Source organism: Phyllobates terribilis, unplaced genomic scaffold (assembly GCF_046119375.1).
Source record: "Phyllobates terribilis strain yellow unplaced genomic scaffold, ASM4611937v1 Scaffold_28__1_contigs__length_16237799, whole genome shotgun sequence".
Classification (NCBI taxonomy): Eukaryota; Metazoa; Chordata; class Amphibia; order Anura; family Dendrobatidae; genus Phyllobates; species Phyllobates terribilis.
In genome coordinates this window covers 317,679-461,857 of record NW_027362788.1, presented here as the reverse complement: position 1 = coordinate 461,857, position 144,179 = coordinate 317,679, and positions in this window count along the sequence as shown.

The following is a 144,179-nucleotide window of genomic DNA, read 5'->3' as shown; positions in this document are numbered from 1 at the left end:
ATATCCACTAAATGAGGGAATAATATGTGGGAGGGTACATCAGGAGATTACCAAATGTGTGTGGGTAGAATAAATATTCCACTGGGGTAAAATTGAAAAAAGTTGAAAAAAATTTTTTTTTTGGACTTAGTCATTTTTCGGGCATTTATCAGACTTTCAGATAGGGGAAATGTCAGTGAGCGTTCCGATTTCAGTTCCAGAGCGATTCGCCCAATGAGTCTTTGATATTTAGTCGTTTTAAGCCAATTTTCTGGATTTTTGAAAATTTCACTTTTTTGTGAAAATATGCACTAAATGAGGGAATAATATGTGTGAGGGTAGCCCAGGAGAGTTCCAGATGTGTGTGGGTAGAATATATATCCCACGTGGGTAAAATTGAAAAAAGTTGAAAAAATTTTTTTTCTTGGACTGTCATTTTTCCGGCGTTTATCAGTCTTTCAGATAGGGGAAATGTCAGTGAGCGTTCCGATTTCAGTTCCAGAGCGATTCGCCCAATGAGTCCTTAATATTTAGTCGTTTTCAGCAAATTTTCTGGATTTTTGAAAATTTCACTTTTTTGTGAAAATATTCACTAAATGAGGGAATAATATGTGTGAGGGTACCCCAGGAGAGTTCCAAATGTGTGTGGGTAGAATATATATCCCACTGGGGTAAAATTGAAAAAGTTGAAAATAATTTTTTTTTGGACTTAGTCATTTTTCCGGCGTTTATCACACTTTCAGATAGGGGAAATGTCAGTGAGCGTTCGGATATCAGTTCCAGAGCGATTCGCCCAATGAGTCCTTGATATTTAGTCGTTTTCAGCCAATATTTTGGATTTTTGAAAATTTCACTTTTTTGTGAAAATATCCACTAAATGAGGGAATAATATGTGTGAGGGTACCCCAGGAGAGTTCCAGATGTGTGTGGGTAGAATATATATCCCACGTGGGTAAATTTGAAAAAAGATGCAAAAATTTTTTTCTTGGACTGTCATTTTTCCGGCATTTATCAGTCTTTCAGATAGGGGAAATGTCAGTGAGCGTTCCGATTTCAGTTACAGAGCGATTCGCCCAATGAGTCCTTGATATTTAGTCGTTTTCAGCCAATTTTCTGGATTTTTGAAAATTTCACTTTTTTGTGAAAATATCCACTAAATGAGGGAAAAATATGTGTGAGGGTACCCCAGGAGAGTTCCAAATGTGTGTGGGTAGAATATATATCCCACGGGGGTAAAATTGAAAAAGTTGAAAAAATTTTTATTTTGGACTTAGTCATTTTTCCGGTGTTTATCACACTTTCAGATAGGGGAAATGTCAGTGAGCGTTCCGATTTCAGTTCCAGAGTGATTCGCCCAATGAGTCCTTGATATTTAGTCTCTTTCAGCCAATTTTCTGGATTTTTGAAAATTTCATTTTTTTTGTGAAAATATCCACTAAATGAGGGAATAATATGTGTGAGGGTACCCCAGGAGAGTTCCAAATGTGTGTGGGTAGAATATATATCCCACTGGGGTTAAATTGAAAAAAGTTGAAAATAATTTTTTTTTGGACTGTCATTTTTCCGGCGTTTATCAGACTTTCAGATAGGGGAAATGTCAGAGAGCGTTCCGATTTCAGTTCCAGAGCGATTCGCCCAATGAGTCCTTGATATTTAGTCGTTTTCAGCCAATTTTCTGGATTTTTGAAAATTTCACTTTTTTGTGAAAATATCCACTAAATGAGGGAATAATATGTGTGAGGGTACCCCAGGAGAGTTCCAAATGTGTGTGGGTAGAATATTTATCCCACGGGGGTAAAATTGAAAAAAGTTGAAAATTTTTTTTTCTTGAACAGTCATTTTTCCGGCGTTTATCACACTTTCAGATAGGGGAAATGTCAGTGAGCGTTCCGATATCAGTTCAAGAGCGATTCGCCCAACGAGTCCTTGATATTTAGTCGTTTTCAGCCAATATTTTGGATTTTTGAAAATTTCACTTTTTTGTGAAAATATCCACTAAATGAGGGAATAATATGTGGGAGGGTACATCGGGAGAGTTCCAAATGTGTGTGGGTAGAATAAATATTCCACTGGGGTAAAATTGAAAAAAGTTGAAAATAATTTTTTTTTCGACTTAGTCATTTTTCCGGCGTTTATCAGACTTTCAGATAGGGGAAATGTCAGTGAGCGATCCGATTTCAGTTCCAGAGCGATTTGCCAAATTAGTCCTTGATATTTAGTCGTTTTCAGCCAATTTTCTGGATTTTTGAAAATTTCACTTTTTTGTGAAAATATCCACTAAATGAGGGAATAATATGTGTGAGGGTAGCCCAGGAGAGTTCCAGATGTGTGTGGGTAGAATATATATCCCACGTGGGTAAAATTGAAAAAAGTTGAAAAAATTTTTTTTCTTGGACTGTCATTTTTCCGGCGTTTATCAGTCTTTCAGATAGGGGAAATGTCAGTGAGCGTTCCGATTTCAGTTCCAGAGCGATTCGCCCAATGAGTCCTTAATATTTAGTCGTTTTCAGCAAATTTTCTGGATTTTTGAAAATTTCACTTTTTTGTGAAAATATTCACTAAATGAGGGAATAATATGTGTGAGGGTACCCCAGGAGAGTTCCAAATGTGTGTGGGTAGAATATATATCCCACTGGGGTAAAATTGAAAAAAGTTGAAAATAATTTTTTTTTGGACTTAGTCATTTTTCCGGCGTTTATCACACTTTCAGATAGGGGAAATGTCAGTGAGCGTTCGGATATCAGTTCCAGAGCGATTCGCCCAATGAGTCCTTGATATTTAGTCGTTTTCAGCCAATATTTTGGATTTTTGAAAATTTCACTTTTTTGTGAAAATATCCACTAAATGAGGGAATAATATGTGTGAGGGTACCCCAGGAGAGTTCCAGATGTGTGTGGGTAGAATATATATCCCACGTGGGTAAAATTGAAAAAAGATGCAAAAATTTTTTTCTTGGTCTGTCATTTTTCTGGCATTTATCAGTCTTTCAGATAGGGGAAATGTCAGTGAGTGTTCCGATTTCAGTTACAGAGCGATTCGCCCAATGAGTCCTTGATATTTAGTCGTTTTCAGCCAAGATTTTGGATTTTTGAAAATTTCACTTTTTTGTGAAAATATCCACTAAATGAGGGAATAATATGTGTGAGGGTACCCCAGGAGAGTTCCAAATGTGTGTGGGTAGAATATATATCCCATGGGGGTAAAATTGAAAAAAGTTGAAACATTTTTTTTTTGGACTTAGTCATTTTTCCAGGGTTTATCAGACTTTCAGATAGGGCAAATGTCAGTGAGCGTTCCGATTTCAGTTCCAGAGTGATTCGCCCAATGAGTCCTTGATATTTAGTCTCTTTCAGCCAATTTTCTGGATTTTTGAAAATTTCATTTTTTTTGTGAAAATATCCACTAAATGAGGGAATAATATGTGTGAGGGTACCCCAGGAGAGTTCCAAATGTGTGTGGGTAGAATATATATCCCACTGGGGTTAAATTGAAAAAAGTTGAAAATAATTTTTTTTTGGACTGTCATTTTTCCGGCGTTTATCAGACTTTCAGATAGGGGAAATGTCAGAGAGCGTTCCGATTTCAGTTCCAGAGCGATTCGCCCAATGAGTCCTTGATATTTAGTCGTTTTCAGCCAAATTTCTGGATTTTTGAAAATTTCACTTTTTTGTGAAAATATCCACTAAATGAGGGAATAATATGTGTGAGGGTACCCCAGGAGAGTTCCAAATGTGTGTGGGTAGAATATATATCCCACTGGGGTTAAATTGAAAAAAGTTGAAAATAATTTTTTTTTGGACTGTCATTTTTCCGGCGTTTATCAGACTTTCAGATAGGGGAAATGTCAGAGAGCGTTCCGATTTCAGTTCCAGAGCGATTCGCCCAATGAGTCCTTGATATTTAGTCGTTTTCAGCCAAATTTCTGGATTTTTGAAAATTTCACTTTTTTGTGAAAATATCCACTAAATGAGGGAATAATATGTGTGAGGGTACCCCAGGAGAGTTCCAAATGTGTGTGGGTAGAATATTTATCCCACGGGGGTAAAATTGAAAAAAGTTGAAAATTTTTTTTTCTTGAACTGTCATTTTTCCGGCGTTTATCAGTCTTTCAGATAGGGGAAATGTCAGTGAGCGTTCCGATTTCAGTTCCAGAGCGATTTGCCCAATGAGTCCTTGATATTTAGAGGTTTTCAGCCAATATTTTGGATTTTTGAAAATTTAACATTTTTGTGAAAATATCCACTAAATGAGGGAATAATATGTGTGAGGGTACCCCAGGAGAGTTCCAAATGTGTGTGGGTAGAATATATATCCCACTGGGGTTAAATTGAAAAAAGTTGAAAATAATTTTTTTTTGGACTGTCATTTTTCCGGCGTTTATCAGACTTTCAGATAGGGGAAATGTCAGAGAGCGTTCCGATTTCAGTTCCAGAGCGATTCGCCCAATGAGTCCTTGATATTTAGTCGTTTTCAGCCAAATTTCTGGATTTTTGAAAATTTCACTTTTTTGTGAAAATATCCACTAAATGAGGGAATAATATGTGTGAGGGTACCCCAGGAGAGTTCCAAATGTGTGTGGGTAGAATATTTATCCCACGGGGGTAAAATTGAAAAAAGTTGAAAAATTTTTTTTCTTGAACTGTCATTTTTCCGGCGTTTATCAGTCTTTCAGATAGGGGAAATGTCAGTGAGCGTTCCGATTTCAGTTCCAGAGCGATTTGCCCAATGAGTCCTTGATATTTAGAGGTTTTCAGCCAATATTTTGGATTTTTGAAAATTTAACATTTTTGTGAAAATATCCACTAAATGAGGGAATAATATGTGTGAGGGTACCCCAGGAGAGTTCCAAATGTGTGTGGGTAGAATATATATCCCACTGGGGTTAAATTGAAAAAAGTTGAAAATAATTTTTTTTTGGACTGTCATTTTTCCGGCGTTTATCAGACTTTCAGATAGGGGAAATGTCAGAGAGCGTTCCGATTTCAGTTCCAGAGCGATTCGCCCAATGGGTCCTTGATATTTAGTCGTTTTCAGCCAAATTTCTGGATTTTTGAAAATTTCACTTTTTTGTGAAAATATCCACTAAATGAGGGAATAATATGTGTGAGGGTACCCCAGGAGAGTTCCAAATGTGTGTGGGTAGAATATTTATCCCACGGGGGTAAAATTGAAAAAAGTTGAAAAATTTTTTTTCTTGAACTGTCATTTTTCCGGCGTTTATCAGTCTTTCAGATAGGGGAAATGTCAGTGAGCGTTCCGATTTCAGTTCCAGAGCGATTTGCCCAATGAGTCCTTGATATTTAGAGGTTTTCAGCCAATATTTTGGATTTATGAAAATTTAACATTTTTGTGAAAATATCCACTAAATGAGGGAATAATATGTGTGAGGGTACCCCAGGAGAGTTCCAAATGTGTGTGGGTAGAATATATATCCCACTGGGGTTAAATTGAAAAAAGTTGAAAATAATTTTTTTTTGGACTGTCATTTTTCCGGCGTTTATCAGACTTTCAGATAGGGGAAATGTCAGAGAGCGTTCCGATTTCAGTTCCAGAGCGATTCGCCCAATGAGTCCTTGATATTTAGTCGTTTTCAGCCAAATTTCTGGATTTTTGAAAATTTCACTTTTTTGTGAAAATATCCACTAAATGAGGGAATAATATGTGTGAGGGTACCCCAGGAGAGTTCCAAATGTGTGTGGGTAGAATATTTATCCCACGGGGGTAAAATTGAAAAAAGTTGAAAAATTTTTTTTCTTGAACTGTCATTTTTCCGGCGTTTATCAGTCTTTCAGATAGGGGAAATGTCAGTGAGCGTTCCGATTTCAGTTCCAGAGCGATTTGCCCAATGAGTCCTTGATATTTAGAGGTTTTCAGCCAATATTTTGGATTTTTGAAAATTTAACATTTTTGTGAAAATATCCACTAAATGAGGGAATAATATGTGTGAGGGTACCCCAGGAGATTTCCAAATGTGTGTGGGTAGAATATATATCCCACTGGGGTTAAATTGAAAAAAGTTGAAAATAATTTTTTTTTGGACTGTCATTTTTCCGGCGTTTATCAGACTTTCAGATAGGGGAAATGTCAGAGAGCGTTCCGATTTCAGTTCCAGAGCGATTCGCCCAATGAGTCCTTGATATTTAGTCGTTTTCAGCCAAATTTCTGGATTTTTGAAAATTTCACTTTTTTGTGAAAATATCCACTAAATGAGGGAATAATATGTGTGAGGGTACCCCAGGAGAGTTCCAAATGTGTGTGGGTAGAATATTTATCCCACGGGGGTAAAATTGAAAAAAGTTGAAAATTTTTTTTTCTTGAACTGTCATTTTTCCGGCGTTTATCAGTCTTTCAGATAGGGGAAATGTCAGTGAGCGTTCCGATTTCAGTTCCAGAGCGATTTGCCCAATGAGTCCTTGATATTTAGAGGTTTTCAGCCAATATTTTGGATTTTTGAAAATTTAACATTTTTGTGAAAATATCCACTAAATGAGGGAATAATATGTGTGAGGGTACCCCAGGAGAGTTCCAAATGTGTGTGGGTAGAATATATATCCCACTGGGGTTAAATTGAAAAAAGTTGAAAATAATTTTTTTTTGGACTGTCATTTTTCCGGCGTTTATCAGACTTTCAGATAGGGGAAATGTCAGAGAGCGTTCCGATTTCAGTTCCAGAGCGATTCGCCCAATGAGTCCTTGATATTTAGTCGTTTTCAGCCAAATTTCTGGATTTTTGAAAATTTCACTTTTTTGTGAAAATATCCACTAAATGAGGGAATAATATGTGTGAGGGTACCCCAGGAGAGTTCCAAATGTGTGTGGGTAGAATATTTATCCCACGGGGGTAAAATTGAAAAAAGTTGAAAAATTTTTTTTCTTGAACTGTCATTTTTCCGGCGTTTATCAGTCTTTCAGATAGGGGAAATGTCAGTGAGCGTTCCGATTTCAGTTCCAGAGCGATTTGCCCAATGAGTCCTTGATATTTAGAGGTTTTCAGCCAATATTTTGGATTTTTGAAAATGTAACATTTTTGTGAAAATATCCACTAAATGAGGGAATAATATGTGTGAGGGTACCCCAGGAGAGTTCCAAATGTGTGTGGGTAGAATATATATCCCACTGGGGTTAAATTGAAAAAAGTTGAAAATAATTTTTTTTTGGACTGTCATTTTTCCGGCGTTTATCAGACTTTCAGATAGGGGAAATGTCAGAGAGCGTTTCGATTTCAGTTCCAGAGCGATTCGCCCAATGAGTCCTTGATATTTAGTCGTTTTCAGCCAAATTTCTGGATTTTTGAAAATTTCACTTTTTTGTGAAAATATCCACTAAATGAGGAAATAATATGTGTGAGGGTACCCCAGGAGAGTTCCAAATGTGTGTGGGTAGAATATTTATCCCACGGGGGTAAAATTGAAAAAAGTTGAAAAATTTTTTTTCTTGAACTGTCATTTTTCCGGCGTTTATCAGTCTTTCAGATAGGGGAAATGTCAGTGAGCGTTCCGATTTCAGTTCCAGAGCGATTTGCCCAATGAGTCCTTGATATTTAGAGGTTTTCAGCCAATATTTTGGATTTTTGAAAATTTAACATTTTTGTGAAAATATCCACTAAATGAGGGAATAATATGTGTGAGGGTACCCCAGGAGAGTTCCAAATGTGTGTGGGTAGAATATATATCCCACTGGGGTTAAATTGAAAAAAGTTGAAAATAATTTTTTTTTGGACTGTCATTTTTCCGGCGTTTATCAGACTTTCAGATAGGGGAAATGTCAGAGAGCGTTCCGATTTCAGTTCCAGAGCGATTCGCCCAATGAGTCCTTGATATTTAGTCGTTTTCAGCCAAATTTCTGGATTTTTGAAAATTTCACTTTTTTGTGAAAATATCCACTAAATGAGGGAATAATATGTGTGAGGGTACCCCAGGAGAGTTCCAAATGTGTGTGGGTAGAATATTTATCCCACGGGGGTAAAATTGAAAAAAGTTGAAAAATTTTTTTTCTTGAACTGTCATTTTTCCGGCGTTTATCAGTCTTTCAGATAGGGGAAATGTCAGTGAGCGTTCCGATTTCAGTTCCAGAGCGATTTGCCCAATGAGTCCTTGATATTTAGAGGTTTTCAGCCAATATTTTGAATTTTTGAAAATTTAACATTTTTGTGAAAATATCCACTAAATGAGGGAATAATATGTGTGAGGGTACCCCAGGAGAGTTCCAAATGTGTGTGGGTAGAATATATATCCCACTGGGGTTAAATTGAAAAAAGTTGAAAATAATTTTTTTTTGGACTGTCATTTTTCCGGCGTTTATCAGACTTTCAGATAGGGGAAATGTCAGAGAGCGTTCCGATTTCAGTTCCAGAGCGATTCGCCCAATGAGTCCTTGATATTTAGTCGTTTTCAGCCAAATTTCTGGATTTTTGAAAATTTCACTTTTTTGTGAAAATATCCACTAAATGAGGGAATAATATGTGTGAGGGTACCCCAGGAGAGTTCCAAATGTGTGTGGGTAGAATATTTATCCCACGGGGGTAAAATTGAAAAAAGTTGAAAAATTTTTTTTCTTGAACTGTCATTTTTCCGGCGTTTATCAGTCTTTCAGATAGGGGAAATGTCAGTGAGCGTTCCGATTTCAGTTCCAGAGCGATTTGCCCAATGAGTCCTTGATATTTAGAGGTTTTCAGCCAATATTTTGGATTTTTGAAAATTTAACATTTTTGTGAAAATATCCACTAAATGAGGGAATAATATGTGTGAGGGTACCCCAGGAGAGTTCCAAATGTGTGTGGGTAGAATATATATCCCACTGGGGTTAAATTGAAAAAAGTTGAAAATAATTTTTTTTTGGACTGTCATTTTTCCGGCGTTTATCAGACTTTCAGATAGGGGAAATGTCAGAGAGCGTTCCGATTTCAGTTCCAGAGCGATTCGCCCAATGAGTCCTTGATATTTAGTCGTTTTCAGCCAAATTTCTGGATTTTTGAAAATTTCACTTTTTTGTGAAAATATCCACTAAATGAGGGAATAATATGTGTGAGGGTACCCCAGGAGAGTTCCAAATGTGTGTGGGTAGAATATTTATCCCACGGGGGTAAAATTGAAAAAAGTTGAAAAATTTTTTTTCTTGAACTGTCATTTTTCCGGCGTTTATCAGTCTTTCAGATAGGGGAAATGTCAGTGAGCGTTCCGATTTCAGTTCCAGAGCGATTTGCCCAATGAGTCCTTGATATTTAGAGGTTTTCAGCCAATATTTTGGATTTTTGAAAATTTAACATTTTTGTGAAAATATCCACTAAATGAGGGAATAATATGTGTGAGGGTACCCCAGGAGAGTTCCAAATGTGTGTGGGTAGAATATATATCCCACTGGGGTTAAATTGAAAAAAGTTGAAAATAATTTTTTTTTGGACTGTCATTTTTCCGACGTTTATCAGACTTTCAGATAGGGGAAATGTCAGAGAGCGTTCCGATTTCAGTTCCAGAGCGATTCGCCCAATGAGTCCTTGATATTTAGTCGTTTTCAGCCAAATTTCTGGATTTTTGAAAATTTCACTTTTTTGTGAAAATATCCACTAAATGAGGGAATAATATGTGTGAGGGTACCCCAGGAGAGTTCCAAATGTGTGTGGGTAGAATATTTATCCCACGGGGGTAAAATTGAAAAAAGTTGAAAAATTTTTTTTCTTGAACTGTCATTTTTCCGGCGTTTATCAGTCTTTCAGATAGGGGAAATGTCAGTGAGCGTTCCGATTTCAGTTCCAGAGCGATTTGCCCAATGAGTCCTTGATATTTAGAGGTTTTCAGCCAATATTTTGGATTTTTGAAAATGTAACATTTTTGTGAAAATATCCACTAAATGAGGGAATAATATGTGTGAGGGTACCCCAGGAGAGTTCCAAATGTGTGTGGGTAGAATATATATCCCACTGGGGTTAAATTGAAAAAAGTTGAAAATAATTTTTTTTTGGACTGTCATTTTTCCGGCGTTTATCAGACTTTCAGATAGGGGAAATGTCAGAGAGCGTTTCGATTTCAGTTCCAGAGCGATTCGCCCAATGAGTCCTTGATATTTAGTCGTTTTCAGCCAAATTTCTGGATTTTTGAAAATTTCACTTTTTTGTGAAAATATCCACTAAATGAGGAAATAATATGTGTGAGGGTACCCCAGGAGAGTTCCAAATGTGTGTGGGTAGAATATTTATCCCACGGGGGTAAAATTGAAAAAAGTTGAAAAATTTTTTTTCTTGAACTGTCATTTTTCCGGCGTTTATCAGTCTTTCAGATAGGGGAAATGTCAGTGAGCGTTCCGATTTCAGTTCCAGAGCGAATTGCCCAATGAGTCCTTGATATTTAGAGGTTTTCAGCCAATATTTTGGATTTTTGAAAATTTAACATTTTTGTGAAAATATCCACTAAATGAGGGAATAATATGTGTGAGGGTACCCCAGGAGAGTTCCAAATGTGTGTGGGTAGAATATATATCCCACTGGGGTTAAATTGAAAAAAGTTGAAAATAATTTTTTTTTGGACTGTCATTTTTCCGGCGTTTATCAGACTTTCAGATAGGGGAAATGTCAGAGAGCGTTCCGATTTCAGTTCCAGAGCGATTCGCCCAATGAGTCCTTGATATTTAGTCGTTTTCAGCCAAATTTCTGGATTTTTGAAAATTTCACTTTTTTGTGAAAATATCCACTAAATGAGGGAATAATATGTGTGAGGGTACCCCAGGAGAGTTCCAAATGTGTGTGGGTAGAATATTTATCCCACGGGGGTAAAATTGAAAAAAGTTGAAAAATTTTTTTTCTTGAACTGTCATTTTTCCGGCGTTTATCAGTCTTTCAGATAGGGGAAATGTCAGTGAGCGTTCCGATTTCAGTTCCAGAGCGATTTGCCCAATGAGTCCTTGATATTTAGAGGTTTTCAGCCAATATTTTGAATTTTTGAAAATTTAACATTTTTGTGAAAATATCCACTAAATGAGGGAATAATATGTGTGAGGGTACCCCAGGAGAGTTCCAAATGTGTGTGGGTAGAATATATATCCCACTGGGGTTAAATTGAAAAAAGTTGAAAATAATTTTTTTTTGGACTGTCATTTTTCCGGCGTTTATCAGACTTTCAGATAGGGGAAATGTCAGAGAGCGTTCCGATTTCAGTTCCAGAGCGATTCGCCCAATGAGTCCTTGATATTTAGTCGTTTTCAGCCAAATTTCTGGATTTTTGAAAATTTCACTTTTTTGTGAAAATATCCACTAAATGAGGGAATAATATGTGTGAGGGTACCCCAGGAGAGTTCCAAATGTGTGTGGGTATAATATTTATCCCACGGGGGTAAAATTGAAAAAAGTTGAAAATTTTTTTTTCTTGAACTGTCATTTTTCCGGCGTTTATCAGTCTTTCAGATAGGGGAAATGTCAGTGAGCGTTCCGATTTCAGTTCCAGAGCGATTTGCCCAATGAGTCCTTGATATTTAGAGGTTTTCAGCCAATATTTTGGATTTTTGAAAATTTAACATTTTTGTGAAAATATCCACTAAATGAGGGAATAATATGTGTGAGGGTACCCCAGGAGAGTTCCAAATGTGTGTGGGTAGAATATATATCCCACTGGGGTTAAATTGAAAAAAGTTGAAAATAATTTTTTTTTGGACTGTCATTTTTCCGGCGTTTATCAGACTTTCAGATAGGGGAAATGTCAGAGAGCGTTCCGATTTCAGTTCCAGAGCGATTCGCCCAATGAGTCCTTGATATTTAGTCGTTTTCAGCCAAATTTCTGGATTTTTGAAAATTTCACTTTTTTGTGAAAATATCCACTAAATGAGGGAATAATATGTGTGAGGGTACCCCAGGAGAGTTCCAAATGTGTGTGGGTAGAATATTTATCCCACGGGGGTAAAATTGAAAAAAGTTGAAAATTTTTTTTTCTTGAACTGTCATTTTTCCGGCGTTTATCAGTCTTTCAGATAGGGGAAATGTCAGTGAGCGTTCCGATTTCAGTTCCAGAGCGATTTGCCCAATGAGTCCTTGATATTTAGAGGTTTTCAGCCAATATTTTGGATTTTTGAAAATTTAACATTTTTGTGAAAATATCCACTAAATGAGGGAATAATATGTGTGAGGGTACCCCAGGAGAGTTCCAAATGTGTGTGGGTAGAATATATATCCCACTGGGGTTAAATTGAAAAAAGTTGAAAATAATTTTTTTTTGGAATGTCATTTTTCCGGCGTTTATCAGACTTTCAGATAGGGGAAATGTCAGAGAGCGTTCCGATTTCAGTTCCAGAGCGATTCGCCCAATGAGTCCTTGATATTTAGTCGTTTTCAGCCAAATTTCTGGATTTTTGAAAATTTCACTTTTTTGTGAAAATATCCACTAAATGAGGGAATAATATGTGTGAGGGTACCCTAGGAGAGTTCCAAATGTGTGTGGGTAGAATATTTATCCCACGGGGGTAAAATTGAAAAAAGTTGAAATTTTTTTTTTCTTGAACTGTCATTTTTCCGGCGATTATCAGTCTTTCAGATAGGGGAAATGTCAGTGAGCGTTCCGATTTCAGTTCCAGAGCGATTTGCCCAATGAGTCCTTGATATTTAGAGGTTTTCAGCCAATATTTTGGATTTTTGAAAATTTAACATTTTTGTGAAAATATCCACTAAATGAGGGAATAATATGTGTGAGGGTACCCCAGGAGAGTTCCAAATGTGTGTGGGTAGAATATATATCCCACTGGGGTTAAATTGAAAAAAGTTGAAAATAATTTTTTTTTGGACTGTCATTTTTCCGGCGTTTATCAGACTTTCAGATAGGGGAAATGTCAGAGAGCGTTCCGATTTCAGTTCCAGAGCGATTCACCCAATGAGTCCTTGATATTTAGTCGTTTTCAGCCAAATTTCTGGATTTTTGAAAATTTCACTTTTTTGTGAAAATATCCACTAAATGAGGGAATAATATGTGTGAGGGTACCCCAGGAGAGTTCCAAATGTGTGTGGGTAGAATATTTATCCCACGGGGGTAAAATTGAAAAAAGTTGAAAAATTTTTTTTCTTGAACTGTCATTTTTCCGGCGTTTATCAGTCTTTCAGATAGGGGAAATGTCAGTGAGCGTTCCGATTTCAGTTCCAGAGCGATTTGCCCAATGAGTCCTTGATATTTAGAGGTTTTCAGCCAATATTTTGGATTTTTGAAAATGTAACATTTTTGTGAAAATATCCACTAAATGAGGGAATAATATGTGTGAGGGTACCCCAGGAGAGTTCCAAATGTGTGTGAGTAGAATATATATCCCACGGGGGTAAAATTGAAAAAATTTGAAACATTTTTTTTTGGACTTAGTCATTTTTCCAGGGTTTATCAGACTTTCAGATAGGGCAAATGTCAGTGAGCGTTCCGATTTCAGTTCCAGAGTGATTCGCCCAATGAGTCCTTGATATTTAGTCGCTTTCAGCCAATTTTCTGGATTTTTGAAAATTTAATTTTTTTTGTGAAAATATCCACTAAATGAGGGAATATTATGTGTGAGGGTACCCCAGGAGAGTTCCAAATGTGTGTGGGTAGAATATATATCCCACTGGGGTTAAATTGAAAAAAGTTGAAAATAATTTTTTTTTGGACTGTCATTTTTCCGGCGTTTATCAGACTTTCAGATAGGGGAAATGTCAGAGAGCGTTCCGATTTCAGTTCCAGAGCGATTCGCCCAATGAGTCCTTGATATTTAGTCGTTTTCAGCCAAATTTCTGGATTTTTGAAAATTTCACTTTTTTGTGAAAATATCCACTAAATGAGGGAATAATATGTGTGAGGGTACCCCAGGAGAGTTCCAAATGTGTGTGGGTAGAATATTTATCCCACGGGGGTAAAATTGAAAAAAGTTGAAAAAATTTTTTTCTTGAACTGTCATTTTTCCGGCGTTTATCAGTCTTTCAGATAGGGGAAATGTCAGTGAGCGTTCCGATTTCAGTTCCAGAGCGATTTGCCCAATGAGTCCTTGATATTTAGAGGTTTTCAGCCAATATTTTGGATTTTTGAAAATTTAACATTTTTGTGAAAATATCCACTAAATGAGGGAATAATATGTGTGAGGGTACCCCAGGAGAGTTCCAAATGTGTGTGGGTAGAATATATATCCCACTGGGGTTAAATGGAAAAAAGTTGAAAATAATTTTTTTTTGGACTGTCATTTTTCCGGCGTTTATCAGACTTTCAGATAGGGGAAATGTCAGAGAGCGTTCCGATTTCAGTTCCAGAGCGATTCGCCCAATGAGTCCTTGATATTTAGTCGTTTTCAGCCAAATTTCTGGATTTTTGAAAATTTCACTTTTTTGTGAAAATATCCACTAAATGAGGGAATAATATGTGTGAGGGTACCCCAGGAGAGTTCCAAATGTGTGTGGGTAGAATATTTATCCCACGGGGGTAAAATTGAAAAAAGTTGAAAATTTTTTTTTCTTGAACTGTCATTTTTCCGGCGTTTATCAGTCTTTCAGATAGGGGAAATGTCAGTGAGCGTTCCGATTTCAGTTCCAGAGCGATTTGCCCAATGAGTCCTTGATATTTAGAGGTTTTCAGCCAATATTTTGGATTTTTGAAAATTTAACATTTTTGTGAAAATATCCACTAAATGAGGGAATAATATGTGTGAGGGTACCCCAGGAGAGTTCCAAATGTGTGTGAGTAGAATATATATCCCACGGGGGTAATATTGAAAAAATTTGAAACATTTTTTTTTGGACTTAGTCATTTTTCCAGGGTTTATCAGACTTTCAGATAGGGCAAATGTCAGTGAGCGTTCCGATTTCAGTTCCAGAGTGATTCGCCCAATGAGTCCTTGATATTTAGTCGCTTTCAGCCAATTTTCTGGATTTTTGAAAATTTCATTTTTTTTGCGAAAATATCCACTAAATGAGGGAATAATATGTGTGAGGGTACCCCAGGAGAGTTCCAAATGTGTGTGGGTAGAATATATATCCCACTGGGGTAAAATTGAAAAAAGTTGAAAATAATTTTTTTTTGGACTTAGTCATTTTTCCGGTGTTTATCAGAATTTCAGATAGGGGAAATACCAGAGAGCGTTCCGATTTCAGTTCCAGAGCGATTCGCCCAATGAGTCCTTGATATTTAGTCGTTTTCAGCCAAGATTTTGGATTTTTGAAAATTTCACTTTTTTGTGAAAATATCCACTAAATGAGGGAATAATATGTGTGAGGGTACCCCAGGAGAGTTCCAAATGTGTGTGGGTAGAATATATATCCCATGGGGGTAAAATTGAAAAAAGTTAAAACATTTTTTTTTTGGACTTAGTCATTTTTCCAGGGTTTATCAGACTTTCAGATAGGGCAAATGTCAGTGAGCGTTCCGATTTCAGTTCCAGAGTGATTCGCCCAATGAGTCCTTGATATTTAGTCTCTTTCAACCAATTTTCTGGATTTTTGAAAATTTCATTTTTTTTGTGAAAATATCCACTAAATGAGGGAATAATATGTGTGAGGGTACCCCAGGAGAGTTCCAAATGTGTGTGGGTAGAATATATATCCCACTGGGGTTAAATTGAAAAAAGTTGAAAATAATTTTTTTTTGGACTGTCATTTTTCCGGCGTTTATCAGACTTTCAGATAGGGGAAATGTCAGAGAGCGTTCCGATTTCAGTTCCAGAGCGATTCGCCCAATGAGTCCTTGATATTTAGTCGTTTTCAGCCAATTTTCTGGATTTTTGAAAATTTCACTTTTTTGTGAAAATATCCACTAAATGAGGGAATAATATGTGTGAGGGTACCCCAGGAGAGTTCCAAATGTGTGTGGGTAGAATATTTATCCCACGGGGGTAAAATTGAAAAAAGTTGAAAAATTTTTTTTCTTGAACTGTCATTTTTCCGGCGTTTATCAGTATTTCAGATAGGGGAAATGTCAGTGAGCGTTCCGATTTCAGTTCCAGAGCAATTTGCCCAATGAGTCCTTGATATTTAGAGGTTTTCAGCCAATATTTTGGATTTTTGAAAATTTAACATTTTTGTGAAAATATCCACTAAATGAGGGAATAATATGTGTGAGGGTACCCCAGGAGAGTTCCAAATGTGTGTGGGTAGAATATATATCCCACGGGGGTAAAATTGAAAAAAGTTGAAACATTTTTTTTTGGACTTAGTCATTTTTCCAGGGTTTATCAGACTTTCAGATAGGGCAAATGTCAGTGAGCGTTTCGATTTCAGTTCCAGAGTGATTCGCCCAATGAGTCCTTGATATTTAGTCGCTTTCAGCCAATTTTCTGGATTTTTGAAAATTTAATTTTTTTTGTGAAAATATCCACTAAATGAGGGAATAATATGTGTGAGGGTACCCCAGGAGAGTTCCAAATGTGTGTGGGTAGAATATATATCCCACGGGGGTAAAATTGAAAAAAGTTGAAAACATTTTTTTCTTGGACTTAGTCATTTTTCCAGTGTTTATCAGACTTTCGGATTGGGGAATGTTTGTGAGCGTTCTGATTTCAGTTCCAGAGCGCTTCGCACAATGAGTCCTTGATATTTAGTCGGTTTTAGCCAATTTTCTGGATTTTTGAAAATGTCACTTTTTTGTGAAAATATCCACTAAATGAGGGAATAATATGTGTGAGGGTACCCCAGGAGAGATCCAAATGTGTGTGGGTAGAATATATATCCCACGGGGGTAAAAATGAAAAAAGTTGAAAATTTTTTTTTTTTCGACTTAGTTATTTTTCCGGCGTTTATCAGACTTTCAGATATGGCAAATGTCAGTGAGCATTCCGAATTCAGTTCCACAGCGATTTGCCCAATGAGTCCTTGATGTTTAGTCATTTTCAGAAAATTTTCTGGATTTTTGAAAATTTCACATTTTTGTGAAAATATCCACTAAATGAGGGAATAATATGTGTGAGGGTACCCCAGGAGAGATCCAAATGTGTGTGGGTAGAATATATATCCCACGGGGGTAAAATTGAAAAACGTTGAAAAAATTTTTTTTTTCGACTTAGTTATTTTTCCGGCGTTTATCAGACTTTCAGATATGGCAAATGTCAGTGAGCGTTCCGAATTCAGTTCCACAGCGATTTGCCCAATGAGTCCTTGATATTAAGTCGTTTTCAGCCAATTTTCTGGATTTTTGAAAATTTCATTTTTTTTGTGAAAATATCCACTAAATGAGGGAATAATATGTGTGAGGGTACCCCAGGAGAGTTCCAAATGTGTGTGGGTAGAATATATATCCCACAAGGTAAAATTGCAAAAAGTTGAAAAAATTTTTTTTTTCGACTTAGTCATTTTTCCAGCGTTTATCAGACTTTCAGATAGGGGAAATGTCAGTGAGCATTCCGATTTCAATTCCAGAGCGATTCGCCCAATGAGTCCTTAATATTTAGTCGTTTTCAGCCAATTTTCTGTATTTTTGAAAATTTCACATTTTTGTGAATATATCCACTAAATGAGGGAATAATATGTGAGAGGGTACCCCAGGAGAGTTCCAAATGTGTGTGGGTAGAATATATATCCCACGGGGGTAAAATTGAAAAAAGTTTGAAAATTTTTTTTTTTTGGACTGTCATTTTTCCGGCGTTTAGCAGATTTTCAGATAGGGGAAATGTCAGTGAGCGTTCCGATATCAGTTCCAGAGCGATTCGCCCAATGAGTCCTTGATATTTAGTCGTTTTCAGCCAATATTTTGGATTTTTGAAAATTTCCCTTTTTTGTGAAAAAATCCACTAAATGAGGGAATAATATGTGTGAGGGTACCCCAGGAGAGTTCCAAATGTGTGTGGGTAGAATATATATCCCACGGGGGTAAAATTGAAAAAAGTTGAAAAAATTTTTTTTTTGGACTTAGTCATTTTTCCAGCGTTTATCAAACTTTCAGATAGGGGAAATGGCAGTGAGCATTCCGATTTCAATTCCAGAGCGATTCGCCCAATGAGTCCGTAATATTTACTCGTTTTCAGCCAATTTTCTGGATTTTTGAAAATTTCACATTTTTGTGACAATATCCACTAAATGAGGGAATAATATGTGTGAGGGTACCCCAGGAGAGTTCCAAATGTGTCTCGGTAGAATATATATCCCACGGGGTAAAAGTGCAAAAAGTTGAAAAAAATTTTTTTTGGGACTTAGTCATTTTTCCAGTGTTTATCAGACTTTCAGATAGGGGAAATGGCAGTGAGCGTTCCGATTTCAATTCCAGAGCGATTCGCCCAATGAGTCCTTGATATTTAGTCGTTTTCAGCCAATTTTCTGGATTTTTGAAAATTTCACATTTTTGTGAAAATATCCACTAAATGAGGGAATAATATGTGTGAGGGTACCCCAGGAGATTTCCAAATGTGTGTGGGTAGAATATATATCCCACGGGGGTAAAATTGAAAAAAGTTGAAAAATTTTTTTTTTTTGGACTGTCATTTTTCCGGCGTTTAGCAGACTTTCACATAGGGGAAATGTCAGAGAGCGTTACGATATCAGTTCCAGAGCGATTCGCCTAATGAGTCCTTGATATTTAGTTGTTTTCAGCCAACATTTAGGATTTTTGAAAATTTCACTTTTTTGTGAAAATATCCACTAAATGAGGGAATAATATGTGTGAGGGTACCCCAAGAGAGTTCCAAATGTGTGTGGGTAGAATATATATCCCACGGGGGTAAAATTGAAAAAAGTTGAAAACATTTTTTCTTGGACTTAGTCATTTTTCCGGCGTTTATCAGACTTTCAGATATGGCAAATGTCAGTGAGCGTTCCGAATTCAGTTCCACAGCGATTTGCCCAATGAGTCCTTGATATTAAGTCGTTTTCAGCCAATTTTCTGGATTTTTGAAAATTTCACTTTTTTGTGAAAATATCCACTAAATGAGGGAATAATATGTGTGAGGGTACCCCAGGACAGTTCCAAATGTGTGTGGGTAGAATATATATCCCACAAGGTAAAATTGCAAAAAGTTGAAAAAATTTTTTTTTTGGACTTAGTCATTTTTCCAGCGTTTATCAGACTTTCAGATAGGGGAAATGTCAGTGAGCATTCCAATTTCAATTCCAGAGCGATTCGCCCAATGAGTCCTTAATATTTAGTCGTTTTCAGCCAATTTTCTGTATTTTTGAAAATTTCAAATTTTTGTGAAAATATCCACTAAATGAGGGAATAATATGTGTGAGGGTACCCCAGGAGAGTTCCAAATGTGTGTGGGTAGAATATATATCCCACGGGGGTAAAATTGAAAAGAGTTGAAAAAAATTTTTTTTTGGACTTAGTCATTTTTCCAGCGTTTATCAGACTTTCAGATAGGGGAAATGGCAGTGAGCATTCCGATTTCAATTCCAGAGCGATTCGCCCAATGAGTCCGTAATATTTACTCGTTTTCAGCCAATTTTCTGGATTTTTGAAAATTTCACATTTTTGTGACAATATCCACTAAATGAGGGAATAATATGTGTGAGGGTACCCCAGGAGAGTTCCAAATGTGTGTGGGTAGAATATATATCCCACGGGGTAAAAGTGCAAAAAGTTGAAAAAATTTTTTTTTGGAACTTAGTCATTTTTTCAGCGTTTATCAGACTTTCAGATAGGGAAAATGGCAGTGAGCGTTCCGATTTCAATTCCAGAGCGATTCGCCCAATGAGTCCTTGATATTTAGTCGTTTTCAGCCAATTTTCTGGATTTTTGAAAATTTCATTTTTTTGTGAAAATATCCACTAAATGAGGGAATAATATGTGTGAGGGTACCCCAGGAGAGATCCAAATGTGTGTGGGTAGAATATATATCCCACGGGGGTAAAATTGAAAAAAGTTGAAAAATTTTTTTTTTTCGACTTAGTTATTTTTCCGGCGTTTATCAGACTTTCAGATATTGCAAATGTCAGTGAGCGTTCTGAATTCAGTTCCACAGCGATTTGCCCAATGAGTCCTTGATATTAAGTCGTTTTCAGCCAATTTTCTGGATTTTTGAAAATTTCATTTTTTTTGTGAAAATATCCACTAAATGAGGGAATAATATGTGTGAGGGTACCCCAGGAGAGTTCCAAATGTGTGTGGGTAGAATATATATCCCACGGGGGTAAAATTGAAAAAAGTTGAAAAATTTTTTTTTTTTGGACTGTCATTTTTCCGGCGTTTAGCAGACTTTCACATAGGGGAAATGTCAGAGAGCGTTACCATATCAGAGCGATTCGCCTAATGAGTCCTTGATATTAAGTCGTTTTCAGCCAATTTTCTGGATTTTTGAAAATTTCATTTTTTTTGTGAAAATATCCACTAAATACCCCAGGAGAGATCCAAATGTGTGTGGGTAGAATATATATCCCACGGGGGTAAAATTTAAAAAAGTTGAAATTTTTTTTTTTTTCGACTTAGTTATTTTTCCAGCGTTTATCAGACTTTCAGATAGGGGAAATGTCAGTGAGCTTTCTGATTTCAGTTCCAGATCGATTCGCCCAATGAGTCTTTGATATTTAGTCATTTTCAGCCAATTTTCTGGATTTTTTAAAATTTCACTGTTTTGTGAAAATATCCACTAAATGAGGGAATAATATGTGTGAGGGTACCCCAGGAGAGTTCCAAATGTTTGTGGGTAGAATATATATCCCACGGGGGAAAAATTGCAAAAAGTTGAAAAAATTTTTTTTGGGACTCAGTCATTTTTCCAGCGTTTATCAGACTTTCAGATAGGGGAAATGTCAGTGAGCATTCCGATTTCAATTCCAGAGCGATTCGCCCAATGAGTCCTTAATATTTAGACGTTTTCAGCCAATTTTCTGGATTTTTGAAAATTTCACATTTTTGTGAAAATATCCACTAAATGAGGGAATAATATGTATGAGGGTACCCCAGGAGAGTTCCAAATGTGTGTGGGTAGAATATATATCCCACGGGGGTAAAATTGAAAAATGTTGAAAACATTTTTTCTTGGACTTAGTCATTTTTCCGGCGTTTATCAGACTTTCAGATAGGGGAAATGTTAGTGAGCTTTCTGATTTCAGTTCCAGATCGATTCGCCCAATGAGTCTTTGATATTTAGTCGTTTTCAGCCAATTTTCTGGATTTTTGAAAATTTCACTGTTTTGTGAAAATATCCACTAAATGAGGGAATAATATGTGTTAGGGTACCCCAGGAGAGTTCCAAATGTGTGTGCGTAGAATATATATCCCACGGGGGTAAAATTGAAAAAAGTTGAAAAAATTTTTTTTTTGGACTTAGTCATTTTTCCGGCGTTTATCAGACTTTCAGATAGGGAAAATGTCAGTGAGCGTTCCGATATCAGTTCCAGAGTGATTCGCCCAATGATTCCTTGATAATTAGTCGTTTTCAGCCAATATTTTGGATTTTTGAAAATTTCACTTTTTTGTGAAAATATCCACTAAATGAGGGAATAATATGTGTGAGGGTACCCCAGGAGAGTTCCAAATGTGTGTGGGTAGAATATATATCCCACGGAGTAAAATTGCAAAAAGTTGAAAAAATTTTTTTTTTGGACTTAGTCATTTTTCTGGCGTGTATCAGACTTTCAGATAGGGGAAATGTCAGTGAGCGTTCCGATTTCAGTTCCAGAGCTATTTGCCCAATGAGTCCTTGATGTTTAGTCATTTTCAGCCAATTTTCGTGATTTTTGAAAATTTCACTTTTTTGTGAAAATATCCACTAAATGAGGGAATAATATGTGTGAGGGTACCCCAGGAGAGATCCAAATGTGTGTGGGTAGAATATATATCCCACAGGGGTAAAATTGAAAAAAGTTGAAAAATTTTTTTTTTTTGGACTGTCATTTTTCCGTCGTTTAGCAGACTTTCAGATAGGGGAAATGTCAGTGAGCGTTCCGATTTCAATTCCAGAGCGATTCGCCCAATGAGTCCTTAATATTTAGTCGTTTTCAGCCAAATTTCTGGATTTTTGAAAATTTCACATTTTTGTGAAAATATCCACTAAATGAGGGAATAATATGTGTGATGGTACCCCAGGAGAGTTCCAAATGTGTGTGGGTAGAATATACATCCCACGTGGTAAAATTGCAAAAAGTTGAAAAAAATTTTTTTTTGGACTTAGTCATTTTTCTGGCGTTTATCAGACTTTCAGATAGGGGAAATGTCAGTGAGCTTTCTGATTTCAGTACCAGAGCGATTCACACAATGAGTCCTTGATATTTAGTCGTTTTCAGCCAATTTTCTGGATTTTTGAAAATTTCATTTTTTTGTGAAAATATCCACTAAATGAGGGAATAATATGTGTGAGGTTACCCCAGGAGAGTTCCAAATGTGTGTGCAAAGAATATATATCCCACGGGGGTAAAATTGAAAAAAGTTGAAAAATTTTTTTTTTGGACTTAGTTATTTTTCTGGCGTTTATCAGACTTTCAGATAGGGGAAATGTCAGTGAGCGTTCCGATTTCAGTTTCAGAGTGATTTGCCCAATGAGTCCTTGATGTTTAGTCATTTTCAGCCAATTTTCGGGATTTTTGAAAATTTCACTTTTTTGTGAAAATATCCACTAAATGAGGGAATAATATGTGTGAGGGTACCCCAGGAGAGTTCCAAATGTGTTTGGGTAGAATATATTTCCCACGGGGTTAAAATTGAAAAAAGTTGAAAACATTTTTTTCTTGGACTTAGTCATTTTTCCGGCGTTTATCAGACTTTCAGATAGGGGAAATTTTAGTGAGCTTTCTGATTTCAGTTCCAGATCGATTCGCCCAATGAGTCTTTGATATTTAGTCGTTTTCAGCCAATTTTCTAGATTTTTGAAAATTTCACTTTTTTGTGAAAATATCCACTAAATGAGGGAATAATATTTGTGAGGGTATCCCAGGAGAGTTCCAAATGTTTCTGGGTAGAATATATATCCCACGGGGGTAAAATTGAAAAAAGTTGAAAAATTTTTTTTTTTGGACTTAGTAATTTTTCCGGCATTTATCAGACTTTCAGATAGGGGAAATGTCAGTGAGCATTCTGATTTCAGATCCAGAGCGATTCGCCCAATGAGTCCTTGATATTAAGTCGTTTTCAGCCAATTTTCTGGATTTTTGAAAATTTCACTTTTTTTTTAAAATATCCACTAAATGAGGGAATAATATGTGTGAGGGTACCCCAGGAGAGTTCCAAATGTGTGTGGGTAGAATATATATCCCACGGGGGTAAAATTGAAAAAAGTTGAAAACATTTTTTCTTGGACTTAGTCATTTTTCCGGCGTTTATCAGACTTTCAGATAGGGGAAATGTCAGTGAGCGTTCCGATATCAGTTCCAGAGCGATTCGCCCAATGAGTCCTTGATATTAAGTCGTTTTCAGCCAATTTTCTGGATTTTTGAAAATTTCATTTTTTTGGTGAAAATATCCACTAAATGAGGGAATAATATGTGTGAGGGTACCCCAGGACAGTTCCAAATGTGTGTGGGTACAATATATATCCCACAAGGTAAAATTGCAAAAAGTTGAAAAAATTTTTTTTTTGGACTTAGTCATTTTTCCAGCGTTTATCAGACTTTCAGATAGGGGAAATGTCAGTGAGCATTCCAATTTCAATTCCAGAGCGATTCGCCCAATGAGTCCTTAATATTTAGTCGTTTTCAGCCAATTTTCTGTATTTTTGAAAATTTCACATTTTTGTGAAAATATCCACTAAATGAGGGAATAATATGTGAGAGGGTACCCCAGGAGAGTTCCAAATGTGTGTGGGTAGAATATATATCCCACGGGGGTAAAATTGAAAAAAGTTGAAAAATTTTTTTTTTTTGGACTGTCATTTTTCCGGCGTTTAGCAGATTTTCAGATAGGGGAAATGTCAGTGAGCGTTCCGATATCAGTTCCAGAGCGATTCGCCCAATGAGTCCTTGATATTTAGTCGTTTTCAGCCAATATTTTGGATTTTTGAAAATTTCCCTTTTTTGTGAAAAAATCCACTAAATGAGGGAATAATATGTGTGAGGGTACCCCAGGAGAGTTCCAAATGTGTGTGGGTAGAATATATATCCCACGGGGGTAAAATTGAAAAAAGTTGAAAAAATTTTTTTTTTGGACTTAGTCATTTTTCCAGCGTTTATCAGACTTTCAGATAGGGGAAATGGCAGTGAGCATTCCGATTTCAATTCCAGAGCGATTCGCCCAATGAGTCCGTAATATTTACTCGTTTTCAGCCAATTTTCTGGATTTTTGAAAATTTCACATTTTTGTGACAATATCCACTAAATGAGGGAATAATATGTGTGAGGGTACCCCAGGAGAGTTCCAAATGTGTGTGGGTAGAATATATATCCCACGGGGGTAAAATTGAAAAAAGTTGAAAAATTTTTTTTTTTTGGACTGTCATTTTTCCGGCGTTTAGCAGACTTTCACATAGGGGAAATGTCAGAGAGCGTTACGATATCAGTTCCAGAGCGATTCGCCTAATGAGTCCTTGATATTTAGTTGTTTTCAGCCAACATTTAGGATTTTTGAAAATTTCACTTTTTTGTGAAAATATCCACTAAATGAGGGAATAATATGTGTGAGGGTACCCCAAGAGAGTTCCAAATGTGTGTGGGTAGAATATATATCCCACGGGGGTAAAATTGAAAAAAGTTGAAAACATTTTTTCTTGGACTTAGTCATTTTTCCGGCGTTTATAAGACTTTCAGATAGGGGAAATGTTAGTGAGCTTTCTGATTTCAGTTCCAGATCGATTCGCCCAATGAGTCTTTGATATTTAGTCTTTTTCAGCCAATTGTCTGGATTTTTGAAAATTTCATTTTTTTGTGAAAATATCCACTAAATGAGGGAATAATATGTGTGAGGGTACCCCAGGAGAGTTCCAAATGTGTGTGGGTAGAATATATATCCCACGGGGTAAAATTGCAAAAAGTAAAAAAATTTTTTTTTTGGACTTCATCATTTTTCTGGGGTTTATCAGACTTTCAGATAGAGGAAATGTCAGTGAGCTTTCTGATTTCAGTTCCAGAACGATTCGCACAATGAGTCCTTGATATTTAGTCGTTTTCAGCCAATTTTCTGGATTTTTGAAAATTTCATTTTTTTGTGAAAATATCCACTAAATGAGGGAATAATATGTGTGAGGGTACCCCAGGAGAGATCCAAATGTGTGTGGGTAGAATATATTTCCCACGGGGGTAAAATTGAAAAAAGTTGAAAAATTTTTTTTTTTCGACTTAGTTATTTTTCCGGCGTTTATCAGACTTTCAGATATGGCAAATGTCAGTGAGCGTTCCGAATTCAGTTCCACAGCGATTTGCCCAATGAGTCCTTGATATTAAGTCGTTTTCAGCCAATTTTCTGGATTTTTGAAAGTTTCACTTTTTTGTGAAAATATCCACTAAATGAGGGAATAATATGTGTGAGGGTACCCCAGGACAGTTCCAAATGTGTGTGGGTAGAATATATATCCCACAAGGTAAAATTGCAAAAAGTTGAAAAAATTTTTTTTTTGGACTTAGTCATTTTTCCAGCGTTTATCAGACTTTCAGATAGGGGAAATGTCAGTGAGCATTCCAATTTCAATTCCAGAGCGATTCGCCCAATGAGTCCTTAATATTTAGTCGTTTTCAGCCAATTTTCTGTATTTTTGAAAATTTCACATTTTTGTGAAAATATCCACTAAATGAGGGAATAATATGTGAGAGGGTACCCCAGGAGAGTTCCAAATGTGTGTGGGTAGAATATATATCCCACGGGGGTAAAATTGAAAAAAGTTGAAAAATTATTTTTTTTTAGACTGTCATTTTTCCGGCGTTTAGCAGATTTTCAGATAGGGGAAATGTCAGTGAGCGTTCCGATATCAGTTCCAGAGCGATTCGCCCAATGAGTCCTTGATATTTAGTCGTTTTCAGCCAATATTTTGGATTTTTGAAAATTTCCCTTTTTTGTGAAAAAATCCACTAAATGAGGGAATAATATGTGTGAGGGTACCCCAGGAGAGTTCCAAATGTGTGTGGGTAGAATATATATCCCACGGGGGTAAAATTGAAAAGAGTTGAAAAAATTTTTTTTTTGGACTTAGTCATTTTTCCAGCGTTTATCAGACTTTCAGATAGGGGAAATGGCAGTGAGCATTCCGATTTCAATTCCAGAGCGATTCGCCCAATGAGTCCGAAATATTTACTCGTTTTCAGCCAATTTTCTGGATTTTTGAAAATTTCACATTTTTGTGACAATATCCACTAAATGAGGGAATAATATGTGTGAGGGTACCCCAGGAGAGTTCCAAATGTGTGTGGGTAGAATATATATCCCACGGGGTAAAAGTGCAAAAAGTTGAAAAAATTTTTTTTTGGGACTTAGTCATTTTTCCAGCGTTTATCAGACTTTCAGATAGAGGAAATGTCAGTGAGCTTTCTGATTTCAGTTCCAGAGCGATTCGCCCAATGAGTCCTTGATATTTAGTCGTTTTCAGCCAATTTTCTGGATTTTTGAAAATTTCATTTTTTTGTGAAAATATCCACTAAATGAGGGAATAATATGTGTGAGGGTACCCCAGGAGAGATCCAAATGTGTGTGGGTAGAATATATATCCCACGGGGGTAAAATTGAAAAAAGTTGAAAAATTTTTTTTTTTCGACTTAGTTATTTTTCCGGCGTTTATCAGACTTTCAGATATGGCAAATGTCAGTGAGCGTTCCGAATTCAGTTCCACAGCGATTTGCCCAATGAGTCCTTGATATTAAGTCGTTTTCAGCCAATTTTCTGGATTTTTGAAAATTTCACTTTTTTGTGAAAATATCCACTAAATGAGGGAATAATATGTGTGAGGGTACCCCAGGACAGTTCCAAATGTGTGTGGGTAGAATATATATCCCACAAGGTAAAATTGCAAAAAGTTGAAAAAATTTTTTTTTTGGACTTAGTCATTTTTCCAGCGTTTATCAGACTTTCAGATATGGGAAATGTCAGTGAGCATTCCAATTTCAATTCCAGAGCGATTCGCCCAATGAGTCCTTAATATTTAGTCGTTTTCAGCCAATTTTCTGTATTTTTGAAAATTTCACATTTTTGTGAAAATATCCACTAAATGAGGGAATAATATGTGTGAGGGTACCCCAGGAGATTTCCAAATGTGTGTGAGTAGAATGTATATCCCACGGGGGTAAAATTGAAAAAAGTTGAAAAATTTTTTTTTTTTGGACTGTCATTTTTCCGGCGTTTAGCAGACTTTCAGATAGGGGAAATGTCAGAGAGCGTTCCGATATCAGTTCCAGAGCGATTCGCCTAATGACTCCTTGATATTTAGTCGTTTTCAGCCAACATTTAGGATTTTTGAAAATTTCACTTTTTTGTGAAAATATCCACTAAATGAGGGAATAATATGTGTGAGGGTACCCCAAGAGAGTTCCAAATGTGTGTGGGTAGAATATATATCCCACGGGGGTAAAATTGAAAAAATTTGAAAACATTTTTTCTTGGACTTAGTCATTTTTCCGACGTTTATAAGACTTTCAGATAGGGGAAATGTTAGTGAGCTTTCTGATTTCAGTTCCAGATCGATTCGCCCAATGAGTCTTTGATATTTAGTCTTTTTCAGCCAATTTTCTGGATTTTTGAAAATTTCACATTTTTGTGAAAATATCCACTAAATGAGGGAATAATATGTGAGAGGGTACCCCAGGAGAGTTCCAAATGTGTGTGGGTAGAATATATATCCCACGGGGGTAAAATTGAAAAAAGTTGAAAAATTTTTTTTTTTTGGACTGTCATTTTTCCGGCGTTTATCAGACTTTCAGATATGGCAAATATCAGTGAGCGTTCCGAATTCAGTTCCACAGCGATTTGCCCAATGAGTCCTTGATATTAAGTCGTTTTCAGCCAATTTTCTGGATTTTTGAAAATTTCATTTTTTTTGTGAAAATATCCACTAAATGAGGGAATAATATGTGTGAGGGTACCTCAGGAGAGTTCCAAATGTGTGTGGGTAGAGTATATATCCCACGGGGGTAAAATTGAAAAAAGTTGAAAAATTTTTTTTTTTTGGACTGTCATTTTTCCGGCGTTTAGCAGACTTTCACATAGGGGAAATGTCAGAGAGCGTTACCATATCAGAGCGATTCGCCTAATGAGTCCTTGATATTAAGTCGTTTTCAGCCAATTTTCTGGATTTTTGAAAATTTCATTTTTTTTGTGAAAATATCCACTAAATACCCCAGGAGAGATCCAAATGTGTGTGGGTAGAATATATATCCCACGGGGGTAAAATTTAAAAAAGTTGAAATTTTTTTTTTTTTCGACTTAGTTATTTTTCCAGCGTTTATCAGACTTTCAGATAGGGGAAATGTCAGTGAGCTTTCTGATTTCAGTTCCAGATCGATTCGCCCAATGAGTCTTTGATATTTAGTCATTTTCAGCCAATTTTCTGGATTTTTTAAAATTTCACTGTTTTGTGAAAATATCCACTAAATGAGGGAATAATATGTGTGAGGGTACCCCAGGAGAGTTCCAAATGTGTGTGGGTAGAATATATATCCCACGGGGGTAAAATTGAAAAATGTTGAAAACATTTTTTCTTGGACTTAGTCATTTTTCCGGCGTTTATCAGACTTTCAGATAGGGGAAATGTTAGTGAGCTTTCTGATTTCAGTTCCAGATCGATTCGCCCAATGAGTCTTTGATATTTAGTAGTTTTCAGCCAATTTTCTGGATTTTTGAAAATTTCACTGTTTTGTGAAAATATCCACTAAATGAGGGAATAATATGTGTTAGGGTACCCCAGGAGAGTTCCAAATGTGTGTGCGTAGAATATATATCCCACGGGGGTAAAATTGAAAAAAGTTGAAAAAATTTTTTTTTTGGACTTAGTCATTTTTCTGGCGTTTATCAGACTTTCAGATAGGGGAAATGTCAGTGAGCTTTCTGATTGCAGTTCCAGAGCGATTCGCACAATGAGTCCTTGATATTTAGCCGTTTTCAGCCAATTTTCTGGATTTTTGAAAATTTCAATTTTTGGGAAAATATCCACTAGATGAGGGAATAATATGTGTGAGGGTACCACAGGAGAGATCCAAATGTGTGTGGGTAGAATATATATCCCACGGGGGTAAAATTGAAAAAAGTTGAAAAATTTTTTTTTTTTGGACTGTCATTTTTCCGGCGTTTAGCAGACTTTCACATAGGGGAAATGTCAGAGAGCGTTACCATATCAGAGCGATTCGCCTAATGAGTCCTTGATATTAAGTCGTTTTCAGCCAATTTTCTGGATTTTTGAAAATTTCATTTTTTTTGTGAAAATATCCACTAAATACCCCAGGAGAGATCCAAATGTGTGTGGGTAGAATATATATCCCACGGGGGTAAAATTTAAAAAAGTTGAAATTTTTTTTTTTTTCGACTTAGTTATTTTTCCAGCGTTTATCAGACTTTCAGATAGGGGAAATGTCAGTGAGCTTTCTGATTTCAGTTCCAGATCGATTCGCCCAATGAGTCTTTGATATTTAGTCATTTTCAGCCAATTTTCTGGATTTTTTAAAATTTCACTGTTTTGTGAAAATATCCACTAAATGAGGGAATAATATGTGTGAGGGTACCCCAGGAGAGTTCCAAATGTTTGTGGGTAGAATATATATCCCACGGGGGAAAAATTGCAAAAAGTTGAAAAAAATTTTTTTGGGACTCAGTCATTTTTCCAGCGTTTATCAGACTTTCAGATAGGGGAAATGTCAGTGAGCATTCCGATTTCAATTCCAGAGCGATTCGCCCAATGAGTCCTTAATATTTAGACGTTTTCAGCCAATTTTCTGGATTTTTGAAAATTTCACATTTTTGTGAAAATATCCACTAAATGAGGGAATAATATGTATGAGGGTACCCCAGGAGAGTTCCAAATGTGTGTGGGTAGAATATATATCCCACGGGGGTAAAATTGAAAAATGTTGAAAACATTTTTTCTTGGACTTAGTCATTTTTCCGGCGTTTATCAGACTTTCAGATAGGGGAAATGTTAGTGAGCTTTCTGATTTCAGTTCCAGATCGATTCGCCCAATGAGTCTTTGATATTTAGTCGTTTTCAGCCAATTTTCTGGATTTTTGAAAATTTCACTGTTTTGTGAAAATATCCACTAAATGAGGGAATAATATGTGTTAGGGTACCCCAGGAGAGTTCCAAATGTGTGTGCGTAGAATATATATCCCACGGGGGTAAAATTGAAAAAAGTTGAAAAAATTTTTTTTTTGGACTTAGTCATTTTTCCGGCGTTTATCAGACTTTCAGATAGGGAAAATGTCAGTGAGCGTTCCGATATCAGTTCCAGAGTGATTCGCCCAATGATTCCTTGATATTTAGTCGTTTTCAGCCAATATTTTGGATTTTCGAAAATTTCACTTTTTTGTGAAAATATCCACTAAATGAGGGAATAATATGTGTTAGGGTACCCCAGGAGAGTTCCAAATGTGTGTGGGTAGAATATATATCCCACGGAGTAAAATTGCAAAAAGTTGAAAAAATTTTTTTTTTGGACTTAGTCATTTTTCTGGCGTGTATCAGACTTTCAGATAGGGGAAATGTCAGTGAGCGTTCCGATTTCAGTTCCAGAGCGATTTGCCCAATGAGTCCTTGATGTTTAGTCATTTTCAGCCAATTTTCGGGATTTTTGAAAATTTCACTTTTTTGTGAAAATATCCACTAAATGAGGGAATAATATGTGTGATGGTACCCCAGGAGAGTACCAAATGTGTGTGGGTAGAATATACATCCCACGTGGTAAAATTGCAAAAAGTTGAAAAAAATTTTTTTTTGGACTTCGTCATTTTTCTGGCGTTTATCAGACTTTCAGATAGGGGAAATGTCAGTGAGCTTTCTGATTTCAGTACCAGAGCGATTCACACAATGAGTCCTTGATATTTAGTCGTTTTCAGCCAATTTTCTGGATTTTTGAAAATTTCATTTTTTTGTGAAAATATCCACTAAATGAGGGAATAATATGTGTGAGGGTACCCCAGGAGAGTTCCAAATGTGTGTGCATAGAATATATATCCCACGGGGGTAAAATTGAAAAAAGTTGAAAAAATTTTTTTTTGGACTTAGTTATTTTTCTGGCGTTTATCAGACTTTCAGATAGGGGAAATGTCAGTGAGCGTTCCGATTTCAGTTTCAGGGTGATTTGCCCAATGAGTCCTTGATGTTTAGTCATTTTCAGCCAATTTTCGGGATTTTTGAAAATTTCACTTTTTTGTGAAAATATCCACTAAATGAGGGAATAATATGTGTGAGGGTACCCCAGGAGAGTTCCAAATGTGTGTGGGTAGAATATATTTCCCACGGGGTTAAAATTGAAAAAAGTTGAAAACATTTTTTTCTTGGACTTAGTCATTTTTCCGGCGTTTATCAGACTTTCAGATAGGGGAAATTTTAGTGAGCTTTCTGATTTCAGTTCCAGATCGATTCGCCCAATGAGTCTTTGATATTTAGTCGTTTTCAGCCAATTTTCTAGATTTTTGAAAATTTCACTTTTTTGTGAAAATATCCACTAAATGAGGGAATAATATTTGTGAGGGTACCCCAGGAGAGTTCCAAATGTTTCTGGGTAGAATATATATCCCACGGGGGTAAAATTGAAAAAAGTTGAAAAATTTTTTTTTTTGGACTTAGTAATTTTTCCGGCATTTATCAAACTTTCAGATAGGGGAAATGTCAGTGAGCATTCTGATTTCAGATCCAGAGCGATTCGCCCAATGAGTCCTTGATATTTAGTCGTTTTCAGCCAATTTTCTGGATTTTTGAAAATTTCACTTTTTTGTGAAAATATCCACTAAATGAGGGAATAATATGTGTGAGGGTACCCCAGGAGAGTTCCAAATGTGTGTGGGTAGAATATATATCCCACGGGGGTAAAATTTAAAAAAGTTGAAAACATTTTTTCTTGGACTTAGTCATTTTTCCGGCGTTTATCAGACTTTCAGATAGGGGAAATGTCAGTGAGCGTTCCGATATCAGTTCCAGAGCGATTCGCCCAATGAGTCCTTGATATTTAGTCGTTTTCAGCCAATATTTTGGATTTTTGAAAATTTCACTTTTTTGGGAAAATATCTACTAAATGAGGGAATAATATGTGTGAGGGTACCCCAGGAGAGTTCCAAATGTGTGTGCATAGAATATATATCCCACGGGGGTAAAATTGAAAGAAGTTGAAAACATTTTTTTTTGGACTTAGTCATTTTTCTGGCGTTTATCAGACTTTCAGATAGGGGAAATGTCAGTGAGCTTTCTGATTTCAGTTCCAGAGCGATTCGCACAATGAGTCCTTGATATTTAGCCGTTTTCAGCCAATTTTCTGGATTTTTGAAAATTTCAATTTTTGGGAAAATATCCACTAGATGAGGGAATAATATGTGTGAGGGTACCACAGGAGAGATCCAAATGTGTGTGGGTAGAATATATATCCCACGGGGGTAAAATTGAAAAAAGTTGAAAAATTTTTTTTTTTAGACTTAGTTATTTTTCCGGCGTTTATCAGACTTTCAGATATGGCAAATGTCAGTGAGCGTTCCAAATTCAGTTCCACAGCGATTTGCCCAATGAGTCCTTGATATTAAGTCGTTTTCAGCCAATTTTCTAGATTTTTGAAAATTTCATTTTTTGTGTGAAAATATCCACTAAATGAGGGAATAATATGTGTGAGGGTACCCCAGGAGAGTTCCAAATGTTTGTGGGTAGAATATATATCCCAAGGGGGTAAAATTGAAAAAAGTTGAAAAATTTTTTTTTTGGACTTAGAAATTTTTCCGGCGTTTATCAGACTTTCAGAAAGAGGAAATGTCAGAGAGCATTCTGATTTCAGATCCAGAGCGATTCGCCCAATGAGTCCTTGATATTTAGTCGTTTTCAGCCAATTTTCTGGATTTTTGAAAATTTCACTGTTTTGTGAAAATATCCACTAAATGAGGGAATAATATGTGTGAGGGTACCCCAGGAGAGTTCCAAATGTGTGTGCATAGAATATATATCCCACGGGGGTAAAATTGAAAAAAGTTAAAAAAAATAATTTTTTTTGACGCAGTCATTTTTCCGGCGTTTATCAGACTTTCAGATAGGGGAAATGTTAGTGAGCTTTCTGATTTCAGTTCCAGAGCGATTCGCACAATGAGTCCTTGATATTTAGTCGTTTTCAGCCAATTTTCTGGATTTTTGAAAATTTCACTTTTTTGTGAAAATATCCACTAAATGAGGGAATAATATGTGTGAGGGTACCCTAGGAGAGTTCCAAATGTGTGTGGGTAGAATATATATCCCACGGGGGTAAAAAGTGAAAAAAGTTGAAAAAATTTTTTTTGGGACTTAGTCATTTTTCTGGTGTTTATCAGACTTTCAGATAGGGGAAATGTCAGTGAGCGTTCCGATTTCAGTGCCAGAGCGATTTGCCCAATGAGTCCTTGATATTTAGTCATTTTCAGCCAATTTTCGGGATTTTTGAAAATTTCACTTTTTTGTGAAAATATCCACTAAATGAGGGAATAATATGTGTGAGGGTACCCCAGGAGAGTTCCAAATGTGTGTGGGTAGAATATATATCCCACGGGGTAAAATTGCAAAAAGTTGAAAAATTTTTTTTTTGGGACTTAGCAATTTTTCCGGCGTTTATCAGACTTTCAGATAGGGGAAATGTCAGTGAGCGTTCCGATTTCAGTTCCAGAGCGATTCGCCCAATGAGTCCTTGATGTTTAATCGTTTTCATCCAATTTTATGGATTTTTGAAAATTTCACTTTTTTGTGAAAATATCCACTTAATGAGGGAATAATATGTGTTAGGGTACCCCAGGAGCGTTCCAAATGTGTGTGGGTAGAATATATATCCCACGGGGTAAAATTGCAAAAAGTTGAAAAATTTTTTTTTTGGACTTAGTCATTTTTCCGGCGTTTATCAGACTTTCAGATAGGGGAAATGTCAGTGAGCGTTCCGATTTCAGTTCCACAGCGATTTGCCCAATGAGTCCTTGATATTTAGTCATTTTCAGCCAATTTTCGAGATTTTTGAAAATTTCACGTTTTTGTGAAAATATCCACTAAATGAGGGAATAATATGTGTGAGGGTACCCCAGGAGCGTTCCAAATGTGTGTGGGTAGAATATATATCCCACGGGGTAAAATTGCAAAAAGTTGAAAAGTTTTTTTTTTTGGACTTAGTCATTTTTCCGGCGTTTATCAGACTTTCAGATAGGGGAAATGTCAGTGAGCGTTCCGATTTCAGTTCCAGAGCGATTCGCCCAATGAGTCCTTGATGTTTAGTCGTTTTCAGCCAATTTTCTGGATTTTTGAAAATTTCACTTTTTTATGAAAATATCCACTAAATGAGGGAATAATATGTGTGAGGGTACCCCAGGAGAGTTCCAAATGTGTGTGGGTAGAATATATATCCCACGGGGTAAAATTGCAAAAAGTTGAAAAATTTTTTTTTTTGGACTTAGCAATTTTTCCGGCGTTTATCAGACTTTCAGATAGGGGAAATGTCAGTGAGCGTTCCGATTTCAGTTCCAGAGCGATTCGCCCAATGAGTCCTTGATGTTTAATCGTTTTCATCCAATTTTATGGATTTTTGAAAATTTCACTTTTTTGTGAAAATATCCACTAAATGAGGGAATAATATGTGTGAGGGTACCCCAGGAGAGTTCCAAATGTGTGTGGGTAGAATGTATATCCCACGGGGGTAAAAATTGAAAAAAGTTGAAAAAATTTTTTTTTGGACTTAGTCATTTTTCTGGCGTTTATCAGACTTTCAGATAGGGGAAATGTCAGTGAGCGTTCCGATTTCAGTTCCAGAGCGATTCGCCCAATGAGTCCTTGATATTTAGTCGTTTTCAGCCAATTTTCTGGATTTTTGAAAATTTCACTTTTTTGTGAAAAAATCCACTAAATGAGGGAATAATATGTGTGAGGGTACCCCAGGAGAGTTCCAAATGTGTGTGGGTAGAATATATATCCCACGGGGTAAAATTGCAAAAAGTTGAAAAAATTTTTTTTTCGGCCTTAGCAATTTTTCCGGCGTTTATCAGACTTTCAGATATGGGAAATGTCAGTGAGCGTTCCGATTTCAGTTCCAGAGCGATTCGCCCAATGAGTCCTTGAAGTTTAGTCGTTTTCAGCCAATTTTATGGATTTTTGAAAATTTCACTTTTTTGTGAAAATATCCACTAAATGAGGGAATAATATGTGTGAGGGTACCCCAGGAGAGTTCCAAAAGTGTGTGGGTAGAATATATATCCAACGGGGTAAAATTGCAAAAAGTTGAAAAATTTTTTTTTTGGACTTAGTCATTTTTCCGACGTTTATCAGACTTTCAGATAGGGGAAATGTCAGTGAGCATTCCGATTTCAGTTCCAGAGCGATTCGCCCAATGAGTCCTTGATATTTAGTCGTTTTCAGCCAATTTTCTGGATTTTTGAAAATTTCACTTTTTTGTGAAAATATCCACTAAATGAGGGAATAATATGTGTGAGGGTACCCCAGGAGCGTTCCAAATGTGTGTGGGTAGAATATATATCCCACGGGGTAAAATTGCAAAAAGTTGAAAAGTTTTTTTTTTTGGACTTAGTCATTTTTCCGGCGTTTATCAGACTTTCAGATAGGGGAAATGTCAGTGAGCGTTCCGATTTCAGTTCCAGAGCGATTCGCCCAATGAGTCCTTGATGTTTAGTCGTTTTCAGCCAATTTTCTGGATTTTTGAAAATTTCACTTTTTTATGAAAATATCCACTAAATGAGGGAATAATATGTGTGAGGGTACCCCAGGAGAGTTCCAAATGTGTGTGGGTAGAATATATATCCCACGGGGGTAAAATTGCAAAAAGTTTAAAAAATTTTTTTTTTGGACTTAGTCATTTTTCTGGCGTTTATCAGACTTTCAGATAGGGGAAATGTCAGTGAGCGTTCCGATTTCAGTTCCAGAGCGATTCGCCCAATGAGTCCTTGATATTGAGTCGTTTTCAGCCAATTTTCTGGATTTTTGAAAATTTCACTTTTTTGTGAAACTATCCACTAAATGAGGGAATAATATGTGTGAGGGTACCCCAGGAGAGTTCCAAATGTGTGTGGGTAGAATGTATATCCCACGGGGGTAAAGATTGAAAAAAGTTGAAAAAATTTTTTTTTGGACTTAGTCATTTTTCTGGCGTTTATCAGACTTTCAGATAGGGAAAATGTCACTGAGCGTTCCGATTTCAGTTCCAGAGCGATTCGCCCAATGAGTTTTTGATATTTAGTCGTTTTCAGCCAATTTTCTGGATTTTTGAAAATTTCACTTTTTTGTGAAAATATCCACTAAATGAGGGAATAATATGTGTGAGGGTACCCCTGGAGAGTTCCAAATGTGTGTGGGTAGAATATATATCCCACGGGGTAAAATTGCAAAAAGTTGAAAAATTTTTTTTTTTGGACTTAGTAATTTTTCCGGCATTTATCAGACTTTCAGATAGGGGAAATGTCAGTGAGCATTCTGATTTCAGATCCAGAGCGATTCGCCCAATGAGTCCTTGATATTTAGTCGTTTTCAGCCAATTTTCTGGATTTTTGAAAATTTCACTTTTTTGTGAAAATATCCACTAAATGAGGGAATAATATGTGTGAGGGTACCCCAGGAGACTTCCAAATGTGTGTGGGTAGAATATATATCCCACGGGGGTAAAATTGAAAAAAGTTGAAAACATTTTTTCTTGGACTTAGTCATTTTTCCGGCGTTTATCAGACTTTCAGATAGGGGAAATGTCAGTGAGCGTTCCGATATCAGTTCCAGAGCGATTCGCCCAATGAGTCCTTGATATTTAGTCGTTTTCAGCCAATATTTTGGATTTTTGAAAATTTCACTTTTTTGGGAAAATATCTACTAAATGAGGGAATAATATGTGTGAGGGTACCCCAGGAGAGTTCCAAATGTGTGTGCATAGAATATATATCCCACGGGGGTAAAATTGAAAGAAGTTGAAAACATTTTTTTTTGGACTTAGTCATTTTTCTGGCGTTTATCAGACTTTCAGATAGGGGAAATGTCAGTGAGCTTTCTGATTTCAGTTCCAGAGCGATTCGCACAATGAGTCCTTGATATTTAGCCGTTTTCAGCCAATTTTCTGGATTTTTGAAAATTTCAATTTTTGGGAAAATATCCACTAGATGAGGGAATAATATGTGTGAGGGTACCACAGGAGAGATCCATATGTGTGTGGGTAGAATATATATCCCACGGGGGTAAAATTGAAAAAAGTTGAAAAATTTTTTTTTTTAGACTTAGTTATTTTTCCGGCGTTTATCAGACTTTCAGATATGGCAAATGTCAGTGAGCGTTCCAAATTCAGTTCCACGGCGATTTGCCCAATGAGTCCTTGATATTAAGTCGTTTTCAGCCAATTTTCTAGATTTTTGAAAATTTCATTTTTTGTGTGAAAATATCCACTAAATGAGGGAATAATATGTGTGAGGGTACCCCAGGAGAGTTCCAAATGTTTGTGGGTAGAATATATATCCCAAGGGGGTAAAATTGAAAAAAGTTGAAAAATTTTTTTTTTGGACTTAGAAATTTTTCCGGCGTTTATCAGACTTTCAGATAGAGGAAATGTCAGAGAGCATTCTGATTTCAGATCCAGAGCGATTCGCCCAATGAGTCCTTGATATTTAGTCGTTTTCAGCCAATTTTCTGGATTTTTGAAAATTTCACTGTTTTGTGAAAATATCCACTAAATGAGGGAATAATATGTGTGAGGGTACCCCAGGAGAGTTCCAAATGTGTGTGCATAGAATATATATCCCACGGGGGTAAAATTGAAAAAAGTTAAAAAAAATAATTTTTTTTGACGCAGTCATTTTTCCGGCGTTTATCAGACTTTCAGATAGGGGAAATGTTAGTGAGCTTTCTGATTTCAGTTCCAGAGCGATTCGCACAATGAGTCCTTGATATTTAGTCGTTTTCAGCCAATTTTCTGGATTTTTGAAAATTTCACTTTTTTGTGAAAATATCCACTAAATGAGGGAATAATATGTGTGAGGGTACCCTAGGAGAGTTCCAAATGTGTGTGGGTAGAATATATATCCCACGGGGGTAAAAAGTGAAAAAAGTTGAAAAAATTTTTTTTGGGACTTAGTCATTTTTCTGGTGTTTATCAGACTTTCAGATAGGGGAAATGTCAGTGAGCGTTCCGATTTCAGTGCCAGAGCGATTTGCCCAATGAGTCCTTGATATTTAGTCATTTTCAGCCAATTTTCGGAATTTTTGAAAATTTCACTTTTTTGTGAAAATATCCACTAAATGAGGGAATAATGTGTGTGAGGGTACCCCAGGAGAGTTCCAAATGTGTGTGGGTAGAATATATATCCCACGGGGTAAAATTGCAAAAAGTTGAAAAATTTTTTTTTTGGGACTTAGCAATTTTTCCGGCGTTTATCAGACTTTCAGATAGGGGAAATGTCAGTGAGCGTTCCGATTTCAGTTCCAGAGCGATTCGCCCAATGAGTCCTTGATGTTTAATCGTTTTCATCCAATTTTATGGATTTTTGAAAATTTCACTTTTTTGTGAAAATATCCACTTAATGAGGGAATAATATGTGTTAGGGTAGCCCAGGAGCGTTCCAAATGTGTGTGGGTAGAATATATATCCCACGGGGTAAAATTGCAAAAAGTTGAAAAATATTTTTTTTTGGACTTAGTCATTTTTCCGGCGTTTATCAGACTTTCAGATAGGGGAAATGTCAGTGAGCGTTCCGATTTCAGTTCCAGAGCGATTCGCCCAATGAGTCATTGATGTTTAGTCGTTTTCAGCCAATTTTATGGATTTTTGAAAATTTCACTTTTTTGTGAAAATATCCACTAAATGAGGGAATAATATGTGTTAGGGTACCCCAGGAGCGTTCCAAATGTGTGTGGGTAGAATATATATCCCACGGGGTAAAATTGCAAAAAGTTGAAAAATTTTTTTTTTGGACTTAGTCATTTTTCCGGCGTTTATCAGACTTTCAGATAGGGGAAATGTCAGTGAGCGTTCCGATTTCAGTTCCACAGCGATTTGCCCAATGAGTCCTTGATATTTAGTCATTTTCAGCCAATTTTCGAGATTTTTGAAAATTTCACTTTTTTGTGAAAATATCCACTAAATGAGGGAATAATATGTGTGAGGGTACCCCAGGAGAGTTCCAAATGTGTGTGGGTAGAATATATATCCAACGGGGTAAAATTGCAAAAAGTTGAAAAATTTTTTTTTTGGACTTAGTCATTTTTCCGACGTTTATCAGACTTTCAGATAGGGGAAATGTCAGTGAGCATTCCGATTTCAGTTCCAGAGCGATTCGCCCAATGAGTCCTTGATATTGAGTCGTTTTCAGCCAATTTTCTGGATTTTTGAAAATTTCACTTTTTTATGAAAATATCCACTAAATGAGGGAATAATATGTGTGAGGGTACCCCAGGAGAGTTCCAAATGTGTGTGGGTAGAATATATATCCCACGGGGGTAAAATTGCAAAAAGTTTAAAAAATTTTTTTTTTGGACTTAGTCATTTTTCCGGCGTTTATCAGACTTTCAGATAGGGGAAATGTCAGTGAGCGTTCCGATTTCAGTTCCAGAGCGATTCGCCCAATGAGTCCTTGATATTGAGTCGTTTTCAGCCAATTTTCTGGATTTTTGAAAATTTCACTTTTTTGTGAAACTATCCACTAAATGAGGGAATAATATGTGTGAGGGTACCCCAGGAGAGTTCCAAATGTGTGTGGGTAGAATGTATATCCCACGGGGGTAAAAATTGAAAAAAGTTGAAAAAATTTTTTTTTGGACTTAGTCATTTTTCTGGCGTTTATCAGACTTTCAGATAGGGAAAATGTCACTGAGCGTTCCGATTTCAGTTCCAGAGCGATTCGCCCAATGAGTTTTTGATATTTAGTCGTTTTCAGCCAATTTTCTGGATTTTTGAAAATTTCACTTTTTTGTGAAAATATCCACTAAATGAGGGAATAATATGTGTGAGGGTACCCCTGGAGAGTTCCAAATGTGTGTGGGTAGAATATATATCCCACGGGGTAAAATTGCAAAAAGTTGAAAAATTTTTTTTTTCGGCCTTAGCAATTTTTCCGGCGTTTATCAGACTTTCAGATATGGGAAATGTCAGTGAGCGTTCCGATTTCAGTTCCAGAGCGATTCGCCCAATGAGTCCTTGAAGTTTAGTCGTTTTCAGCCAATTTTATGGATTTTTGAAAATTTCACTTTTTTGTGAAAATATCCACTAAATGAGGGAATAATATGTGTGAGGGTACCCCAGGAGAGTTCCAAATGTGTGTGGGTAGAATATATATCCCACGGGGGTAAAATTGAAAAAAGTTGAAAATTTTTTTTTTTTTGGACTTAGTCATTTTTCCGGCGTTTATCAGACTTTCAGATAGGGGAAATGTCAGTGAGCATTCCGATTTCAGTTCCAGAGCGATTCGCCCAATGAGTCCTTGATATTTAGTCATTTTCAGCCAATTTTCTGGATTTTTGAAAATTTCACTTTTTTGTGAAAATATCCACTAAATGAGGGAATAATATGTGTGAGGGTACCCCAGGAGAGTTCCAAATGTGTGTGGGTAGAATATATTTCCCACGGGGTTAAAATTGAAAAAAGTTGAAAACATTTTTTTCTTGGACTTAGTCATTTTTCCGGCGTTTATCAGACTTTCAGATAGGGGAAATTTTAGTGAGCTTTCTGATTTCAGTTCCAGATCGATTCGCCCAATGAGTCTTTGATATTTAGTCGTTTTCAGCCAATTTTCTAGATTTTTGAAAATTTCACTTTTTTGTGAAAATATCCACTAAATGAGGGAATAATATTTGTGAGGGTACCCCAGGAGAGTTCCAAATGTTTCTGGGTAGAATATATATCCCACGGGGGTAAAATTGAAAAAAGTTGAAAAATTTTTTTTTTTGGACTTAGTAATTTTTCCGGCATTTATCAGACTTTCAGATAGGGGAAATGTCAGTGAGCATTCTGATTTCAGATCCAGAGCGATTCGCCCAATGAGTCCTTGATATTTAGTCGTTTTCAGCCAATTTTCTGGATTTTTGAAAATTTCACTTTTTTGTGAAAATATCCACTAAATGAGGGAATAAGATGTGTGAGGGTACCCCAGGAGACTTCCAAATGTGTGTGGGTAGAATATATATCCCACGGGGGTAAAATTGAAAAAAGTTGAAAACATTTTTTCTTGGACTTAGTCATTTTTCCGGCGTTTATCAGACTTTCAGATAGGGGAAATGTCAGTGAGCGTTCCGATATCAGTTCCAGAGCGATTCGCCCAATGAGTCCTTGATATTTAGTCGTTTTCAGCCAATATTTTGGATTTTTGAAAATTTCACTTTTTTGGGAAAATATCTACTAAATGAGGGAATAATATGTGTGAGGGTACCCCAGGAGAGTTCCAAATGTGTGTGCATAGAATATATATCCCACGGGGGTAAAATTGAAAGAAGTTGAAAACATTTTTTTTTGGACTTAGTCATTTTTCTGGCGTTTATCAGACTTTCAGATAGGGGAAATGTCAGTGAGCTTTCTGATTTCAGTTCCAGAGCGATTCGCACAATGAGTCCTTGATATTTAGCCGTTTTCAGCCAATTTTCTGGATTTTTGAAAATTTCAATTTTTGGGAAAATATCCACTAGATGAGGGAATAATATGTGTGAGGGTACCACAGGAGAGATCCAAATGTGTGTGGGTAGAATATATATCCCACGGCGGTAAAATTGAAAAAAGTTGAAACATTTTTTTTTTTAGACTTAGTTATTTTTCCGGCGTTTATCAGACTTTCAGATATGGCAAATGTCAGTGAGCGTTCCAAATTCAGTTCCACGGCGATTTGCCCAATGAGTCCTTGATATTAAGTCGTTTTCAGCCAATTTTCTAGATTTTTGAAAATTTCATTTTTTGTGTGAAAATATCCACTAAATGAGGGAATAATATGTGTGAGGGTACCCCAGGAGAGTTCCAAATGTTTGTGGGTAGAATATATATCCCAAGGGGGTAAAATTGAAAAAAGTTGAAAAATTTTTTTTTTGGACTTAGAAATTTTTCCGGCGTTTATCAGACTTTCAGATAGAGGAAATGTCAGAGAGCATTCTGATTTCAGATCCAGAGCGATTCGCCCAATGAGTCCTTGATATTTAGTCGTTTTCAGCCAATTTTCTGGATTTTTGAAAATTTCACTGTTTTGTCAAAATATCCACTAAATGAGGGAATAATATGTGTGAGGGTACCCCAGGAGAGTTCCAAATGTGTGTGCATAGAATATATATCCCACGGGGGTAAAATTGAAAAAAGTTAAAAAAAATAATTTTTTTTGACGCAGTCATTTTTCCGGCGTTTATCAGACTTTCAGATAGGGGAAATGTTAGTGAGCTTTCTGATTTCAGTTCCAGAGCGATTCGCACAATGAGTCCTTGATATTTAGTCGTTTTCAGCCAATTTTCTGGATTTTTGAAAATTTCACTTTTTTGTGAAAATATCCACTAAATGAGGGAATAATATGTGTGAGGGTACCCTAGGAGAGTTCCAAATGTGTGTGGGTAGAATATATATCCCACGGGGGTAAAAAGTGAAAAAAGTTGAAAAAATTTTTTTTGGGACTTAGTCATTTTTCTGGTGTTTATCAGACTTTCAGATAGGGGAAATGTCAGTGAGCGTTCCGATTTCAGTGCCAGAGCGATTTGCCCAATGAGTCCTTGATATTTAGTCATTTTCAGCCAATTTTCGGAATTTTTGAAAATTTCACTTTTTTGTGAAAATATCCACTAAATGAGGGAATAATGTGTGTGAGGGTACCCCAGGAGAGTTCCAAATGTGTGTGGGTAGAATATATATCCCACGGGGTAAAATTGCAAAAAGTTGAAAAATTTTTTTTTTGGGACTTAGCAATTTTTCCGGCGTTTATCAGACTTTCAGATAGGGGAAATGTCAGTGAGCGTTCCGATTTCAGTTCCAGAGCGATTCGCCCAATGAGTCCTTGATGTTTAATCGTTTTCATCCAATTTTATGGATTTTTGAAAATTTCACTTTTTTGTTAAAATATCCACTTAATGAGGGAATAATATGTGTTAGGGTAGCCCAGGAGCGTTCCAAATGTGTGTGGGTAGAATATATATCCCACGGGGTAAAATTGCAAAAAGTTGAAAAATATTTTTTTTTGGACTTAGTCATTTTTCCGGCGTTTATCAGACTTTCAGATAGGGGAAATGTCAGTGAGCGTTCCGATTTCAGTTCCAGAGCGATTCGCCCAATGAGTCATTGATGTTTAGTCGTTTTCAGCCAATTTTATGGATTTTTGAAAATTTCACTTTTTTGTGAAAATATCCACTAAATGAGGGAATAATATGTGTGAGGGTACCCCAGGAGAGTTCCAAATGTGTGTGGGTAGAATATATATCCCACGGGGGTAAAATTGCAAAAAGTTTAAAAAATTTTTTTTTTGGACTTAGTCATTTTTCCGGCGTTTATCAGACTTTCAGATAGGGGAAATGTCAGTGAGCGTTCCGATTTCAGTTCCAGAGCGATTCGCCCAATGAGTCCTTGATATTGAGTCGTTTTCAGCCAATTTTCTGGATTTTTGAAAATTTCACTTTTTTGTGAAACTATCCACTAAATGAGGGAATAATATGTGTGAGGGTACCCCAGGAGAGTTCCAAATGTGTGTGGGTAGAATGTATATCCCACGGGGGTAAAAATTGAAAAAAGTTGAAAAAATTTTTTTTTGGACTTAGTCATTTTTCTGGCGTTTATCAGACTTTCAGATAGGGAAAATGTCACTGAGCGTTCCGATTTCAGTTCCAGAGCGATTCGCCCAATGAGTTTTTGATATTTAGTCGTTTTCAGCCAATTTTCTGGATTTTTGAAAATTTCACTTTTTTGTGAAAATATCCACTAAATGAGGGAATAATATGTGTGAGGGTACCCCTGGAGAGTTCCAAATGTGTGTGGGTAGAATATATATCCCACGGGGTAAAATTGCAAAAAGTTGAAAAATTTTTTTTTTCGGCCTTAGCAATTTTTCCGGCGTTTATCAGACTTTCAGATATGGGAAATGTCAGTGAGCGTTCCGATTTCAGTTCCAGAGCGATTCGCCCAATGAGTCCTTGAAGTTTAGTCGTTTTCAGCCAATTTTATGGATTTTTGAAAATTTCACTTTTTTGTGAAAATATCCACTAAATGAGGGAATAATATGTGTGAGGGTACCCCAGGAGAGTTCCAAATGTGTGTGGGTAGAATATATATCCCACGGGGGTAAAATTGAAAAAAGTTGAAAATTTTTTTTTTTTTGGACTTAGTCATTTTTCCGGCGTTTATCAGACTTTCAGATAGGGGAAATGTCAGTGAGCATTCCGATTTCAGTTCCAGAGCGATTCGCCCAATGAGTCCTTGATATTTAGTCATTTTCAGCCAATTTTCTGGATTTTTGAAAATTTCACTTTTTTGTGAAAATATCCACTAAATGAGGGAATAATATGTGTGAGGGTACCCCAGGAGAGTTCCAAATGTGTGTGGGTAGAATATATTTCCCACGGGGTTAAAATTGAAAAAAGTTGAAAACATTTTTTTCTTGGACTTAGTCATTTTTCCGGCGTTTATCAGACTTTCAGATAGGGGAAATTTTAGTGAGCTTTCTGATTTCAGTTCCAGATCGATTCGCCCAATGAGTCTTTGATATTTAGTCGTTTTCAGCCAATTTTCTAGATTTTTGAAAATTTCACTTTTTTGTGAAAATATCCACTAAATGAGGGAATAATATTTGTGAGGGTACCCCAGGAGAGTTCCAAATGTTTCTGGGTAGAATATATATCCCACGGGGGTAAAATTGAAAAAAGTTGAAAAATTTTTTTTTTTGGACTTAGTAATTTTTCCGGCATTTATCAGACTTTCAGATAGGGGAAATGTCAGTGAGCATTCTGATTTCAGATCCAGAGCGATTCGCCCAATGAGTCCTTGATATTTAGTCGTTTTCAGCCAATTTTCTGGATTTTTGAAAATTTCACTTTTTTGTGAAAATATCCACTAAATGAGGGAATAAGATGTGTGAGGGTACCCCAGGAGACTTCCAAATGTGTGTGGGTAGAATATATATCCCACGGGGGTAAAATTGAAAAAAGTTGAAAACATTTTTTCTTGGACTTAGTCATTTTTCCGGCGTTTATCAGACTTTCAGATAGGGGAAATGTCAGTGAGCGTTCCGATATCAGTTCCAGAGCGATTCGCCCAATGAGTCCTTGATATTTAGTCGTTTTCAGCCAATATTTTGGATTTTTGAAAATTTCACTTTTTTGGGAAAATATCTACTAAATGAGGGAATAATATGTGTGAGGGTACCCCAGGAGAGTTCCAAATGTGTGTGCATAGAATATATATCCCACGGGGGTAAAATTGAAAGAAGTTGAAAACATTTTTTTTTGGACTTAGTCATTTTTCTGGCGTTTATCAGACTTTCAGATAGGGGAAATGTCAGTGAGCTTTCTGATTTCAGTTCCAGAGCGATTCGCACAATGAGTCCTTGATATTTAGCCGTTTTCAGCCAATTTTCTGGATTTTTGAAAATTTCAATTTTTGTAAAAATATCCACTAGATGAGGGAATAATATGTGTGAGGGTACCACAGGAGAGATCCAAATGTGTGTGGGTAGAATATATATCCCACGGCGGTAAAATTGAAAAAAGTTGAAAAATTTTTTTTTTTAGACTTAGTTATTTTTCCGGCGTTTATCAGACTTTCAGATATGGCAAATGTCAGTGAGCGTTCCAAATTCAGTTCCACGGCGATTTGCCCAATGAGTCCTTGATATTAAGTCGTTTTCAGCCAATTTTCTAGATTTTTGAAAATTTCATTTTTTGTGTGAAAATATCCACTAAATGAGGGAATAATATGTGTGAGGGTACCCCAGGAGAGTTCCAAATGTTTGTGGGTAGAATATATATCCCAAGGGGGTAAAATTGAAAAAAGTTGAAAAATTTTTTTTTTGGACTTAGAAATTTTTCCGGCGTTTATCAGACTTTCAGATAGAGGAAATGTCAGAGAGCATTCTGATTTCAGATCCAGAGCGATTCGCCCAATGAGTCCTTGATATTTAGTCGTTTTCAGCCAATTTTCTGGATTTTTGAAAATTTCACTGTTTTGTCAAAATATCCACTAAATGAGGGAATAATATGTGTGAGGGTACCCCAGGAGAGTTCCAAATGTGTGTGCATAGAATATATATCCCACGGGGGTAAAATTGAAAAAAGTTAAAAAAAATAATTTTTTTTGACGCAGTCATTTTTCCGGCGTTTATCAGACTTTCAGATAGGGGAAATGTTAGTGAGCTTTCTGATTTCAGTTCCAGAGCGATTCGCACAATGAGTCCTTGATATTTAGTCGTTTTCAGCCAATTTTCTGGATTTTTGAAAATTTCACTTTTTTGTGAAAATATCCACTAAATGAGGGAATAATATGTGTGAGGGTACCCTAGGAGAGTTCCAAATGTGTGTGGGTAGAATATATATCCCACGGGGGTAAAAAGTGAAAAAAGTTGAAAAAATTTTTTTTGGGACTTAGTCATTTTTCTGGTGTTTATCAGACTTTCAGATAGGGGAAATGTCAGTGAGCGTTCCGATTTCAGTGCCAGAGCGATTTGCCCAATGAGTCCTTGATATTTAGTCATTTTCAGCCAATTTTCGGGATTTTTGAAAATTTCACTTTTTTGTGAAAATATCCACTAAATGAGGGAATAATGTGTGTGAGGGTACCCCAGGAGAGTTCCAAATGTGTGTGGGTAGAATATATATCCCACGGGGTAAAATTGCAAAAAGTTGAAAAATTTTTTTTTTTGGGACTTAGCAATTTTTCCGGCGTTTATCAGACTTTCAGATAGGGGAAATGTCAGTGAGCGTTCCGATTTCAGTTCCAGAGCGATTCGCCCAATGAGTCCTTGATGTTTAATCGTTTTCATCCAATTTTATGGATTTTTGAAAATTTCACTTTTTTGTGAAAATATCCACTTAATGAGGGAATAATATGTGTTAGGGTACCCCAGGAGCGTTCCAAATGTGTGTGGGTAGAATATATACACCCACGGGGTAAAATTGCAAAAAGTTGAAAAATATTTTTTTTTGGACTTAGTCATTTTTCCGGCGTTTATCAGACTTTCAGATAGGGGAAATGTCAGTGAGCGTTCCGATTTCAGTTCCAGAGCGATTCGCCCAATGAGTCATTGATGTTTAGTCGTTTTCAGCCAATTTTATGGATTTTTGAAAATTTCACTTTTTTGTGAAAATATCCACTAAATGAGGGAATAATATGTGTGAGGGTACCCCAGGAGAGTTCCAAATGTGTGTGGGTAGAATATATATCCAACGGGGTAAAATTGCAAAAAGTTGAAAAATTTTTTTTTTGGACTTAGTCATTTTTCCGACGTTTATCAGACTTTCAGATAGGGGAAATGTCAGTGAGCATTCCGATTTCAGTTCCAGAGCGATTCGCCCAATGAGTCCTTGATATTTAGTCGTTTTCAGCCAATTTTCTGGATTTTTGAAAATTTCAGTTTTTTGTGAAAATATCCACTAAATGAGGGAATAATATGTGTGAGGGTACCCCAGGAGCGTCCAAATGTGTTTGGGTAGAATATATATCCCACGGGGTAAAATTGCAAAAAGTTGAAAAGTTTTTTTTTTTGGACTTAGTCATTTTTCCGGCGTTTATCAGACTTTCAGATAGGGGAAATGTCAGTGAGCGTTCCGATTTCAGTTCCAGAGCGATTCGCCCAATGAGTCCTTGATGTTTAGTCGTTTTCAGCCAATTTTCTGGATTTTTGAAAATTTCACTTTTTTATGAAAATATCCACTAAATGAGGGAATAATATGTGTGAGGGTACCCCAGGAGAGTTCCAAATGTGTGTGGGTAGAATATATATCCCACGGGGGTAAAATTGCAAAAAGTTTAAAAAATTTTTTTTTTGGACTTAGTCATTTTTCCGGCGTTTATCAGACTTTCAGATAGGGGAAATGTCAGTGAGCGTTCCGATTTCAGTTCCAGAGCGATTCGCCCAATGAGTCCTTGATATTGAGTCGTTTTCAGCCAATTTTCTGGATTTTTGAAAATTTCACTTTTTTGTGAAACTATCCACTAAATGAGGGAATAATATGTGTGAGGGTACCCCAGGAGAGTTCCAAATGTGTGTGGGTAGAATGTATATCCCACGGGGGTAAAAATTGAAAAAAGTTGAAAAAATTTTTTTTTGGACTTAGTCATTTTTCTGGCGTTTATCAGACTTTCAGATAGGGGAAATGTCAGTGAGCGTTCCGATTTCAGTTCCAGAGCGATTCGCCCAATGAGTCCTTGATATTTAGTCGTTTTCAGCCAATTTTCTGGATTTTTGAAAATTTCACTTTTTTGTGAAAATATCCACTAAATGAGGGAATAATATGTGTGAGGGTACCCCAGGAGAGTTCCAAATGTGTGTGGGTAGAATATATATCCAACGGGGTAAAATTGCAAAAAGTTGAAAAATTTTTTTTTTGGACTTAGTCATTTTTCCGACGTTTATCAGACTTTCAGATAGGGGAAATGTCAGTGAGCATTCCGATTTCAGTTCCAGAGCGATTCGCCCAATGAGTCCTTGATATTTAGTCGTTTTCAGCCAATTTTCTGGATTTTTGAAAATTTCACTTTTTTGTGAAAATATCCACTAAATGAGGGAATAATATGTGTGAGGGTACCCCAGGAGCGTTCCAAATGTGTGTGGGTAGAATATATATCCCACGGGGTAAAATTGCAAAAAGTTGAAAAGTTTTTTTTTTTGGACTTAGTCATTTTTCCGGCGTTTATCAGACTTTCAGATAGGGGAAATGTCAGTGAGCGTTCCGATTTCAGTTCCAGAGCGATTCGCCCAATGAGTCCTTGATGTTTAGTCGTTTTCAGCCAATTTTCTGGATTTTTGAAAATTTCACTTTTTTATGAAAATATCCACTAAATGAGGGAATAATATGTGTGAGGGTACCCCAGGAGAGTTCCAAATGTGTGTGGGTAGAATATATATCCCACGGGGGTAAAATTGCAAAAAGTTTAAAAAATTTTTTTTTTGGACTTAGTCATTTTTCCGGCGTTTATCAGACTTTCAGATAGGGGAAATGTCAGTGAGCGTTCCGATTTCAGTTCCAGAGCGATTCGCCCAATGAGTCCTTGATATTGAGTCGTTTTCAGCCAATTTTCTGGATTTTTGAAAATTTCACTTTTTTGTGAAACTATCCACTAAATGAGGGAATAATATGTGTGAGGGTACCCCAGGAGAGTTCCAAATGTGTGTGGGTAGAATGTATATCCCACGGGGGTAAAAATTGAAAAAAGTTGAAAAAATTTTTTTTTGGACTTAGTCATTTTTCTGGCGTTTATCAGACTTTCAGATAGGGAAAATGTCACTGAGCGTTCCGATTTCAGTTCCAGAGCGATTCGCCCAATGAGTTTTTGATATTTAGTCGTTTTCAGCCAATTTTCTGGATTTTTGAAAATTTCACTTTTTTGTGAAAATATCCACTAAATGAGGGAATAATATGTGTGAGGGTACCCCAGGAGAGTTCCAAATGTGTGTGGGTAGAATATATATCCCACGGGGTAAAATTGCAAAAAGTTGAAAAATTTTTTTTTTCGGCCTTAGCAATTTTTCCGGCGTTTATCAGACTTTCAGATATGGGAAATGTCAGTGAGCGTTCCGATTTCAGTTCCAGAGCGATTCGCCCAATGAGTCCTTGAAGTTTAGTCGTTTTCAGCCAATTTTATGGATTTTTGAAAATTTCACTTTTTTGTGAAAATATCCACTAAATGAGGGAATAATATGTGTGAGGGTACCCCAGGAGAGTTCCAAATGTGTGTGGGTAGAATATATATGCCACGGGGGTAAAATTGCAAAAAGTTGAAAAATTTTTTTTTTTGGACTTAGTCATTTTTCCGGCGTTTATCAGACTTTCAGATAGGGGAAATGTCAGTGAGCATTACGATTTCAGTTCTAGAGCGATTCGCCCAATGAGTCCTTGATATTTAGTCGTTTTCAGCCAATTTTCTGGATTTTTCAAAATTTCACTTTTTTGTGAAAATATCCACTAAATGAGGGAATAATATGTGTGAGGGTACCCCAGGAGAGTTCCAAATGTGTGTGGGTAGAATATATATCCCACGGGGGTAAAATTGAAAAAAGTTGAAAATTTTTTTTTTTTTGGACTTAGTCATTTTTCCGGCGTTTATCAGACTTTCAGATAGGGGAAATGTCAGTGAGCATTCCGATTTCAGTTCCAGAGCGATTCGCCCAATGAGTCCTTGATATTTAGTCATTTTCAGCCAATTTTCTGGATTTTTGAAAATTTCACTTTTTTGTGAAAATATCCACTAAATGAGGGAATAATATGTGTGAGGGTACCCCAGGAGAGTTCCAAATGTGTGTGGGTAGAATATATATCCCACGGGGTAAAATTGCAAAAAGTTGAAAAATTTTTTTTTGGACTTAGTCATTTTTCTGGCGTTTATCAGACTTTCAGATAGGGAAAATGTCAGTGAGCATTCCGATTTCAGTTCCAGAGCGATTCGCCCAATGAGTTTTTGATATTTAGTCGTTTTCAGCCAATTTTATGGATTTTTGAAAATTTCACTTTTTTGTGAAAATATCCACTAAATGAGGGAATAATATGTGTGAGGATACCCCAGGAGAGTTCCAAATGTGTGTGGGTAGAATATATATCCCACGGGGGTAAAATTGCAAAAAGTTGAAAAATTTTTTTTTTTGGACTTAGTCATTTTTCCGGCGTTTGTCAGACTTTCAGATAGGGGAAATGTCAGTGAGCGTTCCGATTTCAGTTCCAGAGTGATTCGCCCAATGAGTCCTTGATATTTAGTCATTTTCAGCCAATTTTCTGGATTTTTGAAAATTTCACTTTTTTGTGAAAATATCCACTAAATGAGGGACTAATATGTGTGAGGGAATCCCAGGAGAGTTCCAAATGTTTGTGGGTAGAATATATATCCCACGGGGGTAAAATTGAAAAAAGTTGAAAATTTTTTTTTTTTTGGAGTTAGTCATTTTTCCGGCGTTTATCAGACTTTCAGATAGGGGAAATGTCAGTGAGCGTTCCGATTTCAGTTCCAGAGCGATTCACCCAATGAGTCCTTGATGTTTAGTCGTTTTCAGCCAATTTTCTGGATTTTTGAAAATTTCACTTTTTTGTGAAAATATCCACTAAATGAGGGAATAATATGTGTTAGGGTACCCCAGGAGAGTTCCAAATGTTTGTGGGTAGAATATATATCCCACGGGGGTAAAATTGAAAAAAGTTGAAAATTTTTTTTTTTTTGGACTTAGTCATTTTTCCGGCGTTTATCAGACTTTCAGATAGGGGAAATGTCAGTGAGCATTCCGATTTCAGTTCCAGAGCGATTCGCCCAATGAGTCCTTGATATTTAGTAGTTTTCAGCCAATTTTCTGGATTTTTGAAAATTTCACTTTTTTGTGAAAATATCCACTAAATGAGGGAATAATATGTGTGAGGGTACCCCAGGAGAGTTCCAAATGTGTGTGGGTAGAATATATATCCAACGGGGTAAAATTGCAAAAAGTTGAAAAATTTTTTTTTTGGACTTAGTCATTTTTCCGACGTTTATCAGACTTTCAGATAGGGGAAATGTCAGTGAGCATTCCGATTTCAGTTCCAGAGCGATTCGCCCAATGAGTCCTTGATATTTAGTCGTTTTCAGCCAATTTTCTGGATTTTTGAAAATTTCACTTTTTTGTGAAAATATCCACTAAATGAGGGAATAATATGTGTGAGGGTACCCCAGGAGCGTTCCAAATGTGTGTGGGTAGAATATATATCCCACGGGGTAAAATTGCAAAAAGTTGAAAAGTTTTTTTTTTTGGACTTAGTCATTTTTCCGGCGTTTATCAGACTTTCAGATAGGGGAAATGTCAGTGAGCATTCCGATTTCAGTTCCAGAGCGATTCACCCAATGAGTCCTTGATGTTTTGTCGTTTTCAGCCAATTTTCTGGATTTTTGAAAATTTCACTTTTTTGTGAAAATATCCACTAAATGAGGGAATAATATGTGTGAGGGTACCCCAGGAGAGTTCCAAATGTGTGTGGGTAGAATATATATCCCACGGGGGTAAAATTGCAAAAAGTTTAAAAAATTTTTTTTTTGGACTTAGTCATTTTTCCGGCGTTTATCAGACTTTCAGATAGGGGAAATGTCAGTGAGCGTTCCGATTTCAGTTCCAGAGCGATTCGCCCAATGAGTCCTTGATGTTGAGTCGTTTTCAGCCAATTTTCTGGATTTTTGAAAATTTCACTTTTTTGTGAAACTATCCACTAAATGAGGGAATAATATGTGTGAGGGTACCCCAGGAGAGTTCCAAATGTGTGTGGGTAGAATGTATATCCCACGGGGGTAAAAATTGAAAAAAGTTGAAAAAATTTTTTTTTGGACTTAGTCATTTTTCTGGCGTTTATCAGACTTTCAGATAGGGAAAATGTCACTGAGCGTTCCGATTTCAGTTCCAGAGCGATTCGCCCAATGAGTTTTTGATATTTAGTCGTTTTCAGCCAATTTTCTGGATTTTTGAAAATTTCACTTTTTTGTGAAAATATCCACTAAATGAGGGAATAATATGTGTGAGGGTACCCCAGGAGAGTTCCAAATGTGTGTGGGTAGAATATATATCCCACGGGGGTAAAATTGAAAAAAGTTGAAAATTATTTTTTTTTTGGACTTAGTCATTTTTCCGGCGTTTATCAGACTTTCAGATAGGGGAAATGTCAGTGAGCATTCCGATTTCAGTTCCAGATCGATTCGCCCAATGAGTCCTTGATATTTAGTCATTTTCAGCCAATTTTCTGGATTTTTGAAAATTTCACTTTTTTGTGAAAATGTCCACTAAATGAGGGAATAATATGTGTGAGGATACCCCAGGAGAGTTCCAAATGTGTGTGGGTAGAATATATATCCCACGGGGGTAAAATTGCAAAAAGTTGAAAAATTTTTTTTTTTGGACTTAGTCATTTTTCCGGCGTTTGTCAGACTTTCAGATAGGGGAAATGTCAGGGAGCGTTCCGATTTCAGTTCCAGAGTGATTCGCCCAATGAGTCCTTGATATTTAATCATTTTCAGCCAATTTTCTGGATTTTTGAAAATTTCACTTTTTTGTGAAAATATCCACTAAATGAGGGACTAATATGTGTGAGGGAACCCCAGGAGAGTTCCAAATGTTTGTGGGTAGAATATATATCCCACGGGGGTAAAATTGAAAAAAGTTGAAAATTTTTTTTTTTTTGGAGTTAGTCATTTTTCCGGCGTTTATCAGACTTTCAGATAGGGGAAATGTCAGTGAGCGTTCCGATTTCAGTTCCAGAGCGATTCACCCAATGAGTCCTTGATGTTTAGTCGTTTTCAGCCAATTTTCTGGATTTTTGAAAATTTCACTTTTTTGTGAAAATATCCACTAAATGAGGGAATAATATGTGTTAGGGTACCCCAGGAGAGTTCCAAATGTTTGTGGGTAGAATATATATCCCACGGGGGTAAAATTGAAAAAAGTTGAAAATTTTTTTTTTTTTGGACTGTCATTTTTCCGGCGTTTATCAGACTTTCAGATAGGGGAAATGTCAGTGAGCATTCCGATTTCAGTTCCAGAGCGATTCGCCCAATGAGTCCTTGATATTTAGTCGTTTTCAGCCAATTTTCTGGATTTTTGAAAATTTCACTTTTTTGTGAAAATATCCACTAAATGAGGGAATAATATGTGTGAGGGTACCCCAGGAGAGTTCCAAATGTGTGTGGGTAGAATATATATCCAACGGGGTAAAATTCCAAAAAGTTGAAAAATTTTTTTTTTGGACTTAGTCATTTTTCCGACGTTTATCAGACTTTCAGATAGGGGAAATGTCAGTGAGCATTCCGATTTCAGTTCCAGAGCGATTCGCCCAATGAGTCCTTGATATTTAGTCGTTTTCAGCCAATTTTCTGGATTTTTGAAAATTTCACTTTTTGTGAAAATATCCACTAAATGAGGGAATAATATGTGTGAGGGTACCCCAGGAGCGTTCCAAATGTGTGTGGGTAGAATATATATCCCACGGGGTAAAATTGCAAAAAGTTGAAAAGTTTTTTTTTTTGGACTTAGTCATTTTTCCGGCGTTTATCAGACTTTCAGATAGGGGAAATGTCAGTGAGCATTCCGATTTCAGTTCCAGAGCGATTCACCCAATGAGTCCTTGATGTTTTGTCGTTTTCAGCCAATTTTCTGGATTTTTGAAAATTTCACTTTTTTGTGAAAATATCCACTAAATGAGGGAATAATATGTGTGAGGGTACCCCAGGAGAGTTCCAAATGTGTGTGGGTAGAATATATATCCCACGGGGGTAAAATTGCAAAAAGTTTAAAAAATTTTTTTTTTGGACTTAGTCATTTTTCTGGCGTTTATCAGACTTTCAGATAGGGAAAATGTCAGTGAGCATTCCGATTTCAGTTCCAGAGCGATTCGCCCAATGAGTCCTTGATATTTAGTCATTTTCAGCCAATTTTCTGGATTTTTGAAAATTTCACTTTTTTGTGAAAATATCCACTAAATGAGGGAATAATATGTGTGAGGGTACCCCAGGAGAGTTCCAAATGTGTGTGGGTAGAATATATATCCCACGGGGTAAAATTGCAAAAAGTTGAAAAAATTTTTTTTTCGGCCTTAGCAATTTTTCCGGCGTTTATCAGACTTTCAGATATGGGAAATGTCAGTGAGCGTTCCGATTTCAGTTCCAGAGCGATTCGCCCAATGAGTCCTTGAAGTTTAGTCGTTTTCAGCCAATTTTATGGATTTTTGAAAATTTCACTTTTTTGTGAAAATATCCACTAAATGAGGGAATAATATGTGTGAGGGTACCCCAGGAGAGTTCCAAATGTGTGTGGGTAGAATATATATGCCACGGGGGTAAAATTGCAAAAAGTTGAAAAATTTTTTTTTTTGGACTTAGTCATTTTTCCGGCGTTTATCAGACTTTCAGATAGGGGAAATGTCAGTGAGCATTCCGATTTCAGTTCTAGAGCGATTCGCCCAATGAGTCCTTGATATTTAGTCGTTTTCAGCCAATTTTCTGGATTTTTCAAAATTTCACTTTTTTGTGAAAATATCCACTAAATGAGGGAATAATATGTGTGAGGGTACCCCAGGAGAGTTCCAAATGTGTGTGGGTAGAATATATATCCCACGGGGGTAAAATTGAAAAAAGTTGAAAATTTTTTTTTTTTTGGACTTAGTCATTTTTCCGGCGTTTATCAGACTTTCAGATAGGGGAAATGTCAGTGAGCATTCCGATTTCAGTTCCAGAGCGATTCACCCAATGAGTCCTTGATATTTAGTCATTTTCAGCCAATTTTCTGGATTTTTGAAAATTTCACTTTTTTGTGAAAATATCCACTAAATGAGGGAATAATATGTGTGAGGGTACCCCAGGAGAGTTCCAAATGTGTGTGGGTAGAATATATATCCCACGGGGTAAAATTGCAAAAAGTTGAAAAATTTTTTTTTGGACTTAGTCATTTTTCTGGCGTTTATCAGACTTTCAGATAGGGAAAATGTCAGTGAGCATTCCGATTTCAGTTCCAGAGCGATTCGCCCAATGAGTTTTTGATATTTAGTCGTTTTCAGCCAATTTTATGGATTTTTGAAAATTTCACTTTTTTGTGAAAATGTCCACTAAATGAGGGAATAATATGTGTGAGGATACCCCAGGAGAGTTCCAAATGTGTGTGGGTAGAATATATATCCCACGGGGGTAAAATTGAAAAAAGTTGAAAATTTTTTTTTTTTTGGAGTTAGTCATTTTTCCGGCGTTTATCAGACTTTCAGATAGGGGAAATGTCAGTGAGCGTTCCGATTTCAGTTCCAGAGCGATTCACCCAATGAGTCCTTGATGTTTAGTCGTTTTCAGCCAATTTTCTGGATTTTTGAAAATTTCCCTTTTTTGTGAAAATATCCACTAAATGAGGGAATAATATGTGTGAGGGTACCCCAGGAGAGTTCCAAATGTGTGTGGGTAGAATATATATCCAACGGGGTAAAATTGCAAAAAGTTGAAAAATTTTTTTTTTGGACTTAGTCATTTTTCCGACGTTTATCAGACTTTCAGATAGGGGAAATGTCAGTGAGCATTCCGATTTCAGTTCCAGAGCGATTCGCCCAATGAGTCCTTGATATTTAGTCGTTTTCAGCCAATTTTCTGGATTTTTGAAAATTTCACTTTTTTGTGAAAATATCCACTAAATGAGGGAATAATATGTGTGAGGGTACCCCAGGAGCGTTCCAAATGTGTGTGGGTAGAATATATATCCCACGGGGTAAAATTGCAAAAAGTTGAAAAGTTTTTTTTTTTGGACTTAGTCATTTTTCCGGCGTTTATCAGACTTTCAGATAGGGGAAATGTCAGTGAGCATTCCGATTTCAGTTCCAGAGCGATTCGCCCAATGAGTCCTTGATATTTAGTCGTTTTCAGCCAATTTTCTGGATTTTTGAAAATTTCACTTTTTTGTGAAAATATCCACTAAATGAGGGAATAATATGTGTGAGGGTACCCCAGGAGCGTTCCAAATGTGTGTGGGTAGAATATATATCCCACAGGGTAAAATTGCAAAAAGTTGAAAAGTTTTTTTTTTTGGACTTAGTCATTTTTCCGGCGTTTATCAGACTTTCAGATAGGGGAAATGTCAGTGAGCGTTCCGATTTCAGTTCCAGAGCGATTCGCCCAATGAGTCCTTGATATTGAGTCGTTTTCAGCCAATTTTCTGGATTTTTGAAAATTTCACTTTTTTGTGAAACTATCCACTAAATGAGGGAATAATATGTGTGAGGGTACCCCAGGAGAGTTCCAAATGTGTGTGGGTAGAATGTATATCCCACGGGGGTAAAAATTGAAAAAAGTTGAAAAAATTTTTTTTTGGACTTAGTCATTTTTCTGGCGTTTATCAGACTTTCAGATAGGGAAAATGTCACTGAGCGTTCCGATTTCAGTTCCAGAGCGATTCGCCCAATGAGTTTTTGATATTTAGTCGTTTTCATCCAATTTTCTGGATTTTTGAAAATTTCACTTTTTTGTGAAAATATCCACTAAATGAGGGAATAATATGTGTGAGGGTACCCCAGGAGAGTTCCAAATGTGTGTGGGTAGAATATATATCCCACGGGGTAAAATTGCAAAAAGTTGAAAAATTTTTTTTTTCGGCCTTAGCAATTTTTCCGGCGTTTATCAGACTTTCAGATATGGGAAATGTCAGTGAGCGTTCCGATTTTAGTTCCAGAGCGATTTGCCCAATGAGTCCTTGATATTTAGTCATTTTCAGCCAATTTTCGAGATTTTTGAAAATTTCACTTTTTTGTGAAAATATCCACTAAATGAGGGAATAATATGTGTGAGGGTACCCCAGGAGAGTTCCAAATGTGTGTGGGTAGAATATATATCCCACGGGGTAAAATTGCAAAAAGTTGAAAATTTTTTTTTTTCGGACTTAGCAATTTTTCCGGCGTTTATCAGACTTTCAGATAGGGGAAATGTCAGTGAGCGTTCCGATTTCAGTTCCAGAGCGATTCGCCCAATGAGTCCTTGATGTTTAGTCGTTTTCAGCCAATTTTCTGGATTTTTGAAAATTTCACTTTTTTGTGAAAATATCCACTAAATGAGGGAATAATATGTGTGAGGGTACCCCAGGAGAGTTCCAATTGTTTGTGGGTAGAATATATATCCCACGGGGGTAAAATTGAAAAAAGTTGAAAATTATTATTTTTTTGGACTTAGTCATTTTTCCGGCGTTAATCAGACTTTCAGATAGGGGAAATGTCAGTGAGCGTTCCGATTTCAGTTCCAGAGCGATTCGCCCAATGAGTCCTTGATATTTAGTCGTTTTCAGCCAATTTTCTGGATTTTTGAAAATTTCACTTTTTTGTGAAAATATCCACTAAATGAGGGAATAATATGTGTGAGGGTACCCCAGGAGAGTTCCAAATGGGTGTGGGTAGAATATATATCCCACGGGGGTAAAAATTGAAAAAAGTTTAAAAATTTTTTTTTTGGACTTAGTCATTTTTCTGGCGTTTATCAGACTTTCAGATAGGGAAAATGTCAGTGAGCGTTCCGATTTCAGTTCCAGAGCAATTCGCCCAATGAGTTTTTGATATTTAGTCGTTTTCAGCCAATTTTCTGGATTTTTGAAAATTTCACTTTTTTGTGAAAATATCCACTAAATGAGGGAATAATATGTGTGAGGGTACCCCAGGAGAGTTCCAAATGGGTGTGGGTAGAATATATATCCCACGGGGGTAAAATTGAAAAAAGTTGAAAATTATTATTTTTTTGGACTTAGTCATTTTTCCGGCGTTAATCAGACTTTCAGATAGGGGAAATGTCAGTGAGCATTCCGATTTCAGTTCCAGAGCGATTCGCCCAATGAGTCCTTGATGTTTAGTCGTTTTCAGCCAATTTTCTGGATTTTTGAAAATTTCACTTTTTTGTGAAAATATCCACTAAATGAGGGAATAATATGTGTGAGGGTACCACAGGAGAGTACCAAATGTGTGTGGGTAGAATATATATCCAACGGGGTAAAATTGCAAAAAGTTGAAAAAATTTTTTTTTGGACTTAGTCATTTTTCCGACGTTTATCAGACTTTCAGATAGGGGAAATGTCAGTGAGCATTCCGATTTCAGTTCCAGAGCGATTCGCCCAATGAGTCCTTGATGTTTAGTTGTTTTCAGCCAATTTTCTGGATTTTTGAAAATTTCACTTTTTTGTGAAAATATCCACTAAATGAGGGAATAATATGTGTGAGGGTACCACAGGAGAGTACCAAATGTGTGTGGGTAGAATATATATCCAACGGGGTAAAATTGCAAAAAGTTGAAAAAATTTTTTTTTGGACTTAGTCATTTTTCCGACGTTTATCAGACTTTCAGATAGGGGAAATGTCAGTGAGTGTTCCGATTTCAGTTCCACAGCGATTTGCCCAATGAGTCCTTGATATTTAGTCATTTTCAGCCAATTTTCGAGATTTTTGAAAATTTCACTTTTTTGTGAAAATATCCACTAAATGAGGGAATAATATGTGTGAGGGTACCCCAGGAGAGTTCCAAATGTGTGTGGGTAGAATATATATCCTACGGGGTAAAATTGCAAAAAGTTGAAAAATTTTTTTTTTTGGACTTAGTAATTTTTTCGGCGTTTATCAGACTTTCAGATAGGGGAAATGTCAGTGAGCGTTCCGATTTCAATTCCAGAGCGATTCGCCCAATGAGTCCTTGATGTTTAGTCGTTTTCAGCCAATTTTCTGGATTTTTGAAAATTTCACTTTTTTGTGAAAATATCCACTAAATGAGGGAATAATATGTGTGAGGGTACCCCAGGAGAGTTCCAAATGTTTGTGGGTAGAATATATATCCCACGGGGGTAAAATTGCAAAAAGTTTAAAAATTTTTTTTTTTGGACTTAGTAATTTTTCCGGCGTTTATCAGACTTTCAGATAGGGGAAATGTCAGTGAGCGTTCCGATTTCAGTTCCAGAGCGATTCGCCCAATGAGTCCTTGATATTTAGTCGTTTTCAGCCAATTTTCTGGATTTTTGAAAATTTCACTTTTTTGTGAAAATATCCACTAAATGAGGGAATAATATGTGTGAGGGTACCCCAGGAGAGTTCCAAATGTTTGTGGGTAGAATATATATCCCACGGGGGTAAAATTGCAAAAAGTTTAAAAATTTTTTTTTTTGGACTTAGTAATTTTTCCGGCGTTTATCAGACTTTCAGATAGGGGAAATGTCAGTGAGCGTTCCGATTTCAGTTCCAGAGCGATTCGCCCAATGAGTCCTTGATATTTAGTCGTTTTCAGCCAATTTTCTGGATTTTTGAAAATTTCACTTTTTTGTGAAAATATCCACTAAATGAGGGAATAATATGTGTGAGGGTACCCCAGGAGAGTTCCAAATGGGTGTGGGTAGAATATATATCCCACGGGGGTAAAAATTGAAAAAAGTTGAAAAATTTTTTTTTTGGACTTAGTCATTTTTCTGGCGTTTATCAGACTTTCAGATAGGGAAAATGTCAGTGAGCGTTCCGATTTCAGTTCCAGAGCAATTCGCCCAATGAGTTTTTGATATTTAGTCGTTTTCAGCCAATTTTCTGGATTTTTGAAAATTTCACTTTTTTGTGAAAATATCCACTAAATGAGGGAATAATATGTGTGAGGGTACCCCAGGAGAGTTCCAAATGGGTGTGGGTAGAATATATATCCCACGGGGGTAAAATTGAAAAAAGTTGAAAATTATTATTTTTTTGGACTTAGTCATTTTTCCGGCGTTAATCAGACTTTCAGATAGGGGAAATGTCAGTGAGCATTCCGATTTCAGTTCCAGAGCGATTCGCCCAATGAGTCCTTGATGTTTAGTCGTTTTCAGCCAATTTTCTGGATTTTTGAAAATTTCACTTTTTTGTGAAAATATCCACTAAATGAGGGAATAATATGTGTGAGGGTACCACAGGAGAGTACCAAATGTGTGTGGGTAGAATATATATCCAACGGGGTAAAATTGCAAAAAGTTGAAAAAATTTTTTTTTGGACTTAGTCATTTTTCCGACGTTTATCAGACTTTCAGATAGGGGAAATGTCAGTGAGCATTCCGATTTCAGTTCCAGAGCGATTCGCCCAATGAGTCCTTGATATTTAGTCGTTTTCAGCCAATTTTCTGGATTTTTGAAAATTTCACTTTTTTGTGAAAATATCCACTAAATGAGGGAATAATATGTGTTAGGGTACCCCAGGAGCGTTCCAAATGTGTGTGGGTAGAATATATATCCCACGGGGTAAAATTGCAAAAAGTTGAAAAATTTTTTTTTTGGACTTAGTCATTTTTCCGACGTTTATCAGACTTTCAGATAGGGGAAATGTCAGTGAGCATTCCGATTTCAGTTCCAGAGCGATTCGCCCAATGAGTCCTTGATATTTAGTCGTTTTCAGCCAATTTTCTGGATTTTTGAAAATTTCACTTTTTTGCGAAAATATCCACTAAATGAGGGAATAATATGTGTGAGGGTACCCCAGGAGAGTTCCAAATGTGTGTGGGTAGAATATATATCCAACGGGGTAAAATTGCAAAAAGTTGAAAAATTTTTTTTTTGGACTTAGTCATTTTTCCGACGTTTATCAGACTTTCAGAGAGGGGAAATGTCAGTGAGCATTCCGATTTCAGTTCCAGAGCGATTCGCCCAATGAGTCCTTGATATTTAGTCGTTTTCAGCCAATTTTCTGGATTTTTGAAAATTTCACTTTTTTGTGAAAATATCCACTAAATGAGGGAATAATATGTGTGAGGGTACCCCAGGAGCGTTCCAAATGTGTGTGGGTAGAATATATATCCCACAGGGTAAAATTGCAAAAAGTTGAAAAGTTTTTTTTTTTGGACTTAGTCATTTTTCCGGCGTTTATCAGACTTTCAGATAGGGGAAATGTCAGTGAGCGTTCCGATTTCAGTTCCAGAGCGATTCGTCCAATGAGTCCTTGATGTTTAGTCGTTTTCAGCCAATTTTCTGGATTTTTGAAAATTTCACTTTTTTATGAAAATATCCACTAAATGATGGAATAATATGTGTGAGGGTACCCCAGGAGAGTTCCAAATGTGTGTGGGTAGAATATATATCCCACGGGGGTAAAATTGCAAAAAGTTTAAAAAATTTTTTTTTTGGACTTAGTCATTTTTCCGGCGTTTATCAGACTTTCAGATAGGGGAAATGTCAGTGAGCGTTCCGATTTCAGTTCCAGAGCGATTCGCCCAATGAGTCCTTGATATTGAGTCGTTTTCAGCCAATTTTCTGGATTTTTGAAAATTTCACTTTTTTGTGAAACTATCCACTAAATGAGGGAATAATATGTGTGAGGGTACCCCAGGAGAGTTCCAAATGTGTGTGGGTAGAATGTATATCCCACGGGGGTAAAAATTGAAAAAAGTTGAAAAAATTTTTTTTTGGACTTAGTCATTTTTCTGGCGTTTATCAGACTTTCAGATAGGGAAAATGTCACTGAGCGTTCCGATTTCAGTTCCAGAGCGATTCGCCCAATGAGTTTTTGATATTTAGTCGTTTTCATCCAATTTTCTGGATTTTTGAAAATTTCACTTTTTTGTGAAAATATCCACTAAATGAGGGAATAATATGTGTGAGGGTACCCCAGGAGAGTTCCAAATGTGTGTGGGTAGAATATATATCCCACGGGGTAAAATTGCAAAAAGTTGAAAATTTTTTTTTTTCGGCCTTAGCAATTTTTCCGGCGTTTATCAGACTTTCAGATATGGGAAATGTCAGTGAGCGTTCCGACTTCAGTTCCAGAGCGATTCGCCCAATGAGTCCTTGAAGTTTAGTCGTTTTCAGCCAATTTTATGGATTTTTGAAAATTTCACTTTTTTGTGAAAATATCCACTAAATGAGGGAATAATATGTGTGAGGGTACCCCAGGAGAGTTCCAAATGTGTGTGGGTAGAATATATATCCCACGGGGGTAAAAATTGAAAAAAGTTGAAAAAATTTTTTTTTGGACTTAGTCATTTTTCTGGCGTTTATCAGACTTTCAGATAGGGGAAATGTCAGTGAGCGTTCCGATTTTAGTTCCAGAGCGATTTGCCCAATGAGTCCTTGATATTTAGTCATTTTCAGCCAATTATCGAGATTTATGAAAATTTCACTTTTTTGTGAAAATATCCACTAAATGAGGGAATAATATGTGTGAGGGTACCCCAGGAGAGTTCCAAATGTGTGTGGGTAGAATATATATCCCACGGGGTAAAATTGCAAAAAGTTGAAAAATTTTTTTTTTCGGACTTAGCAATTTTTCCGGCGTTTATCAGACTTTCAGATAGGGGAAATGTCAGTGAGCGTTCCGATTTCAGTTCCAGAGCGATTCGCCCAATGAGTCCTTGATGTTTAGTCGTTTTCAGCCAATTTTCTGGATTTTTGAAAATTTCACTTTTTTGTGAAAATATCCACTAAATGAGGGAATAATATGTGTGAGGGTACCCCAGGAGAGTTCCAAATGTTTGTGGGTAGAATATATATCCCACGGGGGTAAAATTGAAAAAAGTTGAAAATTATTATTTTTTTGGACTTAGTCATTTTTCCGGCGTTAATCAGACTTTCAGATAGGGGAAATGTCAGTGAGCATTCCGATTTCAGTTCCAGAGCGATTCGCCCAATGAGTCCTTGATATTTAGTCGTTTTCAGCCAATTTTCTGGATTTTTGAAAATTTCACTTTTTTGTGAAAATATCCACTAAATGAGGGAATAATATGTGTGAGGGTACCCCAGGAGCGTTCCAAATGTGTGTGGGTAGAATATATATCCCACGGGGTAAAATTGCAAAAAGTTGAAAAGTTTTTTTTTTTGGACTTAGTCATTTTTCCGGCGTTTATCAGACTTTCAGATAGGGGAAATGTCAGTGAGCATTCCGATTTCAGTTCCAGAGCGATTCGCCCAATGAGTCCTTGATATTTAGTCGTTTTCAGCCAATTTTCTGGATTTTTGAAAATTTCACTTTTTTGTGAAAATATCCACTAAATGAGGGAATAATATGTGTGAGGGTACCCCAGGAGCGTTCCAAATGTGTGTGGGTAGAATATATATCCCACAGGGTAAAATTGCAAAAAGTTGAAAAGTTTTTTTTTTTGGACTTAGTCATTTTTCCGGCGTTTATCAGACTTTCAGATAGGGGAAATGTCAGTGAGCGTTCCGATTTCAGTTCCAGAGCGATTCGCCCAATGAGTCCTTGATATTGAGTCGTTTTCAGCCAATTTTCTGGATTTTTGAAAATTTCACTTTTTTGTGAAACTATCCACTAAATGAGGGAATAATATGTGTGAGGGTACCCCAGGAGAGTTCCAAATGTGTGTGGGTAGAATGTATATCCCACGGGGGTAAAAATTGAAAAAAGTTGAAAAAATTTTTTTTTGGACTTAGTCATTTTTCTGGCGTTTATCAGACTTTCAGATAGGGAAAATGTCACTGAGCGTTCCGATTTCAGTTCCAGAGCGATTCGCCCAATGAGTTTTTGATATTTAGTCGTTTTCATCCAATTTTCTGGATTTTTGAAAATTTCACTTTTTTGTGAAAATATCCACTAAATGAGGGAATAATATGTGTGAGGGTACCCCAGGAGAGTTCCAAATGTGTGTGGGTAGAATATATATCCCACGGGGTAAAATTGCAAAAAGTTGAAAATTTTTTTTTTTCGGCCTTAGCAATTTTTCCGGCGTTTATCAGACTTTCAGATATGGGAAATGTCAGTGAGCGTTCCGATTTTAGTTCCAGAGCGATTTGCCCAATGAGTCCTTGATATTTAGTCATTTTCAGCCAATTTTCGAGATTTTTGAAAATTTCACTTTTTTGTGAAAATATCCACTAAATGAGGGAATAATATGTGTGAGGGTACCCCAGGAGAGTTCCAAATGTGTGTGGGTAGAATATATATCCCACGGGGTAAAATTGCAAAAAGTTGAAAATTTTTTTTTTTCGGACTTAGCAATTTTTCCGGCGTTTATCAGACTTTCAGATAGGGGAAATGTCAGTGAGCGTTCCGATTTCAGTTCCAGAGCGATTCGCCCAATGAGTCCTTGATGTTTAGTCGTTTTCAGCCAATTTTCTGGATTTTTGAAAATTTCACTTTTTTGTGAAAATATCCACTAAATGAGGGAATAATATGTGTGAGGGTACCCCAGGAGAGTTCCAATTGTTTGTGGGTAGAATATATATCCCACGGGGGTAAAATTGAAAAAAGTTGAAAATTATTATTTTTTTGGACTTAGTCATTTTTCCGGCGTTAATCAGACTTTCAGATAGGGGAAATGTCAGTGAGCGTTCCGATTTCAGTTCCAGAGCGATTCGCCCAATGAGTCCTTGATATTTAGTCGTTTTCAGCCAATTTTCTGGATTTTTGAAAATTTCACTTTTTTGTGAAAATATCCACTAAATGAGGGAATAATATGTGTGAGGGTACCCCAGGAGAGTTCCAAATGGGTGTGGGTAGAATATATATCCCACGGGGGTAAAAATTGAAAAAAGTTTAAAAATTTTTTTTTTGGACTTAGTCATTTTTCTGGCGTTTATCAGACTTTCAGATAGGGAAAATGTCAGTGAGCGTTCCGATTTCAGTTCCAGAGCAATTCGCCCAATGAGTTTTTGATATTTAGTCGTTTTCAGCCAATTTTCTGGATTTTTGAAAATTTCACTTTTTTGTGAAAATATCCACTAAATGAGGGAATAATATGTGTGAGGGTACCCCAGGAGAGTTCCAAATGGGTGTGGGTAGAATATATATCCCACGGGGGTAAAATTGAAAAAAGTTGAAAATTATTATTTTTTTGGACTTAGTCATTTTTCCGGCGTTAATCAGACTTTCAGATAGGGGAAATGTCAGTGAGCATTCCGATTTCAGTTCCAGAGCGATTCGCCCAATGAGTCCTTGATGTTTAGTCGTTTTCAGCCAATTTTCTGGATTTTTGAAAATTTCACTTTTTTGTGAAAATATCCACTAAATGAGGGAATAATATGTGTGAGGGTACCACAGGAGAGTACCAAATGTGTGTGGGTAGAATATATATCCAACGGGGTAAAATTGCAAAAAGTTGAAAAAATTTTTTTTTGGACTTAGTCATTTTTCCGACGTTTATCAGACTTTCAGATAGGGGAAATGTCAGTGAGCATTCCGATTTCAGTTCCAGAGCGATTCGCCCAATGAGTCCTTGATGTTTAGTTGTTTTCAGCCAATTTTCTGGATTTTTGAAAATTTCACTTTTTTGTGAAAATATCCACTAAATGAGGGAATAATATGTGTGAGGGTACCACAGGAGAGTACCAAATGTGTGTTGGTAGAATATATATCCAACGGGGTAAAATTGCAAAAAGTTGAAAAAATTTTTTTTTGGACTTAGTCATTTTTCCGACGTTTATCAGACTTTCAGATAGGGGAAATGTCAGTGAGTGTTCCGATTTCAGTTCCACAGCGATTTGCCCAATGAGTCCTTGATATTTAGTCATTTTCAGCCAATTTTCGAGATTTTTGAAAATTTCACTTTTTTGTGAAAATATCCACTAAATGAGGGAATAATATGTGTGAGGGTACCCCAGGAGAGTTCCAAATGTGTGTGGGTAGAATATATATCCTACGGGGTAAAATTGCAAAAAGTTGAAAAATTTTTTTTTTTGGACTTAGTAATTTTTTCGGCGTTTATCAGACTTTCAGATAGGGGAAATGTCAGTGAGCGTTCCGATTTCAATTCCAGAGCGATTCGCCCAATGAGTCCTTGATGTTTAGTCGTTTTCAGCCAATTTTCTGGATTTTTGAAAATTTCACTTTTTTGTGAAAATATCCACTAAATGAGGGAATAATATGTGTGAGGGTACCCCAGGAGAGTTCCAAATGTTTGTGGGTAGAATATATATCCCACGGGGGTAAAATTGCAAAAAGTTTAAAAATTTTTTTTTTTGGACTTAGTAATTTTTCCGGCGTTTATCAGACTTTCAGATAGGGGAAATGTCAGTGAGCGTTCCGATTTCAGTTCCAGAGCGATTCGCCCAATGAGTCCTTGATATTTAGTCGTTTTCAGCCAATTTTCTGGATTTTTGAAAATTTCACTTTTTTGTGAAAATATCCACTAAATGAGGGAATAATATGTGTGAGGGTACCCCAGGAGAGTTCCAAATGTTTGTGGGTAGAATATATATCCCACGGGGGTAAAATTGCAAAAAGTTTAAAAATTTTTTTTTTTGGACTTAGTAATTTTTCCGGCGTTTATCAGACTTTCAGATAGGGGAAATGTCAGTGAGCGTTCCGATTTCAGTTCCAGAGCGATTCGCCCAATGAGTCCTTGATATTTAGTCGTTTTCAGCCAATTTTCTGGATTTTTGAAAATTTCACTTTTTTGTGAAAATATCCACTAAATGAGGGAATAATATGTGTGAGGGTACCCCAGGAGAGTTCCAAATGGGTGTGGGTAGAATATATATCCCACGGGGGTAAAAATTGAAAAAAGTTGAAAAATTTTTTTTTTGGACTTAGTCATTTTTCTGGCGTTTATCAGACTTTCAGATAGGGAAAATGTCAGTGAGCGTTCCGATTTCAGTTCCAGAGCAATTCGCCCAATGAGTTTTTGATATTTAGTCGTTTTCAGCCAATTTTCTGGATTTTTGAAAATTTCACTTTTTTGTGAAAATATCCACTAAATGAGGGAATAATATGTGTGAGGGTACCCCAGGAGAGTTCCAAATGGGTGTGGGTAGAATATATATCCCACGGGGGTAAAATTGAAAAAAGTTGAAAATTATTATTTTTTTGGACTTAGTCATTTTTCCGGCGTTAATCAGACTTTCAGATAGGGGAAATGTCAGTGAGCATTCCGATTTCAGTTCCAGAGCGATTCGCCCAATGAGTCCTTGATGTTTAGTCGTTTTCAGCCAATTTTCTGGATTTTTGAAAATTTCACTTTTTTGTGAAAATATCCACTAAATGAGGGAATAATATGTGTGAGGGTACCACAGGAGAGTACCAAATGTGTGTGGGTAGAATATATATCCAACGGGGTAAAATTGCAAAAAGTTGAAAAAATTTTTTTTTGGACTTAGTCATTTTTCCGACGTTTATCAGACTTTCAGATAGGGGAAATGTCAGTGAGCATTCCGATTTCAGTTCCAGAGCGATTCGCCCAATGAGTCCTTGATATTTAGTCGTTTTCAGCCAATTTTCTGGATTTTTGAAAATTTCACTTTTTTGTGAAAATATCCACTAAATGAGGGAATAATATGTGTTAGGGTACCCCAGGAGCGTTCCAAATGTGTGTGGGTAGAATATATATCCCACGGGGTAAAATTGCAAAAAGTTGAAAAATTTTTTTTTTGGACTTAGTCATTTTTCCGACGTTTATCAGACTTTCAGATAGGGGAAATGTCAGTGAGCATTCCGATTTCAGTTCCAGAGCGATTCGCCCAATGAGTCCTTGATATTTAGTCGTTTTCAGCCAATTTTCTGGATTTTTGAAAATTTCACTTTTTTGCGAAAATATCCACTAAATGAGGGAATAATATGTGTGAGGGTACCCCAGGAGAGTTCCAAATGTGTGTGGGTAGAATATATATCCAACGGGGTAAAATTGCAAAAAGTTGAAAAATTTTTTTTTTGGACTTAGTCATTTTTCCGACGTTTATCAGACTTTCAGAGAGGGGAAATGTCAGTGAGCATTCCGATTTCAGTTCCAGAGCGATTCGCCCAATGAGTCCTTGATATTTAGTCGTTTTCAGCCAATTTTCTGGATTTTTGAAAATTTCACTTTTTTGTGAAAATATCCACTAAATGAGGGAATAATATGTGTGAGGGTACCCCAGGAGCGTTCCAAATGTGTGTGGGTAGAATATATATCCCACAGGGTAAAATTGCAAAAAGTTGAAAAGTTTTTTTTTTTGGACTTAGTCATTTTTCCGGCGTTTATCAGACTTTCAGATAGGGGAAATGTCAGTGAGCGTTCCGATTTCAGTTCCAGAGCGATTCGTCCAATGAGTCCTTGATGTTTAGTCGTTTTCAGCCAATTTTCTGGATTTTTGAAAATTTCACTTTTTTATGAAAATATCCACTAAATGAGGGAATAATATGTGTGAGGGTACCCCAGGAGAGTTCCAAATGTGTGTGGGTAGAATATATATCCCACGGGGGTAAAATTGCAAAAAGTTTAAAAAATTTTTTTTTGGACTTAGTCATTTTTCTGGCGTTTATCAGACTTTCAGATAGGGAAAATGTCACTGAGCGTTCCGATTTCAGTTCCAGAGCGATTCGCCCAATGAGTTTTTGATATTTAGTCGTTTTCATCCAATTTTCTGGATTTTTGAAAATTTCACTTTTTTGTGAAAATATCCACTAAATGAGGGAATAATATGTGTGAGGGTACCCCAGGAGAGTTCCAAATGTGTGTGGGTAGAATATATATCCCACGGGGTAAAATTGCAAAAAGTTGAAAATTTTTTTTTTTCGGCCTTAGCAATTTTTCCGGCGTTTATCAGACTTTCAGATATGGGAAATGTCAGTGAGCGTTCCGACTTCAGTTCCAGAGCGATTCGCCCAATGAGTCCTTGAAGTTTAGTCGTTTTCAGCCAATTTTCTGGATTTTTGAAAATTTCACTTTTTTGTGAAACTATCCACTAAATGAGGGAATAATATGTGTGAGGGTACCCCAGGAGAGTTCCAAATGTGTGTGGGTAGAATGTATATCCCACGGGGGTAAAAATTGAAAAAAGTTGAAAAAATTTTTTTTTGGACTTAGTCATTTTTCTGGCGTTTATCAGACTTTCAGATAGGGAAAATGTCACTGAGCGTTCCGATTTCAGTTCCAGAGCGATTCGCCCAATGAGTTTTTGATATTTAGTCGTTTTCATCCAATTTTCTGGATTTTTGAAAATTTCACTTTTTTGTGAAAATATCCACTAAATGAGGGAATAATATGTGTGAGGGTACCCCAGGAGAGTTCCAAATGTGTGTGGGTAGAATATATATCCCACGGGGTAAAATTGCAAAAAGTTGAAAATTTTTTTTTTTCGGCCTTAGCAATTTTTCCGGCGTTTATCAGACTTTCAGATATGGGAAATGTCAGTGAGCGTTCCGACTTCAGTTCCAGAGCGATTCGCCCAATGAGTCCTTGAAGTTTAGTCGTTTTCAGCCAATTTTATGGATTTTTGAAAATTTCACTTTTTTGTGAAAATATCCACTAAATGAGGGAATAATATGTGTGAGGGTACCCCAGGAGAGTTCCAAATGTGTGTGGGTAGAATATATATCCCACGGGGGTAAAAATTGAAAAAAGTTGAAAAAATTTTTTTTTGGACTTAGTCATTTTTCTGGCGTTTATCAGACTTTCAGATAGGGGAAATGTCAGTGAGCGTTCCGATTTTAGTTCCAGAGCGATTTGCCCAATGAGTCCTTGATATTTAGTCATTTTCAGCCAATTATCGAGATTTATGAAAATTTCACTTTTTTGTGAAAATATCCACTAAATGAGGGAATAATATGTGTGAGGGTACCCCAGGAGAGTTCCAAATGTGTGTGGGTAGAATATATATCCCACGGGGTAAAATTGCAAAAAGTTGAAAAATTTTTTTTTTCGGACTTAGCAATTTTTCCGGCGTTTATCAGACTTTCAGATAGGGGAAATGTCAGTGAGCGTTCCGATTTCAGTTCCAGAGCGATTCGCCCAATGAGTCCTTGATGTTTAGTCGTTTTCAGCCAATTTTCTGGATTTTTGAAAATTTCACTTTTTTGTGAAAATATCCACTAAATGAGGGAATAATATGTGTGAGGGTACCCCAGGAGAGTTCCAAATGTTTGTGGGTAGAATATATATCCCACGGGGGTAAAATTGAAAAAAGTTGAAAATTATTATTTTTTTGGACTTAGTCATTTTTCCGGCGTTAATCAGACTTTCAGATAGGGGAAATGTCAGTGAGCATTCCGATTTCAGTTCCAGAGCGATTCGCCCAATGAGTCCTTGATGTTTAGTTGTTTTCAGCCAATTTTCTGGATTTTTGAAAATTTCACTTTTTTGTGAAAATATCCACTAAATGAGGGAATAATATGTGTGAGGGTACCACAGGAGAGTACCAAATGTGTGTGGGTAGAATATATATCCAACGGGGTAAAATTGCAAAAAGTCGAAAAAATTTTTTTTTGGACTTAGTCATTTTTCCGACGTTTATCAGACTTTCAGATAGGGGAAATGTCAGTGAGCATTCCGATTTCAGTTCCAGAGCGATTCGCCCAATGAGTCCTTGATATTTAGTCGTTTTCAGCCAATTTTCTGGATTTTTGAAAATTTCACTTTTTTGTGAAAATATCCACTAAATGAGGGAATAATATGTGTTAGGGTACCCCAGGAGCGTTCCAAATGTGTGTGGGTAGAATATATATCCCACGGGGTAAAATTGCAAAAAGTTGAAAAATTTTTTTTTTTGGACTTAGTCATTTTTCTGGCGTTTATCAGACTTTCAGATAGGGGAAATGTCAGTGAGTGTTCCGATTTCAGTTCCACAGCGATTTGCCCAATGAGTCCTTGATATTTAGTCATTTTCAGCCAATTTTTGAGATTTTTGAAAATTTCACTTTTTTGTGAAAATATCCACTAAATGAGGGAATAATATGTGTGAGGGTACCCCAGGAGAGTTCCAAATGTGTGTGGGTAGAATATATATCCTACGGGGTAAAATTGCTAAAAGTTGAAAAATTTTTTTTTTTGGACTTAGTAATTTTTTCGGCGTTTATCAGACTTTCAGATAGGGGAAATGTCAGTGAGCGTTCCGATTTCAATTCCAGAGCGATTCGCCCAATGAGTCCTTGATGTTTAGTCGTTTTCAGCCAATTTTCTGGATTTTTGAAAATTTCACTTTTTTGTGAAAATATCCACTAAATGAGGGAATAATATGTGTTAGGGTACCCCAGGAGCGTTCCAAATGTGTGTGGGTAGAATATATATCCCACGGGGTAAAATTGCAAAAAGTTGAAAAATTTTTTTTTTTGGACTTAGTCATTTTTCTGGCGTTTATCAGACTTTCAGATAGGGGAAATGTCAGTGAGTGTTCCGATTTCAGTTCCACAGCGATTTGCCCAATGAGTCCTTGATATTTAGTCATTTTCAGCCAATTTTCGAGATTTTTGAAAATTTCACTTTTTTGTGAAAATATCCACTAAATGAGGGAATAATATGTGTGAGGGTACCCCAGGAGAGTTCCAAATGTGTGTGGGTAGAATATATATCCTACGGGGTAAAATTGCAAAAAGTTGAAAAATTTTTTTTTTTGGACTTAGTAATTTTTTCGGCGTTTATCAGACTTTCAGATAGGGGAAATGTCAGTGAGCGTTCCGATTTCAATTCCAGAGCGATTCGCCCAATGAGTCCTTGATGTTTAGTCGTTTTCAGCCAATTTTCTGGATTTTTGAAAATTTCACTTTTTTGTGAAAATATCCACTAAATGAGGGAATAATATGTGTGAGGGTACCCCAGGAGAGTTCCAAATGGGTGTGGGTAGAATATATATCCCACGGGGGTAAAAATTGAAAAAAGTTGAAAAAATTTTTTTTTGGACTTAGTCATTTTTCTGGCGTTTATCAGACTTTCAGATAGGGGAAATGTCAGTGAGCGTTCCGATTTTAGTTCCAGAGCGATTTCCCAATGAGTCCTTGATATTTAGTCATTTTCAGCCAATTTTCGAGATTTTTGAAAATTTCACTTTTTTGTGAAAATATCCACTAAATGAGGGAATAATATGTGTGAGGGTACCCCAGGAGAGTTCCAAATGTGTGTGGGTAGAATATATATCCCACGGGGTAAAATTGCAAAAAGTTGAAAAATTTTTTTTTTCGGACTTAGCAATTTTTCCGCCGTTTATCAGACTTTCAGATAGGGGAAATGTCAGTGAGCGTTCCGATTTCAGTTCCAGAGCGATTCGCCCAATGAGTCCTTGATGTTTAGTCGTTTTCAGCCAATTTTCTGGATTTTTGAAAATTTCACTTTTTTGTGAAAATATCCACTAAATGAGGGAATAATATGTGTGAGGGTACCCCAGGAGAGTTCCAAATGTTTGTGGGTAGAATATATATCCCACGGGGGTAAAATTGAAAAAAGTTGAAAATTATTATTTTTTTGGACTTAGTCATTTTTCCGGCGTTAATCAGACTTTCAGATAGGGTAAATGTCAGTGAGCATTCCGATTTCAGTTCCAGAGCGATTCGCCCAATGAGTCCTTGATGTTTAGTCGTTTTCAGCCAATTTTCTGGATTTTTGAAAATTTCACTTTTTTGTGAAAATATCCACTAAATGAGGGAATAATATGTGTGAGGGTACCACAGGAGAGTACCAAATGTGTGTGGGTAGAATATATATCCAACGGGGTAAAATTGCAAAAAGTTGAAAAAACTTTTTTTTGGACTTAGTCATTTTTCCGACGTTTATCAGACTTTCAGATAGGGGAAATGTCAGTGAGCATTCCGATTTCAGTTCCAGAGCGATTCGCCCAATGAGTCCTTGATATTTAGTCGTTTTCAGCCAATTTTCTGGATTTTTGAAAATTTCACTTTTTTGTGAAAATATCCACTAAATGAGGGAATAATACGTGTTAGGGTACCCCAGGAGCGTTCCAAATGTGTGTGGGTAGAATATATATCCCACGGGGTAAAATTGCAAAAAGTTGAAAAATTTTTTTTTTTGGACTTAGTCATTTTTCTGGCGTTTATCAGACTTTCAGATAGGGGAAATGTCAGTGAGTGTTCCGATTTCAGTTCCACAGCGATTTGCCCAATGAGTCCTTGATATTTAGTCATTTTCAGCCAATTTTCGAGATTTTTGAAAATTTCACTTTTTTGTGAAAATATCCACTAAATGAGGGAATAATATGTGTGAGGGTACCCCAGGAGAGTTCCAAATGTTTGTGGGTAGAATATATATCCCACGGGGGTAAAATTGCAAAAAGTTGAAAAATTTTTTTTTTTGGACTTAGTAATTTTTCCGGCGTTTATCAGACTTTCAGATAGGGGAAATGTCAGTGAGGATTCCGATTTCAGTTCCAGAGCGATTCGCCCAATGAGTCCTTGATATTTAGTCGTTTTCAGCCAATTTTCTGGATTTTTGAAAATTTCACTTTTTTGTGAAAATATCCACTAAATGAGGGAATAATACGTGTTAGGGTACCCCAGGAGCGTTCCAAATGTGTGTGGGTAGAATATATATCCCACGGGGTAAAATTGCAAAAAGTTGAAAAATTTTTTTTTTTGGACTTAGTCATTTTTCTGGCGTTTATCAGACTTTCAGATAGGGGAAATGTCAGTGAGTGTTCCGATTTCAGTTCCACAGCGATTTGCCCAATGAGTCCTTGATATTTAGTCATTTTCAGCCAATTTTCGAGATTTTTGAAAATTTCACTTTTTTGTGAAAATATCCACTAAATAAGGGAATAATATGTGTGAGGGTACCCCAGGAGAGTTCCAAATGTTTGTGGGTAGAATATATATCCCACGGGGGTAAAATTGCAAAAAGTTTAAAAATTTTTTTTTTTGGACTTAGTAATTTTTCCGGCGTTTATCAGACTTTCAGATAGGGGAAATGTCAGTGAGGATTCCGATTTCAGTTCCAGAGCGATTCGCCCAATGAGTCCTTGATATTTAGTCGTTTTCAGCCAATTTTCTGGATTTTTGAAAATTTCACTTTTTTGTGAAAATATCCACTAAATGAGGGAATAATATGTGTTAGGGTACCCCAGGAGCGTTCCAAATGTGTGTGGGTAGAATATATATCCCACGGGGTAAAATTGCAAAAAGTTGAAAAATTTTTTTTTTTGGACTTAGTAATTTTTTCGGCGTTTATCAGACTTTCAGATAGGGGAAATGTCAGTGAGCGTTCCGATTTCAATTCCAGAGCGATTCGCCCAATGAGTCCTTGATGTTTAGTCGTTTTCAGCCAATTTTCTGGATTTTTGAAAATTTCACTTTTTTGTGAAAATATCCACTAAATGAGGGAATAATATGTGTGAGGGTACCCCAGGAGAGTTCCAAATGGGTGTGGGTAGAATATATATCCCACGGGGGTAAAAATTGAAAAAAGTTGAAAAAATTTTTTTTTGGACTTAGTCATTTTTCTGGCGTTTATCAGACTTTCAGATAGGGGAAATGTCAGTGAGCGTTCCGATTTTAGTTCCAGAGCGATTTCCCAATGAGTCCTTGATATTTAGTCATTTTCAGCCAATTTTCGAGATTTTTGAAAATTTCACTTTTTTGTGAAAATATCCACTAAATGAGGGAATAATATGTGTGAGGGTACCCCAGGAGAGTTCCAAATGTGTGTGGGTAGAATATATATCCCACGGGGTAAAATTGCAAAAAGTTGAAAAATTTTTTTTTTCGGACTTAGCAATTTTTCCGGCGTTTATCAGACTTTCAGATAGGGGAAATGTCAGTGAGCTTTCCGATTTCAGTTCCAGAGCGATTCGCCCAATGAGTCCTTGATGTTTAGTCGTTTTCAGCCAATTTTCTGGATTTTTGAAAATTTCACTTTTTTGTGAAAATATCCACTAAATGAGGGAATAATATGTGTGAGGGTACCCCAGGAGAGTTCCAAATGTTTGTGGGTAGAATATATATCCCACGGGGGTAAAATTGAAAAAAGTTGAAAATTATTATTTTTTTGGACTTAGTCATTTTTCCGGCGTTAATCAGACTTTCAGATAGGGTAAATGTCAGTGAGCATTCCGATTTCAGTTCCAGAGCGATTCGCCCAATGAGTCCTTGATGTTTAGTCGTTTTCAGCCAATTTTCTGGATTTTTGAAAATTTCACTTTTTTGTGAAAATATCCACTAAATGAGGGAATAATATGTGTGAGGGTACCACAGGAGAGTACCAAATGTGTGTGGGTAGAATATATATCCAACGGGGTAAAATTGCAAAAAGTTGAAAAAATTTTTTTTTGGACTTAGTCATTTTTCCGACGTTTATCAGACTTTCAGATAGGGGAAATGTCAGTGAGCATTCCGATTTCAGTTCCAGAGCGATTCGCCCAATGAGTCCTTGATATTTAGTCGTTTTCAGCCAATTTTCTGGATTTTTGAAAATTTCACTTTTTTGTGAAAATATCCACTAAATGAGGGAATAATACGTGTTAGGGTACCCCAGGAGCGTTCCAAATGTGTGTGGGTAGAATATATATCCCACGGGGTAAAATTGCAAAAAGTTGAAAAATTTTTTTTTTTGGACTTAGTCATTTTTCTGGCGTTTATCAGACTTTCAGATAGGGGAAATGTCAGTGAGTGTTCCGATTTCAGTTCCACAGCGATTTGCCCAATGAGTCCTTGATATTTAGTCATTTTCAGCCAATTTTCGAGATTTTTGAAAATTTCACTTTTTTGTGAAAATATCCACTAAATGAGGGAATAATATGTGTGAGGGTACCCCAGGAGAGTTCCAAATGTTTGTGGGTAGAATATATATCCCACGGGGGTAAAATTGCAAAAAGTTGAAAAATTTTTTTTTTTGGACTTAGTAATTTTTCCGGCGTTTATCAGACTTTCAGATAGGGGAAATGTCAGTGAGGATTCCGATTTCAGTTCCAGAGCGATTCGCCCAATGAGTCCTTGATATTTAGTCGTTTTCAGCCAATTTTCTGGATTTTTGAAAATTTCACTTTTTTGTGAAAATATCCACTAAATGAGGGAATAATACGTGTTAGGGTACCCCAGGAGCGTTCCAAATGTGTGTGGGTAGAATATATATCCCACGGGGTAAAATTGCAAAAAGTTGAAAAATTTTTTTTTTTGGACTTAGTCATTTTTCTGGCGTTTATCAGACTTTCAGATAGGGGAAATGTCAGTGAGTGTTCCGATTTCAGTTCCACAGCGATTTGCCCAATGAGTCCTTGATATTTAGTCATTTTCAGCCAATTTTCGAGATTTTTGAAAATTTCACTTTTTTGTGAAAATATCCACTAAATAAGGGAATAATATGTGTGAGGGTACCCCAGGAGAGTTCCAAATGTTTGTGGGTAGAATATATATCCCACGGGGGTAAAATTGCAAAAAGTTTAAAAATTTTTTTTTTTGGACTTAGTAATTTTTCCGGCGTTTATCAGACTTTCAGATAGGGGAAATGTCAGTGAGGATTCCGATTTCAGTTCCAGAGCGATTCGCCCAATGAGTCCTTGATATTTAGTCGTTTTCAGCCAATTTTCTGGATTTTTGAAAATTTCACTTTTTTGTGAAAATATCCACTAAATGAGGGAATAATATGTGTGAGGGTACCCCAGGAGAGTTCCAAATGGGTGTGGGTAGAAAATATATCCCACGGGGGTAAAAATTGAAAAAAGTTGAAAAAATTTTTTTTTGGACTTAGTCATTTTTCTGGCGTTTATCAGACTTTCAGATAGGGGAAATGTCAGTGAGCGTTCCGATTTTAGTTCCAGAGCGATTTGCCCAATGAGTCCTTGATATTTAGTCATTTTCAGCCAATTTTCGAGATTTTTGAAAATTTCACTTTTTTGTGAAAATATCCACTAAATGAGGGAATAATATGTGTGAGGGTACCCCAGGAGAGTTCCAAATGTGTGTGGGTAGAATATATATCCCACGGGGTAAAATTGCAAAAAGTTGAAAAAATTTTTTTTTCGGACTTAGCAATTTTTCCGGCGTTTATCAGACTTTCAGATAGGGGAAATGTCAGTGAGCGTTCCGATTTCAGTTCCAGAGCGATTCGCCCAATGAGTCCTTGATGTTTAGTCGTTTTCAGCCAATTTTCTGGATTTTTGAAAATTTCACTTTTTTGTGAAAATATCCACTAAATGAGGGAATAATATGTGTGAGGGTACCCCAGGAGAGTTCCAAATGTTTGTGGGTAGAATATATATCCCACGGGGGTAAAATTGAAAAAAGTTGAAAATTATTATTTTTTTGGACTTAGTCATTTTTCCGGCGTTAATCAGACTTTCAGATAGGGGAAATGTCAGTGAGCATTCCGATTTCAGTTCCAGAGCGATTCGCCCAATGAGTCCTTGATATTTAGTCGTTTTCAGCCAATTTTCTGGATTTTTGAAAATTTCACTTTTTTGTGAAAATATCCACTAAATGAGGGAATAATATGTGTTAGGGTACCCCAGGAGCGTTCCAAATGTGTGTGGGTAGAATATATATCCCACGGGGTAAAATTGCAAAAAGTTGAAAAATTTTTTTTTTTGGACTTAGTCATTTTTCTGGCGTTTATCAGACTTTCAGATAGGGGAAATGTCAGTGAGTGTTCCGATTTCAGTTCCACAGCGATTTGCCCAATGAGTCCTTGATATTTAGTCATTTTCAGCCAATTTTCGAGATTTTTGAAAATTTCACTTTTTTGTGAAAATATCCACTAAATGAGGGAATAATATGTGTGAGGGTACCCCAGGAGAGTTCCAAATGTGTGTGGGTAGAATATATATCCTACGGGGTAAAATTGCAAAAAGTTGAAAAATTTTTTTTTTTGGACTTAGTAATTTTTTCGGCGTTTATCAGACTTTCAGATAGGGGAAATGTCAGTGAGCGTTCCGATTTCAATTCCAGAGCGATTCGCCCAATGAGTCCTTGATGTTTAGTCGTTTTCAGCCAATTTTCTGGATTTTTGAAAATTTCACTTTTTTGTGAAAATATCCACTTAATGAGGGAATAATATGTGTGAGGGTACCCCAGGAGAGTTCCAAATGTTTGTGGGTAGAATATATATCCCACGGGGGTAAAATTGCAAAAAGTTTAAAAATTTTTTTTTTTGGACTTAGTAATTTTTCCGGCGTTTATCAGACTTTCAGATAGGGGAAATGTCAGTGAGCGTTCCGATTTCAGTTCCAGAGCGATTCGCCCAATGAGTCCTTGATATTTAGTCGTTTTCAGCCAATTTTCTGGATTTTTGAAAATTTCACTTTTTTGTGAAAATATCCACTAAATGAGGGAATAATATGTGTGAGGGTACCCCAGGAGAGTTCCAAATGGGTGTGGGTAGAATATATATCCCACGGGGGTAAAAATTGAAATAAGTTGAAAAATTTTTTTTTTTGGCTTAGTCATTTTTCTGGCGTTTATCAGACTTTCAGATAGGGAAAATGTCAGTGAGCATTCCGATTTCAGTTCCAGAGCGATTTGCCCAATGAGTCCTTGATATTTAGTCATTTTCAGCCAATTTTCGAGATTTTTGAAAATTTCACTTTTTTGTGAAAATATCCACTAAATGAGGGAATAATATGTGTGAGGGTACCCCAGGAGACTTCCAAATGTGTGTGGGTAGAATATATATCCCACGGGGTAAAATTGCAAAAAGTTGAAAAATTTTTTTTTTCTTACTTAGCAATTTTTCCGGCGTTTATCAGACTTTCAGATAGGGGAAATGTCAGTGAGCATTCCGATTTCAGTTCCAGAGCGATTCGCCCAATGAGTCCTTGATGTTTAGTCGTTTTCAGCCAATTTTCTGGATTTTTGAAAATTTCACTTTTTTGTGAAAATATCCACTAAATGAGGGAATAATATGTGTGAGGGTACCACAGGAGAGTACCAAATGTGTGTGGGTAGAATATATATCCAACGGGGTAAAATTGCAAAAAGTTGAAAAATTTTTTTTTTGGACTTAGTCATTTTTCCGACGTTTATCAGACTTTCAGATAGGGGAAATGTCAGTGAGCATTCCGATTTCAGTTCCAGAGCGATTCGCCCAATGAGTCCTTGATATTTAGTCATTTTCAGCCAATTTTCGAGATTTTTGAAAATTTCACTTTTTTGTGAAAATATCCAAATAATATGTGTGAGGGTACCCCAGGAGAGTTCCAAATGTGTTTGGGTAGAATATATATCCCACGGGGGTAAAATTGCAAAAAGTTGAAAAATTTTTTTTTTCGGACTTAGCAATTTTTCCGGCGTTTATCAGACTTTCAGATAGGGGAAATGTCAGTGAGCGTTCCGATTTCAGTTCCAGAGCGATTCGCCCAATGAGTCCTTGATATTTAGTCATTTTCAGCCAATTTTCGAGATTTTTGAAAATTTCACTTTTTTGTGAAAATATCCACTAAATGAGGGAATAATATGTGTGAGGGTACCCCAGGAGAGTTTCAAATGTGTGTGGGTAGAATATATATCCTACGGGGTAAAATTGCAAAAAGTTGAAAAATTTTTTTTTTTGGACTTAGTCATTTTTTCGGCGTTTATCAGACTTTCAGATAGGGGAAATGTCAGTGAGCGTTCCGATTTCAATTCCAGAGCGATTCGCCCAATGAGTCCTTGATGTTTAGTCGTTTTCAGCAATTTTCTGGATTTTTTAAAATTTCACTTTTTTGTGAAAATATCCACTAAATGAGGGAATAATATGTGTGAGGGTACCCCAGGAGAGTTCGAAATGTTTGTGGGTAGAATATATATCCCACGGGGGTAAAATTGAAAAAAGTTGAAAATTATTATTTTTTTGGACTTAGCCATTTTTCTGGCGTTTATCAGACTTTCAGATAGGGAAAATGTCAGTGAGCATTCCGATTTCAGTTCCAGAGCGATTCGCCCAATGAGTTTTTGATATTTAGTCGTTTTCAGCCAATTTTCTGGATTTCTGAAAATTTCACTTTTTTGTGAAAATATCCAAATAATATGTGTGAGGGTACCCCAGGAGAGTTCCAAATGTGTTTGGGTAGAATATATATCCCACGGGGGTAAAATTGCAAAAAGTTGAAAAATTTTTTTTTTCGGACTTAGCAATTTTTCCGGCGTTTATCAGACTTTCAGATAGGGGAAATGTCAGTGAGCGTTCCGATTTCAGTTCCAGAGCGATTCGCCCAATGAGTCCTTGATATTTAGTCATTTTCAGCCAATTTTCGAGATTTTTGAAAATTTCACTTTTTTGTGAAAATATCCACTAAATGAGGGAATAATATGTGTGAGGGTACCCCAGGAGAGTTCCAAATGTGTGTGGGTAGAATATATATCCTACGGGGTAAAATTGCAAAAAGTTGAAAAATTTTTTTTTTTGGACTTAGTAATTTTTTCGGCGTTTATCAGACTTTCAGATAGGGGAAATGTCAGTGAGCGTTCCGATTTCAATTCCAGAGCGATTCGCCCAATGAGTCCTTGATGTTTAGTCGTTTTCAGCAATTTTCTGGATTTTTGAAAATTTCACTTTTTTGTGAAAATATCCACTAAATGAGGGAATAATATGTGTGAGGGTACCCCAGGAGAGTTCCAAATGTTTGTGGGTAGAATATATATCCCACGGGGGTAAAATTGAAAAAAGTTGAAAATTATTATTTTTTTGGACTTAGTCATTTTTCTGGCGTTTATCAGACTTTCAGATAGGGAAAATGTCAGTGAGCGTTCCGATTTCAGTTCCAGAGCGATTCGCCCAATGAGTTTTTGATATTTAGTCGTTTTCAGCCAATTTTCTGGATTTCTGAAAATTTCACTTTTTTGTGAAAATATCCAAATAATATGTGTGAGGGTACCCCAGGAGAGTTCCAAATGTGTTTGGGTAGAATATATATCCCACGGGGGTAAAATTGCAAAAAGTTGAAAAAATTTTTTTTTCGGACTTAGCAATTTTTCCGGCGTTTATCAGACTTTCAGATAGGGGAAATGTCAGTGAGCGTTCCGATTTCAGTTCCAGAGCGATTCGCCCAATGAGTCCTTGATGTTTAGTCGTTTTCAGACAATTTTATGGATTTTTGAAAATTTCACTTTTTTGTGAAAATATCCACTAAATGAGAGAATAATATGTGTTAGGGTACCCCAGGAGCATTCCAAATGTGTGTGGGTAGAATATATATCCCACGGGGTAAAATTGCAAAAAGTTGAAAAATTTTTTTTTTTGGACTTAGTCATTTTTCCGGCGTTTATCAGACTTTCAGATAGGGGAAATGTCAGTGAGCGTTCCGATTTCAGTTCCAGAGCGATTTGCCCAATGAGTCCTTGATATTTAGTCGTTTTCAGCCAATTTTCTGGATTTTGGAAAATTTCACTTTTTTGTGAAAATATCCACTAAATGAGGGAATAATATGTGTTAGGGTACCCCAGGAGCGTTCCAAATGTGTGTGGGTAGAATATATATCCCACGGGGTAAAATTGCAAAAAGTTGAAAAAAATTTTTTTCTGGACTTAGTCATTTTTCTGGCGTTTATCAGACTTTCAGATAGGGAAAATGTCAGTGAGCGTTCCGATTTCAGTTCCAGAGCGATTCGCCCAATGAGTCCTTGATATTTAGTCGTTTTCAGCCAATTTTCTGGATTTTTGAAAATTTCACTTTTTTGTGAAAATATCCACTAAATGAGGGAATAATATGTGTGAGGGTACCCCAGGAGAGTTCCAAATGGGTGTGGGTAGAATATATATCCCACGGGGGTAAAAATTGAAATAAGTTGAAAAATTTTTTTTTTTGGCTTAGTCATTTTTCTGGCGTTTATCAGACTTTCAGATAGGGAAAATGTCAGTGAGCATTCCGATTTCAGTTCCAGAGCGATTTGCCCAATGAGTCCTTGATATTTAGTCATTTTCAGCCAATTTTCGAGATTTTTGAAAATTTCACTTTTTTGTGAAAATATCCACTAAATGAGGGAATAATATGTGTGAGGGTACCCCAGGAGAGTTCCAAATGTGTGTGGGTAGAATATATATCCCACGGGGTAAAATTGCAAAAAGTTGAAAAATTTTTTTTTTCTTACTTAGCAATTTTTCCGGCGTTTATCAGACTTTCAGATAGGGGAAATGTCAGTGAGCATTCCGATTTCAGTTCCAGAGCGATTCGCCCAATGAGTCCTTGATGTTTAGTCGTTTTCAGCCAATTTTCTGGATTTTTGAAAATTTCACTTTTTTGTGAAAATATCCACTAAATGAGGGAATAATATGTGTGAGGGTACCACAGGAGAGTACCAAATGTGTGTGGGTAGAATATATATCCAACGGGGTAAAATTGCAAAAAGTTGAAAAATTTTTTTTTTGGACTTAGTCATTTTTCCGACGTTTATCAGACTTTCAGATAGGGGAAATGTCAGTGAGCATTCCGATTTCAGTTCCAGAGCGATTCGCCCAATGAGTCCTTGATATTTAGTCATTTTCAGCCAATTTTCGAGATTTTTGAAAATTTCACTTTTTTGTGAAAATATCCAAATAATATGTGTGAGGGTACCCCAGGAGAGTTCCAAATGTGTTTGGGTAGAATATATATCCCACGGGGGTAAAATTGCAAAAAGTTGAAAAAATTTTTTTTTCGGACTTAGCAATTTTTCCGGCGTTTATCAGACTTTCAGATAGGGGAAATGTCAGTGAGCGTTCCGATTTCAGTTCCAGAGCGATTCGCCCAATGAGTCCTTGATATTTAGTCATTTTCAGCCAATTTTCGAGATTTTTGAAAATTTCACTTTTTTGTGAAAATATCCACTAAATGAGGGAATAATATGTGTGAGGGTACCCCAGGAGAGTTCCAAATGTGTGTGGGTAGAATATATATCCTACGGGGTAAAATTGCAAAAAGTTGAAAAATTTTTTTTTTTGGACTTAGTCATTTTTTCGGCGTTTATCAGACTTTCAGATAGGGGAAATGTCAGTGAGCGTTCCGATTTCAATTCCAGAGCGATTCGCCCAATGAGTCCTTGATGTTTAGTCGTTTTCAGCAATTTTCTGGATTTTTGAAAATTTCACTTTTTTGTGAAAATATCCACTAAATGAGGGAATAATATGTGTGAGGGTACCCCAGGAGAGTTCCAAATGTTTGTGGGTAGAATATATATCCCACGGGGGTAAAATTGAAAAAAGTTGAAAATTATTATTTTTTTGGACTTAGCCATTTTTCTGGCGTTTATCAGACTTTCAGATAGGGAAAATGTCAGTGAGCATTCCGATTTCAGTTCCAGAGCGATTCGCCCAATGAGTTTTTGATATTTAGTCGTTTTCAGCCAATTTTCTGGATTTCTGAAAATTTCACTTTTTTGTGAAAATATCCAAATAATATGTGTGAGGGTACCCCAGGAGAGTTCCAAATGTGTTTGGGTAGAATATATATCCCACGGGGGTAAAATTGCAAAAAGTTGAAAAATTTTTTTTTTCGGACTTAGCAATTTTTCCGGCGTTTATCAGACTTTCAGATAGGGGAAATGTCAGTGAGCGTTCCGATTTCAGTTCCAGAGCGATTCGCCCAATGAGTCCTTGATATTTAGTCATTTTCAGCCAATTTTCGAGATTTTTGAAAATTTCACTTTTTTGTGAAAATATCCACTAAATGAGGGAATAATATGTGTGAGGGTACCCCAGGAGAGTTCCAAATGTGTGTGGGTAGAATATATATCCTACGGGGTAAAATTGCAAAAAGTTGAAAAATTTTTTTTTTTGGACTTAGTAATTTTTTCGGCGTTTATCAGACTTTCAGATAGGGGAAATGTCAGTGAGCGTTCCGATTTCAATTCCAGAGCGATTCGCCCAATGAGTCCTTGATGTTTAGTCGTTTTCAGCAATTTTCTGGATTTTTGAAAATTTCACTTTTTTGTGAAAATATCCACTAAATGAGGGAATAATATGTGTTAGGGTACCCCAGGAGCGTTCCAAATGTGTGTGGGTAGAATATATATCCCACGGGGTAAAATTGCAAAAAGTTGAAAAAAATTTTTTTCTGGACTTAGTCATTTTTCTGGCGTTTATCAGACTTTCAGATAGGGAAAATGTCAGTGAGCGTTCCGATTTCAGTTCCAGAGCGATTCGCCCAATGAGTCCTTGATATTTAGTCGTTTTCAGCCAATTTTCTGGATTTTTGAAAATTTCACTTTTTTGTGAAAATATCCACTAAATGAGGGAATAATATGTGTGAGGGTACCCCAGGAGAGTTCCAAATGGGTGTGGGTAGAATATATATCCCACGGGGGTAAAAATTGAAATAAGTTGAAAAATTTTTTTTTTTGGCTTAGTCATTTTTCTGGCGTTTATCAGACTTTCAGATAGGGAAAATGTCAGTGAGCATTCCGATTTCAGTTCCAGAGCGATTTGCCCAATGAGTCCTTGATATTTAGTCATTTTCAGCCAATTTTCGAGATTTTTGAAAATTTCACTTTTTTGTGAAAATATCCACTAAATGAGGGAATAATATGTGTGAGGGTACCCCAGGAGAGTTCCAAATGTGTGTGGGTAGAATATATATCCCACGGGGTAAAATTGCAAAAAGTTGAAAAATTTTTTTTTTCTTACTTAGCAATTTTTCCGGCGTTTATCAGACTTTCAGATAGGGGAAATGTCAGTGAGCATTCCGATTTCAGTTCCAGAGCGATTCGCCCAATGAGTCCTTGATGTTTAGTCGTTTTCAGCCAATTTTCTGGATTTTTGAAAATTTCACTTTTTTGTGAAAATATCCACTAAATGAGGGAATAATATGTGTGAGGGTACCCCAGGAGAGTTCCAAATGTTTGTGGGTAGAATATATATCCCACGGGGGTAAAATTGAAAAAAGTTGAAAATTATTATTTTTTTGGACTTAGCCATTTTTCTGGCGTTTATCAGACTTTCAGATAGGGAAAATGTCAGTGAGCATTCCGATTTCAGTTCCAGAGCGATTCGCCCAATGAGTTTTTGATATTTAGTCGTTTTCAGCCAATTTTCTGGATTTCTGAAAATTTCACTTTTTTGTGAAAATATCCAAATAATATGTGTGAGGGTACCCCAGGAGAGTTCCAAATGTGTTTGGGTAGAATATATATCCCACGGGGGTAAAATTGCAAAAAGTTGAAAAATTTTTTTTTTCGGACTTAGCAATTTTTCCGGCGTTTATCAGACTTTCAGATAGGGGAAATGTCAGTGAGCGTTCCGATTTCAGTTCCAGAGCGATTCGCCCAATGAGTCCTTGATATTTAGTCATTTTCAGCCAATTTTCGAGATTTTTGAAAATTTCACTTTTTTGTGAAAATATCCACTAAATGAGGGAATAATATGTGTGAGGGTACCCCAGGAGAGTTCCAAATGTGTGTGGGTAGAATATATATCCCACGGGGTAAAATTGCAAAAAGTTGAAAAATTTTTTTTTTCTTACTTAGCAATTTTTCCGGCGTTTATCAGACTTTCAGATAGGGGAAATGTCAGTGAGCATTCCGATTTCAGTTCCAGAGCGATTCGCCCAATGAGTCCTTGATGTTTAGTCGTTTTCAGCCAATTTTCTGGATTTTTGAAAATTTCACTTTTTTGTGAAAATATCCACTAAATGAGGGAATAATATGTGTGAGGGTACCACAGGAGAGTACCAAATGTGTGTGGGTAGAATATATATCCAACGGGGTAAAATTGCAAAAAGTTGAAAAATTTTTTTTTTGGACTTAGTCATTTTTCCGACGTTTATCAGACTTTCAGATAGGGGAAATGTCAGTGAGCATTCCGATTTCAGTTCCAGAGCGATTCGCCCAATGAGTCCTTGATATTTAGTCATTTTCAGCCAATTTTCGAGATTTTTGAAAATTTCACTTTTTTGTGAAAATATCCAAATAATATGTGTGAGGGTACCCCAGGAGAGTTCCAAATGTGTTTGGGTAGAATATATATCCCACGGGGGTAAAATTGCAAAAAGTTGAAAAAATTTTTTTTTCGGACTTAGCAATTTTTCCGGCGTTTATCAGACTTTCAGATAGGGGAAATGTCAGTGAGCGTTCCGATTTCAGTTCCAGAGCGATTCGCCCAATGAGTCCTTGATATTTAGTCATTTTCAGCCAATTTTCGAGATTTTTGAAAATTTCACTTTTTTGTGAAAATATCCACTAAATGAGGGAATAATATGTGTGAGGGTACCCCAGGAGAGTTCCAAATGTGTGTGGGTAGAATATATATCCTACGGGGTAAAATTGCAAAAAGTTGAAAAATTTTTTTTTTTGGACTTAGTCATTTTTTCGGCGTTTATCAGACTTTCAGATAGGGGAAATGTCAGTGAGCGTTCCGATTTCAATTCCAGAGCGATTCGCCCAATGAGTCCTTGATGTTTAGTCGTTTTCAGCAATTTTCTGGATTTTTGAAAATTTCACTTTTTTGTGAAAATATCCACTAAATGAGGGAATAATATGTGTGAGGGTACCCCAGGAGAGTTCCAAATGTTTGTGGGTAGAATATATATCCCACGGGGGTAAAATTGAAAAAAGTTGAAAATTATTATTTTTTTGGACTTAGCCATTTTTCTGGCGTTTATCAGACTTTCAGATAGGGAAAATGTCAGTGAGCATTCCGATTTCAGTTCCAGAGCGATTCGCCCAATGAGTTTTTGATATTTAGTCGTTTTCAGCCAATTTTCTGGATTTCTGAAAATTTCACTTTTTTGTGAAAATATCCAAATAATATGTGTGAGGGTACCCCAGGAGAGTTCCAAATGTGTTTGGGTAGAATATATATCCCACGGGGGTAAAATTGCAAAAAGTTGAAAAATTTTTTTTTTCGGACTTAGCAATTTTTCCGGCGTTTATCAGACTTTCAGATAGGGGAAATGTCAGTGAGCGTTCCGATTTCAGTTCCAGAGCGATTCGCCCAATGAGTCCTTGATATTTAGTCATTTTCAGCCAATTTTCGAGATTTTTGAAAATTTCACTTTTTTGTGAAAATATCCACTAAATGAGGGAATAATATGTGTGAGGGTACCCCAGGAGAGTTCCAAATGTGTGTGGGTAGAATATATATCCTACGGGGTAAAATTGCAAAAAGTTGAAAAATTTTTTTTTTTGGACTTAGTAATTTTTTCGGCGTTTATCAGACTTTCAGATAGGGGAAATGTCAGTGAGCGTTCCGATTTCAATTCCAGAGCGATTCGCCCAATGAGTCCTTGATGTTTAGTCGTTTTCAGCAATTTTCTGGATTTTTGAAAATTTCACTTTTTTGTGAAAATATCCACTAAATGAGGGAATAATATGTGTTAGGGTACCCCAGGAGCGTTCCAAATGTGTGTGGGTAGAATATATATCCCACGGGGTAAAATTGCAAAAAGTTGAAAAAAATTTTTTTCTGGACTTAGTCATTTTTCTGGCGTTTATCAGACTTTCAGATAGGGAAAATGTCAGTGAGCGTTCCGATTTCAGTTCCAGAGCGATTCGCCCAATGAGTCCTTGATATTTAGTCGTTTTCAGCCAATTTTCTGGATTTTTGAAAATTTCACTTTTTTGTGAAAATATCCACTAAATGAGGGAATAATATGTGTGAGGGTACCCCAGGAGAGTTCCAAATGGGTGTGGGTAGAATATATATCCCACGGGGGTAAAAATTGAAATAAGTTGAAAAATTTTTTTTTTTGGCTTAGTCATTTTTCTGGCGTTTATCAGACTTTCAGATAGGGAAAATGTCAGTGAGCATTCCGATTTCAGTTCCAGAGCGATTTGCCCAATGAGTCCTTGATATTTAGTCATTTTCAGCCAATTTTCGAGATTTTTGAAAATTTCACTTTTTTGTGAAAATATCCACTAAATGAGGGAATAATATGTGTGAGGGTACCCCAGGAGAGTTCCAAATGTGTGTGGGTAGAATATATATCCCACGGGGTAAAATTGCAAAAAGTTGAAAAATTTTTTTTTTCTTACTTAGCAATTTTTCCGGCGTTTATCAGACTTTCAGATAGGGGAAATGTCAGTGAGCATTCCGATTTCAGTTCCAGAGCGATTCGCCCAATGAGTCCTTGATGTTTAGTCGTTTTCAGCCAATTTTCTGGATTTTTGAAAATTTCACTTTTTTGTGAAAATATCCACTAAATGAGGGAATAATATGTGTGAGGGTACCCCAGGAGAGTTCCAAATGTTTGTGGGTAGAATATATATCCCACGGGGGTAAAATTGAAAAAAGTTGAAAATTATTATTTTTTTGGACTTAGCCATTTTTCTGGCGTTTATCAGACTTTCAGATAGGGAAAATGTCAGTGAGCATTCCGATTTCAGTTCCAGAGCGATTCGCCCAATGAGTTTTTGATATTTAGTCGTTTTCAGCCAATTTTCTGGATTTCTGAAAATTTCACTTTTTTGTGAAAATATCCAAATAATATGTGTGAGGGTACCCCAGGAGAGTTCCAAATGTGTTTGGGTAGAATATATATCCCACGGGGGTAAAATTGCAAAAAGTTGAAAAATTTTTTTTTTCGGACTTAGCAATTTTTCCGGCGTTTATCAGACTTTCAGATAGGGGAAATGTCAGTGAGCGTTCCGATTTCAGTTCCAGAGCGATTCGCCCAATGAGTCCTTGATATTTAGTCATTTTCAGCCAATTTTCGAGATTTTTGAAAATTTCACTTTTTTGTGAAAATATCCACTAAATGAGGGAATAATATGTGTGAGGGTACCCCAGGAGAGTTCCAAATGTGTGTGGGTAGAATATATATCCTACGGGGTAAAATTGCAAAAAGTTGAAAAATTTTTTTTTTTGGACTTAGTAATTTTTTCGGCGTTTATCAGACTTTCAGATAGGGGAAATGTCAGTGAGCGTTCCGATTTCAATTCCAGAGCGATTCGCCCAATGAGTCCTTGATGTTTAGTCGTTTTCAGCAATTTTCTGGATTTTTGAAAATTTCACTTTTTTGTGAAAATATCCACTAAATGAGGGAATAATATGTGTGAGGGTACCCCAGGAGAGTTCCAAATGTTTGTGGGTAGAATATATATCCCACGGGGGTAAAATTGAAAAAAGTTGAAAATTATTATTTTTTTGGACTTAGTCATTTTTCTGGCGTTTATCAGACTTTCAGATAGGGAAAATGTCAGTGAGCATTCCGATTTCAGTTCCAGAGCGATTCGCCCAATGAGTTTTTGATATTTAGTCGTTTTCAGCCAATTTTCTGGATTTCTGAAAATTTCACTTTTTTGTGAAAATATCCAAATAATATGTGTGAGGGTACCCCAGGAGAGTTCCAAATGTGTTTGGGTAGAATATATATCCCACGGGGGTAAAATTGCAAAAAGTTGAAAAATTTTTTTTTTCGGACTTAGCAATTTTTCCGGCGTTTATCAGACTTTCAGATAGGGGAAATGTCAGTGAGCGTTCCGATTTCAGTTCCAGAGCGATTCGCCCAATGAGTCCTTGATGTTTAGTCGTTTTCAGACAATTTTATGGATTTTTGAAAATTTCACTTTTTTGTGAAAATATCCACTAAATGAGAGAATAATATGTGTTAGGGTACCCCAGGAGCATTCCAAATGTGTGTGGGTAGAATATATATCCCACGGGGTAAAATTGCAAAAAGTTGAAAAATTTTTTTTTTTGGACTTAGTCATTTTTCCGGCGTTTATCAGACTTTCAGATAGGGGAAATGTCAGTGAGCGTTCCGATTTCAGTTCCAGAGCGATTTGCCCAATGAGTCCTTGATATTTAGTCGTTTTCAGCCAATTTTCTGGATTTTGGAAAATTTCACTTTTTTGTGAAAATATCCACTAAATGAGGGAATAATATGTGTTAGGGTACCCCAGGAGCGTTCCAAATGTGTGTGGGTAGAATATATATCCCACGGGGTAAAATTGCAAAAAGTTGAAAAAAATTTTTTTCTGGACTTAGTCATTTTTCTGGCGTTTATCAGACTTTCAGATAGGGAAAATGTCAGTGAGCGTTCCGATTTCAGTTCCAGAGCGATTCGCCCAATGAATTTTTGATATTTAGTCGTTTTCAGCCAATTTTCTGGGTTTTTGAAAATTTCACTTTTTTGTGAAAATATCCACTAAATGAGGGAATAATATGTGTGAGGGTACCCCAGGAGAGTTCCAAATGTGTGTGGGTAGAATATATATCCCACGGGGTAAAATTGCAAAAAGTTGAACATTTTTTTTTTTCGGACTTAGCAATTTTTCCGGCGTTTATCAGACTTTCAGATAGGGGAAATGTCAGTGAGCGTTCCGATTTCAGTTCCACAGCGATTTGCCCAATGAGTCCTTGATATTAAGTCATTTTCAACCAATTTTCGAGATTTTTGAAAATTTCACTTTTTTGTGAAAATATCCACTAAATGAGGGAATAATATGTGTGAGGGTACCCCAGGAGAGTTCCAAATGTGTGTGGGTAGAATATATATCCTACGGGGTAAAATTGCAAAAAGTTGAAAAAAATTTTTTTTTGTACTTAGTAATTTTTCCGGCGTTTATCAGACTTTCAGATAGGGGAAATGTCAGTGAGCGTTCCGATTTCAGTTCCAGAGCGAATCGCCCAATGAGTCCTTGATATTTAGTCGTTTTCAGCTAATTTTCTGGATTTTTGAAAATTTCACTTTTTTGTGAAAATATCCACTAAATGAGGGAATAATATGTGTGAGGGTACCCCAGGAGAGTTCCAAATGTGTGTGGGTAGAATATATATCCCACGGGGGTAAAAATTGAAAAAAGTTGAAAAAATTTTTTTTTGGACTTAGTCATTTTTCTGGCGTTTATCAGACTTTCAGATAGGGGAAATGTCAGTGAGCGTTCTGATTTCAGTTCCACAGCGATTTGCCCAATGAGTCCTTGATATTTAGTCATTTTCAGCCAATTTTTGAGATTTTTGAAAATTTCACTTTTTTGTGAAAATATCCACTAAATGAGGGAATAATATGTGTGAGGGTACCCCAGGAGAGTTCCAAATGTGTGTGGGTAGAATATATATCCTAAGGGGTAAAATTGCAAAAAGTTTAAAATTTTTTTTTTTGGACTTAGTAATTTTTCCGGCGTTTATCAGACTTTCAGATAGGGGAAATGTCAGTGAGCGTTCCGATTTCAGTTCCAGAGCGATTTGCCCAATGAGTTCTTGAAATTTAGTCGTTTTCAGCCAATTTTCTGGATTTTTGAAAATTTCACTTTTTTGTGAAAATATCCACTAAATGAGGGAATAATATGTGTGAGGGTACCCCAGGAGAGTTCCAAATGTGTGTGGGTAGAATATATATCCCACGGGGGTAAAAATTGAAAAAAGTTGAAAAAATTTTTTTTTGGACTTAGTCATTTTTCTGGCGTTTATCAGACTTTCAGATAGGGGAAATGTCAGTGAGCGTTCTGATTTCAGTTCCACAGCGATTTGCCCAATGAGTCCTTGATATTTAGTCATTTTCAGCCAATTTTCGAGATTTTTGAAAATTTCACTTTTTTGTGAAAATATCCACTAAATGAGGGAATAATATGTGTGAGGGTACCCCAGGAGAGTTCCAAATGTGTGTGGGTAGAATATATATGCTAAGGGGTAAAATTGCAAAAAGTTTAAAATTTTTTTTTTTGGACTTAGTCATTTTTCCGACGTTTATCAGACTTTCAGATAGGGGAAATGTCAGTGAGCATTCCGATTTCAGTCCCAGAGCGATTCGCCCAATGAGTTCTTGATATTTAGTCGTTTTCAGCCAATTTTCTGGATTTTTGAAAATTTCACTTTTTTGTGAAAATATCCACTAAATGAGGGAATAATATGTGTGAGGGTACCCCAGGAGAGTTCCAAATGTGTGTGGGTAGAATATATAACGGGGTAAAATTGCAAAAAGTTGAAAAAAATTTTTTTTGGACTTAGTCATTTTTGCGACGTTTATCAGACTTTCAGATAGGGGAAATGTCAGTGAGCATTCCGATTTCAGTTCCATAGCGATTCGCCCAATGAGTCCTTGATATTTAGTCGTTTTCAGCCAATTTTCTGGATTTTTGAAAATTTCACTTTTTTGTGAAAATATCCACTAAATGAGGGAATAATATGTGTGAGGGTACCCCAGGAGAGTTCCAAATGTGTGTGGGTAGAATATATATCCCACGGGTGTAAAATTGCAAAAAGTTGAAAAATTTTTTTTTTTGGACTTTATCCACTAAATGAGGGAATAATATGTGTGAGGGTACCCCAGGAGAGTTCCAAATGTTTGTGGGTAGAATATATATCCCACGGGGGTAAAATTGAAAAAAGTTGAAAATTTTTTTTTTTTTGGACTTAGTCATTTTTCCGGCGTTTATCAGACTTTCAGATAGGGGAAATGTCAGTGAGCGTTCCGATTTCAGTTTCAGAGCGATTCGCCCAATGAGTCCTTGATGTTTAGTCGTTTTCAGCCAATTTTCTGGATTTTTGAAAATTTCACTTTTTTGTGAAAATATTCACTAAATGAGGGAATAATATGTGTTAGGGTACCCCAGGAGCGTTCCAAATGTGTGTGGGTAGAATATATATCCCACGGCGTAAAATTGCAAAAAGTTGAAAAAAATTTTTTCTGGACTTAGTCATTTTTCCGGCGTTTATCAGACTTTCAGATAGGGGAAATGTCAGTGAGCGTTCCGATTTCAGTTCCAGAGCGATTCGCCCAATGAGTCCTTGATATTTATTCGTTTTCATCCAATTTTCTGGATTTTTGAAAATGTCACTTTTTTGTGAAAATATCCACTAAATGAGGGAATAATATGTGTGAGGGTACCCCAGGAGAGTTCCAAATGTGTGTGGGTAGAATATATATCCCACGGGGGTAAAAATTGAAAAAAGTTGAAAAAATTTTTTTTTGGACTTAGTCATTTTTCTGGCGTTTATCAGACTTTCAGATAGGGGAAATGTCAGTGAGCGTTCTGATTTCAGTTCCACAGCGATTTGCCCAATGAGTCCTTGATATTTAGTCATTTTCAGCCAATTTTCGAGATTTTTGAAAATTTCACTTTTTTGTGAAAATATCCACTAAATGAGGGAATAATATGTGTGAGGGTACCCCAGGAGAGTTCCAAATGTGTGTGGGTAGAATATATATCCTAAGGGGTAAAATTGCAAAAAGTTTAAAATTTTTTTTTTTGGACTTAGTAATTTTTCCGGCGTTTATCAGACTTTCAGATAGGGGAAATGTCAGTGAGCGTTCCGATTTCAGTTCCAGAGCGATTTGCCCAATGAGTTCTTGAAATTTAGTCGTTTTCAGCCAATTTTCTGGATTTTTGAAAATTTCACTTTTTTGTGAAAATATCCACTAAATGAGGGAATAATATGTGTGAGGGTACCCCAGGAGAGTTCCAAATGTGTGTGGGTAGAATATATATCCCACGGGGGTAAAAATTGAAAAAAGTTGAAAAAATTTTTTTTTGGACTTAGTCATTTTTCTGGCGTTTATCAGACTTTCAGATAGGGGAAATGTCAGTGAGCGTTCTGATTTCAGTTCCACAGCGATTTGCCCAATGAGTCCTTGATATTTAGTCATTTTCAGCCAATTTTCGAGATTTTTAAAAATTTCACTTTTTTGTGAAAATATCCACTAAATGAGGGAATAATATGTGTGAGGGTACCCCAGGAGAGTTCCAAATGTGTGTGGGTAGAATATATATCCTAAGGGGTAAAATTGCAAAAAGTTTAAAATTTTTTTTTTTGGACTTAGTCATTTTTCCGACGTTTATCAGACTTTCAGATAGGGGAAATGTCAGTGAGCGTTCCGATTTCAGTTCCAGAGCGATTCGCCCAATGAATTTTTGATATTTAGTCGTTTTCAGCCAATTTTCTGGGTTTTTGAAAATTTCACTTTTTTGTGAAAATATCCACTAAATGAGGGAATAATATGAGTGAGGGTACCCCAGGAGAGTTCCAAATGTGTGTGGGTAGAATATATATCCCACGGGGTAAAATTGCAAAAAGTTGAACATTTTTTTTTTTCGGACTTAGCAATTTTTCCGGCGTTTATCAGACTTTCAGATAGGGGAAATGTCAGTGAGCGTTCCGATTTCAGTTCCAGAGCGATTTGCCCAATGAGTTCTTGAAATTTAGTCGTTTTCAGCCAATTTTCTGGATTTTTGAAAATTTCACTTTTTTGTGAAAATATCCACTAAATGAGGGAATAATATGTGTGAGGGTACCCCAGGAGAGTTCCAAATGTGTGTGGGTAGAATATATATCCCACGGGGGTAAAAATTGAAAAAAGTTGAAAATTTTTTTTTTTGGACTTAGTCATTTTTCCGACGTTTATCAGACTTTCAGATAGGGGAAATGTCAGTGAGCATTCCGATTTCAGTCCCAGAGCGATTCGCCCAATGAGTTCTTGATATTTAGTCGTTTTCAGCCAATTTTCTGGATTTTTGAAAATTTCACTTTTTTGTGAAAATATCCACTAAATGAGGGAATAATATGTGTGAGGGTACCCCAGGAGAGTTCCAAATGTGTGTGGGTAGAATATATATCCCACAGGGGTAAAAATTGAAAAAAGTTGAAAAAATTTTTTTTTGGACTTAGTCATTTTTCTGGCGTTTATCAGACTTTCAGATAGGGAAAATGTCAGTGAGCGTTCCGATTTCAGTTCCAGAGCGATTCGCCCAATGAATTTTTGATATTTAGTCGTTTTCAGCCAATTTTCTGGGTTTTTGAAAATTTCACTTTTTTGTGAAAATATCCACTAAATGAGGGAATAATATGTGTGAGGGTACCCCAGGAGAGTTCCAAATGTGTGTGGGTAGAATATATATCCCACGGGGTAAAATTGCAAAAAGTTGAACATTTTTTTTTTTCGGACTTAGCAATTTTTCCGGCGTTTATCAGACTTTCAGATAGGGGAAATGTCAGTGAGCGTTCCGATTTCAGTTCCACAGCGATTTGCCCAATGAGTCCTTGATATTAAGTCATTTTCAACCAATTTTCGAGATTTTTGAAAATTTCACTTTTTTGTGAAAATATCCACTAAATGAGGGAATAATATGTGTGAGGGTACCCCAGGAGAGTTCCAAATGTGTGTGGGTAGAATATATATCCTACGGGGTAAAATTGCAAAAAGTTGAAAAATTTTTTTTTTTGTACTTAGTAATTTTTCCGGCGTTTATCAGACTTTCAGATAGGGGAAATGTCAGTGAGCGTTCCGATTTCAGTTCCAGAGCGATTCGCCCAATGAGTCCTTGATGTTTAGTCGTTTTCAGCCAATTTTCTGGATTTTTGAAAATTTCACTTTTTTGTGAAAATATCCACTAAATGAGGGAATAATATGTGTGAGGGTACCCCAGGAGAGTTCCAAATGTGTGTGGGTAGAATATATATCCCACGGGGGTAAAATTGCAAAAAGTTGAAAAATTTTTTTTTTTGGACTTAGTCATTTTTCCGGCGTTTATCAGACTTTCAGATAGGGGAAATGTCAGTGAGCGTTCCGATTTCAGTTCCAGAGCGAATCGCACAATGAGTCCTTGATATTTAATCGTTTTCAGCTAATTTTCTGGATTTTTGAAAATTTCACTTTTTTGTGAAAATATCCACTAAATGAGGGAATAATATGTGTGAGGGTACCCCAGGAGAGTTCCAAATGTGTGTGGGTAGAATATATATCCCACGGGGTAAAATTGCAAAAAGTTGAAAAATTTTTTTTTTTGGACTTAGCAATTTTTCCGGCGTTTATCAGACTTTCAGATAGGGGAAATGTCAGTTAGCATTCCGATTTCAGTTCCAGAGCAATTCGCCCAATGAGTCCTTGATGTTTAGTCGTTTTCAGCCAATTTTATGGATTTTTGAAAATTTCACTTTTTTGTGAAAATATCCACTAAATGAGGGAATAATACGTGTTAGGGTACCCCAGGAGCGTTCCAAATGTGTGTGGGTAGAATATATATCCCAAGGGGTAAAATTGCAAAAAGTTGAAAAAAATTTTTTTCTGGACTTAGTCATTTTTCCGGCGTTTATCAGACTTTCAGATAGAGGAAATGTCAGTGAGCGTTCCGATTTCAGTTCCAGAGCGATTCGCCCAATGAGTCCTTGATATTTAGTCGTTTTCAGCCAATTTTCTGGATTTTTGAAAATTTCACTTTTTTGTGAAAATATCCACTAAATGAGGGAATAATATGTGTGAGGGTACCCCAGGAGAGTTCCAAATGTGTGTGGGTAGAATATATATCCCACGGGGGTAAAAATTGAAAAAAGTTGAAAAAATTTTTTTTTGGACTTAGTCATTTTTCTGACGTTTATCAGACTTTCAGATAGGGGAAATGCCAGTGAGCGTTCCGATTTCAGTTCCAGAGCGAATCGCCCAATAAGTCCTTGATATTTAGTCGTTTTCAGCCAATTTTCTGGATTTTTGAAAATTTCACTTTTTTGTGAAAATATCCACTAAATGAGGGAATAATATGTGTGAGGGTACCCTAGGAGAGTTCCAAATGCTTGTGGGTAGAATATATATCCCACGGGGTAAAATTTAAAAAAGTTGAAAATTTATTTTTTTTTGGACTTAGTCATTTTTCCGGCGTTTATCAGACTTTCAGATAGGGGAAATGTCAGTGAGCATTCCGATTTCAATTCCAGAGCGATTCGCCCAATGAGTCCTTGATATTTAGTCGTTTTCAGCCAATTTTCTGGATTTTTGAAAATTTCACTTTTTTGTGAAAATATCCACTAAATGAGGGAATAATACGTGTTAGGGTACCCCAGGAGCGTTCCAAATGTGTGTGGGTAGAATATATATCACACGGGGTAAAATTGCAAAAAGTTGAAAAAAAATTTTTTCTGGACTTAGTCATTTTTCCGGCGTTTATCAGACTTTCAGATAGGGGAAATGTCAGTGAGCGTTCCGATTTCAGTTCCAGAGCGATTCGCCCAATGAGTCCTTGATATTTAGTCATTTTCAGCCAATTTTCGAGATTTTTGAAAATTTCACTTTTTTGGGAAAATATCCACTAAATGAGGGAATAATATGTGTGAGGGTACCCCAGGAGAGTTCCAAATGTGTGTGGGTAGAATATATATCCTAAGGGGTAAAATTGCAAAAAGTTTAAAAATTTTTTTTTTGGACTTAGTAATTTTTCCGGCGTTTATCAGACTTTCAGATAGGGGAAATGTCAGTGAGCGTTCCGATTTCAGTTCCAGAGCGATTCGCCCAATGAGTCCTTGATGATTAGTCGTTTTCAGCCAATTTTCTGGATTTTTGAAAATTTCACTTTTTTGTGAAAATATCCACTAAATGAGGGAATAATATGTGTGAGGGTACCCCAGGAGAGGTCCAAATGTGTGTGTGTAGAATATATATCCCACGGGGGTAAAATTGCAAAAAGTTGAAAAATTTTTTTTTTTGGACTTAGTCATTTTTCCGGCATTTATCAGACTTTCAGATAGGGGAAATGTCAGTGAGCATTCCGATTTCAGTTCCAGAGCGAATCGCCCAATGAGTCCTTCATATTTAGTCGTTTTCAGCCAATTTTCTGGATTTTTGAAAATTTCACTTTTTTGTGAAAATATCCACTAAATGAGGGAATAATATGTGTGAGGGTACCCCAGGAGAGTTCCAAATGTGTGTGGGTAGAATATATATCCCACGGGGGTAAAAACTGAAAAAAGTTGAAAATTTTTTTTTTTGGACTTAGTCATTTTTCTGGCGTTTATCAGACTTTCAGATAGGGAAAATGTCAGTGAGTGTTCCGATTTCAATTCCAGAGCGATTCGCCCAATGAGTCCTTGATGTTTAGTCGTTTTCAGCCAATTTTATGGATTATGAAAATTTCACTTTTTTGTGAAAATATCCACTAAATGAGGGAATAATATGTGTTAGGGTACCCCAGGAGCGTTCCAAATGTGTGTGGGTAGAATATATATCCCACGGGGTAAAATTGCAAAAAGTTGAAAATTTTTTTTTTCTGGACTTAGTCATTTTTCCGGCGTTTATCAGACTTTCAGATAGGGGAAATGTCAGTGAGCGTTCCGATTTCAGTTCCAGAGCGATTCGCCCAATGAGTCCTTGATATTTAGTCGTTTTCAGCCAATTTTCTGGATTTTTGAAAATGTCACTTTTTTGTGAAAATATCCACTAAATGAGGGAATAATATGTGTGAGGGTACCCCAGGAGAGTTCCAAATGTGTGTGGGTAGAATATATATCCCACGGGGTAAAATTGAAAAAAGTTGAAAAATTTTTTTTTTCGGACTTAGCAATTTTTCCGGCGTTTATCAGACTTTCAGATAGGGGAAATGTCAGTGAGCGTTCCGATTTCAGTTCCAGAGCGATTCGCCCAATGAGTCCTTGATGTTTAGTCGTTTTCAGCCAATTTTATGGATTTTTGAAAATTTCACTTTTTTGTGAAAATATCCACTAAATGAGGGAATAATATGTGTTAGGGTACCCCAGGAGCGTTCCAAATGTGTGTGGGTAGAATATATATCCCACGGGGTAAAATTGCAAAAAGTTGAAAAATTTTTTTTTTTGGACTTAGTCATTTTTCTGGCGTTTATCAGACTTTCAGATAGGGGAAATGTCAGTGAGCGTTCCGATTTCAGTTCCAGAGCGAATCGCACAATGAGTCCTTGATATTTAATCGTTTTCAGCTAATTTTCTGGATTTTTGAAAATTTCACTTTTTTGTGAAAATATCCACTAAATGAGGGAATAATATGTGTGAGGGTACCCCAGGAGAGTTCCAAATGTGTGTGGGTAGAATATATATCCCACGGGGTAAAATTGCAAAAAGTTGAAAAATTTTTTTTTTTGGACTTAGCAATTTTTCCGGCGTTTATCAGACTTTCAGATAGGGGAAATGTCAGTTAGCATTCCGATTTCAGTTCCAGAGCAATTCGCCCAATGAGTCCTTGATGTTTAGTCGTTTTCAGCCAATTTTATGGATTTTTGAAAATTTCACTTTTTTGTGAAAATATCCACTAAATGAGGGAATAATACGTGTTAGGGTACCCCAGGAGCGTTCCAAATGTGTGTGGGTAGAATATATATCCCAAGGGGTAAAATTGCAAAAAGTTGAAAAAAATTTTTTTCTGGACTTAGTCATTTTTCCGGCGTTTATCAGACTTTCAGATAGAGGAAATGTCAGTGAGCGTTCCGATTTCAGTTCCAGAGCGATTCGCCCAATGAGTCCTTGATATTTAGTCGTTTTCAGCCAATTTTCTGGATTTTTGAAAATTTCACTTTTTTGTGAAAATATCCACTAAATGAGGGAATAATATGTGTGAGGGTACCCCAGGAGAGTTCCAAATGTGTGTGGGTAGAATATATATCCCACGGGGGTAAAAATTGAAAAAAGTTGAAAAAATTTTTTTTTGGACTTAGTCATTTTTCTGACGTTTATCAGACTTTCAGATAGGGGAAATGCCAGTGAGCGTTCCGATTTCAGTTCCAGAGCGAATCGCCCAATAAGTCCTTGATATTTAGTCGTTTTCAGCCAATTTTCTGGATTTTTGAAAATTTCACTTTTTTGTGAAAATATCCACTAAATGAGGGAATAATATGTGTGAGGGTACCCTAGGAGAGTTCCAAATGCTTGTGGGTAGAATATATATCCCACGGGGTAAAATTTAAAAAAGTTGAAAATTTATTTTTTTTTGGACTTAGTCATTTTTCCGGCGTTTATCAGACTTTCAGATAGGGAAAATGTCAGTGAGTGTTCCGATTTCAATTCCAGAGCGATTCGCCCAATGAGTCCTTGATGTTTAGTCGTTTTCAGCCAATTTTATGGATTATGAAAATTTCACTTTTTTGTGAAAATATCCACTAAATGAGGGAATAATATGTGTTAGGGTACCCCAGGAGCGTTCCAAATGTGTGTGGGTAGAATATATATCCCACGGGGTAAAATTGCAAAAAGTTGAAAATTTTTTTTTTCTGGACTTAGTCATTTTTCCGGCGTTTATCAGACTTTCAGATAGGGGAAATGTCAGTGAGCGTTCCGATTTCAGTTCCAGAGCGATTCGCCCAATGAGTCCTTGATATTTAGTCGTTTTCAGCCAATTTTCTGGATTTTTGAAAATGTCACTTTTTTGTGAAAATATCCACTAAATGAGGGAATAATATGTGTGAGGGTACCCCAGGAGAGTTCCAAATGTGTGTGGGTAGAATATATATCCCACGGGGTAAAATTGAAAAAAGTTGAAAAATTTTTTTTTTCGGACTTAGCAATTTTTCCGGCGTTTATCAGACTTTCAGATAGGGGAAATGTCAGTGAGCGTTCCGATTTCAGTTCCAGAGCGATTCGCCCAATGAGTCCTTGATGTTTAGTCGTTTTCAGCCAATTTTATGGATTTTTGAAAATTTCACTTTTTTGTGAAAATATCCACTAAATGAGGGAATAATATGTGTTAGGGTACCCCAGGAGCGTTCCAAATGTGTGTGGGTAGAATATATATCCCACGGGGTAAAATTGCAAAAAGTTGAAAAATTTTTTTTTTTGGACTTAGTCATTTTTCTGGCGTTTATCAGACTTTCAGATAGGGGAAATGTCAGTGAGCATTGCGATTTCAGTTCCACAGCGATTTGCCCAATGAGTCCTTGATATTAAGTCATTTTCAGCCAATTTTTGAGATTTTTGAAAATTTCACTTTTTTGTGAAAATATCCACTAAATGAGGGAATAATATGTGTGAGGGTACCCCAGGAGAGTTCCAAATGTGTGTGGGTAGAATATATATCCTACGGGGTAAAATTGCAAAAAGTTGAAAAATTTTTTTTTTTGTACTTAGTAATTTTTCCGGCGTTTATCAGACTTTCAGATAGGGGAAATGTCAGTGAGCGTTCCGATTTCAGTTCCAGAGCGATTCACCCAATGAGTCCTTGATGTTTAGTCGTTTTCAGCCAATTTTCTGGATTTTTGAAAATTTCACTTTTTTGTGAAAATATCCACTAAATGAGGGAATAATATGTGTGAGGGTACCCCAGGAGAGTTCCAAATGTGTGTGGGTAGAATATATATCCCACGGGGGTAAAATTGCAAAAAGTTGAAAAGTTTTTTTTTTTGGACTTAGTCATTTTTCCGCCGTTTATCAGACTTTCAGATAGGGGAAATGTCAGTGAGCGTTCCGATTTCAGTTCCAGAGTGAATCGCCCAATGAGTCCTTGATATTTAGTCGTTTTCAGCCAATTTTCTGGATTTTTGAAAATTTCACTTTTTTGTGAAAATATCCACTAAATGAGGGAATAATATGTGTGAGGGTACCCTAGGAGAGTTCCAAATGCTTGTGTGTAGAATATATATCCCACGGGGTAAAATTGAAAAAAGTTGAAAATTTTTTTTTTTTTGGACTTAGTCATTTTTCCGGCGTTTATCAGACTTTCAGATAGGGGAAATGTCAGTGAGCGTTCCGATTTCAATTCCAGAGCGATTCGCCCAATGAGTCCTTGATGTTTAGTCGTTTTCAGCCAATTTTATGGATTTTTGAAAATTTCACTTTTTTGTGAAAATATCCACTAAATGAGGGAATAATATGTGTTAGGGTACCCCAGGAGCGTTCCAAATGTGTGTGGGTAGAATATATATCCCACGGGGTAAAATTGCAAAAAGTTGAAAAATTTTTTTTTTTGGACTTAGTCATTTTTCTGGCGTTTATCAGACTTTCAGATAGGGGAAATGTCAGTGAGCATTCCGATTTCAGTTCCACAGCGATTTGCCCAATGAGTCCTTGATATTAAGTCATTTTCAGCCAATTTTCGAGATTTTTGAAAATTTCACTTTTTTGTGAAAATATCCACTAAATGAGGGAATAATATGTGTGAGGGTACCCCAGGAGAGTTCCAAATGTGTGTGGGTAGAATATATATCCTACGGGGTAAAATTGCAAAAAGTTGAAAAATTTTTTTTTTTGTACTTAGTAATTTTTCCGGCGTTTATCAGACTTTCAGATAGGGGAAATGTCAGTGAGCGTTCCGATTTCAGTTCCAGAGCGATTCGCCCAATGAGTCCTTGATGTTTAGTCGTTTTCAGCCAATTTTCTGGATTTTTGAAAATTTCACTTTTTTGTGAAAATATCCACTAAATGAGGGAATAATATGTGTGAGGGTACCCCAGGAGAGTTCCAAATGTGTGTGGGTAGAATATATATCCCACGGGGGTAAAATTGCAAAAAGTTGAAAAGTTTTTTTTTTTGGACTTAGTCATTTTTCCGGCGTTTATCAGACTTTCAGATAGGGGAAATGTCAGTGAGCGTTCCGATTTCAGTTCCAGAGCGATTCGCCCAATGAGTCCTTGATATTTAGTCGTTTTCAGCCAATTTTCTGGATTTTTGAAAATGTCACTTTTTTGTGAAAATATCCACTAAATGAGGGAATAATATGTGTGAGGGTACCCCAGGAGAGTTCCAAATGTGTGTGGGTAGAATATATATCCCACGGGGTAAAATTGAAAAAAGTTGAAAAATTTTTTTTTTCGGACTTAGCAATTTTTCCGGCGTTTATCAGACTTTCAGATAGGGGAAATGTCAGTGAGCGTTCCGATTTCAGTTCCAGAGCGATTCGCCCAATGAGTCCTTGATGTTTAGTCGTTTTCAGCCAATTTTATGGATTTTTGAAAATTTCACTTTTTTGTGAAAATATCCACTAAATGAGGGAATAATATGTGTTAGGGTACCCCAGGAGCGTTCCAAATGTGTGTGGGTAGAATATATATCCCACGGGGTAAAATTGCAAAAAGTTGAAAAATTTTTTTTTTTGGACTTAGTCATTTTTCTGGCGTTTATCAGACTTTCAGATAGGGGAAATGTCAGTGAGTGTTCCGATTTCAATTCCAGAGCGATTCGCCCAATGAGTCCTTGATGTTTAGTCGTTTTCAGCCAATTTTATGGATTATGAAAATTTCACTTTTTTGTGAAAATATCCACTAAATGAGGGAATAATATGTGTTAGGGTACCCCAGGAGCGTTCCAAATGTGTGTGGGTAGAATATATATCCCACGGGGTAAAATTGCAAAAAGTTGAAAATTTTTTTTTTCTGGACTTAGTCATTTTTCCGGCGTTTATCAGACTTTCAGATAGGGGAAATGTCAGTGAGCGTTCCGATTTCAGTTCCAGAGCGATTCGCCCAATGAGTCCTTGATATTTAGTCGTTTTCAGCCAATTTTCTGGATTTTTGAAAATGTCACTTTTTTGTGAAAATATCCACTAAATGAGGGAATAATATGTGTGAGGGTACCCCAGGAGAGTTCCAAATGTGTGTGGGTAGAATATATATCCCACGGGGTAAAATTGAAAAAAGTTGAAAAATTTTTTTTTTCGGACTTAGCAATTTTTCCGGCGTTTATCAGACTTTCAGATAGGGGAAATGTCAGTGAGCGTTCCGATTTCAGTTCCAGAGCGATTCGCCCAATGAGTCCTTGATGTTTAGTCGTTTTCAGCCAATTTTATGGATTTTTGAAAATTTCACTTTTTTGTGAAAATATCCACTAAATGAGGGAATAATATGTGTTAGGGTACCCCAGGAGCGTTCCAAATGTGTGTGGGTAGAATATATATCCCACGGGGTAAAATTGCAAAAAGTTGAAAAATTTTTTTTTTTGGACTTAGTCATTTTTCTGGCGTTTATCAGACTTTCAGATAGGGGAAATGTCAGTGAGCGTTCCGATTTCAGTTCCAGAGCGAATCGCACAATGAGTCCTTGATATTTAATCGTTTTCAGCTAATTTTCTGGATTTTTGAAAATTTCACTTTTTTGTGAAAATATCCACTAAATGAGGGAATAATATGTGTGAGGGTACCCCAGGAGAGTTCCAAATGTGTGTGGGTAGAATATATATCCCACGGGGTAAAATTGCAAAAAGTTGAAAAATTTTTTTTTTTGGACTTAGCAATTTTTCCGGCGTTTATCAGACTTTCAGATAGGGGAAATGTCAGTTAGCATTCCGATTTCAGTTCCAGAGCAATTCGCCCAATGAGTCCTTGATGTTTAGTCGTTTTCAGCCAATTTTATGGATTTTTGAAAATTTCACTTTTTTGTGAAAATATCCACTAAATGAGGGAATAATACGTGTTAGGGTACCCCAGGAGCGTTCCAAATGTGTGTGGGTAGAATATATATCCCAAGGGGTAAAATTGCAAAAAGTTGAAAAAAATTTTTTTCTGGACTTAGTCATTTTTCCGGCGTTTATCAGACTTTCAGATAGAGGAAATGTCAGTGAGCGTTCCGATTTCAGTTCCAGAGCGATTCGCCCAATGAGTCCTTGATATTTAGTCGTTTTCAGCCAATTTTCTGGATTTTTGAAAATTTCACTTTTTTGTGAAAATATCCACTAAATGAGGGAATAATATGTGTGAGGGTACCCCAGGAGAGTTCCAAATGTGTGTGGGTAGAATATATATCCCACGGGGGTAAAAATTGAAAAAAGTTGAAAAAATTTTTTTTTGGACTTAGTCATTTTTCTGACGTTTATCAGACTTTCAGATAGGGGAAATGCCAGTGAGCGTTCCGATTTCAGTTCCAGAGCGAATCGCCCAATAAGTCCTTGATATTTAGTCGTTTTCAGCCAATTTTCTGGATTTTTGAAAATTTCACTTTTTTGTGAAAATATCCACTAAATGAGGGAATAATATGTGTGAGGGTACCCTAGGAGAGTTCCAAATGCTTGTGGGTAGAATATATATCCCACGGGGTAAAATTTAAAAAAGTTGAAAATTTATTTTTTTTTGGACTTAGTCATTTTTCCGGCGTTTATCAGACTTTCAGATAGGGAAAATGTCAGTGAGTGTTCCGATTTCAATTCCAGAGCGATTCGCCCAATGAGTCCTTGATGTTTAGTCGTTTTCAGCCAATTTTATGGATTATGAAAATTTCACTTTTTTGTGAAAATATCCACTAAATGAGGGAATAATATGTGTTAGGGTACCCCAGGAGCGTTCCAAATGTGTGTGGGTAGAATATATATCCCACGGGGTAAAATTGCAAAAAGTTGAAAATTTTTTTTTTCTGGACTTAGTCATTTTTCCGGCGTTTATCAGACTTTCAGATAGGGGAAATGTCAGTGAGCGTTCCGATTTCAGTTCCAGAGCGATTCGCCCAATGAGTCCTTGATATTTAGTCGTTTTCAGCCAATTTTCTGGATTTTTGAAAATGTCACTTTTTTGTGAAAATATCCACTAAATGAGGGAATAATATGTGTGAGGGTACCCCAGGAGAGTTCCAAATGTGTGTGGGTAGAATATATATCCCACGGGGTAAAATTGAAAAAAGTTGAAAAATTTTTTTTTTCGGACTTAGCAATTTTTCCGGCGTTTATCAGACTTTCAGATAGGGGAAATGTCAGTGAGCGTTCCGATTTCAGTTCCAGAGCGATTCGCCCAATGAGTCCTTGATGTTTAGTCGTTTTCAGCCAATTTTATGGATTTTTGAAAATTTCACTTTTTTGTGAAAATATCCACTAAATGAGGGAATAATATGTGTTAGGGTACCCCAGGAGCGTTCCAAATGTGTGTGGGTAGAATATATATCCCACGGGGTAAAATTGCAAAAAGTTGAAAAATTTTTTTTTTTGGACTTAGTCATTTTTCTGGCGTTTATCAGACTTTCAGATAGGGGAAATGTCAGTGAGCATTGCGATTTCAGTTCCACAGCGATTTGCCCAATGAGTCCTTGATATTAAGTCATTTTCAGCCAATTTTTGAGATTTTTGAAAATTTCACTTTTTTGTGAAAATATCCACTAAATGAGGGAATAATATGTGTGAGGGTACCCCAGGAGAGTTCCAAATGTGTGTGGGTAGAATATATATCCTACGGGGTAAAATTGCAAAAAGTTGAAAAATTTTTTTTTTTGTACTTAGTAATTTTTCCGGCGTTTATCAGACTTTCAGATAGGGGAAATGTCAGTGAGCGTTCCGATTTCAGTTCCAGAGCGATTCACCCAATGAGTCCTTGATGTTTAGTCGTTTTCAGCCAATTTTCTGGATTTTTGAAAATTTCACTTTTTTGTGAAAATATCCACTAAATGAGGGAATAATATGTGTGAGGGTACCCCAGGAGAGTTCCAAATGTGTGTGGGTAGAATATATATCCCACGGGGGTAAAATTGCAAAAAGTTGAAAAGTTTTTTTTTTTGGACTTAGTCATTTTTCCGCCGTTTATCAGACTTTCAGATAGGGGAAATGTCAGTGAGCGTTCCGATTTCAGTTCCAGAGTGAATCGCCCAATGAGTCCTTGATATTTAGTCGTTTTCAGCCAATTTTCTGGATTTTTGAAAATTTCACTTTTTTGTGAAAATATCCACTAAATGAGGGAATAATATGTGTGAGGGTACCCTAGGAGAGTTCCAAATGCTTGTGTGTAGAATATATATCCCACGGGGTAAAATTGAAAAAAGTTGAAAATTTTTTTTTTTTTGGACTTAGTCATTTTTCCGGCGTTTATCAGACTTTCAGATAGGGGAAATGTCAGTGAGCGTTCCGATTTCAATTCCAGAGCGATTCGCCCAATGAGTCCTTGATGTTTAGTCGTTTTCAGCCAATTTTATGGATTTTTGAAAATTTCACTTTTTTGTGAAAATATCCACTAAATGAGGGAATAATATGTGTTAGGGTACCCCAGGAGCGTTCCAAATGTGTGTGGGTAGAATATATATCCCACGGGGTAAAATTGCAAAAAGTTGAAAAATTTTTTTTTTTGGACTTAGTCATTTTTCTGGCGTTTATCAGACTTTCAGATAGGGGAAATGTCAGTGAGCATTCCGATTTCAGTTCCACAGCGATTTGCCCAATGAGTCCTTGATATTAAGTCATTTTCAGCCAATTTTCGAGATTTTTGAAAATTTCACTTTTTTGTGAAAATATCCACTAAATGAGGGAATAATATGTGTGAGGGTACCCCAGGAGAGTTCCAAATGTGTGTGGGTAGAATATATATCCTACGGGGTAAAATTGCAAAAAGTTGAAAAATTTTTTTTTTTGTACTTAGTAATTTTTCCGGCGTTTATCAGACTTTCAGATAGGGGAAATGTCAGTGAGCGTTCCGATTTCAGTTCCAGAGCGATTCGCCCAATGAGTCCTTGATGTTTAGTCGTTTTCAGCCAATTTTCTGGATTTTTGAAAATTTCACTTTTTTGTGAAAATATCCACTAAATGAGGGAATAATATGTGTGAGGGTACCCCAGGAGAGTTCCAAATGTGTGTGGGTAGAATATATATCCCACGGGGGTAAAATTGCAAAAAGTTGAAAAGTTTTTTTTTTTGGACTTAGTCATTTTTCCGGCGTTTATCAGACTTTCAGATAGGGGAAATGTCAGTGAGCGTTCCGATTTCAGTTCCAGAGCGATTCGCCCAATGAGTCCTTGATATTTAGTCGTTTTCAGCCAATTTTCTGGATTTTTGAAAATGTCACTTTTTTGTGAAAATATCCACTAAATGAGGGAATAATATGTGTGAGGGTACCCCAGGAGAGTTCCAAATGTGTGTGGGTAGAATATATATCCCACGGGGTAAAATTGAAAAAAGTTGAAAAATTTTTTTTTTCGGACTTAGCAATTTTTCCGGCGTTTATCAGACTTTCAGATAGGGGAAATGTCAGTGAGCGTTCCGATTTCAGTTCCAGAGCGATTCGCCCAATGAGTCCTTGATGTTTAGTCGTTTTCAGCCAATTTTATGGATTTTTGAAAATTTCACTTTTTTGTGAAAATATCCACTAAATGAGGGAATAATATGTGTTAGGGTACCCCAGGAGCGTTCCAAATGTGTGTGGGTAGAATATATATCCCACGGGGTAAAATTGCAAAAAGTTGAAAAATTTTTTTTTTTGGACTTAGTCATTTTTCTGGCGTTTATCAGACTTTCAGATAGGGGAAATGTCAGTGAGCATTGCGATTTCAGTTCCACAGCGATTTGCCCAATGAGTCCTTGATATTAAGTCATTTTCAGCCAATTTTTGAGATTTTTGAAAATTTCACTTTTTTGTGAAAATATCCACTAAATGAGGGAATAATATGTGTGAGGGTACCCCAGGAGAGTTCCAAATGTGTGTGGGTAGAATATATATCCTACGGGGTAAAATTGCAAAAAGTTGAAAAATTTTTTTTTTTGTACTTAGTAATTTTTCCGGCGTTTATCAGACTTTCAGATAGGGGAAATGTCAGTGAGCGTTCCGATTTCAGTTCCAGAGCGATTCACCCAATGAGTCCTTGATGTTTAGTCGTTTTCAGCCAATTTTCTGGATTTTTGAAAATTTCACTTTTTTGTGAAAATATCCACTAAATGAGGGAATAATATGTGTGAGGGTACCCCAGGAGAGTTCCAAATGTGTGTGGGTAGAATATATATCCCACGGGGGTAAAATTGCAAAAAGTTGAAAAGTTTTTTTTTTTGGACTTAGTCATTTTTCCGCCGTTTATCAGACTTTCAGATAGGGGAAATGTCAGTGAGCGTTCCGATTTCAGTTCCAGAGTGAATCGCCCAATGAGTCCTTGATATTTAGTCGTTTTCAGCCAATTTTCTGGATTTTTGAAAATTTCACTTTTTTGTGAAAATATCCACTAAATGAGGGAATAATATGTGTGAGGGTACCCTAGGAGAGTTCCAAATGCTTGTGTGTAGAATATATATCCCACGGGGTAAAATTGAAAAAAGTTGAAAATTTTTTTTTTTTTGGACTTAGTCATTTTTCCGGCGTTTATCAGACTTTCAGATAGGGGAAATGTCAGTGAGCGTTCCGATTTCAATTCCAGAGCGATTCGCCCAATGAGTCCTTGATGTTTAGTCGTTTTCAGCCAATTTTATGGATTTTTGAAAATTTCACTTTTTTGTGAAAATATCCACTAAATGAGGGAATAATATGTGTTAGGGTACCCCAGGAGCGTTCCAAATGTGTGTGGGTAGAATATATATCCCACGGGGTAAAATTGCAAAAAGTTGAAAAATTTTTTTTTTTGGACTTAGTCATTTTTCTGGCGTTTATCAGACTTTCAGATAGGGGAAATGTCAGTGAGCATTCCGATTTCAGTTCCACAGCGATTTGCCCAATGAGTCCTTGATATTAAGTCATTTTCAGCCAATTTTCGAGATTTTTGAAAATTTCACTTTTTTGTGAAAATATCCACTAAATGAGGGAATAATATGTGTGAGGGTACCCCAGGAGAGTTCCAAATGTGTGTGGGTAGAATATATATCCTACGGGGTAAAATTGCAAAAAGTTGAAAAATTTTTTTTTTTGTACTTAGTAATTTTTCCGGCGTTTATCAGACTTTCAGATAGGGGAAATGTCAGTGAGCGTTCCGATTTCAGTTCCAGAGCGATTCGCCCAATGAGTCCTTGATGTTTAGTCGTTTTCAGCCAATTTTCTGGATTTTTGAAAATTTCACTTTTTTGTGAAAATATCCACTAAATGAGGGAATAATATGTGTGAGGGTACCCCAGGAGAGTTCCAAATGTGTGTGGGTAGAATATATATCCCACGGGGGTAAAATTGCAAAAAGTTGAAAAGTTTTTTTTTTTGGACTTAGTCATTTTTCCGCCGTTTATCAGACTTTCAGATAGGGGAAATGTCAGTGAGCGTTCCGATTTCAGTTCCAGAGCGATTCGCCCAATGAGTCCTTGATATTTAGTCGTTTTCAGCCAATTTTCTGGATTTTTGAAAATGTCACTTTTTTGTGAAAATATCCACTAAATGAGGGAATAATATGTGTGAGGGTACCCCAGGAGAGTTCCAAATGTGTGTGGGTAGAATATATATCCCACGGGGTAAAATTGAAAAAAGTTGAAAAATTTTTTTTTTCGGACTTAGCAATTTTTCCGGCGTTTATCAGACTTTCAGATAGGGGAAATGTCAGTGAGCGTTCCGATTTCAGTTCCAGAGCGATTCGCCCAATGAGTCCTTGATGTTTAGTCGTTTTCAGCCAATTTTATGGATTTTTGAAAATTTCACTTTTTTGTGAAAATATCCACTAAATGAGGGAATAATATGTGTTAGGGTACCCCAGGAGCGTTCCAAATGTGTGTGGGTAGAATATATATCCCACGGGGTAAAATTGCAAAAAGTTGAAAAATTTTTTTTTTTGGACTTAGTCATTTTTCTGGCGTTTATCAGACTTTCAGATAGGGGAAATGTCAGTGAGCATTGCGATTTCAGTTCCACAGCGATTTGCCCAATGAGTCCTTGATATTAAGTCATTTTCAGCCAATTTTTGAGATTTTTGAAAATTTCACTTTTTTGTGAAAATATCCACTAAATGAGGGAATAATATGTGTGAGGGTACCCCAGGAGAGTTCCAAATGTGTGTGGGTAGAATATATATCCTACGGGGTAAAATTGCAAAAAGTTGAAAAATTTTTTTTTTTGTACTTAGTAATTTTTCCGGCGTTTATCAGACTTTCAGATAGGGGAAATGTCAGTGAGCGTTCCGATTTCAGTTCCAGAGCGATTCACCCAATGAGTCCTTGATGTTTAGTCGTTTTCAGCCAATTTTCTGGATTTTTGAAAATTTCACTTTTTTGTGAAAATATCCACTAAATGAGGGAATAATATGTGTGAGGGTACCCCAGGAGAGTTCCAAATGTGTGTGGGTAGAATATATATCCCACGGGGGTAAAATTGCAAAAAGTTGAAAAGTTTTTTTTTTTTGGACTTAGTCATTTTTCCGCCGTTTATCAGACTTTCAGATAGGGGAAATGTCAGTGAGCGTTCCGATTTCAGTTCCAGAGTGAATCGCCCAATGAGTCCTTGATATTTAGTCGTTTTCAGCCAATTTTCTGGATTTTTGAAAATTTCACTTTTTTGTGAAAATATCCACTAAATGAGGGAATAATATGTGTGAGGGTACCCTAGGAGAGTTCCAAATGCTTGTGTGTAGAATATATATCCCACGGGGTAAAATTGAAAAAAGTTGAAAATTTTTTTTTTTTTGGACTTAGTCATTTTTCCGGCGTTTATCAGACTTTCAGATAGGGGAAATGTCAGTGAGCGTTCCGATTTCAATTCCAGAGCGATTCGCCCAATGAGTCCTTGATGTTTAGTCGTTTTCAGCCAATTTTATGGATTTTTGAAAATTTCACTTTTTTGTGAAAATATCCACTAAATGAGGGAATAATATGTGTTAGGGTACCCCAGGAGCGTTCCAAATGTGTGTGGGTAGAATATATATCCCACGGGGTAAAATTGCAAAAAGTTGAAAAATTTTTTTTTTTGGACTTAGTCATTTTTCTGGCGTTTATCAGACTTTCAGATAGGGGAAATGTCAGTGAGCATTCCGATTTCAGTTCCACAGCGATTTGCCCAATGAGTCCTTGATATTAAGTCATTTTCAGCCAATTTTCGAGATTTTTGAAAATTTCACTTTTTTGTGAAAATATCCACTAAATGAGGGAATAATATGTGTGAGGGTACCCCAGGAGAGTTCCAAATGTGTGTGGGTAGAATATATATCCTACGGGGTAAAATTGCAAAAAGTTGAAAAATTTTTTTTTTTGTACTTAGTAATTTTTCCGGCGTTTATCAGACTTTCAGATAGGGGAAATGTCAGTGAGCGTTCCGATTTCAGTTCCAGAGCGATTCGCCCAATGAGTCCTTGATGTTTAGTCGTTTTCAGCCAATTTTCTGGATTTTTGAAAATTTCACTTTTTTGTGAAAATATCCACTAAATGAGGGAATAATATGTGTGAGGGTACCCCAGGAGAGTTCCAAATGTGTGTGGGTAGAATATATATCCCACGGGGGTAAAATTGCAAAAAGTTGAAAAGTTTTTTTTTTTGGACTTAGTCATTTTTCCGCCGTTTATCAGACTTTCAGATAGGGGAAATGTCAGTGAGCGTTCCGATTTCAGTTCCAGAGTGAATCGCCCAATGAGTCCTTGATATTTAGTCGTTTTCAGCCAATTTTCTGGATTTTTGAAAATTTCACTTTTTTGTGAAAATATCCACTAAATGAGGGAATAATATGTGTGAGGGTACCCTAGGAGAGATCCAAATGCTTGTGGGTAGAATATATATCCCACGGGGTAAAATTGAAAAAAGTTGAAAATTTTTTTTTTTTTGGACTTAGTCATTTTTCCGGCGTTTATCAGACTTTCAGATAGGGGAAATGTCAGTGAGCGTTCCGATTTCAATTCCAGAGCGATTCGCCCAATGAGTTCTTGATGTTTAGTCGTTTTCAGCCAATTTTCTGGATTTTGAAAATTACACTTTTTTGTGAAAATATCCACTAAATGAGGGAATAATATGTGTTAGGGTACCCCAGGAGCGTTCCAAATGTGTGTGGGTAGAATATATATCCCACGGGGTAAAATTGCAAAAAGTTGAAAAAAATTTTTTCTGGACTTAGTCATTTTTCCGGCGTTTCTCAGACTTTCAGATAGGGGAAATGTCAGTGAGCGTTCCGATTTCAGTTCCAGAGCGATTCGCCCAATGAGTCCTTGATGTTTAGTCGTTTTCAGACAATTTTCTGGATTTTTGAAAATTTCACTTTTTTGTGAAAATATCCACTAAATGAGGGAATAATATGTGTGAGGGTACCCCAGGAGAGTTCCAAATGTGTGTGGGTAGAATATATATCCCACGGAGTAAAATTGCAAAAAGTTGAAAAAATTTTTTTTCTGGACTTAGTCATTTTTCCTGCGTTTATCAGACTTTCAGATAGGGGAAATGTCAGTGAGCATTCTGATTTCAGTTCCACAGCGATTTGCCCAGTGAGTCCTTGATATTTAGTCATTTTCAGCCAATTTTCTGGATTTTTGAAAATTTCACTTTTTTGTGAAAATATCCACTAAATGAGGGAATAATATGTGTGAGGGTACCCCAGGAGAGTTCCAAATGTGTGTGGGTAGAATATATATCCTAAGGGGTAAAATTGCAAAAAGTTTAAAAATTTTTTTTTTGGACTTAGTAATTTTTCCGGCGTTTATCAGACTTTCAGATAGGGGAAATGTCAGTGAGCGTTCCGATTTCAATTCCAGAGCGATTCGCCCAATGAGTCCTTGATGTTTAGTCGTTTTCAGCCAATTTTCTGGATTTTGAAAATTACACTTTTTTGTGAAAATATCCACTAAATGAGGGAATAATATGTGTTAGGGTACCCCAGGAGCGTTCCAAATGTGTGTGGGTAGAATATATATCCCACGGGGTAAAATTGCAAAAAGTTGAAAAAATTTTTTTCTGGACTTAGTCATTTTTCCGGCGTTTCTCAGACTTTCAGATAGGGGAAATGTCAGTGAGCGTTACGATTTCAGTTCCAGAGCCATTCGCCCAATGAGTCCTTGATGTTTAGTCGTTTTCAGACAATTTTCTGGATTTTTGAAAATTTCACTTTTTTGTGAAAATATCCACTAAATGAGGGAATAATATGTGTGAGGGTACCCCAGGAGAGTTCCAAATGTGTGTGGGTAGAATATATATCCCACAGGGTAAAATTGCAAAAAGTTGAAAAAAATTTTTTCTGGACTTAGTCATTTTTCCTGCGTTTATCAGACTTTCAGATAGGGGAAATGTCAGTGAGCGTTCTGATTTCAGTTCCACAGCGATTTGCCCCGTGAGTCCTTGATATTTAGTCATTTTCAGCCAATTTTCGAGATTTTTGAAAATTTCACTTTTTTGTGAAAATATCCACTAAATGAGGGAATAATATGTGTGAGGGTACCCCAGGAGAGTTCCAAATGTGTGTGGGTAGAATATATATCCTAAGGGGTAAAATTGCAAAAAGTTTAAAAATTTTTTTTTTGGACTTAGTCATTTTTCCGGCGTTTATCAGACTTTCAGATAGGGGAAATGTCAGTGAGCGTTCCGATTTCAGTTCCAGAGCGATTCGCCCAATGAGTCCTTGATGTTTAGTCGTTTTCAGCCAATTTTCTGGATTTTTGAAAATTTCACTTTTTTGTGAAAATATCCACTAAATGAGGGAATAATATGTGTGAGGGTACCCCAGGAGAGTTCCAAATGTGTGTGGGTAGAATATATATTCCACGGGGGTAAAATTGCAAAAAGTTGAAAAATTTTTTTTTTTGGACTTAGTCATTTTTCCGGCGTTTATCAGACTTTCAGATAGGGGAAATGTCAGTGAGCGTTCCGATTTCAGTTCCAGAGCGATTCGCCCAATGAGTCCTTGATGTTTAGTCGTTTTCAGACAATTTTCTGGATTTTTGAAAATTTCACTTTTTTGTGAAAATATCCACTAAATGAGGGAATAATATGTGTGAGGGTACCCCAGGAGAGTTCCAAATGTGTGTGGGTAGAATATATATCCCACGGGGTAAAATTGCAAAAAGTTGAAAAAAAATTTTTTCTGGACTTAGTCATTTTTCCTGCGTTTATCAGACTTTCAGATAGGGGAAATGTCAGTGAGCATTCTGATTTCAGTTCCACAGCGATTTGCCCAGTGAGTCCTTGATATTTAGTCATTTTCAGCCAATTTTCTGGATTTTTGAAAATTTCACTTTTTTGTGAAAATATCCACTAAATGAGGGAATAATATGTGTGAGGGTACCCCAGGAGAGTTCCAAATGTGTGTGGGTAGAATATATATCCCACGGGGTAAAATTGCAAAAAGTTGAAAAATTTTTTTTTTTGGACTTAGCAATTTTTCCGGCGTTTATCAGACTTTCAGATAGGGGAAATGTCAGTTAGCATTCCCATTTCAGTTCCAGAGCAATTCGCCCAATGAGTCCTTGATGTTTAGTCGTTTTCAGCCAATTTTATGGATTTTTGAAAATTTCACTTTTTTGTGAAAATATCCACTAAATGAGGGAATAATATGTGTTAGGGTACCCCAGGAGCGTTCCAAATGTGTGTGGGTAGAATATATATCCCACGGGGTAAAATTGCAAAAAGTTGAAAAAAAAATTTTTCTGGACTTAGTCATTTTTCCGGCGTTTATCAGACTTTCAGATAGAGGAAATGTCAGTGAGCGTTCCGATTTCAGTTCCAGAGCGATTCGCCCAATGAGTCCTTGATATTTAGTCGTTTTCAGCCAATTTTCTGGATTTTTGAAAATTTCACTTTTTTGTGAAAATATCCACTAAATGAGGGAATAATATGTGTGAGGGTACCCAGGAGAGTTCCAAATGTGTGTGGGTAGAATATATATCCCACGGGGGTAAAAATTGAAAAAAGTTGAAAAAATTTTTTTTCTGGACTTAGTCATTTTTCCTGCGTTTATCAGACTTTCAGATAGGGGAAATGTCAGTGAGCGTTCTGATTTCAGTTCCACAGCGATTCGCCCAATGAGTCCTTGATATTTAGTCATTTTCAGCCAATTTTTGAGATTTTTGAGAATTTCACTTTTTTGTGAAAATATCCACTAAATGAGGGAATAATATGTGTGAGGGTACCCCAGGAGAGTTCCAAATGTGTGTGGGTAGAATATATATCCTAAGGGGTAAAATTGCAAAAAGTTTAAAAATTTTTTTTTTGGACTTAGTAATTTTTCCGGCGTTTATCAGACTTTCAGATAGGGGAAATGTCAGTGAGCGTTCCGATTTCAGTTCCAGAGCGATTCGCCCAATGAGTCCTTGATGTTTAGTCGTTTTCAGCCAATTTTCTGGATTTTTGAAAATTTCACTTTTTTGTGAAAATATCCACTAAATGAGGGAATAATATGTGTGAGGGTACCCCAGGAGAGTTCCAAATGTGTGTGGGTAGAATATATATCCCACGGGGTAAAATTGCAAAAAGTTGAAAAAAAAATTTTTCTGGACTTAGTCATTTTTCCTGCGTTTATCAGACTTTCAGATAGGGGAAATGTCAGTGAGCATTCTGATTTCAGTTCCACAGCGATTTGCCCTGTGAGTCCTTGATATTTAGTCATTTTCAGCCAATTTTCTGGATTTTTGAAAATTTCACTTTTTTGTGAAAATATCCACTAAATGAGGGAATAATATGTGTGAGGGTACCCCAGGAGAGTTCCAAATGTGTGTGGGTAGAATATATATCCCACGGGGTAAAATTGCAAAAAGTTGAAAAAAAAATTTTTCTGGACTTAGTCATTTTTCCTGCGTTTATCAGACTTTCAGATAGGGGAAATGTCAGTGAGCATTCTGATTTCAGTTCCACAGCGATTTGCCCAGTGAGTCCTTGATATTTAGTCATTTTCAGCCAATTTTCTGGATTTTTGAAAATTTCACTTTTTTGTGAAAATATCCACTAAATGAGGGAATAATATGTGTGAGGGTACCCCAGGAGAGTTCCAAATGTGTGTGGGTAGAATATATATCCCACGGGGTAAAATTGCAAAAAGTTGAAAAATTTTTTTTTTTGGACTTAGCAATTTTTCCGGCGTTTATCAGACTTTCAGATAGGGGAAATGTCAGTTAGCATTCCCATTTCAGTTCCAGAGCAATTCGCCCAATGAGTCCTTGATGTTTAGTCGTTTTCAGCCAATTTTATGGATTTTTGAAAATTTCACTTTTTTGTGAAAATATCCACTAAATGAGGGAATAATATGTGTTAGGGTACCCCAGGAGCGTTCCAAATGTGTGTGGGTAGAATATATATCCCACGGGGTAAAATTGCAAAAAGTTGAAAAAAAATTTTTTCTGGACTTAGTCATTTTTCCGGCGTTTATCAGACTTTCAGATAGAGGAAATGTCAGTGAGCGTTCCGATTTCAGTTCCAGAGCGATTCGCCCAATGAGTCCTTGATATTTAGTCGTTTTCAGCCAATTTTCTGGATTTTTGAAAATTTCACTTTTTTGTGAAAATATCCACTAAATGAGGGAATAATATGTGTGAGGGTACCCAGGAGAGTTCCAAATGTGTGTGGGTAGAATATATATCCCACGGGGGTAAAAATTGAAAAAAGTTGAAAAAATTTTTTTTTGGACTTAGTCATTTTTCTGGCGTTTATCAGACTTTCAGACAGGGGAAATGTCAGTGAGCGTTCTGATTTCAGTTCCACAGCGATTTGCCCAATGAGTCCTTGATATTTAGTCATTTTCAGCCAATTTTCGAGATTTTTGAAAATTTCACTTTTTTGTGAAAATATCCACTAAATGAGGGAATAATATGTGTGAGGGTACCCCAGGAGAGTTCCAAATGTGTGTGGGTAGAATATATATACTAAGGGGTAAAATTGCAAAAAGTTTAAAAAATTTTTTTTTGGACTTAGTAATTTTTCCGGCGTTTATCAGACTTTCAGATAGGGGAAATGTCAGTGAGCGTTCCGATTTCAGTTCCAGAGCGATTCGCCTAATGAGTCCTTGATGTTTAGTCGTTTTCAGCCAATTTTCTGGATTTTTGAAAATTTCACTTTTTTGTGAAAATATCCACTAAATGAGGGAATAATATGTGTGAGGGTACCCCAGGAGAGTTCCAAATGTGTGTGGGTAGAATATATATCCCACAGGGTAAAATTGCAAAAAGTTGAAAAATTTTTTTTTCTGGACTTAGTCATTTTTCCTGCGTTTATCAGACTTTCAGATAGGGGAAATGTCAGTGAGCGTTCTGATTTCAGTTCCACAGCGATTCGCCCAATGAGTCCTTGATATTTAGTCATTTTCAGCCAATTTTTGAGATTTTTGAAAATTTCACTTTTTTGTGAAAATATCCACTAAATGAGGGAATAATATGTGTGAGGGTACCCCAGGAGAGTTCCAAATGTGTGTGGGTAGAATATATATCCTAAGGGGTAAAATTGCAAAAAGTTTAAAAATTTTTTTTTTGGACTTAGTAATTTTTCCGGCGTTTATCAGACTTTCAGATAGGGGAAATGTCAGTGAGCGTTCCGATTTCAGTTCCAGAGCGATTCGCCCAATGAGTCCTTGATGTTTAGTCGTTTTCAGCCAATTTTCTGGATTTTTGAAAATTTCACTTTTTTGTGAAAATATCCACTAAATGAGGGAATAATATGTGTGAGGGTACCCCAGGAGAGTTCCAAATGTGTGTGGGTAGAATATATATCCCACGGGGTAAAATTGCAAAAAGTTGAAAAAAATTTTTTTCTGGACTTAGTCATTTTTCCTGCGTTTATCAGACTTTCAGATAGGGGAAATGTCAGTGAGCATTCTGATTTCAGTTCCACAGCGATTTGCCCAGTGAGTCCTTGATATTTAGTCATTTTCAGCCAATTTTCTGGATTTTTGAAAATTTCACTTTTTTGTGAAAATATCCACTAAATGAGGGAATAATATGTGTGAGGGTACCCCAGGAGAGTTCCAAATGTGTGTGGGTAGAATATATATCCCACGGGGTAAAATTGCAAAAAGTTGAAAAAAAATTTTTTCTGGACTTAGTAATTTTTCCTGCGTTTATCAGACTTTCAGATAGGGGAAATGTCAGTGAGCATTCTGATTTCAGTTCCACAGCGATTTGCCCAGTGAGTCCTTGATATTTAGTCATTTTCAGCCAATTTTCTGGATTTTTGAAAATTTCACTTTTTTGTGAAAATATCCACTAAATGAGGGAATAATATGTGTGAGGGTACCCCAGGAGAGTTCCAAATGTGTGTGGGTAGAATATATATCCCACGGGGTAAAATTGCAAAAAGTTGAAAAAAAATTTTTTCTGGACTTAGTAATTTTTCCTGCGTTTATCAGACTTTCAGATAGGGGAAATGTCAGTGAGCATTCCCATTTCAGTTCCAGAGCAATTCGCCCAATGAGTCCTTGATGTTTAGTCGTTTTCAGCCAATTTTATGGATTTTTGAAAATTTCACTTTTTTGTGAAAATATCCACTAAATGAGGGAATAATATGTGTTAGGGTACCCCAGGAGCGTTCCAAATGTGTGTGGGTAGAATATATATCCCACAGGGTAAAATTGCAAAAAGTTGAAAAAAAATTTTTTCTGGACTTAGTCATTTTTCCGGCGTTTATCAGACTTTCAGATAGAGGAAATGTCAGTGAGCGTTCCGATTTCAGTTCCAGAGCGATTCGCCCAATGAGTCCTTGATATTTAGTCGTTTTCAGCCAATTTTCTGGATTTTTGAAAATTTCACTTTTTTGTGAAAATATCCACTAAATGAGGGAATAATATGTGTGAGGGTACCCCAGGAGAGTTCCAAATGTGTGTGGGTAGAATATATATCCCACGGGGTAAAATTGCAAAAAGTTGAAAAAAAATTTTTTCTGGACTTAGTAATTTTTCCTGCGTTTATCAGACTTTCAGATAGGGGAAATGTCAGTGAGCATTCTGATTTCAGTTCCACAGCGATTTGCCCAGTGAGTCCTTGATATTTAGTCATTTTCAGCCAATTTTCTGGATTTTTGAAAATTTCACTTTTTTGTGAAAATATCCACTAAATGAGGGAATAATATGTGTGAGGGTACCCCAGGAGAGTTCCAAATGTGTGTGGGTAGAATATATATCCCACGGGGGTAAAATTGCAAAAAGTTGAAAAATTTTTTTTTTTGGACTTAGTCATTTTTCCGGCGTTTCTCAGACTTTCAGATAGGGGAAATGTCAGTGAGCGTTAAGATTTCAGTTCCAGAGCCATTCGCCCAATGAGTCCTTGATGTTTAGTCGTTTTCAGACAATTTTCTGGATTTTTGAAAATTTCACTTTTTTGTGAAAATATCCACTAAAAGAGGGAATAATATGTGTGAGGGTACCCCAGGAGAGTTCCAAATGTGTGTGGGTACAATATATATCCCACAGGGTAAAATTGCAAAAAGTTGAAAAAAATTTTTTTCTGGACTTAGTCATTTTTCCTGCGTTTATCAGACTTTCAGATAGGGGAAATGTCAGTGAGCGTTCTGATTTCAGTTCCACAGCGATTTGCCCAGTGAGTCCTTGATATTTAGTCATTTTCAGCCAATTTTCTGGATTTTTGAAAATTTCACTTTTTTGTGAAAATATCCACTAAATGAGGGAATAATATGTGTGAGGGTACCCCAGGAGAGTTCCAAATGTGTGTGGGTAGAATATATATCCTAAGGGGTAAAATTGCAAAAAGTTTAAAAATTTTTTTTTTGGACTTAGTAATTTTTCCGGCGTTTATCAGACTTTCAGATAGGGGAAATGTCAGTGAGCGTTCCGATTTCAGTTCCAGAGCGATTCGCCCAATGAGTCCTTGATGTTTAGTCGTTTTCAGCCAATTTTCTGGATTTTTGAAAATTTCACTTTTTTGTGAAAATATCCACTAAATGAGGGAATAATATGTGTGAGGGTACCCCAGGAGAGTTCCAAATGTGTGTGGGTAGAATATATATCCCACGGGGTAAAATTGCAAAAAGTTGAAAAAAAAATTTTTCTGGACTTAGTCATTTTTCCTGCGTTTATCAGACTTTCAGATAGGGGAAATGTCAGTGAGCATTCTGATTTCAGTTCCACAGCGATTTGCCCTGTGAGTCCTTGATATTTAGTCATTTTCAGCCAATTTTCTGGATTTTTGAAAATTTCACTTTTTTGTGAAAATATCCACTAAATGAGGGAATAATATGTGTGAGGGTACCCCAGGAGAGTTCCAAATGTGTGTGGGTAGAATATATATCCCACGGGGTAAAATTGCAAAAAGTTGAAAAAAAAATTTTTCTGGACTTAGTCATTTTTCCTGCGTTTATCAGACTTTCAGATAGGGGAAATGTCAGTGAGCATTCTGATTTCAGTTCCACAGCGATTTGCCCAGTGAGTCCTTGATATTTAGTCATTTTCAGCCAATTTTCTGGATTTTTGAAAATTTCACTTTTTTGTGAAAATATCCACTAAATGAGGGAATAATATGTGTGAGGGTACCCCAGGAGAGTTCCAAATGTGTGTGGGTAGAATATATATCCCACGGGGTAAAATTGCAAAAAGTTGAAAAATTTTTTTTTTTGGACTTAGCAATTTTTCCGGCGTTTATCAGACTTTCAGATAGGGGAAATGTCAGTTAGCATTCCCATTTCAGTTCCAGAGCAATTCGCCCAATGAGTCCTTGATGTTTAGTCGTTTTCAGCCAATTTTATGGATTTTTGAAAATTTCACTTTTTTGTGAAAATATCCACTAAATGAGGGAATAATATGTGTTAGGGTACCCCAGGAGCGTTCCAAATGTGTGTGGGTAGAATATATATCCCACGGGGTAAAATTGCAAAAAGTTGAAAAAAAATTTTTTCTGGACTTAGTCATTTTTCCGGCGTTTATCAGACTTTCAGATAGAGGAAATGTCAGTGAGCGTTCCGATTTCAGTTCCAGAGCGATTCGCCCAATGAGTCCTTGATATTTAGTCGTTTTCAGCCAATTTTCTGGATTTTTGAAAATTTCACTTTTTTGTGAAAATATCCACTAAATGAGGGAATAATATGTGTGAGGGTACCCAGGAGAGTTCCAAATGTGTGTGGGTAGAATATATATCCCACGGGGGTAAAAATTGAAAAAAGTTGAAAAAATTTTTTTTTGGACTTAGTCATTTTTCTGGCGTTTATCAGACTTTCAGACAGGGGAAATGTCAGTGAGCGTTCTGATTTCAGTTCCACAGCGATTTGCCCAATGAGTCCTTGATATTTAGTCATTTTCAGCCAATTTTCGAGATTTTTGAAAATTTCACTTTTTTGTGAAAATATCCACTAAATGAGGGAATAATATGTGTGAGGGTACCCCAGGAGAGTTCCAAATGTGTGTGGGTAGAATATATATACTAAGGGGTAAAATTGCAAAAAGTTTAAAAAATTTTTTTTTGGACTTAGTAATTTTTCCGGCGTTTATCAGACTTTCAGATAGGGGAAATGTCAGTGAGCGTTCCGATTTCAGTTCCAGAGCGATTCGCCTAATGAGTCCTTGATGTTTAGTCGTTTTCAGCCAATTTTCTGGATTTTTGAAAATTTCACTTTTTTGTGAAAATATCCACTAAATGAGGGAATAATATGTGTGAGGGTACCCCAGGAGAGTTCCAAATGTGTGTGGGTAGAATATATATCCCACAGGGTAAAATTGCAAAAAGTTGAAAAATTTTTTTTTCTGGACTTAGTCATTTTTCCTGCGTTTATCAGACTTTCAGATAGGGGAAATGTCAGTGAGCGTTCTGATTTCAGTTCCACAGCGATTCGCCCAATGAGTCCTTGATATTTAGTCATTTTCAGCCAATTTTTGAGATTTTTGAAAATTTCACTTTTTTGTGAAAATATCCACTAAATGAGGGAATAATATGTGTGAGGGTACCCCAGGAGAGTTCCAAATGTGTGTGGGTAGAATATATATCCTAAGGGGTAAAATTGCAAAAAGTTTAAAAATTTTTTTTTTGGACTTAGTAATTTTTCCGGCGTTTATCAGACTTTCAGATAGGGGAAATGTCAGTGAGCGTTCCGATTTCAGTTCCAGAGCGATTCGCCCAATGAGTCCTTGATGTTTAGTCGTTTTCAGCCAATTTTCTGGATTTTTGAAAATTTCACTTTTTTGTGAAAATATCCACTAAATGAGGGAATAATATGTGTGAGGGTACCCCAGGAGAGTTCCAAATGTGTGTGGGTAGAATATATATCCCACGGGGTAAAATTGCAAAAAGTTGAAAAAAATTTTTTTCTGGACTTAGTCATTTTTCCTGCGTTTATCAGACTTTCAGATAGGGGAAATGTCAGTGAGCATTCTGATTTCAGTTCCACAGCGATTTGCCCAGTGAGTCCTTGATATTTAGTCATTTTCAGCCAATTTTCTGGATTTTTGAAAATTTCACTTTTTTGTGAAAATATCCACTAAATGAGGGAATAATATGTGTGAGGGTACCCCAGGAGAGTTCCAAATGTGTGTGGGTAGAATATATATCCCACGGGGTAAAATTGCAAAAAGTTGAAAAAAAATTTTTTCTGGACTTAGTAATTTTTCCTGCGTTTATCAGACTTTCAGATAGGGGAAATGTCAGTGAGCATTCTGATTTCAGTTCCACAGCGATTTGCCCAGTGAGTCCTTGATATTTAGTCATTTTCAGCCAATTTTCTGGATTTTTGAAAATTTCACTTTTTTGTGAAAATATCCACTAAATGAGGGAATAATATGTGTGAGGGTACCCCAGGAGAGTTCCAAATGTGTGTGGGTAGAATATATATCCCACGGGGTAAAATTGCAAAAAGTTGAAAAAAAATTTTTTCTGGACTTAGTAATTTTTCCTGCGTTTATCAGACTTTCAGATAGGGGAAATGTCAGTGAGCATTCCCATTTCAGTTCCAGAGCAATTCGCCCAATGAGTCCTTGATGTTTAGTCGTTTTCAGCCAATTTTATGGATTTTTGAAAATTTCACTTTTTTGTGAAAATATCCACTAAATGAGGGAATAATATGTGTTAGGGTACCCCAGGAGCGTTCCAAATGTGTGTGGGTAGAATATATATCCCACAGGGTAAAATTGCAAAAAGTTGAAAAAAAATTTTTTCTGGACTTAGTCATTTTTCCGGCGTTTATCAGACTTTCAGATAGAGGAAATGTCAGTGAGCGTTCCGATTTCAGTTCCAGAGCGATTCGCCCAATGAGTCCTTGATATTTAGTCGTTTTCAGCCAATTTTCTGGATTTTTGAAAATTTCACTTTTTTGTGAAAATATCCACTAAATGAGGGAATAATATGTGTGAGGGTACCCCAGGAGAGTTCCAAATGTGTGTGGGTAGAATATATATCCCACGGGGTAAAATTGCAAAAAGTTGAAAAAAAATTTTTTCTGGACTTAGTAATTTTTCCTGCGTTTATCAGACTTTCAGATAGGGGAAATGTCAGTGAGCATTCTGATTTCAGTTCCACAGCGATTTGCCCAGTGAGTCCTTGATATTTAGTCATTTTCAGCCAATTTTCTGGATTTTTGAAAATTTCACTTTTTTGTGAAAATATCCACTAAATGAGGGAATAATATGTGTGAGGGTACCCCAGGAGAGTTCCAAATGTGTGTGGGTAGAATATATATCCCACGGGGGTAAAATTGCAAAAAGTTGAAAAATTTTTTTTTTTGGACTTAGTCATTTTTCCGGCGTTTCTCAGACTTTCAGATAGGGGAAATGTCAGTGAGCGTTAAGATTTCAGTTCCAGAGCCATTCGCCCAATGAGTCCTTGATGTTTAGTCGTTTTCAGACAATTTTCTGGATTTTTGAAAATTTCACTTTTTTGTGAAAATATCCACTAAAAGAGGGAATAATATGTGTGAGGGTACCCCAGGAGAGTTCCAAATGTGTGTGGGTACAATATATATCCCACAGGGTAAAATTGCAAAAAGTTGAAAAAAATTTTTTTCTGGACTTAGTCATTTTTCCTGCGTTTATCAGACTTTCAGATAGGGGAAATGTCAGTGAGCGTTCTGATTTCAGTTCCACAGCGATTTGCCCAGTGAGTCCTTGATATTTAGTCATTTTCAGCCAATTTTCTGGATTTTTGAAAATTTCACTTTTTTGTGAAAATATCCACTAAATGAGGGAATAATATGTGTGAGGGTACCCCAGGAGAGTTCCAAATGTGTGTGGGTAGAATATATATCCCACGGGGTAAAATTGCAAAAAGTTGAAAAAAAAATTTTTCTGGACTTAGTCATTTTTCCTGCGTTTATCAGACTTTCAGATAGGGGAAATGTCAGTGAGCATTCTGATTTCAGTTCCACAGCGATTTGCCCAGTGAGTCCTTGATATTTAGTCATTTTCAGCCAATTTTCTGGATTTTTGAAAATTTCACTTTTTTGTGAAAATATCCACTAAATGAGGGAATAATATGTGTGAGGGTACCCCAGGAGAGTTCCAAATGTGTGTGGGTAGAATATATATCCCACGGGGTAAAATTGTAAAAAGTTGAAAAATTTTTTTTTTTGGACTTAGCAATTTTTCCGGCGTTTATCAGACTTTCAGATAGGGGAAATGTCAGTTAGCATTCCCATTTCAGTTCCAGAGCAATTCGCCCAATGAGTCCTTGATGTTTAGTCGTTTTCAGCCAATTTTATGGATTTTTGAAAATTTCACTTTTTTGTGAAAATATCCACTAAATGAGGGAATAATATGTGTTAGGGTACCCCAGGAGCGTTCCAAATGTGTGTGGGTAGAATATATATCCCACGGGGTAAAATTGCAAAAAGTTGAAAAAAAATTTTTTCTGGACTTAGTCATTTTTCCGGCGTTTATCAGACTTTCAGAAAGAGGAAATGTCAGTGAGCGTTCCGATTTCAGTTCCAGAGCGATTCGCCCAATGAGTCCTTGATATTTAGTCGTTTTCAGCCAATTTTCTGGATTTTTGAAAATTTCACTTTTTTGTGAAAATATCCACTAAATGAGGGAATAATATGTGTGAGGGTACCCCAGGAGAGTTCCAAATGTGTGTGGGTAGAATATATATCCTAAGGGGTAAAATTGCAAAAAGTTTAAAAAATTTTTTTTTGGACTTAGTAATTTTTCCGGCGTTTATCAGACTTTCAGATAGGGGAAATGTCAGTGAGCGTTCCGATTTCAGTTCCAGAGCGATTCGCCCAATGAGTCCTTGATGTTTAGTCGTTTTCAGCCAATTTTCTGGATTTTTGAAAATTTCACTTTTTTGTGAAAATATCCACTAAATGAGGGAATAATATGTGTGAGGGTACCCCAGGAGAGTTCCAAATGTGTGTGGGTAGAATATATATCCCACGGGGGTAAAAATTGAAAAAAGTTGAAAAATTTTTTTTTTGGACTTAGTCATTTTTCTGGCGTTTATCAGACTTTCAGATAGGGAAAATGTCAGTGAGCGTTCCGATTTCAGTTCCAGAGCGATTCGCCCAATGAGTTTTTGATATTTAGTCGTTTCAGGCAATTTTCTGGATTTTTGAAAATTTCACTTTTTTGTGAAAATATCCACTAAATGAGGGAATAATATGTGTGAGGGTACCCAGGAGAGTTCCAAATGTGTGTGGGTAGAATATATATCCCACGGGGGTAAAAATTGAAAAAAGTTGAAAAAATTTTTTTTTGGACTTAGTCATTTTTCTGGCGTTTATCAGACTTTCAGACAGGGGAAATGTCAGTGAGCGTTCTGATTTCAGTTCCACAGCGATTTGCCCAATGAGTCCTTGATATTTAGTCATTTTCAGCCAATTTTCGAGATTTTTGAAAATTTCACTTTTTTGTGAAAATATCCACTAAATGAGGGAATAATATGTGTGAGGGTACCCCAGGAGAGTTCCAAATGTGTGTGGGTAGAATATATATCCTAAGGGGTAAAATTGCAAAAAGTTTAAAAAATTTTTTTTTGGACTTAGTAATTTTTCCGGCGTTTATCAGACTTTCAGATAGGGGAAATGTCAGTGAGCGTTCCGATTTCAGTTCCAGAGCGATTCGCCCAATGAGTCCTTGATGTTTAGTCGTTTTCAGCCAATTTTCTGGATTTTTGAAAATTTCACTTTTTTGTGAAAATATCCACTAAATGAGGGAATAATATGTGTGAGGGTACCCCAGGAGAGTTCCAAATGTGTGTGGGTAGAATATATATCCCACGGGGTAAAATTGCAAAAAGTTGAAAAAAATTTTTTTCTGGACTTAGTCATTTTTCCTGCGTTTATCAGACTTTCAGATAGGGGAAATGTCAGTGAGCATTCTGATTTCAGTTCCACAGCGATTTGCCCAGTGAGTCCTTGATATTTAGTCATTTTCAGCCAATTTTCTGGATTTTTGAAAATTTCACTTTTTTGTGAAAATATCCACTAAATGAGGGAATAATATGTGTGAGGGTACCCCAGGAGAGTTCCAAATGTGTGTGGGTAGAATATATATCCCACGGGGGTAAAATTGCAAAAAGTTGAAAAATTTTTTTTTTTTGGACTTAGTCATTTTTCCGGCGTTTATCAGACTTTCAGATAGGGGAAATGTCAGTGAGCGTTCCGATTTCAGTTCCAGAGCGAATCGCCCAATGAGTCCTTCATATTTAGTCGTTTTCAGCCAATTTTCTGGATTTTTGAAAATTTCACTTTTTTGTGAAAATATCCACTAAATGAGGGAATAATATGTGTGAGGGTACCCCAGGAGAGTTCCAAATGTGTGTGGGTAGAATATATATCCCACGGGGTAAAATTGCAAAAAGTTGAAAAATTTTTTTTTTTGGACTTAGCAATTTTTCCGGCGTTTATCAGACTTTCAGATAGGGGAAATGTCAGTTAGCATTCCCATTTCAGTTCCAGAGCAATTCGCCCAATGAGTCCTTGATGTTTAGTCGTTTTCAGCCAATTTTATGGATTTTTGAAAATTTCACTTTTTTGTGAAAATATCCACTAAATGAGGGAATAATATGTGTTAGGGTACCCCAGGAGCGTTCCAAATGTGTGTGGGTAGAATATATATCCCACGGGGTAAAATTGCAAAAAGTTGAAAAAAAATTTTTTCTGGACTTAGTCATTTTTCCGGCGTTTATCAGACTTTCAGATAGAGGAAATGTCAGTGAGCGTTCCGATTTCAGTTCCAGAGCGATTCGCCCAATGAGTCCTTGATATTTAGTCGTTTTCAGCCAATTTTCTGGATTTTTGAAAATTTCACTTTTTTGTGAAAATATCCACTAAATGAGGGAATAATATGTGTGAGGGTACCCAGGAGAGTTCCAAATGTGTGTGGGTAGAATATATATCCCACGGGGGTAAAAATTGAAAAAAGTTGAAAAAATTTTTTTTTGGACTTAGTCATTTTTCTGGCGTTTATCAGACTTTCAGACAGGGGAAATGTCAGTGAGCGTTCTGATTTCAGTTCCACAGCGATTTGCCCAATGAGTCCTTGATATTTAGTCATTTTCAGCCAATTTTCGAGATTTTTGAAAATTTCACTTTTTTGTGAAAATATCCACTAAATGAGGGAATAATATGTGTGAGGGTACCCCAGGAGAGTTCCAAATGTGTGTGGGTAGAATATATATCCTAAGGGGTAAAATTGCAAAAAGTTTAAAAAATTTTTTTTTGGACTTAGTAATTTTTCCGGCGTTTATCAGACTTTCAAATAGGGGAAATGTCAGTGAGCGTTCCGATTTCAGTTCCAGAGCGATTCGCCCAATGAGTCCTTGATATTTAGTCGTTTTCAGCCAATTTTCTGGATTTTTGAAAATTTCACTTTTTTGTGAAAATATCCACTAAATGAGGGAATAATATGTGTGAGAGTACCCCAGGAGAGTTCCAAATGTGTGTGGGTAGAATATATATCCCACGGGGTAAAATTGCAAAAAGTTGAAAAATTTTTTTTTCTGGACTTAGTCATTTTTCCGGCGTTTATCAGACTTTCAAATAGGGGAAATGTCAGTGAGCGTTCCGATTTCAGTTCCAGAGCGATTCGCCCAATGAGTCCTTGATATTTAGTCGTTTTCAGCCAATTTTCTGGATTTTTGAAAATTTCACTTTTTTGTGAAAATATCCACTAAATGAGGGAATAATATGTGTGAGGGTACCCCAGGAGAGTTCCCAATGTGTGTGGGTAGAATATATATCCTACGGGGTAAAATTGCAAAAAGTTGAAAAATTTTTTTTTTTGGACTTAGTCGTTTTTCCGGCGTTTATCAGACTTTCAGATAGGGGAAATGTCATTGAGCGTTCCGATTTCAGTTCAAGTGCGAATCGCCCAATGAGTCCTTGATATTTAGTCGTTTTCAGCCAATTTTCTGGATTTTTGAAAATTTCACTTTTTTGTGAAAATATCCACTAAATGAGGGAATAATATGTGTGAGGGTACCCTAGGAGAGTTCCAAATGTTTGTGGGTAGAATATATATCCCACGGGGGTAAAATTGAAAAAAGTTGAAAAATTTTTTTTTTTGGACTTAGTCATTTTTCCGGCGTTTATCAGACTTTCAGATAGGGGAAATGTCAGTGAGCGTTCCGATTTCAGTTCCAGAGCGATTCGCCCAATGAGTCCTTGATATTTAGTCGTTTTCAGCCAACTTTCTGGATTTTTGAAAATTTCACTTTTTTGTGAAAATATCCACTAAATGAGGGAATAATATGTGTGAGGGTACCCCAGGAGAGTTCCAAATGTGTGTGGGTAGAATATATATCCCACGGGGTAAAATTGCAAAAAGTTGAAAAATTTTTTTTTTTGGACTTAGCAATTTTTCCGGCGTTTATCAGACTTTCAGATAGGGGAAATGTCAGTTAGCATTCCCATTTCAGTTCCAGAGCAATTCGCCCAATGAGTCCTTGATGTTTAGTCGTTTTCAGCCAATTTTATGGATTTTTGAAAATTTCACTTTTTTGTGAAAATATCCACTAAATGAGGGAATAATATGTGTTAGGGTACCCCAGGAGCGTTCCAAATGTGTGTGGGTAGAATATATATCCCACGGGGTAAAATTGCAAAAAGTTGAAAAAAAATTTTTTCTGGACTTAGTCATTTTTCCGGCGTTTATCAGACTTTCAGATAGGGGAAATGTCAGTGAGCATTCCGATTTCAGTTCCAGAGCGATTCGCCCAATGAGTCCTTGATATTTAGTCGTTTTCAGCCAACTTTCTGGATTTTTGAAAATTTCACTTTTTTGTGAAAATATCCACTAAATGAGGGAATAATATGTGTGAGGGTACCCAGGAGAGTTCCAAATGTGTGTGGGTAGAATATATATCCCACGGGGGTAAAAATTGAAAAAAGTTGAAAAAATTTTTTTTTGGACTTAGTCATTTTTCTGGCGTTTATCAGACTTTCAGACAGGGGAAATGTCAGTGAGCGTTCTGATTTCAGTTCCACAGCGATTTGCCCAATGAGTCCTTGATATTTAGTCATTTTCAGCCAATTTTCGAGATTTTTGAAAATTTCACTTTTTTGTGAAAATATCCACTAAATGAGGGAATAATATGTGTGAGGGTACCCCAGGAGAGTTCCAAATGTGTGTGGGTAGAATATATATCCTAAGGGGTAAAATTGCAAAAAGTTTAAAAATTTTTTTTTTGGACTTAGTAATTTTTCCGGCGTTTATCAGACTTTCAGATAGGGGAAATGTCAGTGAGCGTTCCGATTTCAGTTCCAGAGCGATTCGCCCAATGAGTCCTTGATGTTTAGTCGTTTTCAGCCAATTTTCTGGATTTTTGAAAATTTCACTTTTTTGTGAAAATATCCACTAAATGAGGGAATAATATGTGTGAGGGTACCCCAGGAGAGTTCCAAATGTGTGTGGGTAGAATATATATCCCACGGGGGTAAAAATTGAAAAAAGTTGAAAAATTTTTTTTTTGGACTTAGTCATTTTTCTGGCGTTTATCAGACTTTCAGATAGGGAAAATGTCAGTGAGCGTTCCGATTTCAGTTCCAGAGCGATTCGCCCAATGAGTTTTTGATATTTAGTCGTTTCAGGCAATTTTCTGGATTTTTGAAAATTTCACTTTTTTGTGAAAATATCCACTAAATGAGGGAATAATATGTGTTAGGGTACCCCAGGAGCGTTCCAAATGTGTGTGGGTAGAATATATATCCCACGGGGTAAAATTGCAAAAAGTTGAAAAAATTTTTTTTGTGGACTTAGCAATTTTTCCGGCGTTTATCAGACTTTCAGATAGGGGAAATGTCAGTTAGCATTCCCATTTCAGTTCCAGAGCAATTCGCCCAATGAGTCCTTGATGTTTAGTCGTTTTCAGCCAATTTTATGGATTTTTGAAAATTTCACTTTATTGTGAAAATATCCACTAAATGAGGGAATAATATGTGTTAGGGTACCCCAGGAGCGTTCCAAATGTGTGTGGGTAGAATATATATCCCACGGGGTAAAATTGCAAAAAGTTGAAAAAAAATTTTTTCTGGACTTAGTCATTTTTCCGGCGTTTATCAGACTTTCAGAAAGAGGAAATGTCAGTGAGCGTTCCGATTTCAGTTCCAGAGCGATTCGCCCAATGAGTCCTTGATATTTAGTCGTTTTCAGCCAATTTTCTGGATTTTTGAAAATTTCACTTTTTTGTGAAAATATCCACTAAATGAGGGAATAATATGTGTGAGGGTACCCCAGGAGAGTTCCAAATGTGTGTGGGTAGAATATATATCCTAAGGGGTAAAATTGCAAAAAGTTTAAAAAATTTTTTTTTGGACTTAGTAATTTTTCCGGCGTTTATCAGACTTTCAGATAGGGGAAATGTCAGTGAGCGTTCCGATTTCAGTTCCAGAGCGATTCGCCCAATGAGTCCTTGATGTTTAGTCGTTTTCAGCCAATTTTCTGGATTTTTGAAAATTTCACTTTTTTGTGAAAATATCCACTAAATGAGGGAATAATATGTGTGAGGGTACCCCAGGAGAGTTCCAAATGTGTGTGGGTAGAATATATATCCCACGGGGGTAAAAATTGAAAAAAGTTGAAAAATTTTTTTTTTGGACTTAGTCATTTTTCTGGCGTTTATCAGACTTTCAGATAGGGAAAATGTCAGTGAGCGTTCCGATTTCAGTTCCAGAGCGATTCGCCCAATGAGTTTTTGATATTTAGTCGTTTCAGGCAATTTTCTGGATTTTTGAAAATTTCACTTTTTTGTGAAAATATCCACTAAATGAGGGAATAATATGTGTGAGGGTACCCAGGAGAGTTCCAAATGTGTGTGGGTAGAATATATATCCCACGGGGGTAAAAATTGAAAAAAGTTGAAAAAATTTTTTTTTGGACTTAGTCATTTTTCTGGCGTTTATCAGACTTTCAGACAGGGGAAATGTCAGTGAGCGTTCTGATTTCAGTTCCACAGCGATTTGCCCAATGAGTCCTTGATATTTAGTCATTTTCAGCCAATTTTCGAGATTTTTGAAAATTTCACTTTTTTGTGAAAATATCCACTAAATGAGGGAATAATATGTGTGAGGGTACCCCAGGAGAGTTCCAAATGTGTGTGGGTAGAATATATATCCTAAGGGGTAAAATTGCAAAAAGTTTAAAAAATTTTTTTTTGGACTTAGTAATTTTTCCGGCGTTTATCAGACTTTCAGATAGGGGAAATGTCAGTGAGCGTTCCGATTTCAGTTCCAGAGCGATTCGCCCAATGAGTCCTTGATGTTTAGTCGTTTTCAGCCAATTTTCTGGATTTTTGAAAATTTCACTTTTTTGTGAAAATATCCACTAAATGAGGGAATAATATGTGTGAGGGTACCCCAGGAGAGTTCCAAATGTGTGTGGGTAGAATATATATCCCACGGGGTAAAATTGCAAAAAGTTGAAAAAAAATTTTTTCTGGACTTAGTCATTTTTCCTGCGTTTATCAGACTTTCAGATAGGGGAAATGTCAGTGAGCATTCTGATTTCAGTTCCACAGCGATTTGCCCAGTGAGTCCTTGATATTTAGTCATTTTCAGCCAATTTTCTGGATTTTTGAAAATTTCACTTTTTTGTGAAAATATCCACTAAATGAGGGAATAATATGTGTGAGGGTACCCCAGGAGAGTTCCAAATGTGTGTGGGTAGAATATATATCCCACGGGGGTAAAATTGCAAAAAGTTGAAAAATTTTTTTTTTTTGGACTTAGTCATTTTTCCGGCGTTTATCAGACTTTCAGATAGGGGAAATGTCAGTGAGCGTTCCGATTTCAGTTCCAGAGCGAATCGCCCAATGAGTCCTTCATATTTAGTCGTTTTCAGCCAATTTTCTGGATTTTTGAAAATTTCACTTTTTTGTGAAAATATCCACTAAATGAGGGAATAATATGTGTGAGGGTACCCCAGGAGAGTTCCAAATGTGTGTGGGTAGAATATATATCCCACGGGGTAAAATTGCAAAAAGTTGAAAAATTTTTTTTTTTGGACTTAGCAATCTTTCCGGCGTTTATCAGACTTTCAGATAGGGGAAATGTCAGTTAGCATTCCCATTTCAGTTCCAGAGCAATTCGCCCAATGAGTCCTTGATGTTTAGTCGTTTTCAGCCAATTTTATGGATTTTTGAAAATTTCACTTTTTTGTGAAAATATCCACTAAATGAGGGAATAATATGTGTTAGGGTACCCCAGGAGCGTTCCAAATGTGTGTGGGTAGAATATATATCCCACGGGGTAAAATTGCAAAAAGTTGAAAAAAAAATTTTTCTGGACTTAGTCATTTTTCCGGCGTTTATCAGACTTTCAGATAGAGGAAATGTCAGTGAGCGTTCCGATTTCAGTTCCAGAGCGATTCGCCCAATGAGTCCTTGATATTTAGTCGTTTTCAGCCAATTTTCTGGATTTTTGAAAATTTCACTTTTTTGTGAAAATATCCACTAAATGAGGGAATAATATGTGTGAGGGTACCCCAGGAGAGTTCCAAATGTGTGTGGGTAGAATATATATCCTAAGGGGTAAAATTGCAAAAAGTTTAAAAAATTTTTTTTTGGACTTAGTAATTTTTCCGGCGTTTATCAGACTTTCAGATAGGGGAAATGTCAGTGAGCGTTCCGATTTCAGTTCCAGAGCGATTAGCCCAATGAGTCCTTGATATTTAGTCGTTTTCAGCCAATTTTCTGGATTTTTGAAAATTTCACTTTTTTGTGAAAATATCCACTAAATGAGGGAATAATATGTGTGAGAGTACCCCAGGAGAGTTCCAAATGTGTGTGGGTAGAATATATATCCCACGGGGTAAAATTGCAAAAAGTTGAAAAATTTTTTTTTCTGGACTTAGTCATTTTTCCGGCGTTTATCAGACTTTCAAATAGGGGAAATGTCAGTGAGCGTTCCGATTTCAGTTCCAGAGCGATTCGCCCAATGAGTCCTTGATATTTAGTCGTTTTCAGCCAATTTTCTGGATTTTTGAAAATTTCACTTTTTTGTGAAAATATCCACTAAATGAGGGAATAATATGTGTGAGGGTACCCCAGGAGAGTTCCCAATGTGTGTGGGTAGAATATATATCCTACGGGGTAAAATTGCAAAAAGTTGAAAAATTTTTTTTTTTGGACTTAGTCGTTTTTCCGGCGTTTATCAGACTTTCAGATAGGGGAAATGTCATTGAGCGTTCCGATTTCAGTTCAAGTGCGAATCGCCCAATGAGTCCTTGATATTTAGTCGTTTTCAGCCAATTTTCTGGATTTTTGAAAATTTCACTTTTTTGTGAAAATATCCACTAAATGAGGGAATAATATGTGTGAGGGTACCCTAGGAGAGTTCCAAATGTTTGTGGGTAGAATATATATCCCACGGGGGTAAAATTGAAAAAAGTTGAAAAATTTTTTTTTTTGGACTTAGTCATTTTTCCGGCGTTTATCAGACTTTCAGATAGGGGAAATGTCAGTGAGCGTTCCGATTTCAGTTCCAGAGCGATTCGCCCAATGAGTCCTTGATATTTAGTCGTTTTCAGCCAACTTTCTGGATTTTTGAAAATTTCACTTTTTTGTGAAAATATCCACTAAATGAGGGAATAATATGTGTGAGGGTACCCCAGGAGAGTTCCAAATGTGTGTGGGTAGAATATATATCCCACGGGGTAAAATTGCAAAAAGTTGAAAAATTTTTTTTTTTGGACTTAGCAATTTTTCCGGCGTTTATCAGACTTTCAGATAGGGGAAATGTCAGTTAGCATTCCCATTTCAGTTCCAGAGCAATTCGCCCAATGAGTCCTTGATGTTTAGTCGTTTTCAGCCAATTTTATGGATTTTTGAAAATTTCACTTTTTTGTGAAAATATCCACTAAATGAGGGAATAATATGTGTTAGGGTACCCCAGGAGCGTTCCAAATGTGTGTGGGTAGAATATATATCCCACGGGGTAAAATTGCAAAAAGTTGAAAAAAAAATTTTTCTGGACTTAGTCATTTTTCCGGCGTTTATCAGACTTTCAGATAGGGGAAATGTCAGTGAGCATTCCGATTTCAGTTCCAGAGCGATTCGCCCAATGAGTCCTTGATATTTAGTCGTTTTCAGCCAACTTTCTGGATTTTTGAAAATTTCACTTTTTTGTGAAAATATCCACTAAATGAGGGAATAATATGTGTGAGGGTACCCAGGAGAGTTCCAAATGTGTGTGGGTAGAATATATATCCCACGGGGGTAAAAATTGAAAAAAGTTGAAAAAATTTTTTTTTGGACTTAGTCATTTTTCTGGCGTTTATCAGACTTTCAGACAGGGGAAATGTCAGTGAGCGTTCTGATTTCAGTTCCACAGCGATTTGCCCAATGAGTCCTTGATATTTAGTCATTTTCAGCCAATTTTCGAGATTTTTGAAAATTTCACTTTTTTGTGAAAATATCCACTAAATGAGGGAATAATATGTGTGAGGGTACCCCAGGAGAGTTCCAAATGTGTGTGGGTAGAATATATATCCTAAGGGGTAAAATTGCAAAAAGTTTAAAAATTTTTTTTTTGGACTTAGTAATTTTTCCGGCGTTTATCAGACTTTCAGATAGGGGAAATGTCAGTGAGCGTTCCGATTTCAGTTCCAGAGCGATTCGCCCAATGAGTCCTTGATGTTTAGTCGTTTTCAGCCAATTTTCTGGATTTTTGAAAATTTCACTTTTTTGTGAAAATATCCACTAAATGAGGGAATAATATGTGTGAGAGTACCCCAGGAGAGTTCCAAATGTGTGTGGGTAGAATATATATCCCACGGGGTAAAATTGCAAAAAGTTGAAAAATTTTTTTTTCTGGACTTAGTCATTTTTCCGGCGTTTATCAGACTTTCAAATAGGGGAAATGTCAGTGAGCGTTCCGATTTCAGTTCCAGAGCGATTCGCCCAATGAGTCCTTGATATTTAGTCGTTTTCAGCCAATTTTCTGGATTTTTGAAAATTTCACTTTTTTGTGAAAATATCCACTAAATGAGGGAATAATATGTGTGAGGGTACCCCAGGAGAGTTCCCAATGTGTGTGGGTAGAATATATATCCTACGGGGTAAAATTGCAAAAAGTTGAAAAATTTTTTTTTTTGGACTTAGTCGTTTTTCCGGCGTTTATCAGACTTTCAGATAGGGGAAATGTCATTGAGCGTTCCGATTTCAGTTCAAGTGCGAATCGCCCAATGAGTCCTTGATATTTAGTCGTTTTCAGCCAATTTTCTGGATTTTTGAAAATTTCACTTTTTTGTGAAAATATCCACTAAATGAGGGAATAATATGTGTGAGGGTACCCTAGGAGAGTTCCAAATGTTTGTGGGTAGAATATATATCCCACGGGGGTAAAATTGAAAAAAGTTGAAAAATTTTTTTTTTTGGACTTAGTCATTTTTCCGGCGTTTATCAGACTTTCAGATAGGGGAAATGTCAGTGAGCGTTCCGATTTCAGTTCCAGAGCGATTCGCCCAATGAGTCCTTGATATTTAGTCGTTTTCAGCCAACTTTCTGGATTTTTGAAAATTTCACTTTTTTGTGAAAATATCCACTAAATGAGGGAATAATATGTGTGAGGGTACCCCAGGAGAGTTCCAAATGTGTGTGGGTAGAATATATATCCCACGGGGTAAAATTGCAAAAAGTTGAAAAATTTTTTTTTTTGGACTTAGCAATTTTTCCGGCGTTTATCAGACTTTCAGATAGGGGAAATGTCAGTTAGCATTCCCATTTCAGTTCCAGAGCAATTCGCCCAATGAGTCCTTGATGTTTAGTCGTTTTCAGCCAATTTTATGGATTTTTGAAAATTTCACTTTTTTGTGAAAATATCCACTAAATGAGGGAATAATATGTGTTAGGGTACCCCAGGAGCGTTCCAAATGTGTGTGGGTAGAATATATATCCCACGGGGTAAAATTGCAAAAAGTTGAAAAAAAAATTTTTCTGGACTTAGTCATTTTTCCGGCGTTTATCAGACTTTCAGATAGGGGAAATGTCAGTGAGCATTCCGATTTCAGTTCCAGAGCGATTCGCCCAATGAGTCCTTGATATTTAGTCGTTTTCAGCCAACTTTCTGGATTTTTGAAAATTTCACTTTTTTGTGAAAATATCCACTAAATGAGGGAATAATATGTGTGAGGGTACCCAGGAGAGTTCCAAATGTGTGTGGGTAGAATATATATCCCACGGGGGTAAAAATTGAAAAAAGTTGAAAAAATTTTTTTTTGGACTTAGTCATTTTTCTGGCGTTTATCAGACTTTCAGACAGGGGAAATGTCAGTGAGCGTTCTGATTTCAGTTCCACAGCGATTTGCCCAATGAGTCCTTGATATTTAGTCATTTTCAGCCAATTTTCGAGATTTTTGAAAATTTCACTTTTTTGTGAAAATATCCACTAAATGAGGGAATAATATGTGTGAGGGTACCCCAGGAGAGTTCCAAATGTGTGTGGGTAGAATATATATCCTAAGGGGTAAAATTGCAAAAAGTTTAAAAATTTTTTTTTTGGACTTAGTAATTTTTCCGGCGTTTATCAGACTTTCAGATAGGGGAAATGTCAGTGAGCGTTCCGATTTCAGTTCCAGAGCGATTCGCCCAATGAGTCCTTGATGTTTAGTCGTTTTCAGCCAATTTTCTGGATTTTTGAAAATTTCACTTTTTTGTGAAAATATCCACTAAATGAGGGAATAATATGTGTGAGGGTACCCCAGGAGAGTTCCAAATGTGTGTGGGTAGAATATATATCCCACGGGGGTAAAAATTGAAAAAAGTTGAAAAATTTTTTTTTTGGACTTAGTCATTTTTCTGGCGTTTATCAGACTTTCAGATAGGGAAAATGTCAGTGAGCGTTCCGATTTCAGTTCCAGAGCGATTCGCCCAATGAGTTTTTGATATTTAGTCGTTTCAGGCAATTTTCTGGATTTTTGAAAATTTCACTTTTTTGTGAAAATATCCACTAAATGAGGGAATAATATGTGTTAGGGTACCCCAGGAGCGTTCCAAATGTGTGTGGGTAGAATATATATCCCACGGGGTAAAATTGCAAAAAGTTGAAAAAATTTTTTTTGTGGACTTAGTCATTTTTCCGGCGTTTATCAGACTTTCAAATAGGGGAAATGTCAGTGAGCGTTCCGATTTCAGTTCCAGAGCGATTCGCCCAATGAGTCCTTGATATTTAGTCGTTTTCAGCCAATTTTCTGGATTTTTGAAAATTTCACTTTTTTGTGAAAATATCCACTAAATGAGTGAATAATATGTGTGAGGGTACCCCAGGAGAGTTCCCAATGTGTGTGGGTAGAATATATATCCTACGGGGTAAAATTGCAAAAAGTTGAAAAATTTTTTTTTTTGGACTTAGTCGTTTTTCCGGCGTTTATCAGACTTTCAGATAGGGGAAATGTCATTGAGCGTTCCGATTTCAGTTCAAGTGCGAATCGCCCAATGAGTCCTTGATATTTAGTCGTTTTCAGCCAATTTTCTGGATTTTTGAAAATTTCACTTTTTTGTGAAAATATCCACTAAATGAGGGAATAATATGTGTTAGGGTACCCTAGGAGAGTTCCAAATGTTTGTGGGTAGAATATATATCCCACGGGGGTAAAATTGAAAAAAGTTGAAAATTTTTTTTTTTTGGACTTAGTCATTTTTCCGGCGTTTATCAGACTTTCAGATAGGGGAAATGTCAGTGAGCGTTCCGATTTCAATTCCAGAGCGATTCGCCCAATGAGTCCTTGATGTTTAGTCGTTTTCAGCCAATTTTCTGGATTTTGAAAATTTCACTTTTTTGTGAAAATATCCACTAAATGAGGGAATAATATGTGTTAGGGTACCCCAGGAGCGTTCCAAATGTGTGTGGGTAGAATATATATCCCACGGGGTAAAATTGCAAAAAGTTGAAAAAAATTTTTTTCTGGACTTAGTCATTTTTCCGGCGTTTCTCAGACTTTCAGATAGGGGAAATGTCAGTGAGCGTTCCGATTTCAGTTCCAGAGCGATTCGCCCAATGAGTCCTTGATATTTAGTCGTTTTCAGCCAATTTTCTGGATTTTTGAAAATTTCACTTTTTTGTGAAAATATCCACTAAATGAGGGAATAATATGTGTGAGGGTACCCCAGGAGAGTTCCAAATGTGTGTGGGTAGAATATATATCCTAAGGGGTAAAATTGCAAAAAGTTGAAAAATTTTTTTTTTTGGACTTAGTCGTTTTTCCGGCGTTTATCAGACTTTCAGATAGGGGAAATGTCATTGAGCGTTCCGATTTCAGTTCAAGTGCGAATCGCCCAATGAGTCCTTGATATTTAGTCGTTTTCAGCCAATTTTCTGGATTTTTGAAAATTTCACTTTTTTGTGAAAATATCCACTAAATGAGGGAATAATATGTGTGAGGGTACCCTAGGAGAGTTCCAAATGTTTGTGGGTAGAATATATATCCCACGGGGGTAAAATTGAAAAAAGTTGAAAAATTTTTTTTTTTGGACTTAGTCATTTTTCCGGCGTTTATCAGACTTTCAGATAGGGGAAATGTCAGTGAGCGTTCCGATTTCAGTTCCAGAGCGATTCGCCCAATGAGTCCTTGATATTTAGTCGTTTTCAGCCAACTTTCTGGATTTTTGAAAATTTCACTTTTTTGTGAAAATATCCACTAAATGAGGGAATAATATGTGTGAGGGTACCCCAGGAGAGTTCCAAATGTGTGTGGGTAGAATATATATCCCAAGGGGTAAAATTGCAAAAAGTTGAAAAATTTTTTTTTTTGGACTTAGCAATTTTTCCGGCGTTTATCAGACTTTCAGATAGGGGAAATGTCAGTTAGCATTCCCATTTCAGTTCCAGAGCAATTCGCCCAATGAGTCCTTGATGTTTAGTCGTTTTCAGCCAATTTTATGGATTTTTGAAAATTTCACTTTTTTGTGAAAATATCCACTAAATGAGGGAATAATATGTGTTAGGGTACCCCAGGAGCGTTCCAAATGTGTGTGGGTAGAATATATATCCCACGGGGTAAAATTGCAAAAAGTTGAAAAAAAAATTTTTCTGGACTTAGTCATTTTTCCGGCGTTTATCAGACTTTCAGATAGGGGAAATGTCAGTGAGCATTCCGATTTCAGTTCCAGAGCGATTCGCCCAATGAGTCCTTGATATTTAGTCGTTTTCAGCCAACTTTCTGGATTTTTGAAAATTTCACTTTTTTGTGAAAATATCCACTAAATGAGGGAATAATATGTGTGAGGGTACCCAGGAGAGTTCCAAATGTGTGTGGGTAGAATATATATCCCACGGGGGTAAAAATTGAAAAAAGTTGAAAAAATTTTTTTTTGGACTTAGTCATTTTTCTGGCGTTTATCAGACTTTCAGACAGGGGAAATGTCAGTGAGCGTTCTGATTTCAGTTCCACAGCGATTTGCCCAATGAGTCCTTGATATTTAGTCATTTTCAGCCAATTTTCGAGATTTTTGAAAATTTCACTTTTTTGTGAAAATATCCACTAAATGAGGGAATAATATGTGTGAGGGTACCCCAGGAGAGTTCCAAATGTGTGTGGGTAGAATATATATCCTAAGGGGTAAAATTGCAAAAAGTTTAAAAATTTTTTTTTTGGACTTAGTAATTTTTCCGGCGTTTATCAGACTTTCAGATAGGGGAAATGTCAGTGAGCGTTCCGATTTCAGTTCCAGAGCGATTCGCCCAATGAGTCCTTGATGTTTAGTCGTTTTCAGCCAATTTTCTGGATTTTTGAAAATTTCACTTTTTTGTGAAAATATCCACTAAATGAGGGAATAATATGTGTGAGGGTACCCCAGGAGAGTTCCAAATGTGTGTGGGTAGAATATATATCCCACGGGGGTAAAAATTGAAAAAAGTTGAAAAATTTTTTTTTTGGACTTAGTCATTTTTCTGGCGTTTATCAGACTTTCAGATAGGGAAAATGTCAGTGAGCGTTCCGATTTCAGTTCCAGAGCGATTCGCCCAATGAGTTTTTGATATTTAGTCGTTTCAGGCAATTTTCTGGATTTTTGAAAATTTCACTTTTTTGTGAAAATATCCACTAAATGAGGGAATAATATGTGTTAGGGTACCCCAGGAGCGTTCCAAATGTGTGTGGGTAGAATATATATCCCACGGGGTAAAATTGCAAAAAGTTGAAAAAATTTTTTTTGTGGACTTAGTCATTTTTCCGGCGTTTATCAGACTTTCAAATAGGGGAAATGTCAGTGAGCGTTCCGATTTCAGTTCCAGAGCGATTCGCCCAATGAGTCCTTGATATTTAGTCGTTTTCAGCCAATTTTCTGGATTTTTGAAAATTTCACTTTTTTGTGAAAATATCCACTAAATGAGTGAATAATATGTGTGAGGGTACCCCAGGAGAGTTCCCAATGTGTGTGGGTAGAATATATATCCTACGGGGTAAAATTGCAAAAAGTTGAAAAATTTTTTTTTTTGGACTTAGTCGTTTTTCCGGCGTTTATCAGACTTTCAGATAGGGGAAATGTCATTGAGCGTTCCGATTTCAGTTCAAGTGCGAATCGCCCAATGAGTCCTTGATATTTAGTCGTTTTCAGCCAATTTTCTGGATTTTTGAAAATTTCACTTTTTTGTGAAAATATCCACTAAATGAGGGAATAATATGTGTTAGGGTACCCTAGGAGAGTTCCAAATGTTTGTGGGTAGAATATATATCCCACGGGGGTAAAATTGAAAAAAGTTGAAAATTTTTTTTTTTTGGACTTAGTCATTTTTCCGGCGTTTATCAGACTTTCAGATAGGGGAAATGTCAGTGAGCGTTCCGATTTCAATTCCAGAGCGATTCGCCCAATGAGTCCTTGATGTTTAGTCGTTTTCAGCCAATTTTCTGGATTTTGAAAATTTCACTTTTTTGTGAAAATATCCACTAAATGAGGGAATAATATGTGTTAGGGTACCCCAGGAGCGTTCCAAATGTGTGTGGGTAGAATATATATCCCACGGGGTAAAATTGCAAAAAGTTGAAAAAAATTTTTTTCTGGACTTAGTCATTTTTCCGGCGTTTCTCAGACTTTCAGATAGGGGAAATGTCAGTGAGCGTTCCGATTTCAGTTCCAGAGCGATTCGCCCAATGAGTCCTTGATATTTAGTCGTTTTCAGCCAATTTTCTGGATTTTTGAAAATTTCACTTTTTTGTGAAAATATCCACTAAATGAGGGAATAATATGTGTGAGGGTACCCTAGGAGAGTTCCAAATGTTTGTGGGTAGAATATATATCCCACGGGGGTAAAATTGAAAAAAGTTGAAAATTTTTTTTTTTTGGACTTAGTCATTTTTCCGGCGTTTATCAGACTTTCAGATAGGGGAAATGTCAGTGAGCGTTCCAATTTCAATTCCAGAGCGATTCGCCCAATGAGTCCTTGATGTTTAGTCGTTTTCAGCCAATTTTCTGGATTTTGAAAATTCCACTTTTTTGTGAAAATATCCACTAAATGAGGGAATAATATGTGTTAGGGTACCCCAGGAGCGTTCCAAATGTGTGTGGGTAGAATATATATTCCACGGGGTAAAATTGCAAAAAGTTGAAAAAAATTTTTTTCTGGACTTAGTCATTTTTCCTGCGTTTCTCAGACTTTCAGATAGGGGAAATATCAGTGAGCGTTCCGATTTCAGTTCCAGAGCGATTCGCCCAATGAGTCCTTGATATTTAGTCGTTTTCAGCCAATTTTCTGGATTTTTGAAAATTTCACTTTTTTATGAAAATATCCACTAAATGAGGGAATAATATGTGTGAGGGTACCCCAGGAGAGATCCAAATGTGTGTGGGTAGAATATATATCCCACGGGGGTAAAAATTGAAAAAAGTTGAAAAAATTTTTTTTTGGACTTAGTCATTTTTCTGGCGTTTATCAGACTTTCAGATAGGGGAAATGTCAGTGAGCGTTCTGATTTCAGTTCCACAGCGATTTGCCCAATGAGTCCTTGATATTTAGTCATTTTCAGCCAATTTTCGAGATTTTTGAAAATTTCACTTTTTTGTGAAAATATCCACTAAATGAGGGAATAATATGTGTGAGGGTACCCCAGGAGAGTTCCAAATGTGTGTGGGTAGAATATATATCCTAAGGGGTAAAATTGCAAAAAGTTTAAAAATTTTTTTTTTGGACTTAGTAATTTTTCCGGCGTTTATCAGACTTTCAGATAGGGGAAATGTCAGTGAGCGTTCCGATTTCAGTTCCAGAGCGATTCGCCCAATGAGTCCTTGATGTTTAGTCGTTTTCAGCCAATTTTCTGGATTTTTGAAAATTTCACTTTTTTGTGAAAATATCCACTAAATGAGGGAATAATATGTGTTAGGGTACCCCAGGAGCGTTCCAAATGTGTGTGGGTAGAATATATATCCCACGGGGTAAAATTGCAAAAAGTTGAAAAATTTTTTTTTCTGGACTTAGTCATTTTTCCGGCGTTTATCAGACTTTCAAATAGGGGAAATGTCAGTGAGCGTTCCGATTTCAGTTCCAGAGCGATTCGCCCAATGAGTTTTTGATATTTAGTCGTTTCAGGCAATTTTCTGGATTTTTGAAAATTTCACTTTTTTGTGAAAATATCCACTAAATGAGGGAATAATATGTGTTAGGGTACCCCAGGAGCGTTCCAAATGTGTGTGGGTAGAATATATATCCCACGGGGTAAAATTGCAAAAAGTTGAAAAATTTTTTTTTCTGGACTTAGTCATTTTTCCGGCGTTTATCAGACTTTCAAATAGGGGAAATGTCAGTGAGCGTTCCGATTTCAGTTCCAGAGCGATTCGCCCAATGAGTTTTTGATATTTAGTCGTTTCAGGCAATTTTCTGGATTTTTGAAAATTTCACTTTTTTGTGAAAATATCCACTAAATGAGGGAATAATATGTGTTAGGGTACCCCAGGAGCGTTCCAAATGTGTGTGGGTAGAATATATATCCCACGGGGTAAAATTGCAAAAAGTTGAAAAAATTTTTTTTCTGGACTTAGTCATTTTTCCGGCGTTTATCAGACTTTCAGATAGGGGAAATGTCAGTGAGCGTTCCGATTTCAGTTCCAGAGCGATTCGCCCAATGAGTCCTTGATATTTAGTCGTTTTCAGCCAATTTTCTGGATTTTTGAAAATTTCACTTTTTTGTGAAAATATCCACTAAATGAGGGAATAATATGTGTGAGGGTACCCCAGGAGAGTTCCCAATGTGTGTGGATAGAATATATATCCTACGGGGTAAAATTGCAAAAAGTTGAAAAATTTTTTTTTTTGGACTTAGTCATTTTTCCGGCGTTTATCAGACTTTCAGATAGGGGAAATGTCAGTGAGCGTTCCGATTTCAGTTCCAGAGCGAAACGCCCAATGAGTCCTTGATATTTAGTCGTTTTCAGCCAATTTTCTGGATTTTTGAAAATTTCACTTTTTTGTGAAAATATCCACTAAATGAGGGAATAATATGTGTGAGGGTACCCTAGGAGAGTTCCAAATGCTTGTGGGTAGAATATATATCCCACGGGGTAAAATTGCAAAAAGTTGAAAATTTTTTTTTTTTTGGACTTAGTCATTTTTCTGGCGTTTATCAGACTTTCAGATAGGGAAAATGTCAGTGAGCGTTCCGATTTCAGTTCCAGAGCGAATCGCCCAATGAGTCCTTCATATTTAGTCGTTTTCAGCCAATTTTCTGGATTTTTGAAAATTTCACTTTTTTGTGAAAATATCCACTAAATGA